At 46.7% G+C, this 113722-nt stretch overlaps 1 protein-coding gene and 1 pseudogene across 2 annotated transcripts; one reads left to right on the top strand and one right to left on the bottom strand.

Annotated features, from left to right (window-relative positions):
* Nucleotides 1-10627: 10627 nt before the first annotated feature.
* Abcc1 (ATP binding cassette subfamily C member 1 (ABCC1 blood group)) lies at nucleotides 10628-111513 on the bottom strand. Of its 2 annotated transcripts, none has more exons than XM_021184472.2 (31): nucleotides 111315-111513; nucleotides 82999-83175; nucleotides 81579-81704; nucleotides 78914-79051; nucleotides 76532-76657; nucleotides 68629-68690; nucleotides 67531-67662; nucleotides 65682-65915; nucleotides 64997-65174; nucleotides 63240-63401; nucleotides 56937-57029; nucleotides 53282-53485; nucleotides 46040-46186; nucleotides 44960-45047; nucleotides 42664-42736; nucleotides 40325-40451; nucleotides 38315-38491; nucleotides 36144-36311; nucleotides 35205-35388; nucleotides 25771-25852; nucleotides 24873-25005; nucleotides 24033-24243; nucleotides 22751-23061; nucleotides 20331-20530; nucleotides 19344-19470; nucleotides 18475-18576; nucleotides 17420-17566; nucleotides 14797-14955; nucleotides 13393-13559; nucleotides 12494-12688; nucleotides 10628-12039 (listed from the first exon to the last, which is right to left on the bottom strand). In XM_021184472.2, the coding sequence occupies exons 1-31, from the start codon at nucleotides 111360-111362 to the stop codon at nucleotides 11931-11933; spliced, it is 4587 nt and encodes a 1528-aa protein (XP_021040131.1). In that variant the 5' UTR covers nucleotides 111363-111513; the 3' UTR covers nucleotides 10628-11930. The 2 variants fall into 2 exon arrangements, with proteins under 2 accessions (XP_021040131.1, XP_029326361.1); XM_029470501.2 differs by lacking the exon at nucleotides 111315-111513 and adding an exon at nucleotides 101705-101944.
* On the top strand, nucleotides 101957-103455 carry LOC110311228 (prostaglandin E synthase 3 pseudogene; annotated as a pseudogene).
* Nucleotides 111514-113722: the final 2209 nt, after the last annotated feature.

Genomic DNA, 113722 nt, shown 5'->3' with positions numbered 1-113722 from the left:
TTATTGATTGTGTTTTTACACTGTCATCTAGAAATGTGAGTTTGGGAAGATTATAATTCTATCTAATCTTGTCATTGTTAGTTGGTGTTTCATCCCTTCTGTTTACTCTCTGGTTTTTCTGAAAGTATAGTGGCTGTGTGTTGTCTGGTAAAAAACAAAAACAAAAAATTCTGGGATCCTGACTTGTGTAGCCACTATGGGTTCCAGGTAAAATGTGTTTCTGGTATCTTTCTTCCTGCTTTCTTCTCTCTCTCTCCTCTCTCCCCCATTTCTCTTCCCCTCTGTCATCACTCACCCATCTCTCTCTGCTATATCCCATCTCTCCTCCCTCTCTCTCCCTCATCTCCACCACTTTCTCTTCTCTTCTCTATCCCCTTTCTTCCTTTCCCCTCTTCCTCCCCTCTCATTTTCCCACTTCACTCACTCTTCTCTCTATGCCCTCTCTTTTTTCTCAACTCTCTTTTCCCTTATTTCTCTTACTCTCTCCACAGTCTGTTTTCACTTTCTCCCAGCCCTCTCTCTCTCTTTTATTTTCTCTTCTCTTTTTCTCTCCATCTCTCCTCTTACTTCTCTTTTTCCCTTCTCTCACTCTCCCCTCTCTCTCTTATCTGTGTGCTTTCTTTCCCACCCTTCACTCATATCTCAGATTTCTCACCTCACACTCTCTTCTCTCTGTCTATTCTCTCTTTCTCTCCCCTTTTTCTACCTACTCTTTCCCAGCTATCTCCCTCCTTTTTTTCCTCCCTCTTCTCTTGGTCATTTCACAAGTAAGTGTTAGATAAGAGCACAGAGATAAGAGTAGATAAACTACTATAGTTGGGCACATGGATGTACTGGTACAGAAGCAAACATTGATACTACTGCAGTACACATGTACTGGAACAGCACTGCTCATGGACATACTAGAAAGCAGCAGACCTGAATATACTTACAGCACTGCACATGGATGTCTTTGTACAGTTTTAAACATAGATGTACTAGTGCAGATGTAGAGTGCTATACACTGATGTTACTGTGTGCTTCTATAATGGCAATAGCAGCTGGGCGTGGTGACGCACCCCTTTAATCCCAGCAATCGGGAGGCAGAGGCAGGCGGATTTCTGAGTTCGAGGCCAGCCTGGTCTACAAAGTGAGTTCCAGGACAGCCAGGGCTATACAGAGAAACCCTGTTTCAAAAAAAAAATGGCAGTAGCACTTCTAGTTTTGCTAAGATGCTAACATGCAGTGCTTTAGTAAAAGATATGTGTGTGCTGCTATACTAATGCATCCATGTGCAGTTCTCTGGGCATATATCCATGTGTACTCCTGTCTAGGACTTCCTTGGGTTTTGGTTTACTAGTACACTCATATGTTCCCAGTATGGTAAAATATCACTATGTAGTTTTGTAATAATGCACCTGTATGTTTGAGTATAATACTATATCTATGTATAAAGTTGTGCAACTACATCCATAAAGCACTTCTCTACTAGTAAACCCATGCATCCCCAAACATTGCTGTACTAGTACAATATATTGGTGCAATCATGTGTACTTCTGTACTAGTATATCAGTGAGTACTCCTCTATTATTGCATCTGTGTGTACTCTGTACAAGTAAATCCATGTGTGTTGTTGTAGTGGCAGGTATGCTTTGCACTAACCCATCTTTATACACTGTTTTTACTGTATTAGTATATTTCAGAAGCTTGAGGCTCTGAGAGGCAAGACACTGTTGAGGAGCTTGGGGGACAGTTCCTCTTATTCATGCCCACCCTGTCCCAGGCCCCTGAAAGCAGTCCAACTATGTAGCCCAGCTTCCATAGCCTTATGGGAGAGTGATTAGTTCCAGGAATTTGGGCTGGGACACCCACCAGAATTGCCACTGGCTATGCAGGGTTTGTGCCTAAAGATACACAAAGGAGGGGAGGGGAGTGTTCTTCCCAATACATCCTTGTAAGCACCAGCATCCAAATTGAGGCCCTTGCCTAGTGTACTGGCTAGTTTTGTGTCAACTTGACATAGCTGGAGTTATCACAGAAAAAGGAGCTTCAGTTGAGGAAATGCCTCCATGAGATCCAACTGTAAGGCATTTTCTCAATTAGTGATCAAGGGGGAAAGGCCCCTTGTGGGTGGGACCATCTCTGGGCTGGTAGTCTTGGTTCTATAAGAGAGCAGGCTGAGCAAGCCAGGGGAAGCAAGCAACCCAGTAAAGAACATCCCTCCATGGCTTCTGCATCAACTCCTGCTTTCTGACCTGCTTGAGTTCCAGTCCTGACTTCCTTTGGTGATGAACAGCAGTATGGAAGTGTAAGCCGAATAAACTCTTTTCTCCCCAATTTGTTTCTTGGTTATGATGTTTGTGCAGGAATAGAAACCCTGACTAAGACACCTAGGTTTCTTAGCTTTCTGTCTAGCACTTCCTGACTGGGCTTCTCTCCTACCCAGATCTGCCTCTGTGGGTGACTTCCTCTAACTGTGCTTCATTTACGTTGGGGCATGTTGGGCTGCATAGGATCATCATTAAGGAATATATGAGGGAGGATGGGGCATAGAAAAGAATGAGATGAATGAATATGGTTTAGAATGACTAGAAAGAAATATTTGGAGTGCATGAGGGAAAATTGATGAATTGATGGATGAGTACAAGAAAGGATAAGAGCTGGAAGGAGGAATCAACAAATTAGATAAAGTGTGGAGTAATTGGAGAGTATGCCTAGAAGGATGGGGAATGATTGAGGAGGCTAGAAATACAGAGCAAAGGCAAGAGGCAAAAAATGCCTGGTGGATGGGAGGCTAGAGAATGCCCAGATAGAAGATGGGATAGACTGATGGATGGTTGTGTTGCAGAGGGCAGGCAAAAAGAATGGTGAGGGGCTGGAGATATGGCTCAGCGGTTAAGAGCACTGACCACTCTTCCAGAGGTCCTGAGTTCAAGTCCCAGCAACCACATGGTGGCTCACAACCATCTCTAATGGGATCCGATGCCCTCCTCTGGTGTGTCTAAAGAGAGCTACAGTGTCCTCATATATATAAAATAAATGAAATCTTTAAACACACACACAAAGAATGGTGAGAAGAGGGATAAGGCTCATGCAGAAAAGAAAAATGAAAAAAAGAAGAACAAAACCTTTTATTGAGATTGGAGCAGACCTGCTTGGTGTGGGCCTTTCACCCTCCTATTATCTGGCAGGTTGACATTGGCCAAGAAACCCTCCTTGGCTAGGGGCCTGCGCCCCTTCAGTTCGCAATGAGGACTCTGGATCAATAGGGTTTCCATCACCCATGTGGGACTGCACCACACTGTCATTCTTAATCACCATCATCCTTCAGGTGAGGCCTGGAACTGTGGAAATGAGGAAGTGGGGGTGGGAGTTATGGCATGGCCTGTTCTGACTCAGAATCCCTTCTGCCAGGACCCTGTCCTGTCTCCAGGTTCCCTATGGATGAATCTGGTCCTGCTTCAGGAGCACACAGATGAAGACAATTGGGTAGTCCTGGAAACAGTGCAGCCCAAGGTCTTCATAGCAAGACTATCAGGCCAGCTGCTATACACATGTATTAGCCAGGAAGATGACCTAAAATATGGCCATCCACCAGCAGAAGGACTAGCAGGAGGTGGGAAAGGCAGGGACATTCCTGTGCTCTGAGAAGACTCCAGGGGATCCTCAACCCCATTCTTCCAGTCCAGGTCCCAATCCTTCACTACAGCCCATGCAGAATCTCTTTGCCATATTCCTTTTCCTGTGACAAAAGCCAATCTAGACTCTTTATCCCCGTTTGGTTTTGGCTACAAAAATACTATGCTTGATATTTAACACTAGTTTCACATTTGTTGGAGCTAAGTAATATAGTGTGTGTTTTTTTCCTAAAGTGTGTGTGTTTTGATCAGTAGGTTCCCCATTGTCCATATGGTGTTGTGCCACACTTAATTGGCCTTAATTGACATCATCCTTCAGATGAAGCCTGATACTGTAAAGAGGAGATAAAGGTGCATACAGAGAGAGAGAGAGAGAGAGAGAGAGAGAGAGAGAGAGAGAGAGAATTCAACCTCGGGTGTATTTGTCTATTGCTCTCCACCTTAGTTTTTGAGGCAGGGTCTCTCACTGGACCTGGGGATCATTGGCTCTGCTAGACTGGTTGGCCAGTAAGCCCCAGGGATCCTCCTGTCTCTGCTTCTCCAGAGTTGGGATTAAAGGTGCATGCCATTATGCCCAGCTTTTATGTGATACTGGGGATCTGAACGTGGGTTCTCATGTCTGTATGCCAGACATTTTTCTCACTAAGCAATATCTCCAGTAATGTGTTTTGCTAAAATATTTTAAGCATGAAATACACATAACATAAACTTTATCATCATACTTTTATTTTTCAGTACAGGGCAGTTAACCAAAGGCTTTGTGCATGCTTAGTACACAGTGCCTATGGGTTGGCCCATAGCCTTTCCTGAATATCACTTAGCACTGTGATGTACCCTAATACATAACCTGGTCTGGTGGTACAGGCTTGTGATTCCAGCACTCAAGAAACTGAGACAGAAAGATTGCAAGTTTGAAGCCAGTCTGAACTACACAGTAAGACACAAGAAAGGAAAAGAAAAGGAGGAGGAGGAAGAGAAGGCAGCATTGTGTTTGATACCTTAAGATCAGACTCAAGAGGCAGAGGAAGGCAGATATTTGAATGCAAGACATGGTCTACATAGTGTGTTTCTGGCCAGTCAGGGCTACATACCTGGTCTGAAACAAACAAAACAAAAAGGTGACATTATTCACTTTTGTGGCTGATATCTACATAAACACTTAACATGTTGTGATAGCAATGACTGGAGGCTATAGAAGAGGACTAGAAATCAGGAGCTGGGGTGATGCTCAGGGTGAAGTGCTTGCTGTGCAAGTATGAGGACCATCATCCATGTAAATTCCAGGTGGGTATAGCAGTTGCCTATAATCTTAGTGCTCAGAAGTCAGAGACAAACTAGCTAGGTAGACTAGAAAAATCAGCTGGAGACTTTGGTCCTCATGGTGGTGACAACGCACACAAACACCATCAGCAGCTGCCCCCAGAGCCTGCTTGTAGAAAAGGCTAATCTAACTGATGACACCTACCTGAGCTAACCATGCAGTTTATTCACAGTATGGGTCAGATGCAGCTTTTTTATGCCTGGTATGCGCCCTTCTCTGGAAAATCCAGGTCTTTATACTGGATGAGGCCACTGCCTCATAGACCCATGGACAGAGCTGCAGATGGAGGAAACCCTTGGGCACCCATTTAAGTGCATAGTAATGCCTTTGCTCTATGACAGACTATGCCAGTTAAGGTGTTCTGCCTGACAGTTATGCACAGGGAGGGCCATGGCATATAATTTGTTCATCTGAAAGTGTCCTGGGATGAATTACAAAGTGCCCACTGAGCATGGGGCATAATCAAGGCCCCCAGGGAGGGAATGTGGCCTAAGACCTGTTCTTGCAGGAAGCTAGGGGTCAGGAAGCTGCTCAGGAAATCGAGGGAGCAAATTTGGAGCAGAGCTGAGCTCTCAGCTGATAAAGCCCTCAGCTTCTATCCCAAGAACTGTTCCACATCTCTCTTCCTTGCAGGGTGCTGATCAGAGACTAGGAGCAGGTGACAAAGGGTAGTGTTCCAGCTCAGCATCTGGCCCAGAAAGGTCTGTTTTACAGGCTAGCCCAGGAATCAGGACTGACCTGAGTGAGGACTCTTTGACAGCCCCCTTGGAGCCAGCCATAGATCCTGCAGTGGCCACAGATGACAGAGACCCAGGGGCCTTCGGTGTGGCACAGGGTGCCCAATCTAGATTCCTCTACAGGAGGAAGATGACAGACAAAGTGACAGATTATTGAAATACCAGACCCACATGGAAGGACCCACATGTTCAGATTGGCCTGAGCAAGGCCTGTACAACCATGCTCACCCTACAACCAAAGTGGACAGTGACTCTCAGCCCTAGCTGTCTACTTCAAGTCCACATCCACCCCAGGCCAATCAGGCTGTATGCTATAAATCCAGGTGATAGTGTGCACATTTCTGATGTTCCTACCTCCACCTTCCAAGTACTGACATTACAGGTCTGTCTCACCACGCCATTTTTATGGGGCTCAAACCCAAAGCTTTGCGCATGCTAAGCAAGCACTCTGCCAACTCCACTACATCCCCAGCTCAGGATTCAGTTCTAGACCTATTTACATTTGTAAAATTGCAAGTCTCTCACTGTGTTGCCCAAGCTGGTCTCAAACTCAACTTCCTCCTATCTCAGCACCTAGAGTGCTGGAACAATAGGCTTGTACCACTATACCCATCTTGATTCATCACTGTTACTTAGCCACCACTGCCATTGTCAGCTGCAGGCCAGGGCTGGTGGGTCCTGTACATACTAAGTATGATGAGCAGTATCCTTGGGTTCTACTTAGAGATGTCCCTCTGTCACTGTGACAAAGCAATTCGCACATACATCCATGGTCCCCTGGATCCAGTCACTGATATAATCTGCCCTAGCACTATCCATTACTCAGTGATACATAGGCAATAACTATGTTGGGGTCAGAAAAGGACTCCTACCTGCTTCTAGGATACAGGGCCTGTTTTTACCCCACCCATCCTGAGGTTTCTCTGATGGCCCACCCTGATACAGGGTTTTAAGGCTCCCCTTCAGCCCAGATTGATCCCTTTTTGTGAGTAAGACCAAGAGATCAATCAGGTCTTTCCACATGGCAAAACCTCATCACTATGGCTGCCTTTGTTGCGCAGAAGAGGAAACTGAAACTAGAAATTGGGGATACAAGGTGCCCAGTGACCAAGGAGAAACTTGCTCTTGGGCTTCTAATCACCCAGGTACAGTGGTCCTGTTGTTAATTCTGCTCTGGAAGAAGCAGAGATGGGGCACCACAGCACTCAGCCAGCCTCTCCAATGCTTAGACTCAGGCAGAGGCTGCTATGTCTGTAAGTCCAGCCTCGCATTGGTCTAGGAATAGAGCCTGAGCCATAGAGTGGCTGACACATGGGAACACCAGGTAAGTCAGTAGGGTGATTAGCCACTAATCCGTCAAACCAAGCTCTCCTGCTATAGGGACCAGCTGGTGGCAGGAACAGGAATCAGCCCCAGCAGGCCTAACCCTCTACATGTCACTGTAGGCCGTTTTCTTTTTTCTTTCCTTTCGTTTTCTTTTTTCCTGTGGTGCTGAGAATAGAACCCATGCAGGGAAAATACTGAGCCACCTCCTGATTTGGCACTGAAGATGATGTCTCAGCTACACCAGAGTTGTCTTCCTCACTACATCTACAGCTGTGTGCCAGGCATGGATGTAAACGCAGGTAGCATAGCCTATTCAGACAACTCAGCCCAAGGCAGGCACCACCCCTTCCTTCCCACTTCTCTAAGGCTATACTGACAGTACTAAATCCCTTCGACAGAAAACTGAGGCCAGAGAAGTTTAATGCCAATCTCTTCCCAGCAGCCCACCTGTCCAGCAATCCAACTTCCTAACTTCCTCAGCACATACCCAGAACTGACTTCCGTCCTAGACTACTTCCTCAAAGGCAGAGACTAGGGGCAAGCTTCCTTTCCTTCGCGAACTGAAAGATTTGCTTGAGAAGTTACAGGTTTGTCTACTGTGCCACCAGAATTTTACACAGTGCGAAACAGAGACACTCAATACTGACTGGGTGAACCAGGCACAGGAAGCATTAGATAATACAATCATTCTGATAAATGGTCTCAGTGTCAAGGCACTGACCTCTATGGCACCATGGCGGCATCTACAGTTCCCAGATATGTCACATTCAAGAGGCCCTAGTAACAATGGACCTACGCTCTGTGTGGGAGCTGCAGAAGGTGCAGCTAGACGTCACTGGGCCTGAAAGAAACACAGCAGAAGCTCGCGAAACAACGTCAGCTTGAACAGGAACTGGAAGAAGACACAGGAAGATGTGACAGCAATTACATTGACTCATGTATTCATGGAGTCGGTATGGCTGCAGGGCACAAGACAGCGGGACTGGGTGGGATGGCCAAGGGCCGACATTAGGAGAGCCCAGGACCTCCCTTTTCTCCTGTACTCTGAAGCCTTGATCTGAGACTTTGATTGTTTTAGCAGATCTTTACTGGGCAGATAAAACTTTAACCCAGAACCCAGTGCCCTATCCCAGCTCTTCCCTCAGGGAGTACTGATGGCTGTTGAAGATCTGGCCTGCAACTGAGGCTTAGAAACACACCCTGCAGATAAGATTCACGTGGAGTCAACAGGACCCGGATGGTGCTGAGTCGTATCCCTAACCGCACTGCTCTAAGGCAAACTGATGGTTTCAGTGAGGGGCAACAATGGCAGTATACATGTGCCTAGGGTATGGTCTTGGGGTGTGGTACACACAGTTCACTTCTCCCTCTTGGGGGCATTCTTCATTCTTCATACTCACCTAGACCAACTCAGAAAGCCAGCACCCAGTCTCACTTCCCCACTCTCCAGACCTTAGAGCACTGGGGAGGAGGACATGGAGAAAACATCCTTTGAGCAGCGTGCTCTCTGCTTCCTTTCTATTCTGGTTATGGCTAAGCACATAGCTGACTTTGACAATGGAATGTGAGGGGACAGTTTTAGAAATGGAAGAGAGGCTGGTTGTCATCCACATTCTCTGATCCTCCACTATGAGACCCTGTGGGGCTATGCACAGACAGTCTGGTCTCTCCAGTCGAGCTGAGGTTGTGAACCCCGGTAGAACCTGATGGGTGATAATTCACCTCCATGGGACGGTAGGCGTTCCCTCATGTCTCCTGGACCCCTGGCTCCAGTCGAAGTTACTACCTCCATAGCCTCCACAAGAGAAGCATGTGGCTAGTAGTCACATAGACAATGTCCCAAGCTTCTGGCCTTCAGGCTAGACTCCTTCCTAGCAACAGCAAGATAATACAAGCCCACTATAAGAGGGGCTACTTGGCCCCTCCTCACTCTCTTACTCTCTCTCCCTCTTACTCTAGCCTTTCTTCTCTCTCTCCTTTCCCCCCTTCTCTCCTCTTGGCCATGGCCAGTCTCTCTCTCTCTCTCTCTTTCCACCTTCTCTCCTTTCTCCCTGCCTTTCTACAATAAAGCTCTAAAACCATAGACTGTCTGTTCACCAAGGCCCGCTGTGTTTGGAGGATGGGATAGGCTTTCTCCTAACAAGCCATGCCTAATCTCCCGTCAGAAGACCTTCCTGTGCTCCAACCACAGACCAGACCTAAGACTCTCGCCTGTGTGGGAACCTCTCTCCCTCTGCCCTCTCTCCTGTAACTCTGGGGCTGAAGGTGTCGCCCCCAGGGTCCCTGGTATTGGGGGCTGCCCCTCGTCCACCACCCCACCCCCGTCGAATGGGGTCCAGTGGCTTCACATAGCCAGATGCCCACCTGGGGCCAAGTGAAAAGCGTCCAGCAGGATATGGCTCTCTCCCTCACCACTCCTTCCCCTACACCCCTGGCCCACAAGACCCAGTGGCAAGGACATGATGAATTTGGTTTTTACTCTGGAGAGGAGCCCAACTCTTTGGAAACTATCAAGCCTGTGTCCACTTTGTGTTCACCTGTAGCCCATGGGCTGCTTGTTATTTTTTTCTCTACCTTAAAAAAATATTTTTAGTGTATGGGTATTTTTCTGCATACAAGTCTGTGCCCAATGTTCAGCCTGATGCTAGCAGAAGCCACAAGAAACTAGAGGTACAGATGTCTGTGAATTGTGAGCTGCCATGTAGGTGCTTGGAATTTAACCCATGTCCTCTGGAAGAACAGCTAGTGCTCTAACCACTGAGTCATCTCTTCAGTCTTTTTTTAGATTCATTTTGTTTTGTGTATTGTGTAAGTTTGTGTTTATATGCACATGAGTGCAGGTGACCTTAGAGGCCGGAAACTCAAGTTACAGATAGTTCTGAGCTGTCCAATATGGGTGCAAGGAACTGAGCCTGGGTCCTCTGCAGGTACATCACGCATTCCTAACCTCTGAGCCATTGCTCTAGCTCCCACCTTATGCTCTCACTGAACAAGGAGCTGACCTGGCTAGGCTGGCTGGCTAGAGAACCCCAACGTTGCTCCCATTTCCTCCCCAGTGCAGGCGTTTGTATGGATATATTACCTGGCTTTTATGTTGAGGATTGGAATGCAGGTTCCCCTGCACAGATGTCAAGCACTTTACCAACTAAGCCATCACACTAGCCCCATTTCCCAAGATCATAAGCAGTGTCAGTACAGATCAGCCCCACTTATTACAAAGAAGTATTTGGGACACTTGTGACACAGCTTTGTCCAGGGTCACATGTCCAAAAAACGACAGTAGGACTCAAGCCCAGGTATTTGTGGACTTTGCCATTCTGCCTCACTGCCAGACTCCGGGCAGCTCTTACCTTTGCCCTCCCCCATCTCTTTCTTATTTTTAATTTGCCCAAGAGGCACTGGCCCTTTGGAGCTAGAGATACAGGCAACTGTAAGACACTGAACACAGGTGCTGGGAACTTAGACTTATCCCTCTGTAAGAGGAGCAAGCACTAACTGCTGAGCCACCTCTCCAGTCCTGCCCTGCCACTATTGATGGCAGTGGTATCATAGCTGTCTTAGCCTGGTTCTTCCACAGTAGAGGTTGAGACTTTTGTGCCCCTCCCCCCAAATAAATAAAATGGTCATTTAGAAAGAAATGATATATTTTTCTTTACTGCAAATTATTTTCAAATAGTCATGTTTCCAGTGTCATTACAAAAAGACTCTCAGGAGAAATCTGGGCCCTTTAAAGTGAAAGAATGGTATTAACTTACAAAAAATAAATACATATATTGCCACCTAAAGGAAAAGGATGCTTCTCTGGGACTGACATTAGAGCCAAAATTCATAGCTAGTATGAACTGTGGCTGGCGTCAAGTTCTTGCTAACCATGGGGTCTCTCTTTGGTCTGTAACTCACACAACCTAGAGGACCACTTTGAAGTATTCAGACTGAGGATCAAGTGCAGAGCTGGGCAGGGCTGCTCCCTGAATCTAGTACCTTTTCCCAGACATCAAATTCTTGGGACTATCCTTCTCCATGAAACGATGCTCAAAAGTAGGGGGTAGAAATCACTGATATTTGTGAATGGTTCTCTTCTTGCCCTATAAGGAACTCTGGCTGTCTTTGATACCATATTCTTGCCCGTGGGCAGCATCCCTTCTGCTCTTGACTTTTGCTGCTTATAACTATTCATAGACTTTATGTGAGGAGTGAGCCCTCCCCAGCTTTGGACAGGAAGAAACAGAAAGCAGGGACAAGGTATAAGTCCTTGTGAAGGGAGTGTTGCCTGGCCTGGTTCCAAGCCTGTCTGCCTAGGTCCCTTCACAAGGCTGTCTTAAGCACGCCTGTGAAAGCTGTGCTGAATGCAGGGAACAGTGTCAGAGTGCATGAAGACCAGATGGCAGGAAGGGGACATCACTGACATAACAGGGATAGGAACTTTTTAGGGGTTTTCTTTCTTTCCTTTTTGTTCATTTTGGTTCCCATGTTTCAATTGCAAGACCTGAAGGCAAGATGCACTCTTCTGTAACCAACACAACTATAGGTGACAGAGAGCTGGCAGGGCCAGGAGAGGCTACAAGGCTTGGCATCCGTAGACGTGGCTGAAGAGACATGAGGCAGTGTGGCTTGTGTTTGGTCACTAGTATGTTTAGCTGCCCATGGACTTGCCGTGGGATACGGCAGGAGCATGGGTGAACTTTCAGGGTGCCCGAGGCCAGATGTGTATCTGAAGTGGGGTGCATCTGTCTTCCAGCTTCTTCAAGGTCAGATCCAGGATGGAGCCAAATGGTGACAGACGCCTAAGTATTTTGCTTCCTTTTAGTTTGGTTTTGTTTTTAATTTTTGGGTTTTGTCTGGGAAGCATAGGTTTCCAGGGTTGCTGGCTCATGCCTGGACACTGGGATCCTGGCCCTGCAGTCCTCATTGGATATGCCAGAGACCAGCTCACACCAAGCCAGCATCCTTGGCCATGCTGTAGAAGATGCCTCTTTGCTGCAGGAGCTCAGAGGGTGCACCACACTCCCGAACTTCTCCTTTGTCCAGGACAATCACCCTGTATGGGAAGGGACACAGATGTTACCATTATGCAAGGAGATGCAGCTGATGTCTGTGGGTTGAAAGAAGTATTATAAACTCTAGGGGTTGGAGGGATGGGTTCAGCCTGGTACCTGCCTTCCCGCCTCCTCATTATCACTTGTATCTAGCACATGTCTCCCTCTGAAATCAGTGTTTGTTACTGTGATCATTGTCCCTCTCTCTTAAGTAAATGTTCTAGTCCTTAATGTGGCCCCTATGCCTTGTTTGACAGGGGACCCCAGAGTCCAGCATAATATGGAGCACAAATCAGGTACCTCATGCATATAAATATGTTTCATAACCTGTTTTTCCCATGACAGAAGAGTCTCACCAATTGGGGTTGGCCCTGAGCATAGTGATGGTGATGGATGGATGGATCGATGGGAACAGGATTAACCCTGCAAGCCCACAGAGCACTCTGGGGACCTCACCGTGTGTAGTCCATTATGGTGTTAAGCCGATGAGCAATCGTGAGCACAGTACAGTCTTCAAACTGCGTCCGGATGGTGGACTGGATAAGGTTGTCTGTCTCTAGGTCCACAGCTGCGGTAGCCTCGTCCAACACTAGAATCTTTGTCTTCCGCAGCAGAGCCCGGGCCAGGCACACAAGCTGTCGCTGCCCCACACTAGGAAGGGAGAAAAAACCCAGAGAGAGTGGCTCAAACTACCCTGATGCTGAGCCAGGCTTCGAGGGGAGAAAGCTAGCAGACAGTCTCAGGGTGGGCTTTTGGCAGAAGAGCAAGGCCATGCCCCATATCCATACATATGATGGCTATTCCTAATCAATCATGTTATACCTGGTGAGCAGGAAACAGGCTTAGAACAACAACAACAACAACAAAAGGCTCAGAAGTGATATTTAAAGTACCGGCTCAGTTCAGTGTGGGTGACAAAGACAACAAAGGGGCTCAGTATCCACCATCTCAGTGAGCTGCAGAGGCCTTAGCAATGACCGGACTCAGCATCTATGTGCCTGGCCTTAGCCAATGGGGGATGTTGTCCAACTAATGGCAAGTAGGAGCTTGACACGGAATGGACACTGAGAATGTTCATTCTTACACATTTGCCGTGCCACCATGACAACATGCTTGGGCTAGTCTGTTAGAGGACAAAAAGCACATGCATTGATCCCACTGAGGACAAGTAGATCCGCCAACTGTCAGCTGCACCCTCCAACCCTGTCCCAGCCAAGATCAGCAACACAGCCACTGGCTGACCACCCTAGCATTGAAGCAGGATGGGAGCTGGTCTCCCTGATGATGGATAGCTAAAGTTAGAAGAGGCAAGTGGGTAGAATCTTCCCACACACAGCTCAAGCTTGCCTCCTTACCTCAGGTTCTCTCCACCTTCTGCACACTCATGGTTCAGCTTGTCAGGCAAGGCTGACACAAAGCCCTTTAGATGAGCAAGTTCCAGGGCCATCCAGACTTCTTCATCAGAATACTGACTGAAAGGGTCCAAGTTCATGCGGAGGGAACCCGAGAACAAAACAGGATCCTATGCAAGGACAGCATATGGCACGTATGAGAGTTTACATCCAGAGGTTCCCCACACACTGATGCTTTGAGCACTTGTTCCCCAGTTGGTGATGTTACTTTGGGATGCAAGGAGGTGGAGCCTGGGTGGAACAAGTAGGCTGCCAACTTCTCAAGGTTACTCTTGGCTTTGATTCTGGCTGGGCCCCTACTTCCTGGTTTCTTGACATGGAGAAGCCATCAGCACACACACCCTACTGCGCGACCATGCTTTCCCCACTAAGCTGGACAGCAATCCTATGATACTACGAACCAAAACAAGCCTCTCTTCATGCACGTTGACTCTCCTGGGTATGTTGATTAAAAAAAATAATAATAACTAAGAGCAGCAGATGACCACACTGAGCAAGGGAAGCTCAGAGATGCAAGGCCTGCGCTCTATACACCAGAACAGAAAGAGGTTTCCGAGTCCCTCCAAAGCATGAACTATGTGGGATTTCTGTAACAGAAAATGTCTGAAAACCCCTGGGTTAACCGGACTAAAATTAGTATTTTTACAAAATTTCTCCCAAGTTTCAATATGCAAATCCTCTGTTGCTTTTGGTGGTGTTATTTCATCAGAGCAACAGAAAAGGAGCCAATCAGACAGAAGAGATTCTCAGAGAAACTTAAGGAAAAGTCATAAGCACAGGCAAAGCAGAGGGACCTGATACCCACAGGGATTCGATTAGAGATTTATCTGTGGCTTAGCTCCAGACGTGTCAGAGATTAGCACACTGGCAGGAGACAGTGGCTTACCAAGCCCCTACCACTACCAAACCCACAGATGCTCCGGTTCTTTGTATGATTGGTAACCTACGCACAGCTCCTGTATACAGCCATGTCTAGATGACATACTACCAAGAAAATGCTGGGAAAATAGCTGTGCCTCATTTAGGGATGAAAATCTATGAATGGTATTACATGCAGATGCTAAACCTGAAAAAGCAAAACCAAAAACAAAAGCAAAAAGCCTAGCCATGGTCTCCAGGATTACAGGCATAGCCTACCAAGCTTGACGGCCTGAACTTGATTCTCAGAATCCACATGTAAAAAGAGAAAAACAATTCCTGCAGACTGTTCTGACCTTCAAATGCATTCTGCTCCCCTCCTCTCAATAACTACATGAATGTAAAAACACCATCCCCACCTCCAGTTGGCTAAGTCTATGGATGCAGAGCATGTGGCTTCAGTGTGCAGGACCCAGCAGCCTCACTCGCCTGTGGAATGATGGTGATCTTGAAGCGCAGGTTGTGCAGGCCAATCTTGGCGATGTTGACCCCATCAATGATGATCTCCCCTTCTGCAGACTCATTGATCCGGAACAAACCCAGGGTGAGAGATGATTTCCCAGCTCCCGTGCGACCTACAATACCCACCTGCAGTAGAGAGAGAGGAGCTGTGGTGAGGTAGGAATGCTGTAGACTGTCTTCCCCCAGCAGGTGTCTGAGTCAGAGCTGTGAGGTCATCTGGCTGATCCTTCTCCAGGACCCACCTTCAGAGCTACTTTGAACAAACAGTGGAAAAGAACTGCCCTTTGTTTTGTCGGCTTCCAAAGGCTAAGGTCTTTTTATAAGTCAGTAAAAATGCCCAAAGGGATGGGGTACAGACAGAGGGATGTTTAGTTGGATTATGTTAATTGAATTCAGTTACAATAGTCAGAAAATAATGAGGTGTTTCCCACCCGGTTCCTTTTTCCTCAGCTAGAACTGAGCCATGATAACCCCTCAGATTCCAGCAAAGCCCTTGAACATCTTTGATATGACCTGGCCAATGACTCACATTCCCAATCTTCAGTGACAGTTCTTTCCATATTTTACATCAGAACTTGAGATAGGCTCCCCCCCCCCCCCGCAACAGTTATCCTAATCATGAATTCCCATAACTATCTCATGGGGATAGAATACTCTAATCCATGTGGATGGACGGGTTAACAAATCAACATGTACACAATACAAACGGTTGGGGTGATCCCTGACCAAGTTTCTGAGGAAATTCTATGTGTCATAGTCTAGAATGTCTTCCAGGAAGAGCTTGGGACCATTAGAAGGTCCTAAAATCCCAACAATTTCTTATGTTCCTATGTCTGCCCACCCTGGTGATGGTAACCTCCCCTTACTACTCTAGAGTTTACGAACTGCAGTGCCTTAAAGGGATCACACAGGCATGTGGACCACATAGGAGAAACTGGGATGAGCTGGAGGGTGTCTGTGAGTAGAACATGTTCTACATGTTCTAACTGTCCAAGAAAAGCAAAGGCACCATTATATGAAATATCATGGACGTTTTAGTATTTATAGTTCATGTAAATGTTTATCCAAAACGTATCTGCAGATTTATGGGCCTTGTTGAATACATTCTGTAGTCCCTGAGCGGCACACCACAAAAATCACTGTGCCACAAAAGCTATCAAAGTGGCGGCAAGCCCCTCCTTCCTGCCCCAGCCAAGGGTCACCACAGTAAAATGTCCCACATAAGCTGTCCAAAATGGCAGCTCCTGTCAAAATGGCAGCACCACAATGTTTCCTCAGCCTACAGGGCACAGGAGCTGCAGAAGCTTTCCATGGTGGTGCACCTCCTTTTCCACCTCAGCAGGAACTGCGACGGACACACCTTCTTTCCTGCCTCAGCCTACATCTTTAGTAAAACACCATTGCAGGAGCTGTCCCACAGGAGCTGTCCACAGTAGCAACACCTCCTCTCCAGCACCCCTCACCCCAGCAGCCCCCCAGAGATGGTACCTCAGCAAAAGCCAGCTGCAGCCAGGAAGGACTTTCCACCCTAACCCATGGTCCCAATGCAGGGGGGGAGGGGTGAAAAAAATCAATCCCTGATCAGGAAACTCACAATTCCCTGATATACCCTCCCCCTCAGGAAACTCACAGTTCCCTGATATACCCTCCCCTGCTCAGGACTTGAAATCCCACCAATCCTCACTCTGGAAATGGGAAATGTCTGCCCTGAGATGCTCTGCCCCCTCAGAAATCCTATATAAATATCTAAACACTGTCCCTTTCATCGACAGCCTTGGATTTGTCCCTCCACACCCTGAACCCTTCAATTAATCTGTTTCATGAGATTTTCTGCCTGGTATGACTCTCTCAACAGAAGCCCAGAGAAAAAGAAGCAATGAAGAGAAGGAGCAGGGCTGAGGCTCCTGAGCTCCTCTGCTCAGCTGGGGATCCTTCCCCTGGGAGCGGCCATGCTCTGCTGAGGAGGCTTCCTCTCAGAGCTATGAGGTTCCTGGGCCCCATGTCTCGTGATGCCCTGCAACTGAGGAGGCTTCCTCTCAGAGCTGTGTGTTTCCTGGGCTGCTGAGTCCCGGATACTGTCCCATCCGAGCAGAAACACTTAAACACTCAGCATCTTTTATTTCCAAGATTCTACCCAGTAAAAGTCCCTCAATCTCATAGTATGAGCTGCTATTGATAACAGGATTCTGAGAATGAAATTCAGGCCACCAAGCTTCAGAATCAAGCCATCAAGCTTGGTGGGATGTCCCTTTAGTCATGGAGCCTATGACTAGGTTTCTGTTGTTGTTGTTTTGGGTTTTTTGTTTGTTTGTTTTTTTTATTGGTTTGGTTTGTTTTTTCAAGTTTAGCATCTGCATGTAATACCATACATAGGCTTTTATCCCTAAGCAACGCACGGCTATTTTCCTAGCATTTTCTTGGCACTAGGTAGCACATCATCTAGACACGGCTGTATAGAGGAGCTGTGAGCAGCTTAAGGGGATTCATGATAGACCTTAAGACAACAGGAATGGAGGATGGCATCTAGCCACCTTTTATTTTTACTCCATTGCCTATGAGTGGGTGAGGATGGGGGACGGTACACACCCACCTTTTCTCCACCCTCAATGGTGACATTTATGTGCTTGAGAACCAAGTCCAAGTCTTCTCGATACCTCAGGCAGTAATCCCGGAACTCTACACGGCCTGAATGGGGCCAGGTGCTGGGGGGAGCTGTTTCCTGGATTTGCCAAGGAGCCTGGATCACAAGAGGAATAAGAGGAATCAGCAAATGCAAGCTGCCATCCTATACTCCGGGGATCCAAACTCAGTCCTCAGACATTTACCCTCTGAACCATCTCCCCAGCCTCCAACAATCCTAATCACATTTCTACTTAAGTCTTCAATGTATGAGAAAAATTTCTACACAGATGTAATTTAATTACAGTTTAATTCCCCATAACAAGAGCCCCTGTAAACCTCCAGAGCAAATAGCAGACAGCTTTGGCAGGAAGAATTTTCTATGAAGGCTTTGGCAGGAAGAGTTGCCTATGAAGGCTTTAGCAGGAAAAGGTTGCCTGCTGAAGGCTGTGAGAGAGGATGTTGCAGTTTACTTGGCAGTTGTGAGGAAACCATCTTAATTAATAAGAAGGTCATGAGCCTCAAGCAACAATCAGCATTAGGACTTTCTCTGTGACATCACTGAAGGAAAGAATGACATGAGATGTGAATAAGTGACACAGGCCACAGGCCCGCCCTGACAGCACCTTGGGACCTCATATATGGACACTTGGTATCTTGGAGAAAATAAGACATGTGGACAATTTTGTTCCTCTAAAACAAAGGTATTTCTACGCAAGTTAAAACAGAACAATCCCAAGAGGTCCTGGAAGGCAGCTAGCTCACCCTCCAAGTAGGTAGAGGACATCGATGAGGTGTCTGAAAAGTCAAAACCCAGGGACCAGGCTGAGGTCCTTTTTTTTTTTTTTTTTTTTTTTTTTGGTTTTTCGAGACAGGGTTTCTCTGTGTAGCCCTGGCTGTCCTGGAGCTCACTTTGTAGACCAGGCTGGCCTCGAACTCAGAAATCCGCCTGCCTCTGCCTCCCGAGTGCTGGGATTAAAGGCGTGCGCCACCACGCCCGGCTCTCAGGCTGAGGTCCTGTCTTACCTCCTTCTCGGTTTCAGAATACTCCTTCAGTCTCTCCACTGCCACAATGTTGGTCTCCATCTCAGAGGACATTCGAACCAGCCAGTTCAAGTATGCAGTTATCTGCCAGTGAAAAGAGCCATGAACCCACTGCTTAGGGGAAGTGTGGCTTCATTATCATTAATTATGCATCATGATATCATTCAAACAAACACAGAAATGAGTAGGCCACATAGAGCCATCACCCAGAGTGGACACTATGTACCTCTTAGGGATCACACCTTCCAAGGTGACACATGGTCCACACGAGTTATCAGAAAGAACTCGGGACCTGTGAGATAATTCTGGGCAAAGTACTTGCTGAGCAAGCCAGGTGCCCCGAGTTCTACCTCCAGAACAGTAATGTGCAAGAGAACTGACGCTGGGAGTGCTTCTATGCCTCCACATGTGCACTATGGCACACCCTCCTAGAAGGAAGGCAGGGAAGGGAAAGGTACACAGAGAAGCCATATAGGAAACAAAAATATTTTGGAACCATGCGATTTCCATGTGATGGTTAATGTCCATAATTAACCCCAGTGCTCCAGAGACTGAATCAGGAGACTTGTGCTAAGTTCTAGGCTAACACCAACATCATAAGATGCAACTAACACAGTACTCAGAGGGAAATTCATAGTTTTGAAAGCATCAAGTCACCAAGAATCTTTTGATTGATAAAAACTGTAGGCCATGTGTCAGAATTCCCATGCTGGAGTCACCAGGCTCTATGCCTTTAAACTCCATTAAAGCCCTCTCCTTCCCCCACCCTGCAGGTACCCAAAGCCAAGGTCCAGAAACTCAAACTCGGGTTGCTATGAGGAGACCATTCAGCTAAAGAAAGAGCCACTCACCTGCAGTGAGTAAGACACAGAAAGGCCCACCAAGCCAGCACTGAGGCTGTGCCGGGAGATGACTGCAAAGAGGGCAGCAAACAGCACAATGCAGTTGCCCACACACTCAAGGCGCACAGCAAGCCACCTGTATGGAGATACATAAAGGAGATATATAGGTATGTATCAGACAGCCAGGTGCCTAGATTCAAGCTCATAGGCAGATCTGGGCCCTTCTGATAGCTGAGCAGCACTTCTAGAGAAAGACCTTGTGGGTACTATGAATTCAGGATGTGAGAACTGGATGGAGGCAAGAGAGCACACCAAGGGCCCATGGGATTTGAAGTCAACAACTCTTCATGAGTCTGGCTTGCCCAGGGACTAAAATAAAATTCTCCAGAAACAATCTTTATCCTGGAACCTCATTTTTTTTTCTTTAGGAAGACTGACTTTTTCTTAAGAAATCATTAAAATAAAAAAATAATTTCCTGGAGATTCCTAAGATGCCATAAACTATAGAAGGCACTGCTATTTGCAAATAAGTATCTTGGGACAGGGGCCGAGCTCAGTGGTGGATCACTGGCCTGACATGCAGAAAGCCCTGGTTTTGAGAGTAACCACAAAATAATAACAATAATAATGATAAATAAATAAATAAATAAATAATGATAAATAAAATTAGTCCTTTGGCAAGAGATGAACTTCAACATGAAGAAGAAACAAGGTGCTTATTCCAAGGTTGGACACTGAGCTCTTGAGACCACCCCCATCTGCACCTCAAATATGGGTTCTCATACTTGCACAGTAAGCAATTTTAGCCACCAAGCTATCTTTCCAGATCCTAGATTGCTTTATTTTGGAGACAAGGTCTCATTCTATAGCCTAGCTAGCCTGCAATTTGCTAGGTAATCAAGGCCACTCCAAACTCATGGTAATCCTTCTGCAGGCATGTGTCACCATGGAAGCTGAGGGACTGGGCACTCAGCTAGTTTCCTCTATTCTACTGACCTGTTGGCCACAATGCTGGGGTAGTAGGCCTTCTGGTTCTCATCTACTTTCAGGTCACTCTGGTGAATGAAGCGCTCCTGCTCCTCAAAAGCACGGATGACACTGACTCCCAGCAAGGTCTCATTGAAGTGTGAGTACACAGGGGAACGGCTGACAGACTCGAGGCGCTTCAGTTGTCTAGAGGAAGCCACATAGAACCTCTGTGGGAGAGAAACATGACCAGTGCTGATCCCTCATCTCATCCTCCGGGGGATACTGACAGAAACTAAACATGGCTCAAAACCTCCAGGGGCCAAGACTCTGAAGATACACTGCCGACCTGGTAATCTGTAGGATAGTAATGTTAGTGACACTAGTGTGTCCTGTGTGCCATCTATAAACCCAAGCAATGCTCTTTCCTGTGTTTAGGTGGAGACAACAAGGCCAAGTGACCTCTTTGGGTCCATGGCTGAGAAGCAGCAGGATGGACCTAAACAAACCTCCAGACCTTTGACATCCACAACTGTGCCACAAGCTATATATTTCTGTGTCCGCACGATGCTGTGTGTAGAGGCCAGGAATCGATGTATCTTCCTTGATCCCTTTTCCACCTTGGCTTCCGAGGCAGGCTCTCCCACTGAACCTACCGAGAACTCACTGATTTGCTAGACTGTCTGGCTCATGAGCCACAAGGATCTTTCTGTCTCTGCCTCTCCAGCACTGGGATTAACACACTTTACCTGCCTTTCTTTAATTTTTTTTTTTTTAAATTTACACTAACTTATTTTGGAGGGCAGAGCAGGGTGCATTTATGCTATACAGCATGCATGGAGGCCAGAGGCAGTTTGAGGAAGCCAGTTCTCATTTCCCACCACCTGAGTTCCTCTTGTTCACTGGGCTTGGCAGCAACGGGATGGTCCAGGCTTGGCTTTCTCTAGGGATCAAATGCAGGTCTTCATGTTTGCAAGATAAGTACATTACTCCTCCATGGGGCCCTGAGGTCACACTATTTCTAGTTTCTAGTGCTACGTTGTGCCTGTTCTAAACTAGAGACTTCAGGAAGCTTTCCAGGCAGCCATGAGGCCATTTACCACATTTTGGTAAATGCAATCAAGATATTCTAGTAAACAGCTGGCAATGATTTAAAGAAGCTACCAGAGAAGTCCAGGAAATGGACTTTTTCCCTACATTTTGATCTTTTTTTGTTTGTTTGTTTGTTTGTTTGTTGTTTTTTCGAGACAGGGATTCTCTGTATAGCTGTGGCTGTCCTGGAACTCGATTTGTAGGACCAGGCTGGCCTCGACCTCAGAAATCCGCGTGCCTATGCCTCCCGAGTGCTGGGATTAAAGGCGTGCACCACCACGCCCGGCAATTTGATCTTTCTCTATGGTAAGATCTTTAACCTGCAGTGTGATGGGGTCCAGGTATGGGATGGCAGTACCAAGGTCCCTAGACCCTATGTGACAAAAACTCACTATTTGGTATTTTTAATTTTTTGTTTTGTTTTTGAGACAAAGTCTTGCTATGTAGCTTTGAACTCTCCATCCTCCTGCCTCAGCTCCCTGAGTGCTGGTAAGACAAACAGGGGTCAGCAGGTGTTTACATTGCCATTATTCCCCAACAACCTTAACACCCAAACTTATGAATGACTATGCTCCAGCTAAAGCTCTGAGCCCATGACTCAAAACCACACACCCCGGTCCCACTCGTAGCTTGCCAGCTGAGTCTCTACCCATTCACCTGTTACCTGAGTATGTAATCTACACAGAATTGACCCAAGAAAGTACACATAGGCAAAGAAAAAGTGGTTTCTACAGAGGAGACAAGACATGAACCAGAACAGCTGCCCTTCTCCTGATGGAAACTGGTAGCTGAAAACCAGAATGTCCCCTGCCCTCCCTTGCAAATAGCAACGGTCACATAACTGTGCTTGATGACTTGAGGACTTAAATTCTGATCCAGTGGCCATAGGTCCCTGCTGTCAATCTCAGGATCGGAGCTACACACATAACAGATATGATAAGCATTTTGAACCATGAGACTAGTTTAAAGATTGAAGATTTATGTGAAGACAGCAAAGCAGAGCTAAACTAAAAGGAAGGTGTTAATGGCAGCAAGAATAACCTAGGGTGTTGACTGACCCATGGGACAACACCAGTCTCAAAACGAGCTGCATCCTAATCTGCTGTGAGCATCAACATCCACCCTCCTGATGAGGCTGCTGTTTTTCATGTCACCACTGGAGAATTTAGTCATTCAGTCTAGTAACAACTGCCTTGACAGCTGTGAGCTTTCCCCTTAATATACAGCTCAAAAGAGTGACACTGATGGAAGTGATCACACCTAGCTACTGCAAGCTAAAAGCAGCCCACTTAAGTATTCACAACACACAAGAGCAGAGCTGAGTGCCATGGTCACATTCTCACCAGGCTGAGGCTCACCTGCACAAAGAAGTAAACCAGACCCAAGGGCGGGATGATGACTGCGGCAATGGGCGTGGCCAGTAGGATGATGATGACAGCTCCAATGACACTGAAGAGTGAACCCATGAACATCTTGATGACCTGCGGGATCATGGAGTCCACTGTATCCAGCTCCTTGGAGAATCGGTTCACTAGGTTCCCACTGGGTGTACGCTCGAAGAAACTCATGGGTGATCGCAGAACATTGTATAGCAGGTCCAGGTGCAGGCGACGGGAGGCAAAGATGCCCCCAATGGACACAGCCATGGAGTAGCCAAATATTGATACACCTAGGATAGCAATAGAGATGTAAGTGTGGGACGTAGGAGAGTGATCTGAAGGCTGTCACAGCCAGTGACAGTGTTAGAACTTTTGAAAAACTGAATTTTCCTTTAATTCTAATGAACTAATGAACTAAAATTTAGTTCTAATGAACTAAAATTCAAATCATTTCCCATGGCTAGCAGTTTCTGTACCAGGCAACATAGCTCTAATAGCAGATGCTGATGCTATGTGAACCTGGGAAAATATCCTCTCTGTTCTCTGCTTTTTCTCAACTATACTATAAAGGCTGCAGCAGTTCCTGGCTCTGTGGGGATGGGGGTGTTATAGAGAAACTCAAGGCATCACACCTGATCTGAGGGCTTGTTCCCAAGCTACCTCAGAGACCAGGAAACATCTGTAGTCCCTCCAAACAGCCTGCATTCCACAGTCCACAGTCCACAGAATTCTTTCTGGGACTTCTATTTGAGCCTCTTTCACCAGGAACAAGGCAAAGGTGGGGCTCTGGAACTGGTGCTGCCAACCTTGTCATCTGGCCCTCTCATGTTATCTCATCTGTAAAATGGGGAAAGTGATACTCAGTTCTGAGCTATAGTCAGTACTAAGTGCTTCCCCAGCATCATGCTAGATACAGGAGAAGCACACAAAGTGAACAGACTCACTGCCCGCACCAGTGAATCAAGGATAGGGAAAGGACATGTATACAAAGCAGTTTTAATGAGCGCACAGACCTTCAACAAGATCACACACTCTGGGCTGTTTCATTTAATGCCAGCTCAACCAGTAATTAGCCATGTGGCTTGAGCTGTGGGGCTCTTTGAAGAGAGGACTGGGAGGGAGAGAAGGTAGGTATGAATTCAGCAAGCATTTCAGGGTCTATCTTGTGATGGGTTCAGTCTGGCTCAGTTTGGGGATGTAAATTCTCTGAGGACTTGGAAAGTCAGTTATGAAATTAAGAATGAAGCAATCTCAGACACACCTTGCAAGATGCCCAAGGCCCCATAGACACTCAGCCGAAAATTCCTGTTCGCCTGAGTCCCATTGACAACAGGGGGGTCATCTGTCCAGAGGCTCAGCCAATAGTTAGAGGCCAGTGCAGATACATGGTTGCACAGGAAAAGGAAGACACTCAAGAAGGTGATGAAGAGGCCAATGGCCTTCATGTAGTTCCAATACACTGACAGCTGCACCTAGGACCCATAGAATATTAGCATAAGGTTAGCTATTCCTTCGTGATTCCTCACAGCCCAGCCATCCCTCCTGTTCCCAGACCCTCAAGACCCTATCACTCCATTAGTTAATGATATCAGCCAGCAGTGGCAAAGCCAGGTTTTCTGCCTCCCACAGAGCGTCCAGTCAAGCACCTGAACAGGCTAATGCCCTGTCATCAATCACCCACTGAAATATGTAAGGTCCATAAGAGGCACAGAACACCACGCAAGTGCCCAGGTGAGTAGGTCCCGGGAGGTTTTCCCTGAGGAAGTAATGTTGAAGAGTTTACCAGCGGTGAATGGAAAACAAAAAGGGAAGGGGTAACCTTCCAGGTGTAAAGGCCCTGAGGTATGAGAGAGCACAATACATTTGGGGAGGTGACAAAAATGCAGAGGTGGTTGCAGCTGCCCTGGGACCTGGATGGTCTCATTCAATAGTCCAGGCTGCTCACAGTCAGGTAGACATGAGACTCAAGTACCAACATGGATTCAGCAGCTCAGATCCCAACTCCAGCAAAAGTTACTTAGTGTCTGTGACCCTGGGCTCTGAGAGGCTTGCTATGAGATACACATACCAAGCAAATCATTGTGCACTGTGCCTCACTCACCTGCCCTGTCTGGGCCTTGTCTGCTTCCATTAGCTTCCACGTCTCCTCCTTAGCTCCAGCCTTCTGCAGTTCGGCTGTGCTGCTGTGCTGCTGGCTAGTATCTCCACTGTGGCAAGACGAGTTGCTGAGATGCCTGTTACCAAGGAGAGTAGGATGCCAGTCAAAGAACCTTAGGGAGTGCAAGCTCACACATACTTGTGCTCCTGTGTTTCCAGGGACAGGGATGTGTATGTCACGAATGGGAGCTGCTGTGGTGAAGGAAAGGAAAAGAAAGGAAAGGAAAGGAAAGGAAAGGAAAGGAAAGGAAAGGAAAGGAAAGGAAAGGAATCTCAAACTAAACCAAAGCAGTCTTCTGAAAAGCAGCATAGATAAAGCTTAGGGTCACTGGCTCAGCACTGGCTGAAGTCTGAGCTGGGCATCTCTAGAGCTGCAGAACTGGTAAGCCTCTGTCTGTCTGATGTGGATCGGAACAGGCTAGCAGCAAGCTAGAGCCCAGGAGACTGTAGGCCAACAAACGTGCCTAGTTCCCAAAGCAGTATCACCACTAGTGGACTGTCTGAGATCATATGCCAGCTCACAAAACCCAACATATGTCAAACCCTGTATCAGCTAAGAAACAAATCATATGGGGGCGGGGGGCAAGTTTCAGAAGCAGGAACACACAATTCAAGGGCAGGCCTGAATGAGTTATAGGTCAGTGCTGGTCCTTCCTGGGAAGGCTCTCGAAGGGTGATGAGGCAGGCAGAATAGACAGGAATTCCAAATTCCTGGGAGCTATGGTGGTAGAGTGAAAGTCCACCAGTCCCTTCTTGGATCCCACAGATCCAAGAAGGAGCAACTCAGGGCCGGGCACACAAACACACACACACACACACACACACACACACACAGTGCTTACCTCTGCAGGTGCTTTCCTACAGTGTCTGTCACCAGCATCCCATTTTCCACCGGCTTTGACTCCTTCCCTGAACCACTGACACCTGACAGAAGACAGGCAGAGGGAAGGATGTGGCATCAAGAGCTGGGCAAGGACAAACAAAAGGCCAGGAACCCAGTCACTTCCACAAGAGACAACTGCGACTCTGGCTACCAGGGAGCTTGGGAAGACAAAATTGTATTGTGCTGAGATCCATCTAAACCTCAGGACCCCAGGAAGGTGAAAGGCTCTACTGACTGTTTAGCTGGGGCAGGCAGCACCATGAGCCATGGGTGAAATACAATCACCCATAAGCAAGTTCAGGTTCCTGGAGAGATGCTGGAGCCAAGGCAGGGAGGAGAGGCGGGGAGAGCCCTGGACTCTAAGCACCCAGTAACCGCTTAACACAAGCTCTGCTCCCATGTGATATCGGCTGTCACAGGAAAAGGGAAGATTGAAAGCTAAAAACCAACCTGGGTTACATGTTGAGACCCTGTCTCCAAAACAAACAAATGTCAACCATTGTGACAATGGCATCCACCATAGGCAAAGGCCCAGAGGCCCTTAGTGCCAGAGCTCACACCCGCCAATTACACAGGCGATGCCCAGAGTCTGAGGAAGGAGGCCTGATACAACACCCATGTCTCCAGTAAGAGGGTTTTGATGTTTGAACAACTGGTGAGACCACACGGGACTCAGCTGCTAATCACAGAAGGATCTACTAGGTGTCAACGAGGTCAGAACTAAATGCCACTTGATGGTGATTAGGGGCACCACTGTGCCTCCCACGCAACAGCCACTAATCTGGATTTCCACCCTACACTGTCTCCTCCATTCTTTCATATTAACAGAAGACAGAGACAATTAAGGTATCCAGGACTGCAGCAGGAGAGTGTGTGTGTGTGTGTGTGTGTGTGTGTGTGTGCAAGACAAAGGCTGCTCACAAATAAAAGCTGGGGACTCAAAAGAATGACACACAGACCAACACCAAATGCAGAGCCAGGCTCCCTCATGACAGTCCTGAGAGCTACAGGCAGGCTAGAGGGATGAGGGTCCCAGGAGAGTTCTTGGGATGGGGTAGGGCTCCAAGCTGAGTCAGTCTTAGGTAACAAAGAATCACTCTGAGGTGGGAGTGGCTCTGAGCAGATACAGCAGGATCCTGCCTGGATCCTTACAGAGATTCTGTTCCAGCAGTCAAGAATCCAGGACTGTGGAATTGAGCTTTCACTTAGCTGTGTGCCCTGAGGAAATGCAAAAGCCTCTAAATGGGAATGCGGCTGACCCTCCTATGAAGCCGAGGCTGAGGTGACATCACGAGGTTCTGCTTGTACGAACATCTATAAATGTGTTCCAGGTAATTCTAGACCTGGCTGGGATAAGACTCACTCCTTTAAACATGACCATGAACATCAATGTCTATGTTTACTTTAGTATGCTGTCTTGTAAGCACAACTGTTTGAAGATCAGTGTCTGTATTTATTTTAGTATGTTATCTTGTGAGCAGACATGTCTGTAGTAAGATGTTTGGCTTCTTTTAAAACCCAGTTATGTTCTACAAATACGTTTTTGTTTTAACCCCAGGTGTGGAACATGGGGCTGCTTCAGTTTGTCCACAGCCATAACTATGATTGACTTGTGCTCTAGGAGGGACATAATTTTTGCCAGATGCAAATAGTTTAATTCTAGGGGCTCTGGAGAGGGAATAAATGCTAGAGCTCCAAGAGGGGTAGGAGGGGCTCATAAGAAGGCAGCAATTGCTGTTGTTGCCACTGCCACACACACACACACACCTGTCCCAGTTAAGTTTGCTATTGGTGGATTGCTAAATTGCTGGTTTGTAAAACTACTGGATATTGTGGCGCCGAAGACTGAACTTGCTCCTAATCAGCAGGAAGTAGCCGAGAAGCCTAGGCCCTCTTTCCCCTCTTTCTCTCCTACCTAATGTTGAGGGGTTAGAAGAAATTAGAGTAAAATAAGGGTTGGAAGGTAGAGGTATTAGAACCCAATAAAATAATTTTAAAAATACACCAAGACATTTCAATGTGTATGCACATGGACAAAGGTTACAACATCTCAGCGCTCGCTGTTTCTTGGGTCCTGTCCAATTTGAATTCTGAGACAGGGACTCCCCCATCCTGGGGTCAGTGAGTAGGGAAGACTGTTGGGCCAGTGAGACCCAGGACCTGCCTACCTCCACTTGTCTAGTGCTGAGTTTATAAGCACACACACACCTGATGTTTTACATGGGTCCTGGTGATCAGAATCAGGTCCTCACACTTTTAAGGCAGTGCCTCACTCACTCACTTTTATCTCCATAACCCAGCCACTGCGAGTTGGCGCACGCCTTTAATCCCAGCACTTGGGAGGCAGAGGCAGGCGGATTTCTGAGGTCGAGGCCAGCCTAGTCTACAGAGTGAGTTCCAGGACAGCCAGGGCTACACAGAGAAACTCTATCTCAAAAAACAAAAAAAAAACAAAAAAGAAAAAGAAAAAAAAGCCACAAACCCCAAAACAGCCATGTTACTAGGCTAAAAGATAATAAGCAAGACTTCCCAGACATAAGCATGTACAATCATGCATGGTACACTCCCTATCCTTCCTGCCCCTGCCTCAGTGGCTCCAGAAGAACTTCTGTAGTGGCTCCTTCTCCACCTACCAGGTGTCCAAGGGTTGATGATACACCTGGATCTTCTTGTGGCTCAACTGTGCAAGAAGGAATCTGAGATCTTGCTCACCTCTCCTGTTACCCAGTGTTCCCTTGCCCAGGCAGTGCTTGCCAGAATCCCTCTCTTGAGACTCTTATGACCGTCAGTGGTCATAAAACCAAGGACCACTCCATTCCTCTGCCCTAGCAGGCTCTGCCTAGAGGCCTCAGTTCCACTCCATCTCTAGGTCTCTGACTGACTGGTTAGCTATACAACTCTTTGTTTAAAATAGGTTGAGTAGGTTTTGTTGCCTGTCTAAGAGCCCTCGGTCTGAACCTCAACCCCACACTGCTACATATAAGAGAAAGTGGGGGCTGCAGTACAGCTATCAGATTTTGCTGCAGCAAAATCTTGTCTTAGTTAGGGTTTTACTGCTGTGAACAGACACCATGACCAAGGCAACTCTTATAAGGACAACATTTAATTGGGGCTGGCTTACAGGTTCAGAAGTTCAGTCCATTATCATCAAGGTGGGAACATGGCAACATCCAGGCAGGCATGGTACAGTAGGAGCTGAGAGCTCTACATCTTAATCTGAAGGCTGCTAGCAGAATACTGGCTTCCAGACAGCTAGGATGAGGGGCTCGTTGCCCACACCCACAGTGACACACCTACTCCAACAGGACCACACCTTCTGATAGTGGCACTTCCTGGACAGAGCATATACAAACCATAACACTCCTCCTCTACTCCCAAAGTCACCTGCATCATCCTTCATGCCCAGAAATATATTAAACAGCTTTTGAACCCTGTCTTTTCCCTATCTTTCTGCTGCGTACCCAGCATTTCCCACCATGACCTCTGAGCAGTATGCTGGCCAGGGTCACTTAAGCAAGCCTGGATCTGGAAATACATCCCAGAGTCACCACAAAACCTTAAAATGAAATTTGTTCATCCCAGATTCCCACCAAGCACTAGCAACAGTGACTATTGTCTCAGAAGCCTACAGCCCAGCACCATAGCCCAGAGGCTAATGATCTTCCTCAGGACCACTCCACCGTCATGAGATTTGGAGAGCTGTGCCTTCTTTGTGTTCCTACTCAACCCACCTGGGAGACGGAGTAGGTAACCTGGGCTTCAGCATCACCTTCCCACCTGGGCCTGGTGGAGCCCCGACTCGAACCTTTCTCCAAAAGCCCCAATTATGCTGAATCATCAAGAAAGCAGGAACGCCGAACACGGTGCACAGACTTACAGTTCCAACTACTCTGGAAACTGAGTCAAGAGGATGGCAAGTTCAAGTCAAGCCTGGACAACATCTCAACATGAAAAGGAAAGGAAGAGCTGGGGTTACAGTTCAGTTACAGGTTTTGCCCAACCTGCACCAGGGTCTGGATTTGGCCTCCAGCTTGGGCAGTAAAAGAAAAAGGAGAGCAGGTATAGCTCAGAGCATTGGCTTGGCACAAGCAAAGAAAGCCCTGAGTTCCATCCCCACACTGTTGGGGGGATGGGCCTGGAAAGTGCTGCAGTCGGGGGAAAGATGACAGACTACAGGCTCAGGAAGGAGTGACAGTAGGAGGCGGATGAATCCTTCCCCACAAACTTTTCCACTGGGCCAGCTGCATGAGGATCAACACAAAGGTCAGATAAAACCACTCCGCTCAGATGTGTCCTGGACACCTCCTCTGGGCAGCGTGGGACCTTTTCACTGGGTGTTGCTCTCTGTCCCTCAGTCTCCTTCACGGATGCAGGTAGCACCATGACATTCTTTGTAATTTAGTCTGTCTCTCCTGCCAGAGTCTAGAATACACACTGGGTTTTATCTGCCATTCTACTCCCAGCTCCTAGTATACCAGGACAACACTGGAAAGGGGCACTAGTCAATACAGCTGATGAGAGATGTATATAACTGACAAGTGACAACCAGTGAGGAAGTGGAACTGACCCTCCAATGCCTCTAGGAGCCACAGCGGCCACATCTTGCCCTCAGAGTCTATGTACAATGTTTGCTGCAAAACCTGAGGGAAATGGGCAAACAAGCTTGGCTCTTCTGGTCAGATGTTTTTATGGCTCTATTTGCACAGGGATCTCTGACAGACACACAAGTGGTGATGGGGAGTCTAACTCAGATCTCACTGGAGCAAATATGCTTGCTTGCCCACTGAACTACCATCCCAGTCCTTTACCAGTCCCAGTATTTTTAAAATGAACACATTAACACATGAAAGTCACAAAACATCCCTGGAGTCTCTCCTAGCACTGTTAAGGTCACTGACTCTACAAGCCAGGCACTGTCCCCACTACACCACAGGTACTGCTTGGCTGTGCTCACCTGCCATCCTTAAGCAGGCACCAAAGAGTCACCAATAGTTCCTGTACTCAAGAAGGCTTCAGAAGTCCTCCTGAGTTCAGTGGACTAGCCTCCTTTGAGGGGACAGCTCAATTGCCCCTTAGTGGATTCCTCATTTTCCCCCCAAAACAGACCTGTACGATTTCAGCACCCCCAGTGTCATTCCCAACCTCTCCAGGTGTGAGGAAGACAGGCAGCTGCTGAGGGAGCTGTGCCCCGCACAGGGAGCTTTCTGCATCTGCTGCTTAGAGTAATGTCCAGGGCAAGAAACAGGAGCCTAGGCTGTCTTCAAACCTGCAATCCTCCTGCCTGGGCTGGGTAAGACAGAGACAAGTCCATATCACACCTAGCAGGAGGCTGGGTAGCTGAACTGGGGAAATGAACCCACCATTGGACTAGGAATGAGGTATTTTCACTGCCAAACAAAGTGACATTCATAGAAAATAAGAAACTGGGGTCAAGGAGAGGGTTAGTGAATAAAAGTGCTTGCTGCCAAGCCTGAAGACCTGAGTTTGAAGCCCTAAAATTTGTCCTCTGAGTGTGACACATACATACATGTGTGCGCACACACACACTAAACACAGAACTATTTTTTTAATATAAAAAAGGCAACTAAAACACACACAGTCCTCCATGATGTGTACAAAAGACCCTCACGGTTGGTGTGAGGACAAGAAGAGAGACAGACAGACTTCCTTCACAAACAGGATTTCAGGAATAACCTTACACATCAAGTTAGAAATGGTGAAGTGAGAGCTGGTGAGATGGCTCAGCAGGTAAGAGCACTGACTGCTCTTCCAAAGGTCCTGAGTTCAAATCCAGCAACCACATGGTGGCTCACAACTATCTGTAATGGGATCTGACACCCTCTTCTGGAACGTATGGAGACAGCTAGAGTGTAGTTACATATAATAAACAAACAAACAAATAAATAAATCTAAAAATGAAGGGAGGGAGGGAGGGAAGAAAAGGAAGAAAAGAAAGAAAAAGAGAGAGAGAGAGAGAGAGAGAGAGAGAGAGAGAGAGAGAGAGAAAGGAAGGAAGGGTGAAGTGAAGTACAGTAACAGAGAAGACTGCCCACAATCCATCACTTGAGCTAAGAGATAAGGACAATTCTGCCTGAGAACAAATAGACCAGACTTAGGGCAGACCTTTGCAACCACAAGGACATGAACATGTGGGAAAAAAAACTCATTCCAATCAGATAGGAAGACTAACAAGAATGCAGGCCATCACACAGGCAAAAAATAAGACGTAGCCCCTCCTCCTCAAGACACAGCCTCACTATGTCTCCAGCACACACTAACTTAAACTCAGAGTCCTCCATCAGCCTCCCAGCTGCAGGGATTACAGTACTGCAGCTTTTCTTTCGGAACACTAGAGAACAGAACAATAATTAGCACAGTCAACAAGCAGAAGCAATCCCTGCCCCTACCTCCCTAGATGAGCAAGCTCTAAGTCTATCATACAGTGCAGTACAATGGAAAATTGCGCAGCCTTGGAAGGAGGTATGGCTGCAATGCAGACAAGCCTTGAGAATGTAAGGCTTGACTCAGCCAGAAAACATGAACTTTTCATATTGCAGGCATGAAAAGATCAGAGAAGACTGGATATGAGTACAGGAGTGCCTACCAAGGGATGCGGACTCTTGGTTTTCCTTTGAAGTGACCAGAATGTTCTAAAGTTAATCACTGTGGTTACAAGACAGTATGTTAACAAACACCAGTTGACACAAATCCAATGGGGACATAAGGTTGGTACTGAATTACAGCTCAATAAAGCTTTTCTCTTAAACTCCTAGTAATCTACCTGCCTTCGCCTCAAGTGCTGTGATTAGAGGTTGTAATCCTGGCATCTTAATATGACATCTATTAAAAACCACTATGATATGCAAGGCATAGTGGAATATGTCTTTAATCCTACCACTTTGAAGGTGTTTTGTTTTGTTTTGTTTTGTTTTGTTTTGTTTTAATTTAAGGCCCACCTGATCTACAGGGAAAGTTCCAAGCCATCCAAGACTACAAAGTGAGACCCTTCCTCAACCTCCAGCAGTTCTGTTCCCTACTGGGGAGAAAAAAACTTCAAGGAGCCACTGGTAATACCCTAATGCTGACATGGAAATGAGTCCCAATCCCCTAACAAGAGACCAAACATGAGACCTGCCCTGCCGCCAGCCACTTTGTGTCCTTAGACAGATGTTTCTTCTCTGACATTCAAGGATTCAAGAGTTTCCCCACTTGGCCAAGAGAGGTGGCTTGGTGGTTAAGAGCACTTGCTGATCTTGCAGAGGCCCAGGATTTGATTCTCAGCACCTACACATCAGCTCACAACTGTCTATGACCAGAGGATCTGACTCCCTCTGGTCTCCGCAGGCACCTGCACAGTCTATTCATATTCACACACACACATACATACACTTAAAACAAAAAATAAGTAGGAAGAGTTCCCTACTAAATTTAGAATGAAATTCAAACCGACTCCTTCAAGGCCCTTCTGGGTGAGCACCTCACTGTCTCATTTCCTATCTCCTACCCTGATTCAATAGCTACCACTGTAGCCTCCTGTTCATTTCTTAAAACAAGCTGGTCCTGAAGCCTTTGCATATGCCTACAGAGTCTCTGGGTTGCCTCTTCCCCATGCCTAGCATCTCCTTAGGCTCCCAATGCCTATGCTGAATCCGTGGTCTGATGAATCCATCTTCTGCTTCTACATTTTAAGGTCAACCGGGGGGGGGGGGGTTATGTTATTTTGTCACCATACCTAAACTGTGTGTTTCCCCTTATAAATGCCATATAAAGACCTCACCCCCAGAGACTATTACAATGTCTGAGACGGGATCTTCAGAAAGATTACTAAACCCAAGATGTGTCACCCTTCAGCTAGGCAGCCCAACTCCCACTTCACTCCTTTCTCCACAAAAACGTGGCTGTGAGCCAGGCACGGAGGTGGTGCATGCCTATAATCCCAGCTCTGGCAGGAAGATCAGATGGATGGAAAAGTGAGAGACGTGAAGATAAACAGAGAGACCTGAGCACAGCACAGCCCACACTCTAGAGCCAACTCCCAGGCTCAAAGCTCTGACATAGGAATTGCTTTCAATAGAGGGTATACAATATGGGCTAAGAAAGCATAAGTACTTCATATACAGTAGGTGTTCCATACATGCTCACATGGCCAGGTGAGTGGCCAGCAAACAGCTTTTTCTTAGTGACACCAAGCTCACAGGCCAGTCTTGAGACTGTAGGCTGCTATTTGCAGGATGTCCATTCATTGACTTTTATGAGAGTTTTACTTCTGGGAAACTGTACAATGGGAGTGGCCCTGTAGCTCCATCTGAGGGCCATCTACCTGAGATCTGTCTGGGGACATGTGGGAAAACAGACAGGTCCCAGAGAGGTAATAGCTAGGTGGGAAGCTGTCAAACAAGTTTCAGACATTTTACAATAGCTGTAACTAAAGCAAGATGCCCAGATCAAAGGGGTGTGTGTCCCTGTGGGCTGCAAAGCAGACGCTGGCTGGCATCATCTCCGTGCATGTCAACTGAAGCCACTGCTCCCAAGACGCAGGTAACCAGAGGGTCCTCTGAGAAAGCCTGTGTGACTAATAGAATAAGAGGCTACCTAATGGTCCCCAACTCACCAGCCACTGACGGAGGGACCCAGGCTGCTGGAGCCTGGCATTTGCTTCCTAAGTCCCCCAGCAACAAGGTCTGCAGGGACAGATTCAACTAGCACCTAAAGTTCAGGCCAACAGCAGAACCCCAGGACAGTAGGTGAGGTGGCTGCAATGGTCTGATCTGTGGTGTTCTGTGTCAAAGGAGCAGTACAGCTATGGCTATCAAACACTCAGGACATCCCAGATGCCCAAGACTACACTAATGGCCAGCACATGCCAGGTAGCCCTGCTGTCACATTGTTCTATGTGGGTAGGGGTGAGGGAGGAGACAGACATAGGTCAGACAGTCTAAAGTAAGGGCTCCAGGCCACAAAGCTCTGAAGAACATGCCAACCATGAGCGTTCACACTCCGCATTAGGCCATCTCCTGTGAGCCTCGTGCATCCTAAGCTACACCATGGCTGTCACTAGTACTCAGCCCACTTAGGAATAGACAAAATATATTTTTATCTACATTTTAGCCACTGAAGAACCGAAAGCCCACAAGAGAAAGTCCTTCAGAGTAAGAATGGAGACTCATCTTGAGGTCATAAAACCAAAACCTGACCCTGTGAACCTGGGTGTCAAGTGCTGAGAATCCCCTCTACCTGACCTGCAAGGTTAAACTGACCTTTTGGTCTCCAGAAACCCAATGTGCTTCTCACCCAATACCCTCATGAACTGCACCCCTAGAGCCCAGGTAAGACCCTCCCATAAGCAGCTATGATGATCAGAGCCAGCTCCTGTAAGTTCCCTGCCATTCTTACTGTCATCCTCCGAGGCCAGGTCCTGCTCAGCGTTGGCATAGGTGCGCAGGAACTCAGCGAAGGCCCCATCCCGGTCTAGCAGCTCCTGATAAGAACCCATCTCTGAGATCTTGCCGCCACTCATGACAATGATGACATCCACTTGGGGCAGGTAGCTGATACCATGGGTGACCAGGATCCGTGTCTATGGGTAAAACATAGACCTGGCCCCATCAGCACCATGGAGGAGACACTGTCACACCACCGTTGAGATTAGGAGTATCTCAGGGCATGGTTCAGGTCCAAAGGCTGTGGGCACACGCACACCCATTCATATATTCTCTCTCTCCCTCTCTCCCTCCTCCTCTCTCCCTCCCTTCCTCCCCACCACCCCCCCCCACACACACACACACACACACTCACACACACACTCTCTCTCACTCTCTCCACAGGAGGAGCAGCAGGGTACAAAGAGAGCAGAGCCCTGCCTGGTCTCCAGGGATAAAGACAAAATGAACCACAGGCATGGAAGCAGTATTGGGATAAGGGGAAGACAGTGTAGAGAGAATACTAATGCAGAGTTGAGAAGACTATTTGGGAAGGAACCTCTAAGAGGGAGACAGAAACTACCAAGAGTGTGGATGAGGGAATAGTAAGGCCACCACACTACCTGCATTAGAGCCCATTGTGTGTTTGCAGTACTGGGGACTAAATTCAAAGCCTCTGCACACTAGGCAGGCACCCTACTACAAGGCTGCATCCCAAGCCCTTGTCTTTTAAGGTAAGTTCTTGCTGTATAGGCCAGGCTAGCCTAACTCTTCCATCTCAGCCTCCTCAGTGCTGGGCTAACACACACACACGCACACACACACAGAGGAAGCATGAAAGCAAGCCCAAGGATCAAAGACTTGTCCAAGGCCACACTGCCAATCAACTGACGTCCTGGCCCTGGGAGAATACCTTGTTCTTCAGTAGGCCCATGGGACCAACCACCTTCTCAAAGATGTGCTTCCCAACATGTGCATCCACAGCCGAGAGGGGGTCATCAAAGAGGTAGATGTCAGAGTTAGAGTACACAGCCCGGGCCAGGCTCACACGCTGCTTCTGGCCCCCTGACAGGTTCACACCCTAGGAAGACAGGGGGAGAGTGGGTTTCTTGGGATCCCCAGGACCCCAGAACCATACAAAACAAGAATGGGGACAGAAGAGCTGCTGCCTGGGACACCTGGCCCCCAGCACATACTCAGGGGAAGGAAGTAGACAGTCAGGCCTGCTGGCACGTCTATCAGTCCAGCTGCTCAGAGCCTGAGGAGACAGGAAGATGGCAAGTTCAAAGTCAGCCTGGGCGACATCTCAACTGAAAAGTAAAAGAAGGGCTGCGGGTGCAGCTCAGTTACAGAACATGAGCCCAGCCTGTCCCGGGCTCTGTAGTGCCACAAAAAGAAGAGGAAGCAGGCAGCTAATGGTATCTTAAAACTCATCAGCCTATAGAAGAGTCTATAGAAGACACAGTGTGGATGACAAAGATAGTATTATTTGTATTCCTATTATATTATTAGGCAGTAGCTGACACAGCTACTGTTGCTGTTAGTGTTCTGTGGTGAGCTTCACCATGAGCTACCATTCCTATTAAAGTCACAGAGTGAAGCTGGCGGCACCCAGAGCACTTCACTCACAGAGGAAGGGTTCAGCACTGAGCAGCAGCAACCAACTTCCAACAATGAGGGACCAACACTGTGGCCATGTACAGCTCAAATGCCCAGTGACACCTACTGAGTAAACTGTCCCAATCTGTGCCAAGACTGATCCTAGTAGCCAGCTCCCATATATACATATACATATAATATACATATACATATGATATACATATACATATGATATACATAGACACATATATAGGCAGAGCTAGGGATGGGGCTCGGGGTCTTTGCCCATACTAAACAAGTATTCTACCATTAAGCCACACTGCTATCCATTTTTTGTATGTTATTTTGAGATGGGATCTTGCTGGTTACCTATTCTCCTGCCTCAGCTTCCTGCATTCTGGGATGAAAGGCCCAGCTAAAAAAGGTCCCTTTAGTCCCTGCATATTGAACTGAAGTAGACAAAATCAGCCAACCCTTGACTCCCTTCAAACTCTGGCACTGAGACTTGAAGGGGACAGTCAGGTATCTCCAAGTGCTAGATCCCAGCATTAACAAAACGGGAAAGGCTGATAGGCAGGCTGCCACCAACCCCCAGCCTGTTTTGAAGACCCTGACAATCCTGCCTTAGATCCCACATAATACTTAGACCCTTCGATTTGCTTGGCACCTCCAACCTACTTAAACAAGGGCCCTAGCCAACCCAAAGGATCTCCAGGTCCATGCCAAGTAAAGACACCATGCATCAAATAAGCAAGCTGGGGAGAAGATCCTTGGCTGGAGACTAGGAACAGACAAACTCAGCTCTCCCAAGAGGTCCCTGACATTGGGCGTGGCTGCACTTCCAGCACATACCCAAGATAATCACTTGCACCAGAGCAAATGGGCTGGGAGTCTCGTCCCTCTTCCATAGTGGCAACAGAACAGGTGACAGGAGGGACTTAAGAATCTCTTTCCCATGGGACTCAGCATCAAGCAAGTCTGCTGGCCTCCCTGCGCCTCCCTTTCCTCAGCAGTGCATTAGGGATCAGAGCAAACCCCTCAAGAGCTACCATGCAGATGACTTAGGTTAAAAATGTTAGTATGGCAGCAGAGAGAAGTGGGTGCCAGCTAGTCTAGAGCCGTCCCCATCATCACTCGTATGCACATCCCTAGGTACACTGTGACAAAGGAAGTCATTTCTATTGTCTTGTCCTGCGGGTGGCACAGTATGTGGCAAAGCACAGCACACCTTTGGCTTTTATTCTCTTAGACTCTACATCGCCATGTGAGAGGCTCCCACTTAGATGGCGACTGACACCTCAACTAAGACCACAGCACCAAGAGCCATATGGTGGATACCCTGGCCAGACTTACATAGCATGGCAAAAGGAGCTTAGCCACAGGCTAGAGACAGCAGGTCCCTGACCATCCACTCACTGGCCGTCCTAACAAAGTTTGTCACACAGCAGCAGCTGATGCTGCCAGCTGTACCCATGTCACACTCACCTTCTCACCAATCTCTGTGCGGTCCCCACTGGGCAGGATTTCCAAATCCGGAAGAAGGGCACAGGCTTCCATAACTGCCTTGTAGTAATTTTCCTGCAGGGGGTGCCCAAACAGTATGTTCTCTCGGAGGGAGTCATTCTGAATCCAGGCCTGCTGGGGCACGTAGGCCACGGAGCCCTGTGTGGCAGGCAATGGAAAAGAAGGACAGACTTGATAAAAAGACAACAGCAGACATCTGCCTGTGAAAAGAACCAACTTCCCAAAACACACACAGCCAGAATAAGAAGAAAGAAGGGCACTGATCCACTGGAACAACACAGACAAGGAACAAATGAATCCAACTCCTTTAAGGGACAGAAAGGCCAGCTTGACTGGTCAAGGACAACTCATGGGACAGTAGGACAGGCAGGAAAGCAGGCGTCGGGGATTAGTTCACACATGGCTAGTGTCATGCCCACCTTTATCCAAAAAAAAAAAAAAGGTGATAGAGAGCCACAAAGGATTCTAAACTACAGGAATAGAAATCAACGACCTAAATCTGTATTTAAAATCTCAGAAAAAAAGACCAAATTGCTATTTAAACATTCCAGTTTCTATGAGCCTCAAGTGTCAGGACACCTCAATTGTAAGGCTCAAAAAATATTCAGCCATAGGCCATGTCTACCAAGACACTGGGGAAAATTAACGCTTTCAATATACTTTCTGAAATCACCAGCTATAAATAGTTCTTGGACACAGAGCACCAGTGCCTGGGATGGTAGGAACCCAGGAACTATGAAACAGACTGCAGCATGGATCTAGTGACAATTTCCCTTTGTCAACCTTGGGCATGTTGGAAGAAACAAACGGGCACATCCTGAAGCAGCAGCTATCTGCCTGGACCCAGATGCTGCTCACTTACTTCAAAAGAGCACTGAACCAGCAAGGGGAAGGACTGAAATCAAACAGTGACACAGGCCACATCCCCACACTTGAGTTCTCAGGGGAAGGAGATGCAAATGGCAGGCAGGTCCAGGCAAACACATCTGGCACAAGCTGGCTGAAGTAAAATAGCTGGGGTTGTATTGTGTTTTTTTATCCCCAGCTGCTCCAGAGGCTGCTGGTGACACTCTGGATCTTATTTACGTAGCAGGCAAAGGCCTCCAAGGGAATAAAGCACTTGTAGAAAAGCCCCAAGAGACTCATTTTCACAGCAGCTGTCAACTCACGGAAAGTTTAGCTCAGCTCAGAGCATGCTGGGCCTTGAATTGCTAAAGCCACACGCTTTCCCTCCAGGCCCATATTAAGAATTCAAGTAACACTAAGGATTTAAAATGCGTTTCTTACACCAGGTTCTGAGATTATTCCAGCCACATCAATCAGTACTGAAGTTATGCCCTATTCACAAGATTCAAAAGAAAGAAGCCAGAAGGTTCTATCCAGAGACCACAGGATGAAGTGAGAGCGGGGGTTGGGGAGCCTTCCTTGACAGGATGCTGGGATATCCTCCAGAGTCTTCACCCCTCCTTCCCTCTGTCCGACATTTTCAGGCAGATGCATCATTGTATTTTGGTCATATTCACCATTGTGCCTCTCCCTTTCTTGGTTTCTTCCTCCCTCAAACAGCCCTTTCTGCTTTCAACACACACACACACACACACACACACACACACACACACACACACGCACACGCACACGCACACGCACACGCTCGTATATTATTCAGCCAGGAAAACAGGAAAATGGTTGGGGCTGGAGATCATGTGAAGTGAAATAAACCAAATTCAGAAGGAAGGCAGGAGCCATGAACAACCACTCCTCGGCAGTACATCTAAGCATTCACAGCCTGTTTACTGAGCAGCTATCACATGTCACACTAGCCAAGGCACTGAGCAAAGAAAGAAGTGGCTGTCACTGAAACCTTGCTTTCCTAGATGAGCCGAGATGGCTGCTTCTTTTGACAGTTTGTAAGAGACACTGGGCTGAGCCTTCCTCCCAGACCATCGCTCCCCATCCTGGTCCCCATCCTACCTTGAGAGTCACATGTCCCTCCACCTTGTCCATCTCAGCCAGCAGGGCTGACAGCAGAGATGACTTCCCGCAGCCTACCTGGCCCACCACGGCCACAAGGGCTCCTTCAGGAATGGAGAAGGTGATGCTGCAAGGACACAATGAGGAGCCTGAAATAACAAAATGTCCTATACCCTCCCTGCCAAAGGTGGCCCTTGGCCACTGGCTTTGCTAGTCAATGCCTAAAGACCTCCAAGGCTGTGGGGCAAAGAGGGCCATGACCTCAGGGGCCCGATGTAAATATATCACAAAGCCCAGGCAGCACAGAGCCCAGGGGCTTGCCACATGTCACCCAAGAGAACTGATAGAGCGTATTCACCTATCTGACACCACAACACTTTGTCCCCAATGACAACTTGGCTGAGAAAATTCAGAAGACAGAAGACCAGGGTAACAGGCCAGGCCTGGAAAAAGATTCAAAAGACTGAGGGGCTGCACAGAGAGACCAGAGCTGAGTTCCAGACGGCCTTATCAACTGTTGTCTTTATGTTTGTGTACATGTATGTATACTTGGGGTGGCCAGAGGTCAACACTAATCCTCAGGCTCTGTCTGCCTTGTAGTTTTCTTGAGACAAGGTCTATACTAGCCTAGAGTTTTTCAAATATACTGGGATGGTTAGGCAGTAAGTTCCACGGATCTGAAGCACATACTGCTACATCCAGGTCCTCATCTTGCACAGCAATCACTTTATTGACTAAGCCATCTCCCCAGAACCTTCCACTCCCCACCCCAGGTAAGGTCTCACATAGCCCATGCTAACTGCCAACTCACTATGTAAGCAAGGTTGATCCACCACTCCCGCTCCTCCTGCCTCTGCATCCCAAGTGCTGAGATTACAGGTGTACACCACCATACTCAGCTTTGCAATGGCCTGCTAACGAACAGAAGTGGTGGTGCACACCTTCAATCTCACCACTTAGGAGACAGGTGACAGAGGCTGGTGAATCTGTGTAAGTTCGAGGCCAGCATGGTCTGCATGAGTTACAAGCTAGTCAAGATGGCATAGTAAGGCTCTATCTCAAAAGAAAAAAAAAAGAAGAAGAAGAAGAAGAAGAAGAAATAGAGCTGTAGGCTCTACAGCCACAGTGGCTTGTCATCATGTGTAACACTGCTGCTTCTGCAGCTGACAGCTCAGCACACTGGTCTCCGTGCCCAGACCAGCCAGCCACATGGGCATCCCAGGCCCGCAAGCAGGGTCCCTTCCTTGGGTACTGGTTTCAAAGCTGGCTAACTATATGGATCAACTGTTTGATTCTTCTGTGTATGCACATAGGAGTGCAAGGTAGAGGGAAAACTCAGGTGTCATTTCTCAGGTACCATCCATCTTGTTTTTTAAAGACAAGGTCTGTCACTGGCCTAGAACTCACCTAACAGGCTACTGAGCCCAGGAATCTTCCTGTTTCCCCGATGCTGGGATTACACAGTGTCACCATGCCTAGCTTTTGTCACAGGGATTCTAAGGACCACATTTGGATCTTTACTTATTGAGTCCCCTCGCTAGCCCCTGAAACACTCATTGCTGTTGAGTCTTTTGTGCTGCATTTGTGAGGGGCAATGCCATGGGACCACCCTACGCAGAACACCCAGGGAAGCAGTTCCTCCCTTCTTCTAGGGGATGCCAAGATATTCTTACAGGCTAAGGGAGTCAAAGGATAAACAGAAAAGACTGGAGATTCAAAGTGGCAAATCAAAGGACCAGGAGTTCTGATGCCAGAAAGATGTGGGCAGTGGAGTATTGGCACAGGAAAGAGAAAAGCATTACTAATAAAGGAGGCAGGATTTAAGTTAGCCCTAAGAAAGACCTTTACACTCTGAGTAGTTAGTGGAAGCAGAAAGGGAGAGACTCCTTTCTCTGAACAGTCTGTACTGAGCCTGATAAAATACAGCAGGCAAGTTGCCATGTCAACTGCTTAGGGGCACAAATAACAAATGTGGTTCCAAAAAGGTTCCACTGGCCTTGTGTTTTGGATTCCTTAAGGAGATTGGCACCAGTCCAGTCCCAGTGACAGCAGAGCTCTACAGGCCCCTGAGACCCTGGATCATGCTTTACCTGAAAACAGACTTTCTCACTGCCCCAAACCCCAAACTCCCCTTGTGGCCCAAGAACATGACTTCCTGTCACAATCAGAAGGGCCACCTATACCAAGCACCTTCTGAGCTGCTCCTCACAACAACCTAAGCAGTTGTGATTGGACCTTATTCCAGATGGGTAAACTGAGGCTCAGAAAGGCAAACGTTGGGGTCACAGAGGTGAAGAGTATTTAGAGCCAGTGTCAGTGTGCCCACCTCCCAGGCTTACCCATTCAGTGTGGGAGGTTCACCCCTGGCCCACGTGAAGGTTGCATTCTTCACAGTGATGCTATTTCCTTCGCCTGGAAAACATAAGGGACAACATGTCAGGAGTCAACAGGTGCACCATGTGCAGATGCCCTACTCTGGCCCTCTACTGAGGCTGAAGAACCTCGCTGGTCACTCAGTGCTTGGGGACACCTTCCCATTTCTCAGGCTGGAAAGGCTGAGTATGAGCCAAGGTCAAGGAGAAAAAGTTGCAGCCTCATGGAAAGCTCTCTCCACCAGGGTCTTTCCCCTCAGCTCTTGGATCCTAAGACATCTTCCCTTCCTGCTCCCCTCCCTTAGCCACTCCACCCTGCCTACCTCCTAGCAGATCAATGTTTCTATTGCTTCCGTGACAATCAACCAGCATCTACTGGAAGGCTACTAGGAAACAGGGCGTGCTGCAGAAAGGTGGGGGAGGGGAGGCGTTGGGCCAGCGCCCACATTACAAGGCCCAGATTCCTGAGGATGCTACCCGCCTCCATTTCTCTCCCCTGGCTGCACTTTTGCTTCTGCCTCTAATTTTTAAGTCCTTTAATTAGCTGCCAGAAACACTTTCAGAGAGTGATAGGCCATAGCAAGGAGGTTAGTAGCTAAATGAAATTAACCACAGCTCCCCCAAGAGGAAAGGCTTGTTTCTCACTGTGGTAAGGTTCAAACCAAGGTGCACACTAAGCAGAGCTGTATCCTCACAAAAGAGGAAGCTAGGCATGTCACTCCAAAGAACTGGCCAGAAGCTGCTACAGACCATGGGCGGCGGCAGCCTGAGCTTTAGGGGAGCATGACAAGCCGGGCTGCAAAGTGGTTAAACACTTCAGCAACAGAAGCACTGCTCAGGACCAGTGGCTCAGTGGCACTTGCAGAGAACTGTGTACAGCTTGGCCGTAGGAGCTCTGGGTCTGGAGTCTACTTTGCTGGTCCCATACAGACCAGCAAACCATGGACAACAGAAAACCATGGAAAACAGTCCCAGCATTTGCTTGGGCTGTAATTCTCAAAAAGGAACAACTGTCCTCCTAGGGGACACTTGAAAGTTCCTAAAGATCATTTTTATTGTCACAATGGGATGACTAGTATGAGACATAGGGAGATGTCAGGGGCACTACTCACCACCCACAGTCATAAAGCTGTCCTCAACAAGGACTGTGAACCCCAAGGGGCGCCAGTGTGATAACCTGGTAAGGGCGGTGGAGAGCAGCTACTACCCTCACAGAACAGCAGACCTGTGACTTGCACATCACCACTCACATCCTACAACGGCCCACAAGACTCCTGGTACTACATACATTGGCACCTCATCACCAATAGCCAGGTACTGTCATCAATTCTGTTTTCTGGGCTCTGAGCCAAAAGGTGTCGGTTTGAGCCCCAGTACTACCACTTCCCAGCTGGACAGTCTCTCTAGATCTCTTCCCTCCTGTGAGCCAAGACTATCCTAGAGCCACCACACTAGACCACTACAGTAGGAAGCACATGCACACAGAGGCCTGAGAACAAAGGCTGGCAGGAGAGCAGGTGATCAAGAAATCTTAGCCAAAAACTTCCCTTTTGGGGACCTCAGGCAAGGGTCATGATACAGTGGGTGTATTTTAACTAAACACCCATGCCAGAAAAGGCTTACCTCTCCTGGTGCCAATAACAGTGACTACAAACTGCCTAGACTCCCATACAAGACCCCAGCTCAGGGGCTAGTCAGAAGGATCAACTAACTAGTCTAAGAAATAAACCAGTGATAAAAATCCATAGGATAGCTGGCTAGGCCTGGTAGCACAGCCCTGAACTCCCAGTTATTTAGGAGACTGAAGATCCCAAGTTTGACCAGCCTGAGCAACATAAACTATGTCTCAAAAGGTAAAATGTGAGCCGAGGCTGTAGCTCAGGAGTAGAGCACTTACCTAGCTATGTGAAGTCCCGTGTTCAATCCCCAACAGTAAATTATCCATCAATCAATTAAAAACAATTCAATTAAAGGCACTTTTACTCCCATGATCCAGATGAGAAAAATGAAGCTCTGAGTACTCGGAATTAGGCAGGAACAGAAACTGGGAGATCCCCCACCCAGGGCAGAACCAAGGCCTGGGCTGAAAAGCCCAAAGTGTCACTCACACTGCAGGCGCATGGAGGGAACAATAAAAATCGGGAACCCCATTTCTGCCCTCTCTGCAGAGGTGGGACCCTGGGTCTTTTAGGCAAGCTGGGCAGAGTCAAGCTCTGGGGAGGCCAGGATAAGGAGCCAAAGTGGGTAGAAGACAGGCACCCACCACTCTTGATCGACCTCCGCTCAATGCTGTCTGGCTCCAGCTCCTCATGAGACAGAAAAATCCTGAGACGCTTGAGGGACACGCTGGCCTGAGGAAGAAGCACAGGGTGTGTCACCTTGATAGCATCTGGGCCACCTGCCACACTGAGCCTGGTGCAGCCTTAGAATAAAACTTGATGCCCAGAGGAATCACTGCATGAAAGGCAGGGGCTTCCTTGTATAATAGGATTTGGAAGGTAGCCACTTCTGCGCTGGCAGACTGAGTTTGACCAACAAATTACTGGGTTCTGGGTCCTAATTATGGAACGACAATACATGCAGTAGTACATATGGGCAAAGGGTCTGGGTTAGCTTAAAAAAAAATTCCTTCAGTAGAGAAAGAATGAAAGTAGGAAGGAGGGATGGAGAGAGGTCCTCAGAGTTTTCAACAAGCACATCAAGACCCATCAGCAAAATATGATATTGAAAAAGTAGGCCAAGATCTGTGTTTTTCAAAACACCAGCTTAGAGAGGCCAGAGGAACATAGAATATTCCAGAAAGATTCTTTGAGATTAAAAGGGAAGTATTGCTGTGAAGTCCATATCTCCCATCTGGGCTGGAGTTTTAGGCCAACCTAGGCTACAAAGCCAGACGTTCTGTGCCAAGAAGGAAAATCTGTTTCTTTCTCAGATTAGAATCAAGTGAGCCCTTACTGCTGAGAGAGGAGCCATGCTGGGATAGTGGATCCAGTAAGTGGATCCACACACGGGGCTCTACTGAATCCTCTAGGACACAGCAGCATGAGCAATTTGGAAAAGCATGGTCAAGGCTGCACAAATAAACCAGTGGGGCAGCTTGGGTCCAAATGGCACTGAGAAATCTGTGGATTCCATGGGCTGGAGTGCACATGTCCCCTCCTGCTTCCTTGCCACCCACATGCCTATACAATGTTGCTAATGACCATGAGAAAATGACAACAGCTCCCACATCCAACCCTGGTTCCCACTGTCCCCCACACCCCTGCAGGATGCTGCTGCTGACCGTGGTAGGATTGTGAGAGCCCCTATGTTACCCTCTTGGCCCCCTCTGTCTTATACACACCTGCACAATGCTGCTGATAACCATGGGCAGGATGTTGAGTGGGAAGCGCAAGATATTGAACAGGGCTAGGGACACAAAGGCTTTCTTTGCATCTAGGATATTTCTCTCATCCACAGTCACAAAGACAGCAAAGGTTGACAGGGCCACCTGCAAACAGAGCAAAGTGTTGAATGGGGGAGGAGCCACAGCTGCACCACCCCTGGAAGGGGTGAGGAGTCAATTAAGGCAGACCCCCTCCACGGGGTTTAAAATGGCAAAAGCCCAAGGGAGATAGGAAAGGGACAGGTGCAGAAGCAGCACTCCTGCATCATAAAGAATGGACTAGAAAGATGGATGATCAGCTTTTCAAACACCTGGCCACTATGTAAGTATTCTTGGTATGCAGGTAACGCTGGGGTCCATTCCCAAACGTACAAAAATACAGCTCAATTGGTGGAGGGCTCTCCTCGCATACATGAAGCTCTGAGCTCACCCCCAGTAGTACATGAGGCAGGTATGGTGGTGCATGTCTGTAGTCCCAACCCTGGAGAGGAGGAACCAGGAGGATCAGAAATGCCAAGTCATCCCTGGCTACAGAGGGAATTCAAGGCCAGTCTGGGCTATGAGAGACTCACTCTCAAAAACAAAACAAAAGCCAGAAAGTCCCCATAGCACATGACACATAGCACATGGCACATGACAGATTGGTACCTGGTGAATCTGGGTCTGCACATCCCTCCTCTAATTCTGAAATGGGAACCTCCCTGGTGCAATCTAGTGGGCAGCCACAGGGTCCCTTGGGGGGGGGGGCAGTCCTCTGGGACACAAATGGAATAAGCAATCCAGAAAACCATATATATAGGACAGATGACCAGCCCTGATCCTGGAGCCACCAAAGGCTTTCCCCTGGACAAAACCCAAGCAGAAGCAGTAATGCAGAAGCAGTCATGCACATCCGTGCCATTTCAATCACCTCTAGAAGACAGTGGGCTATGAAACCAGAACCTATTCACTCAGAGCACATCAATTCTGTGGCTGAGTATGGGCTCTGCTCCCCATATAGAGCTGACACACCTATGAGGTACAACCAAGCCAAGTGCTGGGTGTAAATCCTACTGCATCACCCAAGAGGCTGCGTTTATTCCACCTTACGCACTTGCCCAGTTCCCTTGAGCCATGCTGCCAAGGATTATATCTTCCTGGAAGCCTGGATCTGATGCAACCAGCAAGGAGACCTGTTTTCTGCTGTACCTGTCACTAGCCAGCCAGCAAACCCAAGGAACTTTGAGAAAAATTATTCAAGGAGGGAGGCAGTGCTCCAAAGCCCATCAACACACTATCATATGAGCAGTCCCAGATGGTAGCTCTTTCAAGAAGCCTGGAACATTAGCCTCGTAGATTATTCTTTTTTTTTTTTTTTTTTTTTTTTTTTAACTTTTTTCAGACAAGTGCCTACTATGTAGTCCTGGCTGTCCTGGAACTCACTGAATAGACCAGGCTAGCCTCTGCCTCCTGAGTGCTGAGGTGTGTGCCAGTATAGAGATACTGATTAAAATTTATTTCTTTTTTTTTTTAATTTATTTATTTAATGTATATGAGTATCCTGTCACTGACACACCAGATTAACTCACACATTAAAAACAGTACAGATTAATGATGTACTATGTGATACATTGACACATGAACTCAGGTCCCACACCATCCCTCCATGGAGCAGTAGGAGGGGGGGCAGGAGGGCAAGGGGGAAGTAAAATATGGTGTGTAAAATAAATATATTTATTTATTTTTTAAAAACCCACTTTCTTTTGTTGTAGCTTTTCCAAATGGCCCAGAAGAATCTGGTTCATCTGTTGGTACTGTGTTTCCTGCTAACAGTAATTTCACACTGACCTATCAACTTCTTCCTATCTCTTTTTCTCATGCAAAAGTATGGGCTCAAAATCCTCTAAAAATATTCCACACAATGGAATATTAACTACTCCACTATAAAAAAGAATGGCAATTTTTTTTTTTTTTTTTTTTGGTTTTTCGAGACAGGGTTTCTCTGTGTAGCCCTGGCTGTCCTGGAACTCACTTTGTAGACCAGGCTGGCCTCGAACTCAGAAATCCGCCTGCCTCTGCCTCCCGAGTGCTGGGATTAAAGGCATGCAACACCACCGCCCGGTAAGAATGGCATTCTTATACACACTATGACTTGAATGAGACAAAAAGTGTCATCATAAGTGACAGAAACAAAGTGCCAACATGCTTTATGTATTCTGTTACACTAAATGCTCCCAACAGGCCAGCCGACAGGCAGGAGCACACTGATGGGTACCAGAATCAGTGGGATGAGAGAACAGAGTAACTTGTAACAAGTATGAGGTCTCCTAGTGGGTAATGGAAACCCTTGCTGAGCATGCTCAGATCTACTGGAGAAACTGAGACACTATATGCTCAAGTGGAGCTACATCTCAAATATGAAAAGCTTGGAGAGGGGAGAGGGGCCCGAAAGGGGGCTCGGCAGGCAAAGGCACGCACTTTCCACCAAGCCTAAAAACCCAAGTTCCATCCCTGAAAACGCACGTGAAAGCACAGGACCTACGCCCACAGGTTGTCCTCTGACCTCCACACATGCACCATGCATAGCTCGCTCTCTCGCTCGCTCTCACACAGAGAGAGAGAGAGCGAGCGAGAGAGAGAGAATAATAATAAAACTATCTAAAGCCAACGAGCTCTAATATAAAAGCCACCGTCTTGGTCAGCACAGGGCCCACTGGATTTACAGAAGTTGCTCTGCCACCAGTCTGACCCTTTTTCCAGCCATGTTTGCTCTCAGTCCCCCTGTCAGGCTCTGAATCTTCTGTTCTCCAGGAAGTGGTCACATAACAACTATCTGCTCGCTGAACTACTAGGTTTTGGGAGTCACTCATTCACCCACCTATACCCAGGTACCACGTAGATATCAGTATGCTAAGTCCCCTCTGATCTGGGGACCAACATCGCATGCCAAACTCTGATCAGTAGAGTGTCACATAGCAGTCATTACTCCAGTGGCTGGAAATTACTTTACAGAGGAATCCAGGCCCAATAAGAGGCAAGCAGCTTACAGATCACCAGAGAATATCCACAACACTGGCTTAGAAAACAGCACCGAGGGCTGGAGAGATGACTCAGCGGTTAAGAGCACTGATTGTTCTTCCAGAGGTCCTAAGTTCAAATCCCAGCAACCACATTGGTGGCTCACAGTCATCTATAATGAGATCTGACATCCTCTTCTGATATGTCTGAAGACAGCTACAGTGTACTTATATGTGATAATAAATAAATCTTAAAAAAAAAAAAAAAGAAAAAAGAAAAAGAAAACAGCACCAAGTGACAGACACTAGGCTCTAACCCCAGAACAAGAGGCAAGGCATCTCTGTAAGTAAGCCACACCTGTCTTCTATCACTGTAGGTGAATATCACCCATCCTTGAAGCCAGGAACCTGCCAGCGGAAGGCTCCACAGACCACATATTTTCTCCTAATGTAGGCAGAGACTGGACACCTTGGCAGCACCCAGGTCCCCGCTGACAACTGGCTCCAACTGTTTCTTGCCAGAAGGCTCAGCAGACTGTCCTGGGAGCCCAGCATTTTCAGCCTTTGCTGCTACTGTGGTTTCAGGGTGAAACCCCTCCACAGGCTCATGTGTTGGGACCCCCATTTTCCAAATGGTACCATGTGGACATGGAGCCTTTGGGACACTAGGCTTAGCTAGCTATACTGGCTTCCAGGGTAGGCTTTCCAGATTATAGCCTGGCCTTGCTTCCTGATCCACCAAGATGGACGAGAGCCATGCTGAAAGCTCTCAGTGTACTGCACAAGCAACACTATCCTAGGAACCATAGTAGACTAGCATCTGTGATCAAAGTCAAGCCCTCCTCCATTAAGTTGCCTCTGTCCGAGATTTTTGTCACGGCAATTAAAAAAGTAACATATATACCCAACTCAGTCAGAAACCAAGGGGCAGGTTTGAAGGGAGGTCCAGAATCCTTCTCTCCAGTACTTTCTGGCTTTGGAATGGAAACAAGGAAAAAAGATCTTTGAAGGCCAGCATGTTTATTAACAGCCTAGGACGTTTTATTAAAAAGTATTTCAGGCCCATCTTCAGTGGTCTAAGACCATGTGTCCAGTGGTACTGCCACAAACATTCTAAAATTACAGTTTTGTTTATTGCCTATGTCTGAGATGTCAGCTCTAGGAGGAAGTCTGTGGACAGCCTGTCCCTGTTCCTCAGAGCATTCAAGGCTATCACTTAGTACCCTGCTGTTCCTAACAACCAGATCACATAGGAAGTTCTAAAGTGTGGAACACTGCTCAGGTAAACCTGGTCACACACCCCCATTCACCACACACCTAATTCTCAACAATGAAGACTTCTGCAGTGCCTCCAATTACTATGTCAAAGTAAAGAGAATGAAATGCAAGGCGCTTCTGTGTCTGAGAGCAGTATGGACCCTGAGAAAGAGGCAGCTGACAGGCTATGGAGGGATGGGTGACTTGCCCGTGTCAGAAGACACTTTTTTTTGAGAGTTGTAATCAAACCCAGGGTCTTGAGCATTGAGTAGTATAACTCTACTAGAATTCATGAAACTCTTTGAAAGATTTGTCTTATTTGTATCTGTGTGTATCTCTGTGCATGTGGCACACATGTGAGTGTCCACAGGAATACAGAGGACATCACATGCCCTGGAGCTCCAGGTGACTGTCAGCAGCCCACTTTGGGTATGGGGACTAAAGTCATTCCTCTGGAAGAACTGTTCATCAAGTGTTCATAAGTGCTGCGTCATCTCCCCAGCCCTCATAGAGGTATTTTTACATATGTATACCATTAGACACTGTTGTCTAAAGATGCACACCAAGATCTCATTGAAGCAAAGGACTTGTCATAGCACAGATGTCAGGGACACCATGCATCCACACTTTAGAACTTCCTATGTGATCTGATTGTTACTGTGAACAGCAGGGTACTAAGTAATAGCCTTGGCCCTCTGAGGAACAGGGACACGCTGTCCACAGACTCCCTCCCAGAGATGGCATTTCAAACACAGGCAGTAAACAAAACTAATTTTAGAACATGTCTGGTAGTGCTAGTGGACACATGGTCTTAGGCTACTGACAAACCACAGCTTGCAATCAGTTAGTATGAAGAAGTCACTGGTTCCCTGGAGTCTATCAGTTATTAAATAAGCAGTTTAGTTCAGATAATATTATTTATATTTAGACATGTTTATATGCATGTGTATGTGAGTACATGTAGAGGCCATTTTTTAGGCACTGTCCACCTTGGTTTCTTGAAACAGGCTCTGTCACTGACCTGGAACTCAGCTAGACTAGACTGGCTGGCCAGGGAGGCCATGAATCTGCCTTTCTCTGCCTCACCACTACTCCTGGCTCTATTGTTTAACATGGGTGCTGAAGATCAAACATTGGTCTTCGTTCTTGTAACGTGAGTCCTTCACTACAGAATCATCACCCCACCCTAACCCTTTCCTGTAAGACTTTCTCAATGAAGAAAGCTGATAGCACAGGTTTGCATTCTATAACAGATGGCTAGCTGGACCAGCCATGGGGAACTGCCAAGGGTGCAATTAAAGAGGGATGAAGGCATCAGTCTTGGGAGAGGGGTGATGAAGAAGACCTTGCTCAAATGGCAATCTTTTGTCTGATTAGCTTCATGGTGACAAGGTCAGAACCCAGGATATCATACCTTAACAAATGCTTTGCTCCTGAGCTAAACCCTAGCACCAAACTAGCAGCCTTTGGAAAAGGGTTAGGTGCTGGCTCAATGGCAAAGGCACTTGTTGCCAAGACTGACAAGCTGAGTTCAAGCCCTGGAGCGCACACATGGAAGGAAGGAGAGAATTCTGGTTGTCCTCTAGCCTCTCTATGCGTGCTACAGCACTCATCTTCCCTACACACATGCACAAAAACACAGAAGTTTGATTTTTAAATTTTATAAATATTTAGGTTAAAAACACAAGAAGAACTGCTGGTTCAATGCTGTAGCTGAGGAGACTGGAGTGGTTGGTGTGTCAAGCTCTGTGTGCTACTGCTGGCTGCTGTAAGGGGAGTTCAGGCAAGCTCTGAACCACTATATGAAACTTCAGTGAGGCTGTCTATACCCAGGAGCTGAGGCTATTCCACAGCCTCTAAGCACAAATCCTGCCAGGAGAGAGTGGTATCACTCCTGGGCCAAGAGGTGAGATCTCCTAATTTCTCTCTAATAACCATAAGGAGCAGGGCCAGCCAGGATTGCGCAGGGCACAGGGACAGTGGAGCAGCTGGAACAGGATCCTTCCAGTCAACATTTGCACCTAGAGCTTGGGCTGTTCCACAGCCCTCTGTACACAAGTTCTGCCAGGAGAGACATGGTCTCCCAGGAATGGTCTCACACCCAAGCACGGAGGTGAGATAGCCACTTTTTCTCCAGTAACTGTACAGGGCAGGACCAGTGAGGAGCGCACAGGGGACAAGAACAGTGGAGCAAAAGGGACAGGATCCTTCCAGTTCCCATCTGCACCGGTAGCTTGGGCTGTTCCCCCAGGAGTACAGACACAGGCTTACAGGTCCACAGGAGAGACAAGCTCCAACCAGAGACAGCAAGACCAACCATCATGAGAGATAACCAGATAGCAAAAGGCAACAAAAAACATAAGCAACAAAAAACAAGGCTACTTGGCATCATCAGAACCCAGTTCTCCCACCACAGCAAGTCCTGGATACCCCAAAACACCAGGAAGCAAGACTCTGATTTAAAATCATATCTCATGATAATGATAGAGGATTTTAAGAAGAACTTTGGACTGAGCACAGGGTCCCCAATGGAGGAACTAGAAAAAGTATCCAATGAGCTGAAGGGGTTTGCAGCTCCATAGGAGGAATATCAGTATGAACCAACCAGTACCCCCAGAGCTCCCAGTAACTAAACTACCAACCAAAGAGTACACATGGAGGGATCCATGGCTCCTGCCACATATGTAGCAGAGGATGGCCTTGTCGGTCATCAATGGGAGGAGAGGCCCTTGGTCCTGTGAAGGCTCTATGCCCCAGTGTAGGGGAATGCCAGGACTAGGAAGCTGGAATGGGTGGGTTGGTGAGCAGGAGGAGTGGGTAGAGGATAGGGGGTTTTCGGAGGGGAAACCAGGAAAAGGGACAATATTTGAAATGTAAATAAAGAAAATATCTAATAAATAAATAAACACAAGAAGACATAAGAGCCATTTGTCACTGTGGCACTCACCAGGAAAGGTGTGCACACCCACGTGAATGTGCCTACAGCTGCCAGGTAGGCAGATTTCTTCAGCACCTTGAGCTCCTCCTGCCTGATGCTCATGACTTTGTCCTGGAAGGCCAGCTCCCAGGCGTACAGCTTGAGGACTTTGATCCCATTGAGGATCTCGTTCATCAGCTTGATTCGGTTGTCTTTGCTCTTCATGTGTGCCACCTGCAGAGGGAGGGGACACCAGCATTCTGAACCCTAGGGACATCTTCAAATAGAAAAGGCTCCTCCCAGAAGACAGCAGAGCTGGTCCTGAACCCCATGTGCCATACTGCCAGTTCCCGGACCTTGGCAAGAAACTCAGCCATTATTAATGTTTAAAATGCTTCAAATCAGGTTGGTTTCGATTGAGAGGCCAACTCAAAACTGAGGGATGGCCTTTAATCCCAGCACTCGGGAGGCAGAGGCAGGCGGATTTCTGAGTTCGAGGCCAGCCTGGTCTACAAAGTGAGTTCCAGGACAGCCAAGGCTATACAGAGAAACCCTGTCTCGAAAAACCAAAAAAAAAAAAAAAACTGAGGGATGGAGGTGAGATAAGCCTTGCAGGCACTCTCTTCCTTTTTCTTCTCCTTCCTTCTTTTCCTCCCTCCCTTCCTCCTGATCCTTCCTGCCTCTAGCTCTCTCTTCATCACAGGGTTTTACTCTATATAAGCCCAGGCTGGCCTTGAACCCCTAGTCCTCATGCCTCAGCTTCCTCAGTGTGAGACTGACAAAAGTGTATCACCACATATGCTATTTTTCTTTTCTCATAACTGATTTCTAGCCACTCCCTGGTCATTAAAACAACCAACTGGCACTGGTCCTGACAAGCCACAACAAAAACATACAGTTGTTAAATACTTTAAAATCATCTGGCTCATCACCCTTGGCAGACAACTTTCTAAGCATTTCAGACACAGCCATTCCCTGCTCAGGTAGTCAGTGGCATCGTCCGTCCTGCATTACAGGTCAGGGAGCCACACACAACTAAACTACACCTGAAAACAAAACAGATAAGGACAGTTTTGGAGATAAACCACTCAGGGAAGCCTACTTCATATCCCAAACCTGTTGGCTGGCCTGCTCCATGACATCAGCCTACACGGCCACCCCCACCCCATCACAGCCAGGCCACCTGGGCCCATCAGTGCAGCCAAGGATAGCAAACACCAAACAATGGGGCAGAGAAACATAGAAGATGAAGAATGTGGGCTATGAAGAGACCATGATTCATACAGGAAAAGCACCAGGCATAGACACCCGCTGGATAGAAACACATGGTAAAAAATGTCACCACTTTACTGCTTTTATGGGATTCCTAAGTACATGGACAAGTAGGTCTCTATTTCTGGCTCCTTCTCTTGGGCTCTTTTCCTTCTATTTGTTTTTCCCAATTTCAATATGTTAGTTTTTGTCTTATCTTTCATTGTTATATTATATTCCCTCAGAAGCCTGTTTATTTTCTAATGAGAGACAGAAAGAGGGCGGATCCAATGGGAGAGATGGTGAGAAGGAATTGGAAGGAGTAGAAGGAGGAGAAACCATATCAGGATGTGTTATGTGAGGGGAAAAAAATCCATTTTCAATGAAAGGGAGAAAAAGAACTTTTAAAACTTAAACTTAAAAAAAAAAAAATAAAGCCCTAATTATATAGTTAGTTAGAGCTGACTATTATCTGTGAAAAGTTCTATAGGTAAAATGGTGGTGAGAGACTGTAATCCTCATAGTTTGGGGTAGGAAGACTGAAATTGAGTCCAGTATAGGTTATGAGAAAAGGGGAAGGGGAAGGAGGGGGAGGGGAGGGGGAGGGGGAGGGGGAGGGGGAGGGGGAGGGGGAGGGGGAGGGGGAGGGGGGAGGGGGAGGGGGAGGGGAGAGAAGTTACTAGAAGAATCCACTCCAGTGGCCAAGAAGGTAAGACACAGGACACCATTCCTTCAAACCTACACTCTTCTGTGGTTTAAAATTGTTATAATAGAAAAGCACTTACTGTGTTAAAACACTTTTAAAAAACAAAGTGTCTCTCAAAATACAGAGTCAACACAACACATAGTAAGTCACCAATAGAGGGCTGCAGAGACAGCTCACCAGAGAAGAGCACTGGTTATTCTTCCAAAGGACCAAGGTTCAATTCCCAGAACCCAGATGGCAGCTCGTAACTGCCTATAACTCTAGCTTCAGGGACCTAACACCTTCATATAAACATACACTCAGGCAAAACACCAATGCACATGAAATAAAAATGAATAATTTTAAAAAATAAGTAACCAACATAAGAAAAAAAGGTGAAGTTGGTACTTATTTTGTTGGAAGTGGTAGAACCCAGGTCTTCTCTCATGGTGAGCACACCTGGGCTCCAGATACACCCCCTTATTTTACTCTTGAAAGCACAGCAATATGAAAAATGAATAACAGGAAGAGAGGGAAGGAGGTTGGTTGGTTGGTTGGTTGGTTCCCAGCTACTACGATACAGTCTCTGCCTTCCTGCTCAGACCAACTCTAGGGCACTTGCCAGGCACTTCGGTCAAGTCTATTTGACAGGATGAAAAGTCTGTAAGCACTCATGAGGAAAAGAGTTTCAAGGAAACTCACCTCCTGGAGCTTTGGCGTTCTCATTAACCCATATACTCATACCCTATTCCCGCGTTAGTCTGGTGTATGGAACTACGAGCTCTCTTTTCGTATTTTATTATAAGTGCCTTTTAAGATTAAATTCTGATATAGTTAAGTCTCCCCAGTGTTCCAAGGTCCCAGAAGCCAATTTGGCAGGAATGCAGTAAGAAAGTTACCTATTCAGTAACTAAGCATTACAAAAGACGGAGCCAGTAGCTCAGAGCTGGTCTGCAAAATATTTACTAAGGATAGTAGCAAATCTCACCCAAACAAGGGAATACCATAATAGAGCCAGGGAATCCCACTGAGATAAAAATCTTCAGTACAGGCTGCATTGCATATTAGAAGCAAGTTGGTGAATTCTTCTGACAAATGGAGATTCTCCAGATACTTAAAAGTTACACTCATATAAGAATTTAGCAAGGCCTAGGAAATAGGGAGGTTGTGATATTGCAGTATTCATGAGGCCTGCTAAGAGCAGAATCCCCTGGTGCTAGCCTTCACAAGGCTCAAAAGGATAGCACTAGAGTGTGAAATCCTTACCTGTCACTAAGCTGACCCTAGGCAGGACTGCTTTATCTTTACTGTAAACATCTACCTGGTTCCTGTAAATCCTTTGTATTGTGTCAGGCTACTTCAATGTACTTTGCCTGCTTCCCCTTGTATTTTCTGTACTATATAAGACTGGTGTTCACTTTGTGATATTACATTCAGATTCTACACAATCTCGCGTGTTGGTCTGTCTGTCACTCGACAACTCCTTGCCCATCTGCCCCAGAGACTCGTTCCACACAGACAAAGGGACCCAGAGGGTCTGCAGCAGGCACTGACAATAGCTGTTCTTTGGAAAACTTGCAGAAATGTGAAGGCTGGGCCACTCAGGGAAACAGTGTCCCTGTATTATGGCACCTATAATAGATCAGGCTGTCCATCCCAGGCCTGAGCATTAGGAAGCTGGGTGACCATCACCTGGAAAGACCCAGGACAAGGGCTCAGAATGAAGTCTCATGAAGATGGGCATCCTACCTGGTAGGTCTTGGTCTTCATGGCCATCACAGCATTTAAGGGTACCATGAGAATCATCACAGCCACTCCAGCCAGCACAGAAGGGCCCAGGCTCTAAGGAAAAACAGGTGACAATCACTCAGCAAACAGAAGAGAGCCTAGCACTCACATAAATTAATGTAAACTACATACGTAAGGCAGACCCTACCAAGCAAGAATGGTGTCAATCATTTTTTCCTTTTACCCAAAGATGGGGCATCAAGAGTTTTCAGTGTTGTGTCAACCCTGATGACTTATTTATCTTGAAGGCTGGAAAAGTGACTATAAAGATCGGCTGGTCACTGGCACTGTGGGACTTGAGTTCCTGGTACTCATAGTACAAGTAAGAGACACTTGCTTTGTACCAGCTGGCACCACAGTGTGGCTTGAGTCCAGCCTCCTTTCTTCTAGAAGGTTAGAGCATACATACAGATGAACTGCAACACCCATCTCCCCCAGCTTCACAACTGTGACCTTGACTTGCTAGAGACTCAAGCTTGTTGCTGTCTGTCTTTGCATCTGTGCCTTATCCTTTCTGATTTGTGTGTGTGTGTACGTGTATGAGAATTTGTGCATGCGCATGTGCGCGCGCACACACACACACACACACACACACACACACACACGGAGGCCAGAGGTTGACTTTGATGTATTTTTCAATAACTTTTCATCTCATTTCTTGAGACAGGACAGATAGTTTCATGAACTTGGAGCTCACCGATTTTGTTAAAACCAGCCAGCCAGCCAGCGAGCTCTCTGCCCTAACTTCCAATACTATGGTTACAAACATGTGCTGCTGGGCCCAGCTTTTTGCATGGGTAATGAGGATCCAAACTCAGGCCATCCTGTTTGCACAGTGGGCCTTTTATAGATTAAGCCATCTCCCTAGCATCTCTGATGGTTTTCTATAATCAATTCTGACTCTACTGCTCTACCACAGAATCATAAAGCCTGGCCTAACTCTGGGAACCTGACATAGCACATGTCACATACTTTATGACACTCCCAGCATAGGCTGGCAGAACACTCCTATGATCAAATGCATTCTCCTTTTTTTTTTAATGTTTATTACAATCACTTGCATGTGGACTTGTGCTTGTTGGGCAAGGTATGATACGTAAGTGTGTATGCATGAGGGTTACAATACACAGGTTGAATGTTCATAGGGGTGCAGTGTACGTGTGTGTGTGTGTGTGTGTGTGTGTGTGGTGTGTGTGCACACGCGCGTGAAAGTGTTCAGAGCTCCAACTCAGGTGTAACTCCTTGGGATATCATCTGCCTTGTTTTATGAAATAGGGTATCTTTCTCGCTCTGGCTTTGAACTTGGCTTGTTAGGTAAGTCAGTGAGCCCTAGAGACTTGCCTTTCTCTGCCTCATTTGCCACATCTATTATAATAGAGAATTTCTAACTTTTGGTTTGGTTTGGTTTGGTTTGGTTTGGTTTGGTTTGGTTTGGTTTGAGGGAGAAAGTCTAGAGGATCAAACTCGGGCCTTTGTACTTGCCTGGCAAGTAGTTTGCAGTTTGATCTGTCTCCCTGACCATTCAAGTAAATTTTTAATATATCAATTTTATACTTCCTGCTTTTTAAAAAATGTATGGTATCCATGTGTGTGCATTTTTATATGCCACATGAGTACACATGCTGGTCAGCAGAGGCCAGAAGAGGGAATCAGATCCCTGGAGATAATCACTGGCAATGTGCACTGTCTGAAAAGGGTGCGGAGAACCAAGCTTGGATTCACTCCTAACCCTTGAGCCAACTCTCCAGCCAACTTACTGCTTTCTCACTCAATATAAATATGTTGGGAAATAAAGTTATATAGCAAACTTCTGATATGTGCATAGTCTCCCTGAGTAGCACATGTTCTTTTAGCCAAGGGTCACAATCTGGGACACTGGGGATGCACTCTGTTACAATAAGTATTTCTGGGGGCAAGAGGATGCCCAAGGTCAGAGAAACCAGAATGTAATAGCCAGCCTGGTCCTCAGCAGCCACCATCCTACACTGTGAGGGCTGCTGATCTGAGTAAGAAAATCTTGCTGGGTCTGTAGAAGAATTTTAATCCAACAACATGGCTGCTCTGGCAAGGGATCATATCCAAAGACCTTCTATGTCTGTGTGATCTGGTTGGAATGCAGGCAAGCCCTTAGTATACACCTTTAATCCCTAATAACGAAGGAAAGGTTGTTTTGTAGAAGGAAGCAGTCTAACGGAGGGTAAAGTAACTAACCAGAGAAAGGTTTGACAGAATGAGTCAGAGACGGGCTATGCCCAACTCTCCTGAGAACAGCACAGGAAAGAGAGGCTGCTTAAAGAGCAGTGTAGAAAGGGAGAGTTGAGTTGAGTCCATTGAGTTTGGTTGAGTTCAGTTCAGAGGCAATTTTACCAGGCAGTTTTATCAGGACAAGTTACAGAGAGAACAAACTAGATACAGATGAAGACAGAACAAGCCAGGTAATATGAAGGAGCCAGAAGATAAGCAAATTGCCAGTTAGTCTGAGGTCAAGCAGAGCGATAAATAAAGCTAAGAGAAGCCAGACTGAATCAGTCAGCTTGGAGAGGAGTTTGAGCCAGAACAGCTGGGCTGAACCAGCCAGCCACCGTTCAGAAAGATCTAGAAAGGGTATGCTTATTTGGCAGTGAGCCTCTAGGATGACAATTACAGCTGGCAAATAAGTTACATTTACAACAGTCTTACTATATATAGCCCAGACCAGCCTCCAGGTTAGATCCTTCTTTATAATTTACAAACAGTCCTGGAAGCTTCTCAACATGTCACATAGATTACAATTCCTAGGAAAGGGTACATGCCACAGTATATACCTGAAGACTTGTATATAGCTATGTATGTTCTCTGTGTGGGGCAGGAGCTGTAGTGCAGGGCTTCTCCCCAAGGGCCAGGTCCTGGGTCTAATGTTTTTCTTTCTCACCTGCATCATCATAAGGGTTTTACTCACCACTCCTCTGTATCAATACAAAGAAGTGGGACTCTGTGAGCAAGGGTACTTGCCACAGGCGAGCTGGTTAGATTGGTTAAGTGTTTGTCTGCAAGCATGCTTGCCACCAAACCTGATGAACCCAGTCTCATATGGCGGGAAGAGAAACCTGACTCTCACAATTTGTTCACTGACCTTCACATGACACATAAACATGCACACAAATAAATGTGATTTCTTAATGTTTAAATATTAATTCCATTCAACAGATACTTTGCTGGTGTCATCAGGTACAACACCCACCAGACTCCAATGGTGTCTGTCCACAAGCAACATCCATGGGTGTCGGGAAGAGCACACCATGAGGTCTAATATTAGGGGCAGGATGTTTGGGGAGCTGGGTCAGTAGATCCCAGGTCTGACAAGTGTGTGGCCTGAGTTCAAATCCTCAGAACCCATGTATGCACATCTGTAAATCCAGGGAACTATAGCTGTGAAGGGAGGTAGAACTAGGAAAATCCTGGAAGCTTGTAAGCCAGCCAGCCTAGTATTCACAGCTAGGATCAAAAAGATCCTGTCTCAAACAAGGTAGAAGGTAAGTACCAAAATTCAAAGTTATCCTCTAAACAAGTGTGTCAGAACACGGGCTAGGAACTAATTTATATGAGAATTCTGAGGGTTTGTGAGACTACCCCAAGAAAATAAGGCCAGTTTCTTCAACCCAGGAATTATTCTTGGACGAGGGACTGTGAATGGCAGCCTGTTTTCTGGTCGAGTGAGACTTACTCTGGAGACCCAGTAGAAACTCTACAAGGGAGCCATGCTCCCAGACAGACATAGGTGTCTAACACCACGGATCCCCAACTCCATAATCCTGTGACTATCAGTCATGCAGACAAAGTCCCAAGCTTCTGGCATTCTGGCTAGACTCCACCCTCACAGTTACCTGACAATAGCCAGGTATGCTCCTCTGGACAGCTACCCAGCAACTGCAAGATAGCCCAGCCCACAGAGGGGCTGCTTGGCCCCTCCTTGCTCTTAAGCTCTCACCTTTCTTATTCTCATGTCTAGCTCTCCTTCCCCCCCCCACACAAACCCCCTCCATGTGGCCATGACCAGCCTCTCTTTTTCTACTTTCTTTCTCTCTGCCTTTCTACAATAAAGTTCTAAAACTATGGACTATATCTTGCATGCTTGAATGATGAAATAGGCCTTCCCCTAAAGAGCAGCGTCTAATCTCCCAAGAAAAGGCCTCCCAGCGTTTCCAGCCACCAGGCTGGGCCAAGGACTCTCACTGGCATGGGAACAGCCCAGCGCCCCCTTTCTTCCCGTCTTCTCCCTTCGGCCCCGGCCCAGGCCCCGGGGCCCTCACTTTGATCTCAGCTCCTCCACAGTGTCCAGTGACGTCCTATGAGGCTCAAGAGCTAGAACCTATCATCTCTGGCCCCTGTGAGGCCCAGAGGCCCAGATCCTCTCTACCCCCATGGGCTGGGATTTCCAGGCAGCATAGAGAGCACGCATCAGTTCCTCGCACTCACCTGCCCAGAACACCAGAACTCTGGTGGGATGCAGGTTCTCCCCCGCCCCCTTTATTTCCCCAACCCGCTGCCCGACACCTGGAAGGTGTTCTTGTGCTCCTCTGTGTTGCAGACCAGAGTGAGCTTACTTCAGATTCCTCATTATTGTTTGTTGATGTTGTTCAATTAAATGTTTAAATAATTGTTTATATGCCTCTATGGAAAAACACATTTTTGCCAACTGTAGCTTGTCCTTATAACTTGAACCTAAAAACTTTACTCAGGTGACCTTTTTTAACCCTCAGGAGTATAAATTGTCTGGGACTCTGAATAAGGTTGGCTACCGCATAAGACTTCAATCTGCCTCATTTATTGGCTCCATTCTCCTATGTCCCACTACCTCTAGAGTGGTGACACACATGACAGTGTGTCCACACTCACACATGTAAATGTGCAAATGTGACTGCACACATACACATACCTAAAAATTAAGGAAAAATGAAAGGTAGCCTACCTAGGACAGGGTAAGAATCATCAGAGGACCTAAGGAGGGTCACTCCTTCAGCTGTAAAGGAACCCAGTGGTAGAGCACTTACCTACCATGCAAAAGGGTCTCAAGTCCCATCCTCAGAACTGAGAGAAAAAAGGAGGAAGGAGAAAAGGAGAAAAAAGGAAGGAAGAACGAGAGAGAGAAGTAATTCCTGGACATATGCTGCTCTTTCCTTTGGCTCACTGTCTTCTCAATTCTGGAACTACTAATGGCCCACCTGAAATAATATCACATCCTTTTGCACTGGAGGGGGACCATGACTCAGGCTGGCCAATCAGAGACTTCTTCTTCCTAGGTCACAGCCATTGGTTCAGAGATAGGAAGAGGACTGAGCTGGTTAAACACAGAACCCCGGGAGAAACTACGGAGGCAATGAATGCAATTTGCTCCTCTATATTATTGTTCGTAAAGATAACACAAGGCCAAAGCCATTATCAATGAAGCCAATTATAGAAAGCAGGGCCAAAAAATAACAAGAGAAAAACTGAGCCCTTCAAACACTGCCATTCTCTAAGATCCATCCATACCTGCGGATCCCTGGATTGTTTAGAAATGAGACCTCCTCCCCTACAATACCTTTAGTCTGCTCAGGGCATGGTGGATCTCTATTCCTTACAACCAAGAGGCTCCTGCCCAATATACTTGGGTTCTAATAAATGAGTTTATTTCACACTTGAGGTGGTACAACGGGACAGAATTGGTGGGTTAACAACATAAAAGGCTAACATAAAAATGTTAATTCTGTATACTTCATGAAAAGACTAACACAGTTAATCATGGTGATGCATGTCTGTAATCTCAGTACTGGGACATAAGCAGGAGGATCTCTGTGAATTTGAGGACAGCATGACTGATATAGCAAGTTTCAGGGCACCAAGGACCTTGTCTCAAAAGAAAAACAATAAATAAAAAAGCTGGATATAGCAATGTACATCTATCATTCCAGTGCTGGAGTAGGGAGAGTGGAGGCAGGTCTGGCGTTCATTGGCCAAGAACCCTAGCTAAATCAGTGAGCTCCAGGCTCAGTAAGAGACACACACACACACACACACACACACACACACACACACACACAAAGAAATGACAATGCATACATACCAAGCTACCATATAGAACTAAACCCTGATGGTATAAGGAAAGAATAACCAGAAACTAGCAAAAAGACCAGAAAATAAAATTTAAATGAAAGCAACATTCCTTCCCACCCATACCCACCCTGTCAGTGCCTAGACGAGGTCAGCCCTCCCTGCACAAGGAGGAGACCAAGTGAAAACACACACCAGCCACAGGAAGTAGAGGGCTAGGATGACTTGCAGAGGGGCTGACCAGATCATGTTAATGTACGTGGCCAAGTCCATGAAGCGCTGAGCATCCACGGACATGAGGTTGACAATCTCTCCGACCGTGGAAGATTTTCTAGCTGCATTGGTGATCAAAAGAGCCTGTGGAGTTCAGGAGAGAGGAAGAGGTGAGCCTACCAGTGAAGGCAAAGGGTCATGGACCTCCCCAGACCCTGGACAAGACTCTGGACAGCAGTACGTGCCTATCTTTCTCCTCTCCATCCTGAGCTGCTCCAGGCACTTTCCAAACCATGACCTTGTATACTTCATATGCAGGCATGTCGCCTGGGGGTCCTTAATCAGCAGGTCTGTGTTTAGGCTAAGATTATAGATTTCTATGTTGTTGGCCTCAGATCCTAACACAAGGTTCTTGGCCTTATTACCCTGACACTGGGAGCTAGACAATGCTTTGTTTGGCCAGTCTGCATACTAACCACAAGACAGTCCCTGGCCTCTACCCAGAAAATGCCCTCATCCCAAGCTATGATACCTAAAGTGTCTTGAGGTGTCAATGGCCTTAAAAAATATCCCTATGTCTCTGAACACAGCAACCTTGACTTCAAGGTCCCACTGGTCTGGGCTGCTGCCTACATACCAGGACTCAAGCTAATAGATGAGTGCAATTTGTAATCAGGGGCGAGAAGCACTAGGAAAGCTACCTCTCTTGCCAGCCTGTGAGCTCCATGGTGCAGAAGCCAGGACATGTGTGGGCTGAATCACTGGGTCCCTTTAAGTTACCTGTTTGTTTTCTAATGAGAGAAAAAAGTATGGACTTGAGTAGAGGAAAAGGATCTGGAAGGAACTGAAGGAGGAGAAACCTTGATCAGAATATACTGTATGAAAAAAATCTTATCTTCAATAAAAATTAAAATTATAGAAAAAAAAACTGAACATCAACAACAACTAAAAAGTAGAAATGGGGCTATGGCCCAAGCTCTGTGGAACAGTCCCTTCCAGCCATGTGCACTTCCAGCATGGTGAAACAAATAAAATTATTTAAGCTTATCTGCCTCAATTCAAGAAGCATGCTCTCTCTTCAGTTCAAATGTAGGGTGACAGTGAAGGCAAACCCAGGGTGTGAAATTAGAATATTTAACACAGATTCCTTTTCTTTAAAAAATAAGAAAAAAAAAAACTGTGCACACGTATGAACATGTATATGCAGACACATGCATCCACGGAGCACATGTGGGGGGCAGATGTTGTCCTAGCATTCCAAACTGTTTGAGACAGGGTCTCATCACGACTGTACCCAAGGCTCCCTGGCTCAGGAGCTTCTGGGAATTCTCCTATCTTCACTGCTCAGTGCATAGATATGCACTGCCTTGCCAAACTTACCTAGTTCTGGAAATCCAAACTCAGGTTGTCAAGCTTGCACTTTACCTAGTTAGCCATCTCCCCAGGTTCTGAACTTGAATTTCCATCCAAGACTTCATCAAAGAGAGCCAATCTGTCTAAGAAACCCAGCTACCCACAGGTAACATGCAGCCTCACTAATATCCCTCACACTTGCCACTGAGAGCCATTTTATTAAGAGATAAGCGTGATGAGAGCTATCTGTGGCCCCATGGTCCCCACAGCCCCCATCCTGTCTTTGCTGAGGATCCTGGGCTGGAAATCTCCACAGGTCCTGGAGAGCTCCAGCTAGCTGTCCCTGGATTATGGGGTCACAGGATTGGGTGTGGTGCCTGGCCTACCTTACGATAGACAGCGCCCACCACAGCAGTCTTGATGCGCATGCCACTGACGAAGCAGATATGAAAGTACTGGTGGAGTGCCAGTGTCTGCAGACAAGCGCTGACAAACAGCAGTGCTGTGTACAAGTAGCCCTGCCAGTCGGGAGCCTCCCTGTCATTCACGAAGTTGATAATCAATCTGTGGGGGTGGGAGGGAGATTTAAGTGTGATACATACAGTAGGGGCAAATACTTCCAAGTCACCCTAGTGATTTCCACCTGAGCCATCCACCAGGCAACACTTTACCTTATAGGGGTGCTATGACTGCCAGGTACCAGATTCTTACAACAGAGACCTCTGCCTTGGGATCATGATACTGATAGTTAGGTCTCTCCACCAGCACGTCACTCAAAGGTAGTCAAATAGAGCACACTGAGACCAAGGTGATGGAGAGAAAGATGGCAGAGGCCCCCTTGCTGGCTTCTTGGTTTCCAGCTGTAGATATTCATGAGATCTACTTGCTCTAGACAGTCCCATATCCTCCTAACTTTGGATTCAGGAGGTTTTTGTGACTTGCAATCAAAGTGGCCATAACTCAGATAGTAATTAAACAAAGCTGGGGAAGATGAAGGTAAGGGGCAGGTAACAAGCCTGCTCTGGCATATGACAGGACCGCCCAGGAGGTTATGGGGAACCAGGTTCTTACTCTAAGATCTTGGGACCGGCAAACATCATCAGGTCATGGAGGGCCTTGTACAGGAAGCTCATGAGGAAGTAGGGGCCAAAAGTCTTGTATAACACCTTGAATAGAGAGGGCTCCCGATCCTTGTGGGGCGACTTGACAATGAGTGCCTCGACCTCCTCATTCACATCCAACTGGGAACTTCCCTTAGGCTTGGTGGGATCTTTGGGAGGGGCATACACAATCCGTACAGGCTGCCTATAATGAGAGGAGAGTAAAACAGTTATCTGCTCTACCAGAGATAGCCCACAGTCAAGAGAATAAAGAAGAGCCGGGCATGGTGGTGCACGCCTTTAATCCCAGCAGGAGGCAGAGGCAGGCGGATTTCTGTGTTCGAGGCCAGCCTGGTCTACAAAGTGAGTTCCAGGACAGCCAGGAATATACAGAGAAACCCTGTCTCAAAACACACACACACACACACACACACACACACACACACACACACACGTGTAGTGGCTATTCCGGATTGTCAACTTGACTATATCTGGAATGAACTACAATCCAGAATTGGAAGGCTCACCAGTGATCCTAATCTGGAGGCTGGGAGATAGACGTTTCTGACCTGGATCTTGGCATGGGGATCTTGAGGCATAATGGCTATGAATTCCAGAAGATTAACACAGGGAGATCTCCGAGTTCAAGGTCATCTGGGATTAAAGGTATGGTGGCACACACCTTTAATCTGAGCTACATCTTCTGCTGGAGATCTACATAAGGACATTGGAAGAAGGAAGACACACTCTTCTCTCCTTCGCCTGCTTGCCGTGTGGGACTGAGCAACTGCTAGATCCTTGGACTTCCATTCACAGCTGCTGCTGACCATTGCTGGGAGTTGGACTTCAGACTATAAGTCATCAACAAGTTCCTTTACTACCCGTAAGAAACTACCCATAGGTTCTGTGACTCTAGAGAACCCTGACTAACACAACATACAAATATATTTATAAATGAGACTCTAGTGGACGTCACTGTACAGAATTCTCACCGCACTGTAGCCCTGTATAGAATCTGCCCCTGACTTCCTACTACACCTTCAATATAACTCTCTAGCACAGCCTGGGTCCCCTGCAAAGACACCTCCCAGTCTCAGTCATTCACTCAAGCCTAAATAGGTGCCTCAGGACCTTTGTATCAGCTGTCCCTCTAACTCAAAGGCCCTGTCCCAAGGTATGCACATGGCTCACTCCCTCCTTTGAATGAGTGTTTTGAATGCCATCTTCTCACGGGAGCAGTCCCTGAATACTCATCCCTATGTCATGTGCCCGTCACTTCTTCTGATCTTACTATAAAACTATACAATCCAATATGCAAGGCATTTTGCCTACTTTGTCACAATGCCTGAACCCAGGTCCAGAGCTCAACACTGAGGCCTTGACCTCAGGTGGCATACCATGGTTCAAGTTCCATACTTGACATGTTCAACAAAAAGCATTCAACTCCAACAAGAACATTCAGGGAATATTCAAGGCACCAAACAGATGCTCAGAGAGGAAAAAGTTAAAAACTCTGTGAGCAGGGCAAGGCCCAAGCTGAGGGCTGTAACCAGGAAAATCAATTCCACCTTGGCAGATGGCCTCCTCTCTCCTTTTGGAGAGCTAAAGACCTAACTTGCAGACAATACAGGAGGCAGCTGTTGGGAGGTCCTATGGTGTTAAACACCTCCACTCCCCAATCTGAGAGAAGAGAACTGCAGCCTAGGGAGGTGGTGCAGTTTCCTTAGAACCAGAATCAGTCACAGTGGCTAAGGGTAGGTAACAGGTCAGCCTAGGCTGCATCTGCCTTGCCTGGAAGAACACAGAAATTTGATACTCACTTCCTTGACTTATCACATTCCTTCTTCCAGTTATTCACCAGCACAGGTACCACTTCTTCTGAAGTGTCCTCCTTATTCAATGACCAGAGGTCACTGCTCTCCAGGGGCTGGCGGTAGCCGTGCACCATCATCCTGGGAGCAAGGCACAAAGGAAGACCCAATGAGCATTGAAAGAAGAGCCTACAGGCCTCCCCTTACACCCCTGCTATTGCTGTCCAGCCATGACCGGAAAAACCTGAGACTACGTGGACATGAAAGCTATCAATTGGCTGATTCCACTAGGTCTTTCAGGGAAACAAAACAGACTCATCTTGACAAACAGGTGCACGCTGTGTTTAGAAAGAAATATCTAAATGTTTCTTATTTCTGATGTGACTTGTAAATTTTAATTATTTTGTTTTCAAATATGGCCTCATGTAGACCAGATTGGCCTCAAACTCTCTATGTAGCCAAGATTGACCTTGAACCTCTGATCTTCCTGCTTCCTATGAAAATATCTGCAAATTCTAGATGTTTTCTAGTTGGTGGTGATGTATATCTGCCTTATGTGTTTCCTATGACATGCATATATGACTTTGCTATAAGGTAGGAGAAAATGACAATGTCACTAGTCTGTATCAGTGTTGGAAAAGTTTTGTCTTGAGAGGATATGGCATCTTCTTCCTTGTCATCATTCCTTAGGCAGTACAGCAAGGTAGCTACGTTGCATTAGGGGTCATGCGCATCTAGACATGATTCAGAAGACAGGGCAGATGCTACTCTGCTTTATATGAAGACTGAGCATCAGTCAGTGTGGTATCTGTAGGGTCCTGGAACCAAGTCTGGTGGAATACCATGTTAGTTACAAATCCCTTCAACCAAAAGGCAAACCTAGAGCCTAGGCCAGCCAGCTAAAAGCCTATGGCAGACACTAAGGGTGCTCACAGCTGTGGAGTAATCACCCAGGCACTCATAACATTGAAGGTTAGTTACTGATCTTAAGATATAACTTGCAGACAGTACAGGAGGACATTCAAGGAAGCTGAGATCCACAGAAGCGTTCATACACACCCTGCATTCATGTCGCACTACCTACCCCGTCTGGAGGTCCAGCCTTACCCTGTAATCCACCAGAAAGTGATCCTGGAAAGGAAAGAGGCACTGGATTCTGGGCATGGATTCTAGGAGACAGAAAGCACAAGGGAGGGAGGAGAAAGGCAATCCAAACTTAACTTTCCACGTCTAGGAGAGCTAGGCATAGCTGACCATTCTTCCTTCAAAAGACCATGGCCCACATCTTCACAGTTCTGCATGCCACATGGACTGCTCTCCTGAGCCTCAGAGCTCATCCCTCTATATTCACCCAACAAATGTCCCTTCAGTCCCTACTGTGTGCAAGCACAGTATTACACAATATCAACCTATCTTCATAGCAACTCCATGACTTTAAGTTAACATCAGCCCCACATCATTCACCCATTCAACAAGTATTTTATGGGCACCTACTATGTGCTGGGCGCTCTCTAAAGTACTATGGACTTTCCCTTCCTACATTCATACCTCAACCTTGTGAGGTGGTGTTATTATCATTCTCCCCACTTTACATATCCACGTATTGAGCACATTTTTAGTATGCATCTACTATGTACTCTTTACAAAGAGATGTATACTTTTGTGTTGCATTGCTGGCAATCAAGTCCAGGAACTTGCACGTGCTAGGCTCGTGCTCCTCACTGATCTGCACTCCCAGCCCAGGTTTTACTATTTCATGGCCCATGGACTCTGTGAAAACTGTCTTATTACTATCTCATCCATCCAGAAGATATTCCCTGAGCACTTACTGTGTGTCAAGAAACATACACAAGTATGAACAAAGAGACAACCCATGTATACCTACCTTGTAGTACGCCCTTACCCTGCTCTACAAGCTGTTCAACACACTACATAAATGACCAGTTCATCTCCAAGACCACCCTACAAGGCAGGGTTAAGTTTCACCCCCATTTTCCAATTAAATGAGAACAGAGGGGAAAAAAAAAAAAAAAAAAAAAAAAAAAAAAAACCCTGTCTGAGCTCCTATATCTAAAAGTGGCAGAAGGTGTGAGACACATAGTCAGGGCTCAAGAGACAGACAATCAACAATGACTATACAAACCCTGGAAACAATGTAAAACTGAACTGCAACCAGGGTCTAAATGTAGCTGGATAGGACCACGGAGCTCACATAAAGCAGCACAGATTGGTTCATGAGGCTCAAAGAACATTCCTGACAGAAAGCAATGTGCTCAGAGCCCAGGAATGTGGAGAAGTATGGCAGACCCAGGGACCCAAAAGGGACTTAAGTCTATAGCAGAACACTTGCCTCGACTGTGGAGAGCCCTGGGCTCAACATCTGGCAAGAGATCTGACAGTTTATGATGTAGAGTCTATACTGAAGGTCAGGTTAGAAATCTTGGGTCTCCATCCAGACTGCCCCACCTGGGGATCCATTCCATATACAACCACCAAACCCAGATACTATTGTGGATGCCAATAAGAGCTTGCTGACATGAGCCTGATAGAGCTGTCTCCTGAGAGGCTCTGCCAGTGCCTGACAAATACAGAAATGGATGCTCACAGCCATCCATTGGATGGAGCACAGGGTCCCCAATGAAGGAGCTAGAGAAAGGACCCAAGTTGCTGAAGGGGTTTGTAGCCCCATAGGAGGAACAACAAATATGAACTAACCAGTAACCCCAGAGCTCCTTGGGACTAAACCACCAACCAAAGAAAGCACATGGTGGGACTCATGGCTCTAGCTGTATATGTAGCAGAGGATGGCCTAGTCGGTCATCAATGAAAGGAAAGGCCCTTGGTCCTGTGAAGATTCTATGCCCCAGTATAGGGGAATGGCAGGGCCAGGAAGCAGGAGTGGGTGGGTTGGTGAGCAGGCAGAGCAAGGAGAGAATAGGGGGTTTTCAGAGGGGAAACCAGAAAAGGGGATAACATTTGAAATGTAAATAAAGAAAATATCTAAGAAGGAAGGAAGGAAGGAAGGAAGGAAGGAAGGAAGGAAGGAAGGAGGAAGAGAGGGAGGGAGGGAGGGAGGGAGGGAGGGAGGGAGGGAGGGAGGGAGGAAGGAAGGAAGGAAGGAAGAAAGAAAGAAAGAAAGAAAGAAAGAAAGAAAGAAAGAAAGAAAGAAAGAAAGGAAGGAAGGAAGGAAGAAAATAAATAAATAAATAAATAAATAAATAAATAAATAAATAAATAAATGAATGTTGGGTCTCTTATAGGCAACTCTAGGAGCTACAGAGATTTTGAGCCAGCTATCAAAAAATCTCTACCAGAGGCAGAAGGCCAGTTCAGTTCAACAGAAGGTGGGAAATTACCAGCACAGAAGTCAAGCAATTAACATGTGCACATTGAGATCTCAATTTCCAAGATGGCCTGTGTGAAGGTTCGATCAATAACAGTTGAGAGAAGGCATTCAGAGAGCAGAAGAGACCGCTGATTCTAATCATGGGTTACCCATCCAGTCTGTTGATCTTACTTCATCCCCACCGTTCCAGAAGAAGCTGGTTTGGGGGGGCAGAATCAGGGCGTCTGTAAACAAGTTACTGGGCAAGAAACAAACAAGGAAGGGCCAGAACACTATGTTATACCCCAGAGCTACTAGTCCAAAGGGGAGTGGGCACGAGCAAAGCTCCAGAAGCAGTCAGAGGGGACCTTGGCTGGGAAAAGGGTGAGTTAGAAAAGCAGTGTACCAAAGCACATCACACTATATGCTATACACAGATTTACATGGATAATAAAAAGACACTTAGCGACACAAGCCATTGCTCGGGTACACAGATTAAATGCAAAGAAATAAGAATTTCCTTTCCCTTTTCTAAACAAACCCCACACCAGGGCAGTCAAAGAGAGAAACTGCAGCTAATAAGCAAAGCAATAAGCCCATCCAATGGCAGGATGGCCCGTTTTGCAACTACAATGGCTTGCTGCAATATCTTATGACATGAAAAGAATTATGAGTGATACTGGGCCAAATAATGGCTCTCTATTTTTTTAAACCCTTATCTCACAAATATTAAGATATAAGGGTACTCTACTGTTTTTGAAACCTTTTGCAAACAAAACTGTCTCAAGATAAAAGTCACAAGCCAGCCATGACTTTCCACACTGCAAAACTAAAGCAAGGAAACTGCTGTGAGTTTATGGCCAGCCTGGCCTACACACACGTCTTTTTGTTTTTACCTAAATAATTTTAAAAAGAGAAACAAAACAAAAAAAAAAAAAAAAAAAAAAACCAGGGGTTAGAGGATGCCTGCCTAGAATGCAGGAAGCTCTGGGTCCCATTAATAAAACTGGGTGCAGTAGCGCATACTTGTAATCCCAGCACTCTGGGAGCAGGAGGCAGAGGGTCAGAAATTCAAGGTCATCCTCAGCAGCTACAAAGTGAACACCAGTGCAGTAGAGACAGGAAATCCTCTCTCAATAAAGCGACAGGAAGAAAATCCATCTGCCTAGCCAATACATAGCAGAGTGTTGGCCCAGATGTCTTAGGGGTAAAATCTACAGTAGTAACTCACTACGCCACACCTGAGTTCACATAAATGTTATGTCCTTGCTCTGGCTGTTTGGCCATCTGTGACAGCTTCCTGAGTGCCACCAACCTCCCTAAGTCCCATGTAGTCTCCTTTTAGCCCAAGGGGTCCATCCAGATTGAAGGTAACACTATAGATGCTTTCATAGACTCTTACTACAATGAAATTAAACGTCCACAATACAGGGCTGGAGCTAGGACTGTTTGGTGGAAGCTAGCCTGGCATAACCTCATAAATCAAGCACAGTGGCACATGCCTATAATCCCAGCACTCAGGAAGTGGAGAGTGCAGGATCAAAAATAGAAGGTCATTTCCACTACAAAAGGAGTTTGAGGTCAGCCTAGGCTATGTGAGAACTCGTCTCAAAGGAAAAAAAAAAAATCTCATTCATTCATATATGTGTGTGTGTGTGTGTGTTGTACTCAAGTTCGTAGTACCCTCCTCTGTTCCCTGCTCCCGGCCTTGTCACTTAATTCCTGGGATGGAGCCTTCTGATGGAGTCAAACAGAAGTATCCCAGAAAGTATCCATCACACATCTGGAACTTTGCACATATTACTTCTCCTAGGAACCCCTCCCATAAAATACACAAAGTGAACATATTCACAAAACATCCTCACCGAGCAGCAGCCTTTCTCTTATTCCTATGACTCAGGAACCATTAGCCCTGACTGTCCATTCTGCAACACACACTCACACACACACCTTCCAGCTCACCTCTAGGACAGAGGTCAAGTTCAAGGGCAGCCTGGGATCCCATCCCAGATCTCAGATATGAAACAAAACTTACCAAGTGAGGCCATCTAGGGCACACCTGTGATTCCGCAACGGGGAAACTGATACAAGAGGATGGTGATTCCAGAGCTATCTAGACTACATAGCTAGGTGGCTACACAGCAAGATGACTAAGTAGGTAAAGGTACTGCCAAATCTGACAACCTGATTTAGATCCCCAGGAACTCACACAATGGAAGGAAAGAACCGACTCTTGGAGGAGGTCCACTGACTTCTAAGATCATGCTATGGCACAGGTGCCCACACACACTAAAATTAAAATGTTTTAAGAAGAAGAAAGAAAAAGAAGGAGAGGAAAACCCAGACAGAAAAGTGCTTGCTTCCAAGCATAAGGACACGCGATAGGCTGTATCTTCCAAAGACAGGTAGGAATGATATCTGACATCCTATATAAGGTTCTTGCAGCTAAAGCAGGAAGAGAGGATCAGGATCAAGATTCATGACTGAGTCTGAAGATGGTTAACTTCAGAACCAGGGGCAGAACAATCACCCCTTTACTGCCCTGGACCACCCAGGGAGTGTACAAGTCTCCACCAACACCTAGAACCAATCACTGACAACAGCCAAAGTACAGCGCCTCCTTCCGAGACAGCCCCCTTCCCTTTTATAGTAAAAAGGGCCCTGGTCCTGGAAAACAGTGCTGGAGATGTGGCTCAATGGTGAAACACTGGCATCCCCAGCATAGCAAAAAGCAAGCCAACAAAAAAAATCTCTCAGGGCTGGAGGGATGGCTCAGCGGTTAAGAGCACTGACTGCTCTTCTAAGGGTCATGAGTTCAAATCCCAGCAACCACATGGTGGCTCACAACCATCTGTAATGGGAGCTGATGCCCTCTTCTGGTGTCTGAAAACAGCTACAGCTCAAGGAGGTGAAAGGGGTCTGCAGCCCTATAGGAGGAACAACAATATGAACTCACCAGTACCCCCAGAGCTCATGTCTCTAGCTGCATATGTAGCATAGGATGGCCTAGTCAGCCATCAGTGGGAGGAGAGGCCCTTGGTCTTGTGAGGATTCTATGCCCCAGTACAGGGGAATGCCAGGGCCAGGAAGCAGGAGTGGGTGGGTTGGGGAGCAGGGGAAAGGGGGAAGGTATAAGGGATTTTCAGAGAGGAAACTAGGAAAGGGGATAGCATTTGAAATGTAAATGAAGAAAATATCTAATAATAAAAAGAAAAAAAGAAAATTTCCAATAAAAAAATCTTGAGAAAAAAAAAAGAATATGGCAGATTGCTAACTGGGTTTTTTTTTAAGTAACTTTATGAGAGATGGATATGTTAGTTAACTTGATATGATCATGATTTCACAATGTATAGCTATGTCAAAACAATATATACCTTAAATATAAAAATAATAATAATAAATAAATAAATAAAACTATCTTTGGGCCAGAGCAAGCAGGGCCAGAGTGAGTGCGGGCTGGAGCGAGCCGAGGTCCTGAGTTCAATTCCCAAGCAACCACATGAAGGCTCACAACCATCTGTACAGCTACAGTGCACTCATATACATAAAATAAATAAATAAATCTTTTTTTAAAAATCTCATTCAAGTCTGAGAGCTTTACACTGGTGCGACTTAAGCTTCCGTGCAATACACAAGCACGTGCGCACACGCGCGCGCGCACACACACACACACACACACACGCACATACCATCTGGGGACACTATCAAAGTTGTGCCACGTTTGACCACAGAAGGGATCCATGATTCCTTGTGCCTTAACACAGTCCCAGTTGAAATCAGCCAGCCACAATAATTGTGTTATGAATGAAATCAATAGCCATGATGGCACTGAACCATTTAAAGCAGTTAAGATGATCGATCTTAGGTTGAATACATTTTGTCTTATTAAGTAAACACAGTGTTTTTAAAGGGAACCCAGTTTTGGCATTATGCCATGTCCCAGGCCTCAGAGGACCCCCTACACTGTTACAGCAGCCCACGTGTGCCAACACTGCCTAAGGCATCAAGATCCCAGGACAATCTCTGCCTTTGGGCCTAAGGAACCAATTAAACCTGCCCTTAAGTGGAATATAACCAAGAGAAGTGATGGGGTTCTATAGAAGGACCAATCCTGGGCTCGAATTCCTGCTCTGCCACTTAAGTCCCTAAGACTCCATTTCCCTTTCTGAAAAATGGGAAAAATAAAAAGAGACATGCATATAAATTGCCTAGTACAGCAGGGAGCTGATGAACAGCTCTGCCCTGTCCTGGCCCTTCATTGACCGAGCTGTGTTCACTCGAAGAAGCCCTGCACAAAATAAAGAACTTATGTATAAATACAAGGGTCCCAAATCAACAAAGCTGAAGGGCTGTTCCAGACAGGGCTCCAGCAAACTTCACCTACAGAGAGCCAAACAGCAAGGTTAGGAAATACAGGGGGTAAGGGAAATGCAGTCTCAGGGTAGCCCCTTACTTAATTCTCCCTGTAAGTGCCCATCAGCCATGTGGGACATTTCACAAATAAGCAAGAATATGTTCCAATAAAAATTTGTAGACAAGGGCTGGTGAGATGGCTCAGTGAGATGGCTGGTGAGACTGCTCTTCCGAAGGTCCAGAGTTCAAATCCCAGCAACCACATGGTGGCTCACAACCATCTGTAACGAGATCTGGCGCCCTCTTCTGGAGTGTCTGAAGACAGCTACAGTGTACTTACATATAATAAATAAATAAATCTTTAAAAAAAAAAAAAATTTGTAGACAAAACAAATGGATGCAGGAATCTGCCTGGGACTGCTGTCTGCTAGAACCTAGTCTAGAGCTCGAAGTAAAGGTACCCGTCTGGACTGATGGGAAGCCCGCTGGAGGCCAGGCTTCCTAGAAGGACAAAAATCACAGGGCTGACACTCGATCTGTACTGGAGGAGAAGAGAGGTAAATAAGAAGAAAGACTGAAGCCGGGCGTGGTGGCGCACACCTTTAATCCCAGCACTCGGGAGGCAGAGGCAGGTGGATTTCTGAGTTCGAGGCCAGCCTGGTCTACAAAGTGAGTGCCAGGACAGCCAGGGCTACACAGAGAAACCCTGTCTCGAAAAACCAAAAAAAAAAAAAAAAGAAGAAGAAGAAAGACTGAGGAAGAAAGATGGACAGTAGCAAGCAGCAGGTCACACGATGTCCCTGAAACTGACAGAGGTGGCAGAGGGCCTAATGGGTGCCATAGCAGAGATTCAAGACCTAAGATAATGTGGATCCACAGCCCCAGCCCTAGCTCCTACCGACCTCAGCCCTGTAAGACCATGGCCTTCATCTGCCAAGACTTCCCATTTGTCTAGAAAGCCTGGGCAGTTGGAATTTACCTGATACTTGCTGACTCTAAGTTTTCACCTGTGGGTTCTCTTCACATTTTCTAAAATCATCATGCTAAGTAAAAGTTACCAGCTGGCTTGTAAGGCACAACCAGGGACACAGTAAAGCAGACTCCCGACCTCCAGGGACACTGGTGTATCCACGCACAGGTTTCCACGTGACAAGTGAGAAGAATGATTTTGCTATGGGCTTCCACAGGAATGGAATGTGAGTCTGCATTGGTGAAGTGGGGCTCAGAACAAGTACTCAGTTGGTGTTGGGTTTAGAACCTGAGCCAAATCAGAGTTAGCTGCAACTGCCTATTTCTCCCCGACCTGGGCATACACATCTGGGTCACACTTACCCGGTCATGGACAGTTTCAGAGAACAGGGGTGAGCAGTCTGAGAAGCAGGACAGCACGAGCTGAACAAGCACAAGGGTGAAGTACAGATAGAACGTGGAATCTCGAAACACGTCCACTTGAGCATCCTGAGCAGGGGAGAAGGCAGGGGGCACAGATCAATATAATCTTCCCTGAAAGCAGAACACAGATGACACACCAAATCCTCACAGTCACGAGGAATGGTGTTCAGTGGTAGGGGCCCAAAATGGCGTGAGATGTCATGGGCCTCTGCAGGAATCTGCCAGCTAGGCTTTCTTCAGATGCTGCCCCCAAACCTCAGACCTCCCAGCCTTCAGAACCACAAGCTCAATAAACATCTGTTTTCTCTAAATTGTCCTGACTATGGATTTGGCTATAGCAACAGTAAAAAGGATTAACCTAAGCCCAAAGAGCAGGTTGCAGCCAGCAACCTCCTCTGCCACAGGCATCCCCACATTTCCCTCCCCTGAAGATGAGACAGAAGAAAGTTACCTTCATCTCCTACGCCTAAACATGTCTGCTCTGCTCCTTCTGGCTGTGGGACCTCAGCCATTTATTTAACCTTTCTATGCCCTGGCTCCTCCACCGCTGAGCACATCAGTGGTCCTCAACCAAAGGCTGTTTTGCATGCCAGACAATAATTCCAGTGTCTGGGAATGTTTGACATTAGCTCCTAGCACACAGAATATGGAGGTCAGGGTGGCCCTAGATATCCTACAAAGCACAGGACAGTGTCCCACAATGAAAAAGCCTCTGTCGGCTTGTCAGTCAGTGCTGAAGTAGAGATGCCTCATCAGAATCATTATGCATGGTCATCAGATTATTCATGAGAAACGTGTAGTCCCTGGAGAAGCGTTTAGGAAAACACAAACTCAACTCTGCCAGCTACTGTCCCTGTTCCAGAGGCTGTGCTTTTTACAGGTGCTCCACATCTATCCTCCCTCCTCTATGTTCCCTCCTTCCATCCCCACTTCATGCTCATGCCAGTCTCTAGCTCCCAGATCACAAGAAATGACAGACTATCCAAGAAGTGTACATTTTTCAGACATTTTGAGAGTGGCACTCAGGGGCCAGCCTCAACAACTTCCTGTCAGAGTTACAGTTGGTAACACCGAGGTTAACGTGTCTAGGGTCCTTGGGGAACAGCCACTGGGTGCCACGGACCACCGCAGTCAGGATAGGGGTCCCTGGAATGAGGGTCCTTGAAGCAAGGTGGGTAAGGATTTGGCGGTGACAGACAGAAACAAACACAGGGCAGTTTGAATCTGAGTGTATTTTGTAGCTCTAAAGCAGGGGATTTTATACATTAAAAACCAAATATTACATGTATCCAGTGAAACAATCACAAATACCAACAAAAATCATTTGGCACAGTAAAGCACAAAAATCATCCAAGCATTACAACTCTGAAACTATGTATTCAGTGAATCACAAACAGAACAGGTAACATCATTATAAATCACCAAAATATAACAATTCTAAAAGGATGTATTCAGTGGGGGCTGTCGTCCAAGGCTAATGGCATATTTCCAGGAGCAGGTTAATAAATCTTTAACAGTCAATACTCTTAACCACTGAACTAACTTTCCAGCCCCACAGTTATTATTAAATAATAATAATAATAATAACCATTATTAAATTATTATTTAACATCTAGTGCCTGGTTTTTTTATAATCTTCAATGTATAAATTTAAACTATTTGAATTCTTTCTAATTAAGGGTTTCTTTACCATATACCAAAATCCACCTCCAATGACACACATGTAGCCATATGAAATTTTACTGTTGGGAAAGTTTTTATCATAATAGTTTTGTAACTGATTTAAAAAGTAAAGCGTTGGTTTCCCTGGGGATAAGTTCATGTTAGTGGCCCCATCTCTAGGGATGGTTTCTTACTTAAGATCTTGGCCTGGGCTACCAGGAACATGTAAATAAGAAAAGGAATAAGAGAAAACAAGACAGATAGATTGCCATGAGAACTATGGCTCAATATATTTTGTCCAGTAAAGAGTTCCACAACCGATTCCAGGAGGCTTCCCCCTACTGAGGTCAATCACCTCAGTCTGTGGAACTTGCCACACAGATCCTACTGGAGGTGGTGTGGCAAATGGGCAAACAGAGCTCCCAGCTCAGCTCCAGCCTGGCTAGCCTATAGAGGCACTACAGACAGAAGCTTAATGTGAGTTAGCATTTGCCTGTAGGCAGGAAAGAAGGGTCTAGAACAAAGTCTGTACCTGATTCGCTGGCGTAGAGATGGTCCTGGAAAAGAAGCAGAACCTATGTGGTCCCCATCCTATGGTTCCCATGGCAACACATGACCATACAAAATGGATTAAGCATCTCTTCCCCGGCCATCAATTACCTTTTTTAAGGCAGAGATGATCTTAGATCTCAAGATGGCAAGGGCACAGAGTAGGGCTACAAGCCAGAAAGTAAGCATAATTCCCGAGGACTGGACTCCCTTCCTTCGTTCAAGCTGAATTAAAAAGGTGGCGAGCAGCTGGAAGAGAAAGGTACATAAGAGTTTAGAGAAAGCAGGACCCCAGGGTCCCATGGTGCTGAGTAAGCATGCATGACTCAGGGGTCCAGGAACTGCCTGGAGAGGCCCTCACCCCAGGCACAGCTGTACTACTGCAACTACCTAAAGAGTTGTAGCTATTTTCTAAAGGTGTCTTTTTATTCTCCATGTGTATTCCTGTGAGAATGTGAGCCATATATGCACATGTATATATGGGTGCACATGTGTAGAGGCTGGAAGATGATTGTAAGAATTCTGCTCTCTCACTCTCTGCCTTATCCTCTTGACACAGAGCCTCTCATTTAACCTAGAACGAAGTTGGTAGCCAAGTTGCCTCTGCTTTCCAATTAAAGATATGTGTGACACGCCAGACTTTACATGGGTGCTGGAGATTTAAGCAGCTCTTAATGTTTATGCAGCAAGGACTCTTAACAACTGAGCTGTCTTCCAGTCCCTGAGTCATGGGATTGTAATAAGACCCTAACGGGAACTTGAAGGAAGCTTAGTTTAGAACTAAGATCCAGCTTTGAGAGAAGACAACGCAGAGGAGTGAGGCTGCAGTGCCTTAGAGTCCTCTACCTCCCCCTGGCACGTCCTCTCTGATTCCCCTCCCTCTCCATCCCTGTTCCAGGCACTCAGGCCAACACTCCATTCTTCTGAATGTTGGACATGCTGTTCTCAATAGGATGGTCCTCTGCCCTCAGCCCCTTCATCCTATTTGCCCTCTGGGCTTCAGCTCCACTATTCTTCCCTTCAGTGAAGTTTCCTTAACTCAAGTCCCAGACCCAAGTTCAGAGCTCCCTGTTCAAAGTTCTGCATACAAGGACACACAGCTTTTAGTCTTTTATAGAAACACCAATGATGTCTTTGTGCTAAGTCAAGCCACCCATTTTTATCTCACACATAGTCAGGGCAAGAATATGTTTGCTAACTGCCTACTAAGTGTTTGCAAGAAATTGAGCCCAGCAGGAGAGCCAGAAAATAAGCCAAGAGCCACCACAAACATCAGGACAGCAGTCAGAATATGGCTCTACCATCTCCTGGCTTTGTGACCTAGGCCCAGTTCCTTCACCTCTCTGGGCTTCCACTCACTTATCTACAACATGGGAAGAAAGTGCACATATATGAACACAAGTCATTCAGGAGTTAGTCTTGTGCCTGGCACCTGGTCAACATAGCCATCAGCATCACTGTGTCTTCTTTGTCCCCACCTCTCTCTTCGACGCCTCCACCGTTCCTCACTCACAGCCTTCCTGTGCACCTCCTTTCAGCCCCAACCCTTCAGATAAACTGATTCTCTGCCCCCAAGTCTGCTCTAAGCTTGTTCTTCTTCCTCTTCGCTTGTTCTTCTTCCTCTTCTTCCAGCTGCCAAGGCCTCTGCTCTCTAAAAACCTTATAGATTTCACACAGGATCCAAGCCTGGCTCAGCTACCCATAACCTCACCCACAGCCCTAGGCTTCTCTGTGCCTTCATCTTATCACCTGTAAGGAAACACATGGCGCCTGCCCCACAAGATCCCTCTAAAATGACCTCAAGCTCAAGCCCAATAACAGGAGTCCTACCCAGCTCAAAACTCACCTACCGTATATCTGTAAATTTAAAGTCATAGCTGTCTGTGCTGCTGAGGTATGGGATCCTAGTGGCCAGCACTGCTTCCTACTTTACTTAGTATTCTACCTCCCTAAAGCCTCAGAGCTCCCAAATCCATCACGCTTGAGAAACTACCACAAATGACATTCTGTGAACTGCACTTAAGAGATGCAGGGAAATGCAGGGCAGGGTAAGGACTGTAGCTGCTGTTCATGGCTCCCCTAAACATTAGAAATTCTGCATATTTTGTTTTAGAGGTTTTAAAATATTTTATTATTATGTGTGTTTGTGTGTGTGCGCGCGCATGCCATAATGAACATGTGGAAGTCAGAGGACAGCTGTGTGGAGCTGTTCCCTTCTTCCACCTTCCCATGGGCTTTATACCACAAGCGCCTTAATCCTCTGAGCCGTTTCTTCAGTCTTATCTATTGGTTTTAGGTTAAAGTTTTGTTCTTTTTCAGATTTATTTTTATGTATTGGTATGTGTATGTGTCTACGTGTGTTCCAATATATGTGAGTACCCACAAGGTCTGAAGAGGAATCTCTCTGAAGGCGGAATTACGAGGGGTCGTGAGCCACTCGGTGCATACTGTGGAACCAAACCTGGGTCCTCGGCAAGAGCAGCAAGCACTTTTAACCACTGAGCCGTCTCTCCAGCCTCTATCTCTTGGTTTTGTGAGACAAGGTCTCATGTAGCCTGGGCTGGCCTGAAATTTACTATTAGAGCCAGACTGACCTTGAACTCCCCATCTCTTCAAGTGCTAGAATGAAAGCCACCATGTTTGGCTCACTACACAGTTTCTCTTTTGTTGGTGGAACCTATGACCTTGCTCATGCTAGGCAAACACTCTACCACCCAGACACACCACAGCCCAAGTCCTCCATTTCTCGCCACCAGCCCCACCAGCCAACACTCACCATGGTGATGCCCAGCAGTGTTGGGCTGACCAGTAACACTGGGGCTCGGAGCACTCCCTGACTTCTTTCCCAGAAAGAGTAGAAGAGGTCTGCCCAGCAGATGATCCACAGAAAGAATCCTAAGGCCTGGAAGAAAAGGGAGCTCCACGGCATGACACAGCAGCAGCAATCCTGCAATCTCTCTGAGCACCACAAAAAGTCATCATGAGGACACCAGCTAAACTCCAAGGTTCTCAGTTAAACCTTGTCCGGCTTCTTACACTTTCTCTTTATGACAGGGTCTCCCTATGCAGCCCAGGCTGGCTTTGAACTCCTGATCTTCCTGCCTTAGCCATCCACCCAAGTGCTAGGATGACTGATATGCTCCACTGCTCCTAGCGGTGTAATTTATTTTTATCCCCTTAGTACCCCTAGAACCTGACCTCTAGCCACAGCTCTGAGATGGTTCTGTCCCTGCCTGTCACTGATGATACTTAATAAAAGAACAGCCCAATTTTAGGAAAGAAATACTCATGAGTAGTGGGCAAGCCAGACATGGTGGTCTGAAATCCTAGCATGAGAGGACAAGGGTCAGGGCAGGGGCTCTCAAGTTCCAGGCCAGCCTGGGTTACAAAGCAGGAACCTGCCTCAAAAAAATAAAAATAAAGAATTAGAGAACACAGGGCATGGGAGATGTCACCTTTTCACAAAAAGCCAAATAAAAAATCGTAGGACTATGTACATGTGGAGAAAGTAGAGACTAAGAAAGAGACAAATGACAAGAGTGGAAGGCACGGCCAATGGGAGCCTCGGGCAGAGGGGCTGGCACAGGCTCTGGGATTATTCTTGCAATTTCCCTATAGCCTGAAATAATTTCAAGACCAACCCTTTTTTTTGCATGTTAATGTCATGTATGTACATGTGGGTGGGAACGTGTGTGTGTGTGTGTGTAGGTACGGGTGCACACTGAGGCACCTTCCTCTTTACTCCTGAGGCAGGGTCTCTTGTTTGAACCTGGGACCCCTTTCCAGCTAGTCTGGCTAACCAATCTACCCAGAGGATTCCTGTCTCCACTTCAACTTTCTCATGGATTCTGGTCCTCACATTGTGCAGCACTTTATACAGTAAGCCATTTCCTCGGCCCTGAAAACATTCCCAAAGTCAAAATAAATAAATACAAGGAAACTACTTTAGTAAACAAAGACCTTATGAGAATTCCTCTGAGAAAGCTTCCATCATCCCCAGTGCAAACATGGGGAAACTGAGGCAATAGAAGTTAAAAGAGTTCACTCAAAGGTCCTGTGGCCTGAGTTTTGAACTATGTTTGGCTCCAAATTTCCAGTCTTGATCTAACACATTCATCTGCCTTCTTCACACAAGGCTAGCCTGGACTACACAAGTACCCAGAAGCCCCACCCCACAGGGACACCAGGTGACTTACAGTTTTGGTTTTGTTGAGGTGTGTCATCTGGATGTAGCCCCGGTCATGGCGAGAGAGATAGAAGAAGTAGAGGGGGAAACAGGACCAGAGGTAGAAACAAGGCACCCATGTGAGGACCGTGTTCTGAAAGCACTTGGTAAAGTCGGGGTTGCTGGTATGCCATGTGACATTCCAGTCCTGGGAACACAAGCAAAGGTCAACTGTCACACCACGAAGGAACAGGGACTCACAGGATTCAAATCCTGCTGCTGTAGGTTCTAAGAAATAGACCATGATTCCTTTATCCAGGGATCTCTCAACACAAGTACACAAATCTCAAAGAGTCAGTGGCCAGAGAGCCTGAAGGCGAGTAACAGAAGCAAAGAGGAAGTGATCCTAGTGCAGCAGCAAGTTCCCTGCTCATAAGATGGAGGGAGGCTGTCACCAGAGGGGACTTTGATTCCATGAACCCTGAAGAACCTGGGGGCATCATACTGATCATTTGCATGTATGTTTCATGAACTAAAGACTCTAGACCTTTATCACCTTGAGCACACATACTGCCCAAATGCCAGGACTATGTGTCCATCCTATGTTAGATGTTCACAGAAAACGATACTGTATAGAACGAGGGAGATAGCTCAGTAGGTGACGCACTTGTTGAACAAGACCTGAGTTCCATCCCCAGAATGCACATTTTAAAAAAAAATGTTTGGGGCCAGCAGGGTAGCACATGCCTTTAATTCTACCAGCAGAGGCAGAGGCAAGTGGACTCTGAGTCTGAGGAAAGTCTGCACTATATAGCAAGTTCCAGGTCAGCCACTACTATATTAAAATAATAATAACAACAACAACAATAACAATTTTTTGTTTGTTTTTCTTTCCTTTTGTTTTTTTTTTTTGTTTTGTTTTGTTTTGTTTTTCCCAAGACAGGGTTTCTCTGTATAGCCCTGGCTATCCTAGAACTCACTTTGTAGACCAGGCTGGCCTCGAACTCAGAAATCTGCCTGCCTCTGCCTCCCAAGTGCTGGGATTAAAGGCGTGCGCCACTACGCCCGACAACAATAACAATTTTTAAAGCTCAGTGTGGCAGTACATACCTGTAATTCTAACACTGGGAGAATGGAGACACAGATACCTACGGCGCCCTGGCAAGCCAGCTTAGTATACTTGGCAAGATGTGCACCACCACTGCCTGGCAATACAACACAACTTTTAACATTTTACTCTGTGTGTGTGTGTGTGGGGGGGGGGGGGGGGGGGAAGGGCGCAAGTGCACACGTATGACAGCACCTTTATTCACTGAACCCATCTTACTGAAGCCACAATTTTTAATTTAATAAATAAACCATTTGGCTACATGTGATGGTCATAACTTTAATCCTAGCACTTGGGAGGCAGACGCAGGAAGATTTCTGTGAGCCTGAGACCAGCCTAGTCTACATAGTTAAGTACCAGGCAAGCCAAGGATACTAGTGAGACCCTGTCTTTAAAAATCAATTTTTTAAAATAAAAAATAAAATATATATACATATATACATATATATATACATGTGTGTATATATGTATATACATACACTCACACACACACACATATATATACATATATATATAATAAAATAAAATGTTCTGTCCTTTAAACCTATGAATTCAGCCCTTTACCATTTCCTCCTTCTGATGGAGGCACAGAGAGTGTTACTCAGTGGTTGAACCACTAGAGTAGCGTGCAAACCCAGCCACTGGTTCTGCACAATCCTCCCACTACAACAGGTTACTGCCATATCCACATATCCACACACACCTACCCATCACGCCCTGCCTCCTACCTGTCTGTATGTCTATCTCTCCACCTGTACAATCATCCATCACCCAGCCAGCCACACATAAATTCAGCCATGACCCCTCTCTCTTTTGGTACTTGCTTGCCCTTCACAGATAATTACACAGCATGTTAAATTTTTTTCTTAGTATATAAAATAATATATGGTGAAATATTAGTCTTTCTCTCCTAACTCACAGTCTGTGAAATTACCTCACAGGCAAGCTTCCCTTGCTAACACATTAGTTTTTCTTCCAGGTGCCATCCAAATGCAAAAAATGTAGTTTCCCTAAAGGGTATCATGATGCCAACTCTATGGGGAGGGGGGTGTCTTATATTATCCATGTCCATGTGCACACATGCACACGGTCAACAACTTTCAAGAGCCTGCTCTCTTCTTCCACCACGTAGATCAAACTCAGGTTGTTGGGTTTGAAGGCAAGTACTTTTTCTGGACCATATCCCCAGCCTTTCCTTTTGTTAACCTGACTGATCCCTGGAGCTGGCATGTGCTCTCTCAATATCCCCCACCACCACCATGCCAGCCTCAATTTGCCTGCCTCTGCTTCCGAGTGTGGAACTAAAGGCATGTGCAACCACACTGGCCAATGGAAATCACTGACAAGATTTGCCTAATCTTGACATTTTCATTTCTTTTGGCAAGAGGAAGGAAGGGAAAGGGGAAGGAAGAGAGAGGAAGGGTGGAAGAAGGAAAGGAGGAAGGGAAGAGGAGAGGGAGAGGGGGGAGAGTGAAAGGAAAAAGGAAGGAGGAGGGGGGAGGAGGGGGAGGGAGAGGAAGGGGAGGGGGAGAGGGAGAGGGAGTTTTGTCCTAAGCAGTTTCTAATCACTCCCAGTGCCCTGATGTTTTTTCTAGAGCCAACCATTATCAACTTCCAGTTGATACCTGGCTGCTGATACAGAAGACACCTGGTGCATCTGTAACAGAAACTCCCAGATGTTCTGTAGTCCAGTGGAAGGCACCCCACCCCATCCCACCCCTGCTATCATGCCCTGCTGTTGTCCTCATTCTCCTCAGAGGGCCCTTGTTCTTGGGAATACCACTCTGCCAAACTACATGTGGCAATCTTGACTTTAATTCCACCTCCCACTACTTCATTCCATCCACCTTGCAAATAAACAACACAGCATGACATAAAGAAGCTAGCGCTAGCAGGTCCCTATGGCAGCCATGCACCTGTCTATGTGGGGTAACCTCTGGAACTCAAAGTGGCCAGTCAGGTTTATTTAAAGTGTAGACAAGTTGGCCAGGTCTGCTGGTACCAGCCTGTAATCCCAGCTTGAGAAACTGAGGCAGAAGATTGAAATTTTAAGACCCATCTAGACTATAGAGTGAGTTTAAGGACAGGCTAGGCAACTATGTGAAACTTGTCAGAAAATAAAGTTAGGGCCAGTGAGATGGTTCAACAGGCAACGACACTTACTACTAAGTCTATGGACCTGAGTCTGCTTCCCCAGAACCTAGTAGTGGGAGAACCCACTCCCACACACCGACCTTTGCACTCACACACAGAAACTAAAATGTGTAGAATAAGAGATAGAAACAGGGCTGGGGATGTGCTTAGTGGTAAAGTGTTTGCCTAGAATGCACAAGGCCCTGGATTCTATTCCTGGTATGGGGAGGAGGGGTAACAAAGACAGACAAAACCCTCAAAACAAGCACATGGGCTTACACGAGGCAGCCACTTCCCAGGCCCCAGGTATTCATAAACCTCTGAGCCTTGCCAGCCCGACAGGGGCAGATCTCCCACCAAAGTTTAGTTCTTTATGACAAATGAAATAAACAAGGTAGTCCACTGTTGAAAGTCTGAAGGAAGACTCAGATTGACATCCTTGTATTAACAAATGACACAGGTGGACTAGGGAAATGGCTCAGTTGATAACTCAATTGCTCTCCTGTAGAATCCATTATAATCAATTTCCAGGACGAGGTACACTGGAACTCATCTAGGAGCCACAGATAAACAGGGGCATTAGGAACTCAGCACTCGGGCTTCAGTATTCACTACCTTTGACTCTCCTCCCACTAACCCAGCAGGTACCTGGAAACTGCTAAGTAAACAAACATCTAAAGCCATCTCTTCCCTCTCCAGCATTATTCCCTATAGTGTGTGTGACTATGTATATGTGAATGTGCACATGTGTATATGGATGCCAAAGCATGTGGTGTGTTGTCCCTGAGGAGCCACCCACCTTATTTTTTGAGATGTCATTCTCACTATCCCAAGCTCACCAATTAGCACCTCCTGTCTGCAAGTTGTCAGCACTGGGATTGCAAACTCACACAGACACACTTGGCTTTTTACTTGGTTACAAGAGATTGAACTCAAGTTCTCAAACTTGCATAGCAAACACTTTACTGACTTATCTCAGTTCCCATGGTTAGATGATAGGTTGGCTGGTTTTTGTTTTGTTTTGTCTTTTTAAGTAGCAGTCCACGGATTTCTTAGTCACCAGCAGCCCAAGTAGAGTCCTGGCTTTCAGACCTGGTGAATGTGGACTCCAACTTAAGACCTTAACCTCATGTGAATCTGGTCAGGACACGGTGATGTCCCCTGAACTTCAGCTTCTTTCCAGTATGTTGGTCAGGAAGGTGAAGTGCTTGGAAGGGTCTGCAGGAACCAAGGAGGTAGTATACAGAAGAGCTTAACCCCACAGAGCTCCTACAGGCAGATCAACCGCTGTCCATCGCCATGCACACTAGTACAGACAACATCTAAGGAGCAGGAAAGGTTCAGGCTAGAGATTAGCTCCTACACAAGGCAGATCCGCTGAAATGCCAAGGAAAGAGAGAGAGGTGCAGAAGAGGGTGTTTCCCTGAGGAAGGGGAATTGCTGAGAAGTGAGCACCTTGCCCCAGAGCTGAGCCAGAAGGAGCAGGAAGGGACTCCAAAGGGAAAGCTGAAAATATGGAACTTAAAACCACAGAGGGCCAGCAGTCACACCTGCCATCTCCCCTCACAGCCCACAGTGGCTCTGAGCACAGCTGGAACAAGGTGTGGAGCCTCTCAATATTTGCTTCATCCAGCCTCAACCTCAGCCACTATAGAAGGCACACAAGAACTGTGGCTGTCACTTGTAGGCTTTTAGGCCCAAGCAAAGGACTCACTGCCACCAACCCAAGACTCCAGTCACCTGGTCTTCCTTCCGCGAACACACTCACACACACACACACACACACACACACACACACACATACTCTCTCTCTCTCTCTCTCTCTCTCTCTCTCTCTCTTTTAGGTTTTTTGTTTTGTTTTGTTTTGTTTTTAGGTTTTTTTGAGACAGGGTTTCTCTGTATAGCCCTGGCTGTCCTGGAACTCGCTTTGTAGACCAGGCTGGCCTCGAACTCAGAAATCCGTCTGCCTCTGCCTCCCAAGTGCTGGGATTAAAGGTGTGTGCCACCATAGCCGGCTCCCAGGACTCTCTCTTAACCAGGGATCCTAGAACTCAAGCCTAATTTAGCTCAGAACTCTCCAGAGAACCAACTGCCCTGACACAAACTATGTGACCCAGGCTACTGAATTAACACTCTATTCCACCCTCAAGTTGATCGCACTGTAATGTGTCCCCTTGACCTAAGGATAAAGTTCAAAGCCCTTAAGTTTCATGTGCCCATAAAATTCTGTCTTGCAGGGTTCTTTTGTTTTTTGAGTCAGGTATCTTTATCAGTACACTCTCGTATTTTCCTTTTCTCTTCTCTCTTAACCAGGGGCAGGGGAGGCACCAAGCAAACAGGTAGAAAAGCACCTTAAGCAAAACCCAGAAAGAAATAAAACAAAAAGAACCTAGGAATGTGGTTCAGGTAAAAGTTCAAGGTTAGCCTCCTTCTTGAGAGAGAGAGAGAGAGAGAGAGGGGGGGGGGGGAGAGGGAGAGGGAGAGGGAGAGGGAGAGAGAGAGAGAGAGGTCCACCTACTGAATGGATACACGTGTGCCTTTACTCGGACAGCAGTGTCACTTACCGGCTCTGCTCTAAGTACCCAAGACCACATTAGACCCTTTTTAGTTGGAGGCCATGGGTAGGAGGTGAGTCTTTTGGTATGTCATCGAGGCTGTTCTAGGACTCCTGATCTGCCTGCCTCAACACTCCACTCTCCCTGTACTAGGATTACAGGTGTGCACCACTATGTCTGGCTACTCAAATCCTCAAAATCCAGTCGGGTAGAGAGGTACAATCATAAAAACCATTTTATGAAGGGAACATGCTGGTACATGCCTTTAATTTCAGAAGCGACAAAGCACAGACAGGAAGATGGCCCTGAGTTTGAGGCCAATGTAGATTACAGAATGAAACCTTGTCTCAAGCCTTCCCCACTAAGACCCATTTTCTGGGGATAGAAACTGAGACCCAAGCATATAACATGCAGACAAATATACACAACTAGGAGCCTGAAGCCATACATAGAAATTTGTCTAGAAATAGAAACATCTGTAGTGTTTATCAGCTATGTGTACTACTATCCCCTCTAAAATCAGTATTAGTTGGGGAGGGGTGACAGTGTGGGTAAAGTGCTCGCCATGGAACATGAGGATCTGAATGTGATCGCAGCACCCACATAAAAACCCAAATGCAGCAGTGTGTGACTCTGGGCTCAGGAAGAGTGAGCTGAAGATTTGGTAAGAGACCCTGTCTCAAAAAACGAAGATGGACTCCACATGTACAAGCACATACAGCGCATGTATACATGTTCATACACACTCACAAAATATCACCAAAGAGTTGGGCACTGGAGTGAGCGCCTGTATGACTCCAGCACCTGGGAGGCTAAGGCAAGAACATAAGGAGTTCAAAGCCAGCCGAGATTACATAACAAGACATAGTTTACAAAATAAATTAAGTAATAAATACCCAATTAAAATCAACCTAAAAAAGACACACAGCTGGGCAGAAACATTTTCTTAGGCAGTCAAAAAAAACACCAAGTAGCTGGCTGGCTAGGAAGTTGACCTGAAGCCAAAGGGAGGGAAAAATGGAAACTAGGGGTTTGGAGTTTATAATCTTTGGTCCTGTTTAGATTTTTCTCTGTGTGTATTGCATCTAAAATACCAGCAAAGAGCTTCAATTCACACTTAAAAAACAAACAGTAGCATAGCTGAAAGGTTGACATTTCTGAGGTAGTAACAAACCAAAAAGCCAGTACTGACCAGTGCCAATGGCCAGCGTAGCCACAGAGGCTGGAACTCTGGTTCCCTCAGCACCAGTCTGAGCTACCTTCCTACTGCCTCCCAAATGGGTGTAACAAATGAGGACATCATCCCAGCACTTGGGAGGCTGAGGCAACGGGAATATGAATTAGAACAAAGGGCTGGGGCTGTAGTTCAGTGGTTTTTATCTAGCACGTGCACCCCAGATTCAACCCCTGACTTGCAAAATGAAAAGGAAAAAAAAAAAAAGCAAAACAAAAAAAGCCTACTTTGTTCTTTTTCAGACAGGATGCTTAGACTATTCACATACACTGCTCAGGAAAAGAGAGCCAGGAATCTAAACCTGGGCTCCCATCTCTGATCTTGAAACTCAATCCTGGAACTCTGAAGGCTGCAACACCCCAACTTCAGCAATCTACACATGATAGCTCTCTGGGACAAAAATGCTACAGGATGGCCAATACATGCCCTTTGGCTTTACAGAGTTCAAGTTCACCTGTGCAGAGCAGACAAGCCATGCACTGGCTCAGACTCATGAATACTCCAAACACTGGCCCTTAGCAAGAGTGAACAATGGCAGAGATGGCAGGGGGTGGAGCCTGCTTTGAATCAGAAACAGCAGCCATGAGGAACAATATCCAGGATAAGAGCAGGTCCAAACCTAAGGATTAGGCCAGCAAGATCAGAGAAAGTAACTTAAGAATAATTCTTCGTATACTCATGTACAGCCCTCCATTCTTCCACTGAACTCCTAAGCTTCACAGAAAGGGACATAAGGACAAAGGGAGACTGCAGGCTCCAAGTGCCAGAGCCACATGTAGGGATCTAGCTCCAGGACTCTCTCCAAGCTCCTTCTCCTGACAATGGGCAAGGGCCCAGCTCACAGCAGACAGGTCACTTACAAAAGTCCTGCTCAGAACAGGCCCAGGCATGGTCACCCGACCAAGGGGCACAAGACAAGAGCACCTGAGGAAGGGTACCAAGAGGTAGCTGACCTGAGATGCTCTGAGCTTCAGGACACAACCCTACTTAAAGAGAAAGCATGGGGTGTTGTTTCCTATGGCAATCTTGTGATGATTAGAGGACCAGAGTCCCTCTCCTTAATATAACATTAGGCCCAGAGTCAAGAAAGGCTCTGGTGACATGCTGGCAGCAATGCCACCTGCCTACTGCCAGCTGAGCTTCCCTCCTGTGACCTCTGACTCACCAGAACTAAGAATAAGGCCCAGAAACACTGACTAAAGCACAGCCAGATTTTTGAACCAACAAGGGGAAGCAAGAAGTGGTGAAAAATAGTCACTGTCCTAGCCTGGCAAGCACCTAAATCCTCATGCCAGATGTGCAAGCCAAGCACTCAAAAAAGCAAGAGATGGCCTTCCCCTCTCTTTTTTAAGTAGGACCCTGAAGTATCACTAAACTTCTCTGCTACCACCTGAGGTCTGGGATGAAGCATGGGGAATGTCAAACATGTACCAAGCACAGGAGTGTGTCTGAGGACAGATCAGGGACAGGGAACAGGCATTCCTCTATTGTCTGAGCACAATTCCCAAAAGTAAGGAACCAGCACTGAGCCCCAGGAATAAGAGTCTGTTATTTTGGTTTATTGGTGCTAGGATCAAACTCAAGTCCTCACAGAGGTTAGGCATGCCCTCCATCAATCAGCCGCACCCGTCCCTTAACATATGATTTAAAACATTGCTTTTCAAACTAGGGGCCAGTCTGACTTCCGAGTGACATCTGATTGCTTGGAAAGACTTCTAGTTGCCAAAATGAAGTATCAAAGGATTGTATCATCTCATTATGTGGATAGAAGTCAAGGATATTTAAACCAGTCCAATACACAGAGCAGGCCAGCAGGCAAACAACCCAAGTGTCACCAACACTGACTGAGGAATGCTATCTGATCATCAATTCATCCCTGACTATTCTTAGGAGTCCATATTCCCCAAAGACACCCTTATCAACACCTGGGCTTCAACTCCTCAAACACAAAGAAAAGTTCTGAAATGCTGGCTCCTCTTAAGGAGTGGTGGGAAATAGTCACTGTCATAGTCAAGAAAATACCCCAAATTCTCGTGCCTTATATGCAGGCCAACCACCTGGTAAGTCACGAAAAGAGCCTTAGGCAAAGACAGGCTTCAGTCTCAACAGAACTCCTACAAGAGGAGCTGGCAAGGAGAACGTGACTCAAGCTGGCCCTTGCTTTAGTGTAAGCCCAGGCATACAACAGCCACCCTGACTTGCACACCCACATCCTGTTCTGCCTTCCCGTATGTGCCAGTCTCTCATTCAGTAAAGACTTACCTGGTGGCCCCACTAGGCATGATGAATAGATGTGCAATCGCAATACTTAAAGAGGTTTTGGCAGGAAGATCTTTAAGTTCAAAGCCAACCTGAACTACAAAGCAGATGCACATTCAGTTCCAACAGTGCCAAGTCCACTGGAAAGGGAGGCAACAGAGCAGTCCCAAGGCACCTGGATCCTGCCCCACTCGAGCAACTGAGCTGCATCCTCATCCTGTCTGTCTGTCTGTTTGCTTTTGCTCTTGTTTTTACTCTATACGTTTACCAAGACAGGGACACAAATCTGTCTAGAATCCCGTGGATTCCCATCAGCACCAATGTCTGTCTATATCCTGTTCCCATGGAGACCCATAAGGCAGCAACAAGACTCAGATGAACTCTCCAAAGACAGCACTCAGTCTTTTCAGATGCTTCCTGTAGAACCTGAGACGACTTTACAATTACCTTTTTCCCTTCCTTCCCCCCACCATTCTCCCTACTTGGGGGGAGAGGAGATGTCTGGTGGTCCTAGGGATTGAACCTATAGGGCCTCATGTATGCTAGACAAGTGCTCTACCACTGAGATACATTCTCAACTTTTGTTTGGTCTTGTTTGATCCCAGGACCACAGTTAGGCAAGCACTCGAAGGCTGGACCTAGTTCTGACATTTCCATTTGTCACCTGGCCCACAGAAGACCATGCACACCTGGGCACAAAGAGCACCCCTTCCCTCCACTGCCGTGGGATAGGCAAGGGGGTGTTTGCTCACTGCACTGACCAAACCCACACTAGGGTAGTGGCCAACATTTTCTATCCCAACTATGATGCAATGCACTCCCTTGGAAACTGCTTCTTTTATTTTTGTTTTTTCTTGTGTGTATGGGGCGGGACACTTGGGTAGATACACGCTACAACGTGTATGTATAAGGCAGGGGACAATAGGAATCAGTTCTCTCCTTCCACAATATGGGTCCCAGAGATTAAACCGAGGCTCTTAGGTTAGAGGCAAGCACCTTTACCCCCTAAGCCATCTCAGCCACCTATACCTGCTTCTTAAGCTAAAGAAAATGTGGAAGATGTGACCCTCAGCCTCACCAAACTTCACTTAGTTCCTCTGCCTCACGCTGACAAAGGGGGGGAACCAAGATACACGATGACTCTGAGATAGGCACCTAGAGAAAGTAAACCAAGACAAGCTGGCAGGCATTGGGACCACATGCCACATACCACTTCCCTGAGGCCACAGGAAAGAAATATGCAGATATAACAACTGATAGGAACTCAGGGACCCCGAGGAACTGACTGTCTCCTTACTTCCTCTTGAGAGGTCAGAACAAGCTTCAGGAAGGCAGATGCTAAGGTCTACCTAAGTGGAAATGGGAAAATGGCAATCCAAAGCGTGCCTATGGAGGGCCTGGGGATCACCTAGTGACAGGCCTGACTTCAGGGACAGCGCAAATGAAAGAAAAGGAACCTTCCGGTCAGGAAAGCTGAAATGTTCTGGACCATGCTGTGTGTGATCCCACCACAAGCCTTCACGGTAAGTGCTGTTTTCATCGCCCACAGTGGAAACTTAGGCAGGTTATAAAAGCCTGGCTCACACCAACGAAAGTTATCCCAGCCAATTCAGTAGCCTGTGAAAACCTATCATTCTCCATTATGGTTCATGTAACAGTGTGGCGTGGATAGCCCCAAGAAGAGGAGGCACTAAAATGGCACTCCCCAAGACAAGACACATGCATTAATAAGGTATTAGCTCACTTAATTTCATAGCTCAGTAAGGAGCCATTACTATGTTGTACATGAGAACACTTACAGACAGGTGACAGACAGGTAAAGTTGCTAATCCAAGTCACTTGTTGGGATTACAGGCATGCGCCACCAGCTTATGCAGGGCTGGGGATCAAACCCAGGCCTGGATGTAATCTAAGTCAAATCCTCACCCTTCCAGATTTCAGTGTCTCAGCTACTGGTCTCTACCCACCAACGCTCCAGGCCACATCTCCCTGTTGCTCTCTGCCCCTGGGATGCAGATCACAACTTTGGGGATATCTCTTCTTTCATCCAACTACACCATTCAGAGGGAGGCTTTCTTCTCTATCTCAAGTCAAGAAAGAGGCACAGCACTCCACACTAAGCACGAAATGCTGTCTATCATCCTAACTACTGGAAAAGCTGAGATGAGAGGACCATAGGTTCAAGTCTTCTGCAGGCTACAAATTGAGTTCAAGCCTAGGTTGAGTAACTTAGTGAGACCCTATCTTAAAAGAACAGAAAAGAGCCCTTTTGTGGGGATGTAACTCAGTGGTTTTAGAATACTTGCCCCAGTACAGCACAAAAAGAAGGGAGGAAAAGAAAAAAGAAAAAGGAAAAATGAGAAAAAAATAAGAAAGAATCGTTGCCTCTCAGAAGACAGAACTCCACATGCCCCACCTCTGCACTGTTACTCCCAGACACTCAATTACCTTTAATGGTAAGGCTGAGTGTAACTGCCAAGGTAGCTGCCTGGCCAGATCAGGGACTTGCCAGCAGCTGCAGTCTGTCTCCAGTGCCAGCTGCCTTCTTGTCTCCACCAGCCATATGCCTGGGCCAGCTTGTTTACACCAAACCCAGGCTGAGAGACAGCAACAAGCTCTCCCATCACCCAGCCACCAGCCACTCACAGCCTGTGACTCCTACCAGGCCCCAAGAAAGAAGTGTTCTCCAAAGCTGCTGCTCCTGCCACATGGATACTAGGGTAAGGCTGGTTGGTCTGCATTGGATTTAGGTAGAGAGATCTGCTTACACCTGAGCTTCAAAAGGAGCTACAGATACAAGTCCAGTGCAGAGGTAATTGAATGAAAAAAGAAAAGAAAAAGGAAAGAAAAGGACATGACTGCTCCTCGATATGGTAGAGGAGAGAAAGTTTGTTAAAGATGTGTGGGAGACATAGCCAGAGGCAGACATGTGTAGGAGAGTCCAGAGTGGACATGTCCCTAGACCATGCTGGCAGATGGGGAAGGGAGAAAAGGAGAGAATGGAGAGAGGAGAATGAGCACAGCAGCCAAGAGGCCAAAGGGACAAAGACAGGGGCAGGTAACCCAAATGTCTGGACTACATAGGGAAGAGTCTCTGAGGGAAGGGCAGCCCAGACTCTGGGCTACAGAGTTCAGGGTAGGGGGTGAGGTGTGCCAGCCAAACCCCTGTAACAAGGAGGAACTGGGGGATGCTGGGAAAACCTGGAGGCCTGGTCCACTTTCAAATGTTAAGTAAGCACCTCAGCCTTTGTCTGGGGTTTGAAACTTAGCAATGACACCCCATGCCCACGTTGTCCCAGGCATCATGCCTGCCTCCCCTACAGCCAAGCACCCTAGAGACAGACCCTAGACAGACTACCCAGACACCTGAAATGTCGCAGAGAGCCTGGTTGGGGTCTACCTGGAGCCAGGAAAGACACAGCTGGGTTCTGGCCTGATTCTGCCACGGCTTAAATGAGCCCAAGACAATCACCACACCAAAAATGCCCCTATACGGTCTCTACTGCCCCTTACTGTCCACCCACCTTATCACCACAGAATGGAGTCTGCCTAGAACACCTACTATGTGCTAGGTACTACACTGCACTGAGAAGGCTGTTAGTGCCTCTTTCTTTTCCCATAAGATACACAGCATGAACCTGCTACACAAGCATTAAGACCTGAGATCCCTCAACAAGCCTGGTACATCAGCCTACATCTCAAATCCCAGTGCTGGCAAGGTGGATAGAGACAAATCCCTGCAGATCCTCCCAGAAGCCAGTATAGGTGAATCTATGAGCTCAAAGATAGACCCTGTCTCAAAAAGTAAGGTAGGGGACAGTAAAAGAAGACACCCAATGTCAACCTCTGGCTTCCACATATATACATACCCACAGGCATGCAGATCTGAGTACACACAAAAATATGTAGCATGACCCAATTTACATATAAGGAAACAGAAGTTTCCATAAATCTAGCAACTCGCCCACTCTATGAGCTGGGAAGTAACGAGTTTTCAAATCCACCTACTCCTGGCATTGATTCCAGCCACACATCTCCAGATTTCTTTCGGGCCACACCTTCCCTCCAACTGGACCCTCAAGAAATAAAAGGACTGACCTCAAGGGAGCCTTTTCTCCATTCCTTCCTCCTACCAAGAATACTGCTATCCAGAGCCAGATCAGCTCTGTCCCCAGCATTGAACATGAAGTATCCCACCAGAGATCATGCATGAATCATGTGTGAGACCAAAGAAAACAGGAAAGACTAGTTAAATTACAGCTGCAATACCTGATATACTGATATGGGACACATCCTATGTTAAGAAATCATTGAAGCCTTATGAAAGCTCTGAAAGATGTGCAAACCTAACTATAACCACAAGGTCACCTTCTCAGACACATACATACACACACACACACACACACACACACACACTCACTACAGGACAACAACAACAGCAACAACAACAACAGCTATTCCTGGACCATGCTAGAACTTTGAGCTAGCCAACACTTTTCTGAAAAACAAAGCAAAGGCTGGGGTGTAACCTTTTTGAATGTTCTGAACTGTTCCTTCTCCTTCAGGGATGGCTTTCAGGGAAACAAGCCAACAGGACTTATGTTCATAGCATCAGTACAATGTTTGCTCTCAAAGAGGGGGAAAAAAGGTGGAACAAAGGAGGAAAAAAGTACTATTGTGACTTAAATGTTAAACCACAGCCAATAATGATATGAATTATAGTCCACAGGTATGAGGAAGTATGGTGGTAGAGTGCTGAAGGTTGTCGCTACAAGGTTCTGTGAGGATGGAAATTTCTTTTAACAGCAAATACCACAAAATGGAATGCAACTGACCACCATGGTCACTCAAAACACGAGAAGGCTAAACCTTATGGGTTAGTACACAAATAAATATGCAATGGCCCAGGAAAGAATTTTTACAATGCTCAGGAAAAACAGAAGGCCAAGGTCTCCTCCAGTACATTGTATACCCCAGCAAATTAACAGGAAAAAGACCCACCATGATACATAAAGACATATAGCCTTACTTTCACTAATTTCCAGAAAGAGTCTCATTAATTTGCCTGGGCTGACACGGAAGTCGCCTTGTAATTCAAGCAGATCTCATACTTGTGAACCTCCTGCCTCAGCCTCCCTGATCTCTGGGAGATACTGACTTGGATTTGAACAAATGGATTGTTGTTTTGTTTTATTTGTTTGTTGTTGTTTACCAGTGTCTTGTCACAGTGACTGGCCTCTACCTCCTAAGCCTCCTGTTTCAGCCTGAGATTACAGGTATGCACCACCACACCCAGCTAGAAGTGGGAATTTTTATTCACTTACATTCAGAAAAGGCTAGCTATATACTTCTTGAAAATAATCAGCCTTTAAAGGTTAAAATTTATGTAATTTTGACTCATGCACAAGGATACATATTAGATAAAAGGGAACTCTAGGCATGGTCCATACCACAGTTCTGAAGCCTGGAATGTTATATATCTGATGGGAAAGATTTGTGAGATTCTATGTATCTGTGTGGATGGCAAAAACACCAGCAGAATAAAGATTATAATCTAGTAGACTTAAGTATGTGATCTATTTTATAAGCAGGTGGAAGGACATGGCTACAGGCTGCTCCAATAGAACAGCATCTATGTTAACACATCTGTGTGGTTTGTCTGACTACAGAGCATGTGTGATTTTTATAATCAGAAAACTTTGTGCTGTAACTAGAAGCTTTATGGGGAAGTTATTTACTTCTTAAATAACACGATTAAAAAAAAAAAAAAAAAAAGACGCTTCGTATTTAAACACAGCTTTGAAAATCTGGAAGGGACCCAACCACCTTCATTTGGTCTCCTGATCTCAGCTCCCTGGCATGCAAGGTTTAACTTCTCTGAGCAAAATCCTCTCACATCCAGAAAAGCAGCTCCAACAGGCTTCCAGCTTGCTCAAGACTCATATGCCTTGAGTACAGAAGGTGTTTAGTAAGTGCTGTGGGAGTGTGACTGTTGTATTGACCTAGTAATTAACTAGCAAATTTCAAAAGGTAAACATCTCTCAGGCAGGCGACTTCTGGTGGGGAAACTTAAGCTGCTGAGTCATATGCAGGTATCTGCTCACAAAGCATGATCAGGAATGTCCCCACAGGTCCCCAACAGCCCATTCCCTCCCCAGTGCTGATTAACCAGCTGAAACACTGATAATGACCCTGACAGTCACCAAGAGGGAACAGGGTGAGACAGTGGCTTCTTAGCTTTCCCACAGAAAAAAGGGAAAGCTCGATAAGAAATGTGACTTCCTTGTTCTTTCAAATTCCACAGACTACAGAGAAGGATATTGCCTCTTACAGATAAGTGAAGGATACAAGATACAGAATATTTACAGCATGAAAAATAGAGAGAGAAAATGTGCACACATAAACACAAACTGTGCATGTGCGCTCTCTCTCTCTCTCTCTCTCTCTCTCTCTCTCTCTCTCATCATCACTCACTCACTCACTCACTTCAGAGGGAGTGGGCAGGGAAGAACACTGAAACCTGACTTTTCCCTTCATATTCTTATTACTTTTTTTTTTTAAAGAAACAGCATTGTCCAGACTTAATAGGCCTTGAACAATTCTGAAATTCCCTCACAGGACTATAAAAGGAAGCCAGGGGACCTGAGGGGTACAGCTCAGTGGTGTGCTGTGTGTGAGGCCCTGCGCTGGCACAAAAGGGTTTGGTCCCCAACAAGAGAAGTAGCAGAACCTACCTATAATCCTAACACTTAGGAGGTGAAGGCAGCTCGTTCAAGGTCATCCTTGGCTACATAGGGAGTTTGAGAGCAGCCTGGGCTAAAGGCTCTGTTTCAAAAAAAAAAAAAAAAAAAAAAAAAAAAGGAGGTGGGAGGGACCTGTAGTTAAATTTTTCAAGTTGTTTTCTAAAAGCCAGCAGAAAATCTACCTAGCCAAAAAGGAAAACCTGTGTTGGTCATTAAAAGCTGTTTGAAGTGGGATATCCCAGCTCAGGCTTCACTCGAGAGGTTCTGAGCCACAGATGAGACAGGGAACAAGAAGGGGGGAAAGTGTACAAGCTTGATTTAAACACGCAGAGGACTGGGGCTGAGGTCCATCTCAGAGTGCACTTAAGTTCCATCCGCAGCACAGCACACCCATTTGTTCCAACACAGATCAAAGGCCCTGATCGCTCTGGACAAGTGCTTCTTCCTCCCTGGCCTGGGATTTCCAGGCCCTTTCTATTAGGCTTCATGCATCTGTGAAAAACTTGAAGCAGGACTTTAATGAGATTTCTACTGGCCCTGTAACTCCTCTGAGCTAAAATTCAGTAATACAGAGCTGGGAATGGAGCTGAGTTGGCAGAGTATTCATCTCGTGCTTGTGAAGCCAATTCCCATCCCCCACTCTGAAGACCCTGAGCCACTAGTGCCCCCTATAGTCCCAGTGCTCAGAGGCAGATGCAGAAAGTGAGTGAGGGGTTCAAGAGCATCCTCTACTACACATCAAGTTCCTAGCTGGCTTGGGCCACACTCTGTCTCAAAAAATATGTAAGGGCTAAATATGGCTCAGCAGTAAAAGCCCAGGTTGCTCTGGCAGAGGACTCATATTAACAATACCAAGAACCACATGGCAGCTCACAATCACTTGTAACCACAGTTCCAGAGGAGCCTCGTCCTCTCTTGCCTCTGCAGGCACCAGACAAGCATGCAATGTAGACTCATACATATAAAACAAGAATCTGTATATATGTACGTGTGTGTGTGTGTGTGTGTGTGTGTGTGCATTTTACTCTATGCTACTCTGACTACATCACGGTCCTCAGGACCCTGGCATGGGTTTTCCCTCTTTCTGGGACAGAGCCAGCTCAACCACCAAAATAGTGGGACTATTTTGTCCCACTTCTTGTTAAGGTGGTTTATACCCACCCTAGTTCCTCCTGGTTTAGGTCTCTGTGTGGTTTACTGTGATTTGGAATTGTTTGGGGCATCCCTAGCACAAAGCCCATGAGTTCATGGACCTAGCCTGTCTTGTTCAAGACTACATCCCCAGCATCCAGAACAAAGCTAGAACACCTACCAGATACTCAATAATTTAAAAAATAAAAAAATAAGTGTGTGTGTTCATTGTGAAGAAACAAGAAGACAAATCCAGGGTCTTAAAAGCCACACCCTTGAGCTGGAGAGATGGCTCAGAAGTTAAAAAGCACTGACTGCTCTTCCAGAGGTCCTGAGTTCAAATCCCAGCAACCACCCAGAAGGCCAAGGAAACTGAGCTTCTCAGAAAATAAAACTCAGGAAAAGAGCAGGGAAAAGGTCCATAAAATCTTCTTTACCACTCAAGGGTAGCAGAATGGCAGCCTAGAGCCACCCTCCTTGCCCCCAATAACAGCACAGAGAAGTCCCATAGGTAAGTCAGAGGAGTGCTAAAGCAGACTGACTCTGGACTTGGTAACTACTTAACCTGAGGCAGTTCAGAGAGGGCGGAGAAGGCGGGTGGGGGAGGGGGTGGGGGGGTGGGGGGTTGGTACACGCCTCCGATCAGAGCACTGGGAGACTGAGGAAGGTGAAGGGAAAGTTCCAGGACAAACTGAGAAGACAGCTCCTGTCTCAGAGGGGATGAGGGCTGTGGGGATGACTAAGTGTGTCTACAGTGCATGTTGCACAAGCATCCCCAGCACCATGGAAGAGCTTTGAGCAATGGCATGCATTTGTAATCCCAGGGCGCAAAGGCAGAGAGAAAAATACCAAGAGGCCTCTGGCCAGTCAGCTTAATTAAAAATGGGTAAAGCTCCAGGTTCAGTAAGAGACCCCATCTCAAAATAAATGGTACTTGACCTAGTAAGACACCTGCCATTGACCTCTGGTCTCTACATATGAACAAAAAGGAATGAATGGCTGGACCCGGTAAAGCATCCTTTGATCTCAGCACTCAGGGGCAGAAGAGGGCCATTTGGCACTGCCTGGGGGCATGTTTGGTTTAACAAGTGTGGCTATGGCTGGCAATTTGTGGGCAGAGGCCAGGGCATTGCCGAGTAACCTATAATACTCAGGGTGCCCCGACAGCACAAATAACAGTTTGGTTCAACTGTGAACAGGGCAGGGTTGAGAAACTAGGCTCTATTCTCCCTCACCACACCCTGACACTCCCACAAACGCAGTGTCTTACCACTTTGCAAGCAGGTAGCCCCAAGCAGAAAAACACAAGTACACACTTCCACCAAGGCAGATGCTATCCCCAATTTCTTGTCAAGACAGGGGAAGCTTGCTCCAGGCTCTCGTCAGCATCCCAACCCACTTACTTACTTACTTTTGTAAAACATCCAGGCAAGCTTTTACAAGCTGATGTTTTTACTGACTATTAAGACCTACTTGAAAACCTAGAGACTATGTGTGTATCAGACCTGCTTCAGAATCCTAGGGTACCTAGAATAACAACCCTACAGCCCACCCTCCTGCCATAGCAAACAGACCTGGGTCTGAGACAGGGTCTTCATGCTGCCAGTCTGGCCAGCTGGGGATGAGGTGTAGCTGAGCAGCTGAGCACTGGCCTAGATATTCAAGACCCTGGGTTCATTAGCCAGAAACACACACAGGCTCCGTCCTCGCGCCCCTTTTCCTACACTTTCCTTCTCTCCCGGGTTGAGGTGCATTCTGGGCATCGAGGCCGAGCCCGCGGCCGCCGTCGCCTAAGAGGAGCGAGGAGAGGCCGTGACCGGGCAGAGACCGCCAGACCGCCGGAGTCGCCGCGGGAGAGGAGTCGACTAGCCAGCCGCCGCCAGCGAGGCCCGCCCACCCATTTGTCTGGCCCTCTGCCCCATTCACCATGCAGCCTGCTTCTGCAAAGTGGTACGATCGAAGGGACTATGTATTCATTGAATTTTGTGTTGAAGACAGTAAAGATGTTAATGTAAACTTTGAAAAATCCAAACTTACTTTCAGTTGTCTTGGAGGAAGTGATAATTTTAAGCATTTAAATGAAATTGATCTTTTTCATTGTATTGATCCAAATGATTCCAAGCATAAAAGAACCGACAGATCGATTTTATGATGTTTGTGAAAAGGAGAATCCGGCCAGTCATGGCCTAGGTTAACAAAGGAAAGGGCAAAGCTTAATTGGCTCAGTGTGGACTTCAATAATTGGAAAGACTGGGAGGATGACTCAGATGAAGACATGTCGAATTTTGACCGTTTCTCTGAGATGATGGATCACATGGGTGGTGATGAGGATGTAGATTTATCAGAAGTAGATGGAGCAGATGATGATTCACAAGACAGTGATGATGAAAAGATGCCAGATCTGGAGTAAGGGCTGTTGTCATCGCCTGGATTTTGAGAAAGGAAAATAACTTCTGCAAGATTTCACAATTGAGAAAACCCCTGAGTCGATAGCTCTAAAGACAGATATGCTGTACTTGCCTCCTCTAACCCAGTTGTCAACCTTTTTTTTTTTTTTTCTTTTTTTTTTTTTTTTTTTGAAAGGCTTCACTAAGGGTTGATTATGTACCATTGTATGGGGCGATTTAAGTCAGCTAAGGCAGTATCCTTATGCATGAACATTTCCCAGGATTCCATGAGGCAGTTGATCCTAGGCAACTGCTCCAGCAGCTCGGACAAATAATTGCATTTCATCTAAGTCTTTCATCATAACACAATTACTTACACATTAGGAAAGCTCTCAGCTTAAGGAAAGATGAAAGTTTTAGATCCTAGACCATGGACTAAAAGCCCGAGGTGGAAACAAATTGGCTAATACCTTAAACTGATACCCTGCCATTCTTCCAGGATACCTTTCAGAATTATTCCACTAAAGTTTATTTTTCAAAAAAAAAAATGTACTTTACATCATTGTATGTGATCACTTGTCAGTGTTCAGGTGTATTTTAGCAAAAACTAGTGGATGCCCTAACTTAGATGGTTTTTGAAGCCTATACATTTGGTATTGTTTGGCCCTTAAGCTTTTACATCTCTTAGCATGGAGGACAAAGAAAGCTGTACATTGTTGCTTGAGAGTATGTACATTTTAGACCAGATTTGTATTTGCACAGTCAGTATGGCAAATGAGTGGAAAATGTTAAATACACTATTGGATTTTTTTTAATTTTCTGTTTTGATTTCAGCTTATGCCCTGGCTGGAAAACCTCAATTTATGTTCATGACAGTGGGGATTTTTTTAAATGTCTACATTCTTTCTAATAAACTGTTGGAAGATTTAAAAAAAAAAAAAAAAGATACACACACAGAAAGCGTTAAGGAAAGAACCTAAGGGCTGGAGAGATGATTTTCTGGTTAGAAGCACATACTGCTTCTGCCAGGAAAATAAGTTCAGTTCCTAGCACCCACATCAGCAGGCTCATAATTGCCTCCAACTCCAACTCCATGGCATCAAAAGTTCTGGCTTCTTCAGGCACCCAAACATATGAGGGCATGTTGCATGCACACACTCACATACAAACAAGCAGAGAGAGAATTAAAAATAGGCATCGCAGAACACATGTTTAATATCAGTATTCTGCCAAAAAAAAATTAATTAAAAAAAGAAAAAATGCAGGGGGTAGTGGCACACCCTTTTAATCCCAGCACTTGGGAGGCAGAGGCAGGTAGATCTCTGAGTTCAAGGCCAGCCAGGTCTATTGTGTCCCAAGCCAGCCAGGGTTGCAAAGAGAAAATCTATCTTAAAAAACCCAAAAAGTACTTCTTAATTACTTAATCTCAGTATTTTGGAGCCAGAGGCAGGCCAATCTCTCTGTGTTTGAGGTCAGCCTGGTCTAGAGTTCTAGACCTGCCAGAGCTATACAGAAAGACCCTGCTTCAATGATGATGGTGGTCATGTTGATGGTGATGAAGAGGAAGAGGAGGAAGAATCTTTCTTTTAAAATCTGAAGGTCAGCCTTGGTGGCACACATCTTCTAATCCCAGCACTTGGGAGGCTGAGGCAAGAGAATCAAGAGTTTGAAGCAAGCTTGGACTACATCGTAAGCTCCAGGCCAGCCTTGTCCCAGTCAGACCTTGTCCCAAACAAACAAAACAAAATAACCTACTGAATCAGGTAAACCCCAATTCAGTTATCTTAAGGTTAGGCTATGAAGCAAAAGAACCCAACTCAAATATTAACAAACAGATGCCACATGGACTCCACTCAGGAAGGGAGTCAACCAGGTGTGACAAAGTAGAAGCAAAGACAACGGACACTTGGCCTTCTGAGAGAGAGCGAGCAGCAGTGGGAGGGGTGGGATCTTCAGGCCTGTTTCCCAGTAGTGGCTCTAGTGAGGTCCAGTGCTATCCAATCTTATAGGAGAAGTCAGAAATCCAGGTGTCTGTGCAAGCTCCTCCAGTAAATCAATGGTGGAGATGACAGTAGGTCACATAATTAAAGTCAAAAACCACGCCTGGTGACGATGCATACCAGTCCTTGAGAGCATAGGCAAGAGAGTCAGTCAGGGGTTCAGGGTCATCCTCAGCTGTACAGCAAGTTGGATGCCAGCCTGACTATGAGACCCTATCCAACGACAGAGCTAGTGAGACAAATCAACAGGCAAAGGCACATTGCATGGTAAGAAAAGAAAACCAACTCCTGAAAGTTGTCCTCCTGCCTCCACACACATCATGGCACTGGTGTGCCCACCCACTCCCAAATCAATAAATAAGTGTACTAAAAAAATTTAAAATTAGGGGGCTGGAGAGATGGCACAATGGTTAAGAGCGCCGACTGTTCTTCCAAAGGTCCTGAGTTCAAATCCCAGCAACCACATGGTGGCTCACAACCATCTGTAATGAAATCTGATGCCCTCTTCTGGAGGGTCTGAAGATGTGTACTTACATATAATAATAAATAAATAAACCTTTAAAAAATAAAAAATAAATAAACAATGAAAGATTAAGTAAATAAATAAAGCCCAGCCAGCCTAGAGGTAGGCTGGAAAACACACTTAAAACACCACAGCTAGGTCTGCTTGCACTGGCCTATAATCCCAACACTCAAGAGGCTAAGGAAGGAGGGTAGTAAGTTCCAGGCTAGCCCGAGCTACAAAGGAAGACTCTCTCAATAAACAAAACAACAGAAAGCCAGACATGGTGCCATACCTTGAATCCCAACACTTGAGAGGTAGAGGCAGGCAGCCTATGAATTAGAGGCTAGCCTAGTCTACACATCAAATTTCAGACCATCCAGGAATATACAGGAAACCATGTCTCTAATTAAATAAGTAGACTTAATTTTGTTTTATTTATTTGTAGAAATGTTGGTTGAGCCTACTGGATGCAAAGCAGTGGGCCCAGGGAAAAACAGATGAACATGACCTCAGTGAACCATTACAAAATGAAATACAAGCAGCTGAACACAGAATAGCATTTTATCCTGATCATCTCAGAGAGGCCTCTGAGCAACTTGAAAGCCATCCTAGGGTTTTAGGTCACTTATTCATTTTACAAGTAATTACTGACTCTGTCTTAGATACTAGGGTTAGAGTCACAAACACAAAAAAGGGAACTAAGTAAACTTTTTGATGTATGAGAAAAATTAAGAACGATGAGGTAGAATCAGAAAACTGGGCATGCAAGAGTGGCAGGGGTCAGGGAAAAGATGCCTGGGGAGTGACTAGGACAGAAGAGAGCAGGGTCAGATGTTCCAGGGCTGGGGAGCCGCTGAAGGGTGCTGAGCACAGCAAGGGCAGGGTCTGTGCTCTCTCTTAACAGGATTCCTCTGGGCTAGAACTGCAGTTACAGAGAAGTGTTTGCCTAGCTGATGCCAGGTCCTAGATCCTATCCCCAGCACTACAAAAGAATAAAAGTCAAAAGCAAGCATTCTGGCTGCTAGACTGACACTAGACTGCAGGGGTCAAGGGAGGACAGGGACAGAAGAGTGGCAGGAAGCTGGGTGTGATGGTACAGGCCTGTTATTCCAACTACTGGGGAAGCTGAGGCAGGAGGATCACAAGTTCAGCGGTCACCTAGACTATAAAGATGAAGGACAGCCTGGACAGTTTAGTCAGACTCTTGTCTCAAAACAAAAAGTTAAAGAGGGCTAGAGGTGCAGATAGCTCAGTATGTTAAAACCCCAAGTTCAGTCCCCAGCCCTTCAAAAATAAATACAGTATTCAAATGCAAAAACAAGTCAAGGTTCTGACCTTGGGATTCAGGAGGCATCCCTAACAAGTTTGGATACATTTTGCAAGAACAGGCAGATAGAGAGAGTAGGAGAAAACAAGAATCAAGGACAAGCAGGGGCAGTGGTGGCCCAAGTCTTTAATCCCGGCACTCGGGAGACAGAGGCAGGACTAAGAGTTAGAGGCCAGCCTGGCCTACAGAGTGAGTTCCAGGACAGCCAGGGCTATACAATAAAACCCTGATTTGAAAAAGAGAGGAGGAGGAGGAAGAAGAGGAGGAGGAGAAGGAAGAGAATCACCACCATCATTGAAGCACAAGAGCTGGAGAGATGACTCAGCAGTTAAGAGCACTGGTTCCTTTTGCAGAGGACCCAAGTTCAATTCCCAGCACCAACATGGAAGCTCACAAGTTTCTGCAAACCCAGTACCAGGGAATCTGACACACACACACACACACACACACACACTCTCTCTCACTCTCTCTCTCTCTCCCTCTCTCTCACACACACACACTCACACAATCACACATACACACACACACACACACATATGCAGGCAAAACACCAACGCACATAAAATAAATCACAAAAACAAACAAACAAGGACACCACAGGATTTGTTCCCCAAGAGAAAGGACCATCTTCCTAGAGGTGCCTCAGCTCCTCCCAAAGTCCCTGAATCCCCACAGGGGGTCTCTGCAAGCACTCCAAATCAAGTTGGTAAGTCACACACCACCATGCTCCCAAGGTGAAGCCCTTCCAAGAAAAGTCCAGCAGCTCCAGGAACGGAGACCCCCCCCCCCCCGACCCGGGTCCACCCATCCCCAGACCCTGGCAAGGCCACAACGGGAGCCACAGCTTCCTCCTGCAAGGCGAAGGGGCAGGTGAGGCCACAGAGCAGGAACTGGAGTCTCAGTTCCTACCACAAGTTCCCAAAGCCTTTTACCTGGTTATCTTGGCACCCTCACCCCACCATTCTGGGCTGCACACTGATGCTACATCCATCTGGTAAGGGGAAGAAAACGGCGACCTGAGTGACTACAGCAATCAATCTTAGGAGAGAGAGGAAGATTGGGGGGGGGTGGGGGGAGGTAAAAGGCAGTGGGAGGAGGAGGGAGGGAGGGAGGGAGGGAAGGAAGGAGGGAGGGAAGGAAGGAGGGAGGGAAGCAAAGCAAAGCAGGCAGGCTTTCCAGGGCCTTCTGCTACCCCAGGAATACAAGTCACCGAGATCCATTTGCCAACTGGTCAGGTACAATGTTCAGGGAGTTGGAAAGCTAGAAGGTACCACAAATCAAATCAGGCCCCATAGCCAGCTCACTCCAGAGCCTGCATGGCCGATCTGCTGCTCACTTTTGTTTATGTCCAGATGTTCTCAGCAGATGCAACTATGGAGTTCCACCCAACTAAAGCCCGTACATCTACTGAGTGCTAACTAGGTACCAAGGAGCACTGTTCCCAGTGCTTGCCAAGAATTCTACTCAGTACTCAAACTACCACCCTTGGCTAGGCACTCCATTAGTCTACATGGGGAAACTGAGGTACAGAGTAGAACAGTACCCCATCTTAGCTGCAGAGCCAGCTTCTGAACACAGGGCACACAGGGACTTGCTCTGAGCAGTCAGTCACCTATGCAGCTGACTTGAGTTTTCCAATATTTCTACATTAGGCATGAAATTGGTACTTTTCTTATTCTTCACTTTTGTTTTTGTTTTCTGAGGTCAGGGAATTGAGCATGGGACCTCAGACTTACTAGGCAAGTGTTGTATCACAGAACTAATCTCCAGTCCTTTTTGACATGGGATTTTAAAACAAGGTCTTAGAAGTTACCCAGGCTAGCCTTGAACTTGTGGTCCTCCCGCTTCAGCTTCTTCAGTAGGCAGGATGACAGGCCTGCTCCAGGCTTAATACATATTTTCTAATTTACTGTGTGTGATATATAGATGTGGGATATATACATGTGTGTACATGTGTAAGAGCACACATAGCAATTTATAGGGCAAAGGGGCATGCCAGGTGTCTTCCTCTATCATCCTTCATATTTCCTTGAGTCAGGGTCTCTCACTGAACCTGAAACTTGCTCTTTTGGGAAACTCCACCCACTCAATGCTACAGTTATAGACAGAGCCAGGGCTGGCTATTTACATGGGTCCTGGGATTCAAACTTAGGTCTCCCTGCTTATACATCAAGCACTCTTGCGCACTGAGCCATTTCCTCATGCTTTTTTTTTTTTTTTTTAGTAACTTACAAAGAAAGGCCCAGGTCCCTTTTCCCAACCTTCTCTCAAAGATCAGCCACAAAACCATGGACCTCCTACCAGCTCCACACTCCCACTGAATAAAGCAAGCCCCTGCCAGCTCTTAGCTCAGCTTTCCACTTACATAACATTGTTTCTCTATTCTCATCCTAGACCTTTGCACAAGGGAAGGTTGTAAGTTCTCAGCAGCAGACCTGAGCTAGCCCAGGAGCAAGACTCCGAGAGGGTTCCTAATGGCTGGAATCTTGACTTCTCTAAGCATAATGTTGGTCCTAAAAGGATCCAAGTATGAGTAGCAAAAAGGCAGTAGCCCACTCCCATCAATCTCCGTGAGTCCTTACGAGCCCTGCTTCGTTGATTCTGTGGGCTGTGTTCTCCTGGTGTCCTCACACCAGGCTTCTACAATCCTTCCTCCCCATCTTCTGTGGTTCTGCAAGTTCCACCTAATATTTGGTTGTAGGTCTCTGCATCTGCTCCCATCTGAAGGGAAACAGGAGCAGATCTGGGGAAGACGGGGATGTGAAGGGGGGAACAAGGAGGGGAGGAGGGAGGGGAAGCTGCAGTTGGGATACAATACATGAGAGAAGGCTAGACCACGCACACTGATAAACCCATGGCCGCAGCCCAGAAGGCTAGGAGGTTTCCCCCATACCCCTGTTCTATAGAAACTGAGCACAGTAAGCAATGAAACAACTCAAGATGGTGAGGTCTAGAATGGCAGGGTATGGCAGTGGCATGGATATGCTGATGCAAAGCCACCTGCTTTAGTTTATTGTTCTTTGAAGCAGTCTTGCTCTAGCACAGCTGGCCCGAATCTCACTTCTCCTGCCTCAGCTTTCCCAGTGCTGTGATTACAGATATGTGCACACCAGGCCAGCCAACCAACCCACTCGGTATTGTTTGGATTCTCTAACTACACATAAGTTCTTGCTTGCCAGTGGCCCTCTCACCCATTCTGATTCCAGGACTCCAGAAACAGGGTGTCCATCAAGCCTAGACCAGTGAGAAGAGGGGCCAAAAGGAAGGCTGCAAGATGAAACTTAAGGGAGGATGGGAAGCTGTCTAAGAGGAAGGCCAGCCACCACTACTGCCAAACACAATCCATCCATCTTCATTTTCTGTGGCAAAAAAGTTCCAAGAAGGAAAGAACACAAAGCCAGGTTTCTTGGGTAGGCTTTTTAGCATATTAGAAGCTAGAGAATACCCCCCAACATTTCTTAGTCATCACTGCGCAACAATAGAATACATCCTGATGTGAACTGGCGAGAGGCTTGATGACCTCAGAACCCACACTGTGGAAAGAGAGTTCCACACAAGTCTCACGTGCACGTGTGCCATGGTATGCATACACTCAAACATACACACCTACACAATATATATGTGTGTGTGTTATGTATATGCAAAAATAAAATATGCAAACTGGTAGAGAATCTAATGTCTACTTCCCCTCCACCATAAGAGAAGAAAGTAATTCAGGAAATACACCAGCATCCATGTTAGTGACCCAGATCCCACTGAGTTCTTGCAAAATAATTTCGTTGTCTCCACACTTGGCACAAGGGTAGAGGACACACAGGTTTCCTGTGTGGCAAACAGGCACCTATCTCTTACAGACTCCTGAATGTAAGTCACAAGCTCTGTTCCCAGCTCTGGAGAAACCTGCAACCTCTTGGCTTTATAATGAATCATTTATCCAAGTATGGTAAGTTTCTCAACCAAAATTGGCACCCTCCTCACCCAAAAGTCTCCCAGGGGGCCTTCAGGGGTCATCATTCCTAATGCAGTCTATCAAGGAGGTACCACAAAACAGAACAAATACTTGTGGGCGCTAATCATCAGCTGCTAAGAAACAGGGATGTTTTTCTTGTTTCTCAAACAAAAAGAAAAGTCATTGTGTCCAGGGTTTCCTATTGTATTCACTAATAATCAGGACAATGTGATACAGGAGTGTTCTGGAATAACAGGCAAATCGCATTACAGGAACACGAAATACACAAGCACTGGAGATTAGAGCAGTCAGCCAGGGAACCCAGCCTAGGATCATTTCAGAAGAAAGCTACCTGGAGAGGGCCTGAAGTCCCCGGGACATCCCCCAGAGCAGCGGAGTCTCTCTGACTCACAGAGTAGAAGGCACTCTCCTGGTTACCAGAGTCCAGGGCATTTTCCACTGCACCCCAAACCTACAAAAAGAGACAGAAAGGCCCTTCTCCTCTCTCTTGGCTTTTCCTTATTTCCTTAAAGTTCCCTGATAGCATTTAGGCAGAAAGGAAAGAGGATGAGAAAAAACATGAAGCCAGAGTAACCGAGAGGTAAAACAAACAGCGGGGGAACCCCAACACAAGCGGTGGGAAGTCCCTTTCTAGAGTCTGGGCTCCTGCACCGTGCTCTGTGATAGTGTGTGCGCGGTAAACGGAGATCCTACCCCCACAAAAGAAAGAAAATCCCCAACTTGCTGCCTCCAGATCTGGCGTCCCTTCCCGATGGCAGAACCCCAAAGCACAGAGGCACCTCCCCGCACACACCCAGCTCTCCCGGAACCCGGTCCCCAGAGTAAGAGAGCGGAGGCTACGCCGGGGCCCCGGTGGCGAATCCCCGCGTCTGCAGAGCAGGGCTCCGGCTTGGGGAGCAGCTGGGTCCGCGCGTCCAGGCGTCCCCCACGTCCCCCGAGTCGCCGGTCGCCCCCGCGGTGTCCCCCGCGGTGTCCCCCGCGGCCCACCACCTTACCCAGAGTGGATCGGAGCCATCAGCGCTGCAGAAGCTACGCAGCGCCATGCGGGCGGCCGGCTGAGCGAGGAGGCGCAGCGCCGCGCGGTTGGCCCGCGTCACCGGGATGCAGCCCCGCCCCGCCCCGCCCCGCCCCGCGCGTGGGAGCGAGCACCGCCACGAGTTGCCCCGGCCTGGGCCTGCAGGCCGCGTCTGCAGCTCCCACCCACTGGCGGCTCCTAAAGCTGACACGGCCCGGAAGAACCCCGCACTGGGCCCTCCTCCCCTGGGCTTCATCCCAGGTGATCCTAACTGTACCGCTGTCCCCCCGCTGCGGGAGAACGCTCGGTGCTTGCGTGATTTTAGGGCTTTTTCCTTCAGTTGCACCTGGAGGGGTAGGGATGTGAGCTCCCAAGAAAGGAAAGAGAACAGATAAGGAAACTGGGGCTCAGAAAGGTGAGGAAATTCGCTCAGAGTCCCTCAACGAGTAGAAGTGGAGTTCGTTCGAATCAGGAGCCCTATGAATCCATTCTAAACACTGAGATCTCCATCCTGAACACCAGTTTGCCACCCCTCCTCCATGGTCTGCAAAGCACCCTGGGAATTTCTCCCATTCTGAGTGCAGCCAGGAAATAACTCATTTCCTTATTGCTTGGTATGAGGAATTTGGGGACAGGGTAATTTGGGGACAGGGTTTCATATAATAACTAAGTCTGGCCTCTAAAGCACTATGTAGTAGAGGATGAATGACCCTGAACTTGTGAGCCCTCTGCCTCCATTTTTTTTTTTTTTTTTTTTTTTAACAGACTGAAGTTTCTCTATGTAGCCTTGGCTGTCCTGGAACTCGATTTGTAAACCAGGCTGGCCTCGAACTCAGAGATCTGCCTGCCTCTGTCTTCCAAATTCTGGGATTAAAGGTGTGCATCACCATGCCTCCACTTCTTATTACCCCAGCCACCTGAGGTGCTGACAACAGAACCCAGGCTTCCTCCGTGCACAGGAACCACTCCACCAACTGAGCTATGTATACCCCTAAAAAATATTTTAATTTAAAAAGTAATAAAGAAAATGAGTAAGATAAACAATTTTTGAAGGTCAACCACAAGTCGCGTCCCCCTCAGTATGAGTAAGAGTTTGGTGGTGGTGGTGGTGGTGGTGGTGGTGGTGGTGGAGGTTGTAGTAACAGCATTTACTTCTATGTGTGTATGTGTGTGGGTGTGTATGTAAACTTGTGCTTGTGCAGGTCAGGACAGCCTGGGAGAGTTGTTTTTCGTGGAACTTTGTGGATTCCAGGGAGCTAACTCAAGTCATCAGGCTTGGCGGGAAGTTCCTTTACCTCTGTGAATGAGTTTTTAAAAGATAATTACTTTCAGGTAACAATTCTCAACGCACCGTTACCCATATTTATTGAGCATCTGCTGTATAGCAGGAGTCTTGCTAGGCCCGAGCAAGCTAGCAGCTGGAGTATGCTCAGATCTGACAGACCGGAAAGTGGAGCTGTATTTTCATGTGTTTTAGTGATAAGACAGCAGATCTTAATGACATGCTTTCATAACTGGAAAGTGTATTTGAAACTGTTGCAAGATCCAGGAAGGGGGTAAAGAGGATAAAGGGGGCCAGGCCTGCTCAGGTAAAAATCTAGAAGACTTTCTGGAAGAAAGCTTTTGAGCTAAACACAAGCATGGTTGGGATTCCAGCCTGGGCTGTGTCTTGAGCTGAAGAAAGCAGCCTATAAGAAAACTAAGAAGCAGCCAAGACTGGTGGTGAATGCCCACCACCCACGATCTCAGTACTTGGGAGGCTGAAGAAGGGGGGTCTTGAGTTCGAGGCCAACCAGGGCTGCATGAGACCCTGACACAAAACAAAGAACAGAGCAGTTCTGGTGACAAAGCTTAGCTGAGTAAGTACTACTGCACAAACCTGAAAACCTGGACTCTGGACTCCAGCATCCATGTCAGAAAACACCCATGTGTCAGGGCACATCTGTAATATTGTACTGGGGAGATGGAGACAGGCAGATTCCTAGAACTCAACGGCCAGCCAGCCTAGCCCAGTTGTGAAGTCTAAATTCAGTGAGAGATGCTGTCTCAACAAATAAATCAGAGACAGCCAGTGAGATGGCTTATCCAGCAAAGGTGCTTGCATGCAGCTCTGACAACCTGGTCTCCCAAGCCCACAAGGTAGCAAGAGAGAATCGACTCCTGAGGCTCTTCTTTGACCACCACTAGTGCTCCAGGGCACATCTGCACCTGCACTCACACATATACACAAAATAAATTTCATTTCATTTGAAAATTAAGGGGAAAGGTTGGGCAGGGCTCCACACACCTTTAACCCTAGCACTGAGAAGGCAGAGGCAGGTGGTATGAGTGAGAGACACTCAAAAGAAGCAAAAGCAGGGATATTACACAGACAAGCATGTGCACACT

This window comes from Mus caroli, unplaced genomic scaffold (assembly GCF_978045245.1).
Source record: "Mus caroli unplaced genomic scaffold, Mus_caroli_1 scaffold_17, whole genome shotgun sequence".
NCBI lineage: Eukaryota > Metazoa > Chordata > Mammalia > Rodentia > Muridae > Mus > Mus caroli.
The sequence above is the reverse complement of the archived record's forward strand: the minus strand, read 5'-3'. Positions and strand labels throughout refer to the sequence as shown.

Coding starts and splice junctions, on each gene's coding strand:
- Abcc1 (XM_021184472.2), bottom strand. CDS start 111,362: ATGGCGCTGCGTAGCTTCTGCAGCGCTGATGGCTCCGATCCACTCTGG. Junction 65,916..67,530: donor GAATGTGATAAGTCAAGGAA/GTGAGTATCAAA, acceptor CTCTCATTATAG/GCAGCCTGTACGGATTGTGT. Junction 17,567..18,474: donor ATTCTGAAACCGAGAAGGAG/GTAAGACAGGAC, acceptor CTTGTGATCCAG/GCTCCTTGGCAAATCCAGGA.